Source organism: Archocentrus centrarchus, unplaced genomic scaffold (assembly GCF_007364275.1).
Source record: "Archocentrus centrarchus isolate MPI-CPG fArcCen1 unplaced genomic scaffold, fArcCen1 scaffold_50_ctg1, whole genome shotgun sequence".
NCBI classification, from domain to species: domain Eukaryota; kingdom Metazoa; phylum Chordata; class Actinopteri; order Cichliformes; family Cichlidae; genus Archocentrus; species Archocentrus centrarchus.
In genome coordinates, this window is record NW_022060273.1 from 104,706 (window position 1) to 206,409 (window position 101,704).

General features: G+C 41.9%; 1 protein-coding gene and 2 pseudogenes across 1 annotated transcript; all 3 read left to right on the top strand.

Moving 5' to 3' along the window:
• Nucleotides 1-8,569: 8,569 nt before the first annotated feature.
• Nucleotides 8,570-11,688, top strand: LOC115777356 (uncharacterized). Its single transcript, XM_030725243.1, has 6 exons — nucleotides 8,570-9,250; nucleotides 9,805-9,940; nucleotides 10,167-10,219; nucleotides 10,570-10,865; nucleotides 11,540-11,545; nucleotides 11,639-11,688. The coding sequence occupies exons 1-6, from the start codon at nucleotides 8,655-8,657 to the stop codon at nucleotides 11,686-11,688; spliced, it is 1,137 nt and encodes a 378-aa protein (XP_030581103.1). The 5' UTR covers nucleotides 8,570-8,654.
• A 12,913-nt stretch (nucleotides 11,689-24,601) lies between these two features.
• On the top strand, nucleotides 24,602-53,819 carry LOC115777352 (cadherin-1-like; annotated as a pseudogene).
• Nucleotides 53,820-60,420: 6,601 nt separating this feature from the next.
• LOC115777351 (cadherin-1-like) lies at nucleotides 60,421-79,286 on the top strand (annotated as a pseudogene).
• Nucleotides 79,287-101,704: the final 22,418 nt, after the last annotated feature.

Consider the following 101,704-nt stretch of genomic DNA (forward strand, 5'->3'; position numbering starts at 1 on the left):
TGTCACAAGGTTCAAAGGTTGAGCAAACTGTGGACAGCCACAGAGCATCAAAGGCTGAGAAGCATTTAGAAGTAATTCTGAGATGTTCTCTAAGATTTGTGCTCCTCACTGCAGTTTGTCAGTTTCTGAGTGATCTCCACTCCAAGCTTTGGCTGATGAAATGTCTGCATGTTTTCCCAGACTGCAACTGATCCACAAGGGCCTGTTCTGCACTTCCCCTAGTCTGGTGGAGGGCTGAGGAGGAGGAAGAGAGACTGGGTTGTTCCTCCACTCAGTGTTTCTGAGAATCACAGAGGACCCTATCCACTAAAAGTAACTCAGGTAAGAGGAAATGAATTACCGTGTGACAAATTTGACACTGAACTCCTATTTAAATGTTCAAATTATTATTGAATCTCCAGAATTTTCAGTTCCAGAATCTTCAGTTTTCTTGGACGTCTCTTAGTCATAACCTTGTTAATGTTATGGTAAATGGACTAGTTCTTATATAGTGCTTTTCTACTCTGTCTGAGCACTCAAAGCGCTTATACAACATGTTTACATTTATCCATTTATACATGCACTGCCATGATTAACTAAGCTAAGTGCTTACTGTCTAACATTCACACTCCAACGCTTGCATCAGAGAGCAACTTGGCTTGGCTTGCAGCCCGGAGCAGCCGGGAATTGAACCACCAACCTTCCAATCAACAGGTGACCTGCTCTACCTCCTGAGCTACAGCCACCTCGTTAGACAAGTAAAATATGGCACATTGTTGGGGACAGGGGATTGTTGGGGTTTTCTCTCTAATATTGTAGTCTTTACTGTGCAGTATGCAGCATTCTGAAGCAACTGCTGTTGTGAATTGGCACAATATAAATTGAATTGAATTGGTTAGCAATAACATTAAGCTAATAAGCTACATTACTTAAAATTAATAACTGTTTTTAGGAAAAAAAGAAAGAAATAAAACAAATCCCAGAATGCCTCGAGAATCTTGCAGTCATGTTCATCTGACATAACAAGACAACTGAATCATTCTGATTTGAATATCAAGATAACCAGGAATCTCATGAATTTCCGAGATTAATGTGCACAGCCTCTTTACTGTTGTGTAACTGTTATTGTAGACAGTGAGAGTGGTTTAACTCAGTCCTGGTGTGTTTTTTTCCAGATTCGTTCTACTAAAGATAAAACCAAGAAGATCTATTACAGCATCACTGGTCCAGGAGCTAATCTGCCTCCTGTTAATCGTTTCACTGTGGACAGAAACACTGGCAGTGTGTATGTTACACAACCACTCGACAGAGAGGAAACAGCCAGGTACACAGTAAGTATCCCTCTTTGTCCAAATGTTTTCTAAAGTGTGTCTTTTTTTTAAAGATCACTTGATGATGAAAGCTTCTATCCTGATTATTCTTGGATGTTCAGTTCTATTTTAAGTTTTTTAAACATCTATATTCCAGGTTTATGTTAAAATGATTCAATTTGTACTCATCAACACATCAACTCCAGATAATACTCGACAGTGAAACAAAAACAGGTTCTTGAGGTGCTTCATATGATAATTACAGGTGTCATTCTGAAACACTGAGTTTACAGAAGTATTGAGACTCTTCGCTTGGTGCTAAGTTTGTTAAACTTTTCCAGCTGACAGTCACAGATCTTGTTGCTGAAACTTTCTGAATGAAATGTATTAAAACCTTCTGTGCAGTTTGAAGCACATGCTGTGGGAGATGGAGGAGTCGCTGAGGAGCCCATGGAGATTATAGTCATTGTGATTGACCAAAACAACAACACACCAGTTTAAGACTCAGTACAAAGGAGAGGTTCCTGGGGCCTCCGTCATTGGTATGTATAGAGGATTTAGTTACATTTTTTGACATATTTAACAAGCAACCACTTTTATTGTAGTTTTATTTATTTTTGTTCCTGTTTATAATTCTAATACATGTTTGGATTTTCCCCAAGTCCACTGTATGTAATGAATCTGAAGTTATTAATAAAGTTACCAAAAGACAAATTCCTCCTCCTCCTCCAGGGTTTGAGCTGCTCACGGTCGAGGCCATAGATTTGGATGAGCCAAATAATGACAACTCAGATATTCGCTACCGCATTCTGAACCAGGACCCACAACTGCCCAATCCCCACATGTTTGAAATCAACCCAATCAGTGGAACCATCAGAGTCGCTGCTACTGCACTCAACAGAGAGGTGAGCCTTGTTAAACAATCGTTTTACATCCACAGATACAGCCACTCAAATTGCTGCTCCCAGCCAGCTGACAGCCACTGGGAGCCCCCTCTGTAGAACCCAAAGTAATTAGCAAATTCATATGCTTGACTATACAGCATAGCAAGGAGAAATTAATGTTTTTCCATTATGACTGCTCCTCCTTGTGGATACACCAGGCATTACCGCCAGTTTTCCTACGGCTGCTGAGGGGAGTTAGCACTTGCGAGTCACATTGTCCGCGTCACAAACGGAGGATCTCATTATGGTTGGGGACCTGCTGAGGATGGGTCAAAAATGGAGAAAATTTGCCTTCAGAATAAAACTTGTGCTTTACTCCTAAAACCACCATGTTTCAGGAGGCTACTTTTTTTCAGTTTCACTGCTGCTTGGTGAGGAGTTGATGACTGTTTGCAGTCAAGTCAGCATCTTCCATTCAGCTATGGGTGACCACATCAGACTTCCAGTGATCAAAACAATGGCAAGGCTTTTTCTACAGCACTGTTTATGTCTTTGCAACTAATTGCACCGAGTGACAGCAGCCAGCCTCCTGCCAACTGTCAGGGAATACTTTTGCTTTCTCCCCAGCAAGTTGTCGCTGACAGTCTGTAGGCCTGTGTAACTTGGGCCTAAACTGGTATATTTAAAAAGTTTGGTCAAAGCTAATATCTGTTAATGGCATCATATTTGTAGGTGGTGGTCTTAAGCCAGGCATTCATAGATGAAGAGCTTCAGTCATTTTGAAAGCTGTGTGCTAGAGGTGTGTAAATTGTTGTCAATGTTTCTTCCTTCCTGTTGATGAGTTGAACTCCCCTAACAGTCCCTGTCTCTTAACAGAAATACCCACAATACACTCTGACAGTAGAAGCAGCAGATATGAAGGGAGAAGGCTTAAGTGGACAAACAAAAGTAATCCTCACGGTGACAGACAGCAATGACAACACTCCGGTCTTCACTCAGCTGTCTGTAAGTTTGAAGAACTTGTAACTGGAAACTTCCTGTTTAACTGCTGCCTTTACACTCTGTTAAAGCAGAACACATTCAGTCTGCATCTAACTGGCTTATTGATGCTGCACTCACATGTTGGCTCAGCAAAGACCCACAATAGAACAAACTAAGTCCACAGCATGTGCACACTCTAACACCTGTACAACATGTGCTGCATTTTATAAATGACTGCACGGCACTCTATAGCTGACATTAATTAAAATGTAAGTACAAATTATTAAATTATAAAATGTAATTGCTGTGTAGAGTTGCCCCCACCTAGCTGTCACAGGTGAAAGTTTACTTAGCTGTATATTTTGGGGTGCATCAGGTTTCTCCTTTTCTCTCAAAGACTCTTGAAAGAGTAGTTGTAAAACAGCTAACTGATCATCTGCAGAGGAACGGTTTATTTGAAGAGTTTCAGTCAGGTTTCAGAATTCATCACAGTACAGAAACAGCATTAGTGAAGGTTACCAATGATCTTCTTACAGCCTCTGACAGTGGACTCATCTCTGTTCTTGTCCTGTTGGACCTCAGTGCAGCTTTGATACTGTTGACCATAACATTTTATTACAGAGATTAGAGCATACTATAGGTATTAAAGGTACTGCACTGCAGTGGTTTGAATCATATTTATCTAATAGACTCCAATTTGTTCATGTAAATGGGGAGTCTTCTTCACACACTAAGGTTAATTATGGAGTTCCACAGGGTTCTGTGCTAGGACCAATTCTATTTACATTATACATGCTTCCCTTAGGCAGTATTATTAGAAAGCATTGCATCAATTTTCATTGTTATGCAGATGATACTCAGCTTTACCTATCAATGAAGCCAGATGACACACATCAATTAGTTAAACTGCAGGAATGTCTGAGGGGTCATTCACAAATATTGCGTATCAGTGTGGAGTGTGATGAGTCACTTTAATCAGCCTGACCCACTCTGACATCATCACAGACAGAATAAAAGTTTGTTATCAAATATATCATTTCTTTTATGATGTCTGCTTTCATCATTCAATTCAATTCAATTCAATTTTATTTATATAGCACCAAATCACAACAAACAGTCGCCTCAAGGCGCTTTGTATTGTGGGTAAAGACCCTACAATAATACAGAGAAAACCCAACAGTCAAAATGACCCCCTATGAGCAGCACTTGGTGACAGTGGAAAGGAAAAACTCCCTTTAACAGGAAGAAACCTCCAGCAGAACCAGGCTCAGGGAGGGGGGGTCATCTCCTGCGACCGGTTGGGCTGAGGGGAGAGAAAAGACATGCTGTGGAAGAGAGCCAGAGATTAATAACAATTAATGATTAAATGCAGAGTAGAGTATAAACAAAGTAAATATGGTGAATGAAAAGAAACAGTGCATTATGGGAACCCCCCAGCAGCCTAGGCCTATAGCAGCAAAATTAAGGGAGGGTTCAGGGTCACCTGACCCAGCCCTAACTATAAGCTTGATCAAAAAGGAAAGTTTTAAGCCTAATCTTAAAAATAGAGAGGGTGTCTGTCTCCTGAATCCAAGCTGGAAGCTGGTTCCACAGAAGAGGGGCCTGAAAGCTGAAGGCTCTGCCTCCTATTCTACTCTTAAGTATCCTAGGAACCACAAGTAAGCCAGCAGTCTGAGAGTGAAGTGCTCTGTTGGGGTGATATGGTACTATGAGGTCTTTGAGATAAGAAGGTGCCTGATTATTCAAGACCTTGTAGGTGAGGAGAAGGATTTTAAATTCTATTCTAGATTTAACAGGGAGCCAATGAAGAGAAGCCAATATGGGAGAAATCTGCTCTCTCTTTCTAGTCCCTGTCAGTACTCTAGCTGCAGCATTTTTGGATCATTTACACAACTTGAATTTTCATCAGATGAAGCTGAATCCTAATTTTACATGTGATTTATAAAATCTAATTATTCAGCTGCAGCCTGACGGACAAAACAGCTCAGACTGAGTTTACCTGTATTAGTTACTAAGACAGCAGCAGACCGTGGGGACGGAGCTTCCCTCAGGTCAGCTTTTATTTAATAAAAACTATTTTTGCTGCAGTTTATGACAGTTCGGTTTATGGCCATTTAATTGTTTAACTGACTCAGAGTTGGAGTTAGCTCTTTCTGGAACTGAAAACCTGAGTTTCCCTCATTTTAGGGTTAACAAACCCAGAGTTGTTAGCAAAACCTGCTTCCCTATCTGCCTCTGGATCGCGGGGGGCATGGTTGCAGTTTCTCGCCCTCATTATCGAATACATTGCATGACAAAGGCGCATACACACACATTACTACAAACAATAAACTTGTGTGTGTGTGTGTGTATATGTAGGTGCATATGGGTGTGTGTATGGATGTGTGTGTGTGTGTGTGTGTGTGTGTGTGTGTGTGTGTGTGTGTGTGTGTGTGTGAGTATATCAACCCCTTTTATTATTTATTTTATTTTATTTTTTTTTTTTATCTATCTCCATTCTTCCTTTTCTCTCCCCCCCCCCCCCCCCCTTTCTCCCCCCCACCTCTTGTTCTTGCCCCTTCCTTGTTGCCTGTCAGACTTGGCATGAATAACTAAATAAAAAGATAAATAAATAAAAATAAAATTGCAAACATTAACAGAAGAGCCTATAGGAAACATATAGAGCTGTTCTTGTCAAAGCAAATATGTTTGGTACATCAGTACATTCGGATCATCATTCCGATTGTGAAAGATGCCAGACATGAGAGGCTAAAAAAAAAAAAAAAAAAAAAAAAGATTTTATTTTAATATTTCCAGATGCGGCTCTGGAGCCACCGGTTTTCGACCCCTGTTCTAGGCTGTAGGGCTTACTTTATCAGATGGCCGCACTGGTACTAGTAGAAAGGAGTATTAGGGCCACATTGAGAAAAAAAGAAATTGTGCATTTTGAGAATAAATTCAAAATTTTGAGAAAAAAGTCAAAATGTGCAGATTAAAGTCACTTGAAGTCAAACAACTGCCACAACACGTCTGTTATACCCTCCAGAATGTCTTGTACTATGAGTTAGTGAAACTAGAGAATCTGATTTCTCTTTTAGTACATAAACACGATGTAGTGATAATTACGAGGATGTTAAAGAGAGAGTGCAGAAAGCTGCATCTGCTCAGAAGGAAAACCCACACAAACTGGCAATGGTTAGATGGAAGGATGGCTGCACCTTCGTTCAGTACAGAGGAGACATGTAGAACCACAAGACACAATAACACAGCTGATCAAGTTGTTTCTACCCAAGGCATTTTGTAGAGAGTATAGCTGTGGCCGTTATTTGACTTGAAATGATGACTTCGATGATTTTGACTTTATTCTCAAAATGCTCAAAATGATTTATTTTTTATCTCAATGTGGCCCTCACACTCCTTCATATAGTAGCAAGCTAAATATTTCAGTATTACAAAAATTTAGTAACCCACAGAAGTGCAAAGTTTGATGTGTTTTATTGGTCAAAAACATTTAACAAAATATACCTATTCAGTTTGAAACTCTAATCTAACAAATCAAAATAAATATCAATAAAAATAATAATAAGCAAAAGAAATAAATAAAAGTGATACCTCTCACATTTAATAGACAAGCTGTGTGCCTCCTTACAGCCCTGCATTTTAGTGGTGTGCATACTGCAAATTTTGGTATCGATCCGATACAAGTAAATACAGGGCCAGTATTGTCGATACCAATACAGATATCAATAATTTTAACTTAAAGGCTGCTTATCAGGGGTGAAAGTAGTTTTAAATTCTTGCCAGTACTATGACACATACACACAGATATATATCTATATATATATATATATATAATATATATATATTAGGGGTGGGACTCGATTAAAAAATTAATCGAATTAATTACAAGCTTTGTAATTAATTAGTCGAAATTAATCGCATTTTAATCGCATTTCAATATTTGACATGAGAAATATTAATTTAAGTTTAGTTGATGAATGAATCAATATACATAAGCTTAAACTTCAAAATTTTGTTTATTTTCCCACCAGTCTACTACACAGACCAATGAAGGGTGGAAGTGCTCCTGTGATAAGCAAACTCCTGAAATTAAAGTTAAGCATCATAACTGGATAGTTTTATTCAACATTAATGTCTCACTTAATATAGTTGGAAGTTAATCATTCGCTCAGCTGTATTCCTTGATGTTGAAATGTGTTATGCTTGTTTTAACAGCTTATTTTGAATTAAAGACTTAAAATTAAACCACAAAAAGGAGAAAAAGTTCGTTCTCCGTTTAACAGCTGCTTTTACACAGCTGTGCTTCGCACTCACGGTTGCTAGGCGACATGAGATACGCAGAGGTGACGGCAGCTGATATGAAGGCTAGCCGCTCACTTCCGGCCTTTGTGGGCTGCGAAAGACGTGGGCCGGGTCCTGCGCAGGATGCGGCCCCTAATTTGGACATTGTGCGTCGATATAATCTGTATGCCGGGAACTCGCGCACTGAGAAACGTTCCACGGTGCAAAGTGCGATTAAATGCGTTAAAAATTTTAACGCGTTAATTTCCCCATAATTAATTAATCGAAATTAACGCGTTAAAGTCCCACCCCTAATATATATAGCTATTGCTTGTCTGGATAAGGCAGAAATTAGAAAGAAATTAGAATCAGTTGACAATGTGGAATATATTTTTGTTGTTAAGGAACTGAGATGTTTGCACACAATGCACACTTAACACAACTGATGACCACCCCTCCATGCATTCTGGCTCTGTCCACCAATACAAACTTCTGGACAGAAATAACTACCAAACTTTCGCAAACCTCAATCCTCTTGGCAACCACTGTGTATTGGAGCTGAATGCACTCTCCTGTAGCGTAAATGAAATCTCTGGTCATAAGCAGTGTTTTTGAACTGTGCTGTGTTGTTGAAATTGAGCAGAATAACATAAAACACAATTAGTCTCTATTTGCTTTGAATTCAGATAGTTTGGACCAAGCAGACCGACATTAAATGTAGCAGTGAACGTTTTAACCTGTTATCTGGCTGAACCAAAATCACTGGCCGTGTCCTGTCCGCCAGGATGTACCGTATTTTCCGGAGTATAAGTCGAACTTTTTTTCATAGTTTGGCTGGGGGTGCGACCTATACTCCGGAGTGACGTATATGTGACATTTATAACACATGAACCAAAATACTCCAGCCACTTGACATCTCCCTGAACTGCAGCTTTAAGGCAGTCTTGCGTAACCTGTGGGCGCAGTGGATGATGGATGGAGCGCACAGCTTAACGGCAACTGGGAGAATGCGCCACCCAATTTTCCTGGAAGTCATTGGATGGATCAAGAAAACATGGGCTTCAGTGACAAACCATCCTGTTGGGATTCAGAAAGGCTGGAATAATGGGCTAGTTGCACTAGGGCTTGTGACGTACTTCCATTTCGAAACTATGCTGCTGCATCGTTTCCGGTATGTTTGTTTTAATGCTTGTTAGCTGTTGTTGTCTGGTAATTCAGCATGAGTGTACGCAGAAAAGTATTTAAAACGGTACATTTTCAAAGACAGGAGAAGAAATACTCCGAACATTGCTGTGTCCCACTTTGTTCGGCTTCGTCCAAATTTAACGGTGTTTTAAGTTTCCATAGTTTTCCGACTCAGTCCGACTTGAGAAAACGATGGCTGATAAACATACGCCGGGATGATTTCACTCTTACCGCTCACACTAAGGTCTGTAGCAGACACTTTGCCACTGATCAGCTCATAGAGCCAACGACCCCTGATGGTCGAAGAAGACTGATTAAAGGTGCTGTACCAACGCTTTTTGAGTGGAATGGCTTTAAAGTTGAGCCACTGCGGCGTAGTGTTTGGGAGAGAACAGAGCGACCCACTGAACTTGTCCATCTTGAGGAGCAGGAAGAGCAGGGTCTCTCAAATGATCATGACTACTGCTCAGTCCCTGAACCGTCTGCATTGGACATGTCTGCATCAGCTGCAGAAGACCTGTGTAAAGAGGTAGAGGATCTGAGGAAGGAAATACAGGAGCTGCGTGTCCAGCGTGAGTTTGGATTACAGCGGTTTGCTGGCTCCGACACCGACATCAGATTCTATACCAGGTACACCTAAGTTCTGTTCAAGCTAACTGTTTCAAATATACAAATTTCAGCATCACTTAAATCAGTGATTCTCAATCTGTGGGATGCAAACGACCTGGGAGAAAAGTAATGTTAAGTTGAACATAAGATTAATTTTCATGGCATAACTGGGAAATCCCATAGTATACGGCAGCAGGTACGTTAGCATAGCGGCTAGCGCTATTTTCCACCGTCTTTTGTTTACATAGAGCAGCAATGCCGTTTCGACCTGCAAAGTGGGACATGATGGAAAAGGTTTGAGAACCACTGAGTTAAATTAAAGTGTTTCCTGTCATAATAAAAACACTGTATCTAGACACACACACATATATCTCATGTAGATGCATTAGTATTTAAGCAATATCCTAATGCTATAGATAAAATACAGAACCAAATAGCTTCTTAATCATACTATCTGAAAGTTAAATAGCATACAATTTGAGACACTGGTTTAGTTGTCAAAGCTGACATCATTTTGCTCAGTGTGTGGAGCATTAATTAATGATTGAAATTATGTTTTTCTTTTTTGTGAATAGATTTCCAAGCTATGACCATTTGATGGCATTTTGGTTTTTGATTGAGCCTTGCATTTATAAAATGGTCAGGGTCTCAAGAGCCAAATCAGCTGCCAAGAGGAATGAAGAAGTGGTGACACCTGCACGTTCATCAACAGTAAGTTATGCTGGTACTCAGATCTATGCATTTATATAGGTCTACATCCTAAAGGACTCAGCCTCCCTTACATACACCTGTGTGCTACAGTCCCCCACTGTTTACCCCATGGTATGGTATACATAACCATTATAAAAAATTCAGCCAAAAAAAAAAAAAAAAAAGCATAATCTTACTAGTTTGTAGCATAAGAAGTAACATTTTCTCTTTTATTTTAACCTCCCAGAGGCAGCTGCTCCAGCCAATCGATGAGTTCTTTCTTTTCTCGTCTTCCTGTCGGTTGGTTGAAGGAGAGGGACCTGGCACATCGATTCAACATACACCAGTCCACAGTGAGCCGTATTATTGCAACATGGACAAGTTTTCTTGCCACTGCACTGGGGTCCTCAATGCATCTGGCTTACGCGTGCAGAAGTGCAGGCTTACCTCCCTGAGGAATTTAAAGATTTCCCAGACACCCAGGTCATCCTAGACTGTACAGAGCTGAGATGCCAAACACCATCCTCACCACTACTCCAAAGTGAAATGTACTCCTCATACAAATCCCACTGCACTATGAAAGCCCTGGTTGGCATAGCTCCACATGGTGCAGTGACATTCATCTCTGATCTGTATGGTGGTTCGATTAGTGATAAGGAGCTATTCAAGCAATCAGGCATCGCTGAGAAGTTGACCGAAGACATGGCAGTGATGGTTGATAAGGGCTTTCTAATCAGTGACTGCTGTAAGTGCAAAGTGTACTGTCCACCTTTCCTGTCTAAGCAGAAGCAGATGCCAGCATACCAGGTTAAGGAGACACAGGCCATAGCCAGACTGAGAGTACATGTGGAGCGAGTCATTAGGAGGATAAAACAGAACAAACGTTTTGATGGCATCATCACCTTATCACATGTCTACAACATCAACCAGCTGTTTGCAGTGGCATGTATGCTTTCAAATTACCAGAATACAGCTTTAGTTAAAAAATGGGTTAAGTGAGCCACAAGACAACCAGAATGCAATGCAAGGAGCTTATTGTCACCATCCTAAAATTAATTTTATTTTTACCTAAATCATCAAATTTTTAATATTTGGTTCAGTTTTGTTTTTTGAAAAAAGTTACTTAGGCTATTATTTTAGGAGGGTGACTTTATGGAAATTGGCCTGCAGCTGAAGCCCCTACAGTCAGCTGACAAAAATCTGATTACAGAACTTATACTTGGATGTTGATAGTTGAGTTCTAGTTATTGATAGTTCTAATTTTTGCAGATGTTGAATATTAATACTATATTATGCTACTGTGTTTCTATACATGTTCCAGATTATTTAAAAATCTTGTTAGTCTTTTTTTTTTTACATCAAACATTTGTCATTTTCTTCACTTGTGTAAGTTTAACTACATCAGTATGGGGTTGTTTGTCCTGAATATAATACAAACTCAGTATCTTAATGTGTTTTAAAAACTCAATCAGTGCCATTTCTAAAATAATTTATTTCACACAAACGTAAACTGTTGAAACAAATTCATAAAATGTTTAAATTGCAAATAAAATGTAACTGTTACACAAGCAAACCTGAAGAATCCTTTTTACCCTTATGTGTTCAGTGTTCATTTTTCAGACACAGGTATCTTGGCATATATGTGTAGAAAAAAAAATGGTCAGCTTTTTCTCTGATTGCTCTTTGCACCTCTGCATCTGTGTATATTCTCTGCACAAGGTAGTCCTCCTGTGCCCACACAACAAAGTCACACCACTGCATCCCGCTGATGAGCAGTTGTCCTTGTACCTGCCAGTAATATGCATGGCTCTTCTTTAGTGCAGGAGAACCAGAGTCTATTTGTACATATTTGCAGTCAATGAAGTTTTGTACATTTGGGCATTGAACTCAACAAGACCAAACTGGGGGTATTCATTGGGGTCAAATACAACACCATCAGGAGATGCAGCAAGCCAGGGGGCAGTGGGGTGAATGACTAGACCACAGGGTGAGTAGTTTACATTCATTAGCCTACTGTACTCAGTTGCTATTGCTGGCTCCATCTCAGCACCTCTCTCCTCATGTCTGCTGTTTGCCTTGTTCCCTTCATGATGCGTTCAGCAAGTGACTCTGCAGAGCTCTGGCCTCTGACATGACACACTTCGCGAAACCTAGATGCAGTCACTCTGGGCCTGCGGAGAAGATGCCACTCAGAGCTGGAACTTTGCTCACGTGTAGCTGCTTCTATTTTCTGAACCATTCCAGAGTTACAGACAAGCTCTTGAGATGTAGGAGCTCCTCTTCTGAGCACACAAACGCACAGTCTAATGGCAAGATGTCGTAACCCTCCAGAGGCAAGTGTGGTGTTGGTGGTGCATCATGGTGTAGTGTGATGTACCGGGATTTCAAAACTGGCTGCTGATATGATAGAACACTGCCCTCCTGCACCAGACCAAAGGCACTTTCCACAAGGGGCTTATCAGGTCTCATGTTCATCGTGGTCACAAGTGGCCTGTCCTCAATTTTAAATTTTGCATATGCCTCTGTTATTCTGAACATGCAGCGATCTGGTAATGGACCCACCATGCCTCTGTAGAATCCACTCCTAAAGGAAAAACATAATGATAACAATACAAGGGACAAAGTTATTATATTGAAGTAAAATAAAAAAACTGAAACAGTGCATATATTTGAGACTGGGATGTATGTCTAGATATGTGAATCTCTGAATAACTGTAATAATAATCAGCTGCCTTCTCATATGTAGTGTGCTAAACAACACATATGTAAATCAATGCATATTCTGAACTTATAGAAACTTGCTTCTGGCATATTGTATATGCATGAACAAATACACATATGCATTTGACACATGGGAAACAAAATTTCATAAATCTACTTACCGTACTCCAGTCTGGACCATCCTATTTGGTACCGGCTTAGTGAAGACCATAGAATTGATGGGTCCTGGCTTCACACCCTAACATAAGACATATTTACTATGGATGGTTCTACTGTCTATATGTAAACATGGACTAATACAAAAACTTTAATGTCATTAAATTACCATTTGTGCGTGGCTTGTGCCATTGCTGTTCAGATTCGGTGCAGCTATGGACAGGAGGGACAACAGGAACTCTGAGTTCTGAGTAGTGCGCTGTTTGGAAGAGCAGTGCCACTGGGTGATTGCACATAACAGTGCCTGCCACACAGGAGCACTGGCTGGATGTCAGCGCCACTGGTGATGAATCCAGAAGCTTAATCTAAGAACAAGAAAGAAAATTAGAAATGTAACATCACTTTCTGGAAAAAGAGCCAACAAGGAGCATGGTTCAGTGTTATGGTTACTGACCCATGCTCATAAAACAGGCATACCCTCCTGAATGCTTAGTGTTGCCTTCTCTCCCTACTGAAAAAAATCTGATTAACCATCCTTGATAACTGAAATAGCTTTGCTGTATAGTATTAACTTAATGTAAATTTGTTTCTGATCACCCAAACACACATTGATCAAATGATCTGACCAGTCAAATTATGTGTGATAAAGCAGGGAGATAAAACATTCAAGTTGGTGGGGGCCTTTAATAATGAACTGAACTGAACCCCATTGAACGGGGTGAACAACATTACACTGCTTCCTGCCTACACTTAATCTGTGTGGTGCCTCACTCTTCCTCATTGACCTGTAGCACCAGGCTCTCACGCTGACCTCGCCTGACAACCTGTCTTTATTGGACACTGAATAAAGTCACACATGCAAGTCCCGTTAGTGTTTCTGCATTACTCACGTTAGTACTTAAGCACATGGCACACAGTAAGATTAGCATTAAATAGCTAACTATTTAACAATAATATAATAATAACTAATAGCAAGAGTGACATTAGTTAACAAAACTCCGTCTATAGTTTAGTATAAGACAAAACATTAAGAACGCATGTTGCGAGGTTATGTCGAAAATTACTATTGAATGAAGCACATAAAACCTTAGCTAACGTTAGCAAACGTTACTTTGCGGTTCATTGTTGTTTTCTTACCTTCATAGTTGTGTATATATGATGCAGCATATAATTTAAATCCTTTATCCAGTTTGCTGGCTGGGGCTTTCATTGTCCTGCAAATCCGATGAACATCAGTGACATTTAATGTTGGGAGCTCTTGCAAGCATCGGGTGTAGAACGTCGCCATTTTTAACCGGAAGCGGTGGAGCCGCATCGCGCCGAACACGGAAGCGATTGTGCAACAGGCCCATTGGAACTGCAGCTGACGACGAGTCTGACTAACGCGACAAAGAAGAGGAAGCGGCGCTTCGTCTACGGAGTGTACGGATTTGTTTAGAAGTGACACCGAGGATGAAGAATTCAATGGATTGATGGTTTGGTTAACTTGTTAGTATGTTCTTTATGCTATGGTTATCTGAATAACTTAATGTTACGTTAACATACCGAACACGTGTTCGTTGTGCGTCATGTAGCTGAATGTGTTACGTTAGCATAACGTAGGCGTAACCGTGTTCGTCCTGTTCTTTAATCCATTATTATTTTAAATTGCCGTTCAAGATGGAATTTCTGCTCTGGGTCTCGGATTCTATCAACCCCCCCCCCCCAAAAAAAGTGCGAATTATAGTCCAGTGCGACCTATATATGTTTTTTTCTTCTTTATTATGCATTTTTTGGCTGGTGCGACCTATACTCCCGAGCGACGTATAGTCCGAAAAATACGGTAGTTCATTTTATATGAAAGGCTAGACCCTCCCATTTTGATTGACACCTCATTCGGCCAATCATATTAAGAAATGGGTTTTCCAGAGCCAATAATAGCCAGGGGGTGTCACGTAGCTTTTCGGTTGATTTTTGGTGCAGCCAGTTACATGATTGGCCGAACGAGGTGTCAATCAAAATAGGAGGGTGTAGCCTGCCATATAAAATGGTAAATGGACTAGCTCTTATATAGTGCTTACAAAGCGCTTACACAACATGTTTTACATTTACCCATGCACTCACATTCATACAAGCACTTCCATGTTTATACTAAGCTAAGAGCTTTTAATTAACTAACATTCACACACATTCATACTCCGACAGGACAGCCGGAGAGCAACTTGGGGTTAAGTATCTTGCCCAAGGATACATTGGCATGTAGCCTGGAGTAGTCAGGAATCGAACCGCTGACTTTCCGATCAGTAGGTGACCTGCTCTACCTACTGAGCTACAGCCACCCCGCACTACATCCGTGCCGCTTACGGGACGCGGCTGTCCGTTGCCGAAGTCCTCGAACTCTGAGGAGAGAGAAGCTAGAGACTTGAGGCTCCAGCATAGCACGAACAGTTCAGAAACAATTTGAAATGAGAGAAAAAAAAGCAATTTATTAACTGATTGTCGTGTTTTAGACTGCTTATTGTTAGCGGATCTATTCTGACCCAAAGTACAGCCATGGCCGGTTCTGAATGACGGCTTTACAGCAGACAGCCGCACGAACTCTTGCCGGTGTTGTGCGAAATTCTGTTCCCCCCGTGAAAATCTGTTCCCCCTGTGTCAGGAGAGGGCAGCCAGAGAGGCGGATTCAAAAGTCTTCATGGCGCTTCTGATCAATTTCTCGGTAAAAGTCTTTACCGTGTTTATTCCTCTCATCAAGAACAACAACTCCTGTGAATATGAAAACATTTGCTCTTTATTTGCCAAAGTTACACAGGGGGAAACAAATATTTCAGCCATCCAAAATATTGTGTTCCCCCTCCATGACATGGTAACAAATTAATTTACCAGCAAGTCTTTTACAGTGTCATTTTACCGAGAAATCGATCAGAAGCGCCGTGAAGAAAGTCGGATCCGCCTCTCTGGCTGCAGTTTGTGCTCCCGCCACAGGGGGAACAGATTTTCACGGGGGAACAGAATTTCACACAACAGCCAACAGTAACAAAACTGAATTATAAATAAAGGCGACTTTTGCTGGCAGTCTCTCGCCAAACCTTTCATCCTCACTGACACTGCCATATCAAGATTAACGTGGAAGTGTATGTCCTAATATTGAAATTTGTGTGAACCCAAATCCTGATGAAAAAAATAACACAAATATGAATCTAGATGGTTCGGACAAATGTTGGTGGATGGTGCAGTGTTGCCAGATTGGGCAGCTTGTGAACACATTGGGCTGGAAAATTATATAGATATGTCTATATAATTATAAAATTTGAAGGCAGCAGCTGACACAGTAACAGTGAGCGCAGCGCACTGTGCAGTCTAAACTCTGCTCTGATTAATTATATGAATGTACAGCGAGTCAATCAGGATTGTGAAACGTCAGCTGCAGAGCCCCAGTCTCCATCATCAGATCAATGCCCGGTTCATTTTCCATTTTATAAACAATACTTTAGAGGTTTTCGTGAAGTCACACTGTGACAGTGACGTGCATTAGTGTGTGTGTGTCATCAGTGGCTATAAAAGGCCTTTTCTTAAAGGATAAAGTGGTGTTTGAGCCACAGTTACGGCGGAGCGGCGGCTCCTTGAAATGGGACGCAGCCTTCCTGCGGCAGACAGCTAGCAGCAGGAACCGGACGCGCCAGGTTAGCCTAAGAAGCTACTGAGGCGTCCGTGACAACCACCATAGAAACAGCCTTTTAAGACCGTTTTAAAAACATCCTCAGAGTTCAAACGAGCAAAAATATATGATTTGAAACAGTTACAGCTGCAGAGCTGTGGCGGCTTCTTTAAACATTGTTTACATAGATGATCATGAATGATACGATGTAGCTAGCAGTGTAGCTAGCAGTGAATGAGGTGACGTCATTGTGTGCGCATTTCACAGCTGTCTGTCTCAGTCTGTTGTTGATATTACTCCAATTAACATGTGTTTACTTTCTCTGGACCATCTCAGGTCCACCTTTACAATTTCAGCCTACAAAATGATTTCAATATGAACACACACTCTAACATCAGTGCGCTTTATGAAGTCCAATCCTTAAAATAAATATTATGTTTGTAAACATTCGTGTCTCTGAAATAAGTACAGATGTTCATGTTTGTCATTACTGTTTTATTTGTTTAGAGAATTGTGAACTTCACATTGTGTATCTAATCAGAGTCTCAGCAACCTTCAGTCAGAGACTGAGACTGGATCACAGCTTTAACCTCTGCAGAGTCACAGACAGACACAAACCTTCCAAATCACACACAAGCAGCCCAGTCTCATCATTTTTGGATGCCTCTACTGTACACTACACTGTGATCAATATATTAAAAATTATAAATGAAAAGATAACATTCACATAAAGCTGTTTGAAAGTAAAATTAATAGGTACTTTCCAATAATATTTTTAAGGATCTCTGTCAGAGACCAGACAGAGCCATGACTCTCAAGAACCAGAGACTGAAATATGGAAAAAAAAAAAATCCCTATGAGAAATAAATGTGCAACAGTAAATATTTTGTCCAGTGGAAAATAAACGTTTTGAATCAAAAGCTTGGGATATCATCAAACCAGAAAAATAGAACTCATTTTTTTCTTTAATAACACACCTTAGCATGTAGTAATGTGACACATTTCCAAACAACAATACATAGATTTTGTTCAATGTTTTGATTGTGGCAGTGAAAACACATGTTGCTGTGTGTGAGTGTGACTGGCAGCCTGTGCACTGAGACCATGAAGCCCACTTCTCTGAAGCAGCTTCTTCTTCTTCTTCTTCTTGGCATTAAAACAGAGGAGGGAGAAATCTACCAAAAGGAGAAAGAACATCTGAGGTGAAACCAGTCAGGACAAATGATTAAATTATATATAGTAGTTCAATACAGCCTCTCAGGTAGCTTTGTGTTGATTTCAGCTCACTGATCCTGTCTGTGGACCTGTGGTTTTTATGTTTGTAACCGTTTAACTTCCATTCATCTATTTAACTCAGGGAGGAGAAATGTCAGGTTGGTGCAGCTGGTGAGTTTAGGAGGGAGGTGCGTTTGGTTCTCTGTTGTCATTATCTGAAAGATTTGGTTCACCCTGTGGCTGGGCTGTATCTGGGGTTATGTTGGACCTGTCACACTTAGCAAGTTTCCCAGGTTGGTGTTTATGGTTTAGAACTTCTAGCTCTGGAGCAGCATCTGTGGCTGTGTAGGGTCCCGTTGGTTTTTGCTGTTTCTCCAGATCTGCTTTGGAAATTAGGTTATTGATCTCAGTGCATTCCTAAACAGGCTGAACAAGGTTATATATCGTCACCCTCCTAAAAAAATGGTCAAAGACATTTTTTTAATTTTATTTTTGTCTAAATTAAATTTTCAACATTCGGTTCAGTTTTTTGTGTTTTCTGAAAAGCCTGAAAAAAATCAAGGGAGGGTGACGACATGTTTCATGGCTAAATAACATAACTGCTGCAGTCTGATGGTGACAGCAAGATCTGAAGCAGTGGGTGACGAGGAAGAGGAGGAATACAACAATTTGAAGAGATCCCTCAGTCTACAGTCAGCACAACGGCTACATTAGTGGCTGTTTGAGTTTCCTTCCATCTGCTGTGAACCTGAAGCACGGAGAACACAAAACATCTCTTCCAAATTTGAGATCACAATTACAAATATGTTCTTATTAAGGTGAAATATGTGTTGTGACCTGGCTTTTTATACACCTGGCGACCCTGGGTCATCATTGGTAACCCATCCCCACCCCCACACCCATCCCACACACATTCCGATCTACTGGCCCCGTGTACATAACAAAAGGTGGCCTAATGAGATGTAAACTGCCATTTGGAGGCGCTTGGTAGAAAAAGGAGTAGTGTGAAAATGCTGGTAGTTCTAGTGGTCCAAGTTGTTCACCCACTCCTCCAACCTCCTACAACAGTCTCCTACAACCTTAGGGCTTGGTTTGTGGCCTGAACTTGAGTTCAAGCTTCTCCAAACTCCACTGGTGTTGCTCTGCAGTAGCTGGTCCTCCATCTTCTTTCTGTAGGTGTTTTTTCCATCCCTGATTTTCCTTCTGAGATCCTTCTGCACAGCTCTCAGCTCCTCCTTATTTCCTGATCTAAAGGTTCTCTTCTTCTCCTTCAGGAGAGCCTTTGTTTCAGAGCCACAGTTATGTATAACAAGTAATACTCAAGTGAATGTTAAACATGTATTAAAAGAAAAATGATTCAGCTCAGCTCACAAGAAACTGCTGGATACTATTCTGGAAATGCCTAATGAATACAAGGCCACTGTGAGCAATGACAAACCTTTAAACATGATAATCAAAAAGTACACATTAAGTATCATTGCTCACCTTTATTTATGAGAGTGTCACTTCTCAAAATGATTGCATGCTGTCAGCTCTCATGGGTGAAGTTTGGCTTTGAGGGTTGGAGAAGAAGCTTTCCAGCACCTTTGGATTTCCAATTCAGTTCTGAAAGAGCAAAGACACAAACTACAATGATGTATGAAGCAGAAATGTTTGATTGTTGCTGCAGCACTAAACAGGTTTATAAACTGGTAGCTGATATAGCCTGAAGTATTAAAGATGAACCTCCTCTACCACAAAAAAAAAAAAGAAAAAGATTTAGTGCTTCTTTTTGCTGTTCTCAAATCTGCTCCCTCCACTGATAAACAACAACAATGTAAAACATATTAATGAATCAGTAACAAAATTATGGTGTTGAAAGTAAGTAGCCTGATGCTTCTAGATTAGTGATTCAAATTAGTGAGTCAAAACCTGAGATGGAGACTGGGTTTGTTTAAAGCTGAGGACAGTGAATCAGTCCCTGCTCACTGACAGGATTCCCAGAGTCTGGAAGCTTCTCCATGATGGGAATGTAATACACTGTAAGTTTCAGCTCAGCTCAAGTTTCAACTCACTGCCTTAATAATATCACTATATAAACGCTGTCCATTGAAATCCTCTTACCTGAACACTGCAGCATCCGCCGGAAGTCAGCGAGCATGGCTTCTGTAGTCCTTCGTCTGTAGTCCTTCATCCCTCTGTCAATGATCCTCCGTTAGAATGATAACTACCTTCTCGACTGACTACGAGGTGCAGACGGCCCTTGCTGGCCCATATCTACAGGCCTGAAAACCGCTAACAAAGTCAGTAATTACCTCATAACACCCGAAGCGGGTGAACTAATGCAATTTACCTGGACAGCAACGGGAATACGCGTGACCATGGTTACGGCCGATGGGGTGATGGGTACTGTAGTTCATTTATTTATTCATCGTTGGTTCATGGATTTAACACAGAGGGAAAACGGCTTCAGACCACGGAACTCAAAGAAAAAATTGGACACCGAATATAGCACTAACCATAAACACGTAAATATAAATTTAGACCTAAAAAGCCCCACAAATGTCATCGTTACAACCATAAGCAGCATCCCACATTAAATGAAACAAGGAGAAATTCATGTCAAAAGGAAAAGTGGCGCTTAAGGATCGCAATTAAAGGCATAATTCAGCTTCTGAGCTTCCAGTTCAAAAGAAAAGGGGGAAAAAAGGGGGACAGGGGCAAAAAAAAAAAAAAAACTATACTGCAGCTTAGAAGCCGTGCTCAGAGGCACGAACTTTATCCCACTGCATTTCAGGCAGAATAGAAGTCGTGCCGAGTAACACGAAAAAAAGAGGGAATTCGTGTTCATGAGCACGAATCAATAGCTTAAATTTCGTGACTACTGCATGAACTGCCGTGAGACCGGGTTGGCTCAGCTCAGCACCGCTTCTTTTTTAACCTACTGTATTTATTTACTTATTTAGTTAAAAGATGAAGTGAAACAAAGGAATCTTTTGGTGATTCGCAATGGAAATGTGTGAAAGGTCATACTGACAAAAATTTTAGGCATCTATTTTAGGTTTTCAAAACTTGATACTTCACCAAAACTTTTTTGAATCACAGAACTCAACGTTTTTGTTAAGAAGGCGCCACCTTTTGGTGACAGTCTACAATTGAGGGAAAGGGGTGTGTTCATGCTGTAAAGTAGATACGCCCAGGAGAAGGAGGGGGACTTCCAGCCCGACGACAGCCGGACGTCGGCCAGCTGGGAGCTGGACTTCAGCTGGCCGACGTCTGGCTGGATGCGGCAACATTAGGTGGCTGCATCTGTATGTGGTATTGTTGCAGCTTCTGTTTGCGAGTGACTTTCAATACACTCACAATGTACCAGACAACACAGCGAGACTGCTGGGCTATCTGTGGATTGCTGTCGAGTCTGGAAGGCGTCGTAGATGGTGGAGGGAGAAGAAGCAGAAACAGGGCTGCAGGTCCAGCCTTTTGCTAAGGCTAAAGAACACACCACACAAGCCATCTCTGCTGAATCTGCTGAACTAGATCGATCCACCCACCACTACTGCTAGGCTGTTGTGTTTGTAGTCCCTCCTGATGAAAAAAGAGCCGGCTCCTGTCATTTACTTCAAAGAGCCAGCTCTTAGAGCCGCAACGTTCGCGACCAACCATCACTGTCTGCACCTGTGGCCGCGCCAGCGCTGCTGTGCTTAATTGTGTAAAAAAAAAAAAGAAAAATTCTGATCAACGGCCAGTTCGGCCTGGAAACGACCGGCCATTCGGGAAACCTCCCGAACCTCCCGATGGCCACCAGGCCCCTGTATGAAAGTAAACTGACAAACAGCCATTTTCATGGTGACATTCCTGACAGACCGTTTTCTGACTCCTGCCGCTGTCTCCAGCTCCCAAACACTCGGAGGTGTTCAGAGGGGGGCCGGGGGGAGCGCGGTGGCATTACGCTATGTTGCGCCTTCAAAATAAAAGAGTTAAAGAATTTTCTCCTCTGCGGTGTAATTTTTGGGTGGGACAAATATGCCTGTCTCCAATATTGGGGGGGACATGTCCCCCCCTTCCCCCCCGGTTCCTAAGCCTATGGGCAGTGAGGAGTTTCACTCCTACTTCGGCTAGAGTGGAGTTAGTATTAAAGTTTGTGTTCTGGTTGTAGGAAGAGTGAATCTCCTACACCAGGTGGCATTGCGGTGAGCCCATTTTATTCCCAGTGGGGTGGATTCTAAAATTGGAGGCAGGTACAGGTAAACACTGCTGGTGTGCTAAGGTCGAGAGGGTATCCCCTCCATGGTGTATTGTTTTAACCCCCTTGTGTCCTGCCTTGTCTCCCCCTTTTTTATAGAATACTACGCTGCTGTTTTGCCTTGCCCGGCGTTGTCCCGCCAGTGTTTTATGTCCCTGTTTGTTTCATGATGCTGCTGCAAACACTGGTGGGTTAAACCGAAGTTTCCCTCTTTTGGCATCCTGTTGAAAGGAAAGGTCGCATCTGCTTGCGACGGGGTTTGAATTGTGGGGCTTTGTTTACCCCGGATGTCGTTGTAACCAGACTGTGTGGATGAACATTGTGTTGACTTCTGTTTTTATTATTTTATCTTTTGGGAACATGCGGAGCAGCGAGGAGGAAGTGGTGTAAGACCCTTTCTTTTTGTAATTTTTTCTCATTGTTTGCTCGGCCGCCTCTTGTGCATGCGTAGCGGCAAATTAGGATAGTGGGAGTGAACCCTGTTTGCATGTGCATTTATGTTAATCTGTGGTTTTGCTGTGTGTATGCGCCAACTGTGGGGTTTATTGTACCTCCTCTAGCCAGGGTTTTTTTTTTTTTTTTTTTTTTAAATTTATTTTTTACTTATTGATCTGTAGCTGTTTTTTTAATGTTCGTTTTTTAAATCAAAACCTACCCAGGAGACTTGTGTGTATTTCTATATTGCAATAAAGTTTTATTTGTAGTCAACTGAATGCACGCCTACAGCAGTTCCTTTGAGTGTGTGGTAGGTTGGGCCTCTCACCTGACCTGGGTCACACACTATTGAGTCATCAGTTTGGAGCATACCATCCCTACAGTTAACATCAGAGACTGCCGCTAGAACCCTGTCATCTTAATCAGTCACAACAACCCCACCTGGGGGAATTTCACCCCCAGGAAATACAGAATTTTGAAGGTATATTCACAATTCGAATAAAAAACTACACAGGTTCAAATAAACACACCAGAGTTGGCTCGATGGGAAAAGAAAAATACTTTAAGAAAAATGTAATTCAAAAGTTAAAAACATGAGGAGACGACTGTAGTACTAATTGTTTACGAGTTGTACACAATCATACATACAACCGTACAGTGCTGTACAATAAAACAAAATGTGAGCAAAAGGGGGACCTCCACCTGTGGAGTGGGCCACACTGCCACTCTGCATTCCAACACTAAAAGAAGCAAAACAATTTATTAGGACTCACAACACTGGAGCTTGCAGTGCTTAATGGTCACAACATAGCTAATAGACACACACACACACAGACACACACACTCACACTAAAAACACAAAGGGACATAAGAAACACTCTAACCTTCAGTATTAAAAGTATTTACAGTGAAGCTGTATCACACGGGGTCACCATCTGTTAACATTAATGGAATTATGAACACCATATCAAACACTGCCAACACAGTAAAACATGCCTGGACAGAAAAACACACAATGGAAGACATCGTCATAAATTGGCCTTCCCAGAGCCTGGACCTCAGCATTACTGAAGCAGTGTGGGATGATCCTGACAGAGAACAGAACAAAAGGCAGAAACATTCAGAGAAGAGCTTTGAATGTCCTTCAAGAAGCCTGGAGAACTGTTCCTCAGGGCTACTTAAAGAAATGACAGGAAGCTGCCTCAGAGAGTTCAGACTGTGCTGAAGAAAAAAGGAGGTTATTACAAACATTTCAGACTTGTTAGAATTGTACAAACTCTGTGTTTGTCTTACATGCTGCATTTCCACTGATGTCTGTTTTAATAAATCACTGCACCTATTTCCTATTTTACTAACTCAGTATAAAGCAATGACAAGTTGCTCAAGAATCAGTGTCACTAAACACATTTGTGTGTTTGTAGTTGTCAAACAGTAACTTTGATCTTGATTCTCATTAGCAGAGGTGATAACCATGGCTCATAAGTGTCCACTGTGGATTCCAACACCACACATGAACAAAATTATGTAGACTTTGCTGTGCTTGCATTAATTTTTACAGTGCTCAGTTATTGTGCTCTGCCCGGTATATCCAGCTCATCATCTCACCAACTGCCAGCTCTTCTTCTCACTTAACCCTCCTCAGCTCCTGGTACCAGCATGAATACTGTTAACCTGTCAGGTAACTGCTTCCAGACAGAGACGGGAAGAAAAGCATGGATGGATAAAGGAAGTGCACTTTTCCTCTGTATTAATTATTGATACTGATTATTGTTTATCACAGAGAATGACTTCAGTGAGTGAGTTTATTACAGCTTATTAGCAAATGACTTTACTGAAGAAAAGAAAGCTCCAGGCTTAAATCACTGTCATCAAATATACCGCGGCTGTATGTAGCTTCTGTTGGAGAATATCACCATGTGTTTTCAACACTGTATGAAAATAGAACAGAAAATTTCCGCTGCTGTTCAGACAGCTGTTGGTGGTTTTCAGGCTGGCTTCACACTAGTAACTTCACAAAGACTTGTGGTTGGTTTTACAAATGAAAAATAGTTCGCTGTCAGCAAGTTTAGTTTTTTTTTCTTGAGGTTCGTGATAAACAATTGTGGTTGAAATTTCAATTTCAATGTGTGTGTATGTGTGAGAAAGACATGGTGAGTGAGAGACAGATTATCACTAAGAGGAAGTAAGACTGAGATCTGCAGATGTGGTTGGCTGAGCTCAGACTCAGATCATTGCTGATAATAATGCTGTCAGCTTCTACCATTATTTGATTTGACCATATAGTTGTGAGGAATACTAAAAAGGGAGACAGATGGGGTCCACTTGGTTCACGGTTTTTGGTGCTGCAGTCATTGTTTTTCAGGTGAGACTTCCTCCTTTGGTTATACTTTTGCAGTTGGTGTTCAGTCATTTGTCTTATTGTCCATTCTACTCAAAGTTAAAAAAATGTGGTTCATGTTGTTACTTACTGATTTGATTCTGACATAGACGACATGACGATAGTTGTTTTAAAAGCAGTACTTCCCTTTTTCTTGTGAATAATTTTGGTAGCCACAGCACTTGCTGAAATAACTTAGGCAGATTTAAAACACTTGTTTAAAATCTGTAACTGCTTCATATGCATAGAAGGCTGGAATTGGAAGAATTTTTACTACACAACTGTTTGTTTTTTACATCATATAAGTTTATACCCAACATTCACACTGATGGTCATGAATCACCCAGTAACACCTTTATCAGCTTTGTCAGCTCAGGGGTGACAGAGGAATGTGAGTTAAAGCCAAAACCTAAACTGAGCAGCAGTTGTGTGAGAGGCTCTCCCCCCTCAGCCCCAACTGGTCACAGCAGATGACTGCCCCTCCCTGAGCCTGGGTCTGCCGGAGGTTTAAAAGGGAGTTTTTCCTTCCCACTGTCACCAAGTGCTGCTCACAGGGGGGGTCATTTTGACTGTTGGGTTTTCTCTGTAATTATTGTTGGGTCTTTACCCACAATACAAAGCACCTTGAGGGAACTGTTGTGATTTGTTGCTAAACAGTACAAATTGAATTGAATTGAACTGAGAGTAGACGGGGCATTGAGGAACTCTGTAAGAGAAACTCCACTTAAACTCCACAGTAAATCATTCCTTCCTCCTCTCATTGTTGTCCCATTAATCTGCTGCCTCGTGTTGTTATTTTTTAACCTTTATTTTACTGTGAAACATGACACCAAACATGTGACAGGATGAAGTGTGGAGGGAAGGCACTGACAAAAAAAGATTTTAAAGAGAAAAAATAAAACGTAGATATATTTCATCATAATTGGTAATCAGGGTGTGTGTTGCTGTAAGAATGTAAATGGAATAGTTCTTCTATAGCACTTTTTTACTCTATCTGAGCACTCAAAGCGCTTACACAACATGATCTAATTCCTTCATTGTTATGCTCTTCAGTGCCAACACAGTACAGAGCAGCTACCTAAACTCTGCTCCCAGTGAGGTCGATTATCTCGTCAATAGTTTTACATCCTCACTGTGTATAACTTTGGATACTGTGGCTCCTCTGAAAAGGAAAGCTTCAAATCAGAAGTGCCTGACTCCGTGGTATAATTCACAAACGCACAGCTTAAAGCAGATAACCCGAAAGCTGGAGAGGGAATGGCGTCTCACTAAATTAGAAGATGCTCATTTAGCCTGGAAAAAGAGTTTGTTGCTCTATAAAAAAGCCCTCCTATAAGCTAGGACATCTTACTACTCATCATTAATTGAAGAAAATAAGAACAACCCCAGGTTTGTTTTCAGCACTGTAGCCAGGCTGACAAAGAGAGACAAAGAGTATTCCTTCAACTTTAACAAGTAATGACCAGGGTTATAATAGTTCTGGATTTTACATTATACTTTAGTTTTATTCAGTTCTAACTTTTTTCTCCAATTCACTCAGTTTTGATTAGTTTTTAGGGCGGTTTTGCTCATTTTTATTAGTTTTTTTTAATTAGTTTTCTAGGACAAAAGACATGCTGTGGAACAGAACCAGAAATTAATAATAACTAATGATTAAATACAGAGTGAAGTATAAACAGAGTACATAAGGTGAATGAAAAGAAAGTGCATTATGGGCATCATTGGGATGTGTCTGTGTTCATAATTCCATCAATTTTTAATGAAATCCATACCACCGGCTGAAATGCATCCCTGAAACATGGCAGAGATTCTACTGTGTTTCACAGACAGCTGTAGACATTCAGTGTTGTAAATCTCTCCTGACCTCCTACATACATATTGATGACAATTTCAACAAAAATTTGGATGCATCACTCCATTAAACCCATTGTTTGGTGCCTTTATTGAATGATTCATAGTTCATTGTTAAGTGGCTTAACAACAAAAACAAACATTCCTTGTGTCATGTCCTGGGCCGGTGGCCCAGTGTGTTATGTTTTCTTGGTGTTTCTGTTATTTTCTCGGTTTCTATGTTGTCATCTTGTTCCACATGTTTTCCTGGTGTCTAGTCTGCGTCTGCGTCTTTGTCTCCCCCTTCTGGCTTCCTGTTTTACTTTGATGGTCGTCTGTTCCTTGTCTTCAGTTTTGCTTTCCCCCCGTTAGGATAATCATAATCACCTGTGTGCCCACCTGTTTCCTCTTCCCTAATCAGCCCCTCTGTGTATTTAAGCCTTGTGTTTCCCATGCTCCTTGTCGCGTCGTTGACGTTATTGTGCCTGCGTGTGATGTTGTGTGCCCGTGTGTTCCCTGTGCTCCCTGTGTCTGCCCGTCGTCTCCCTTCCACGGTTTTTGTATTTGTTTTTTTCCCTGCTTAAATAAATCCCTTTTCAGTGATGTTTACCTCTGGTGTCCTGCGTGTTTGCCCTTCCTCGCCCGTTTCCTCCCCGGGCATGACACCTTGTCAGGTACAAGGACCGCACTGAAAATTATTTTAAAGGCTGCCAGCGTGCAAAGAACATCTTTGAAAGATATAAAGTCTGGAGAGCACTGGTGCTGAAGTGTGTGAGATCCCTCAGCTTATCTCTGTCTAAGAATACAATAAAGGACATCCAGAAATTTAGTGGTTAGAGTAACACAGAGTGATATTAAAAATAAAAAAATTATCTATATGTGATTTTACTAATAGTTAATCATTCACTCTTCCTTAGTCAGTCTTTAAAATGTATATGTATTTGCCAGCTCAATGCAGCTCATTGTTGATTTGCAACCATTATTTCAGATGGACTTTTACTGTAAAAACCAAACCCAGAACGAGGGTATGAGAAGGCAGTGCTTTTTGTGTGCTTGTCACAAGATGGCAATGGTCACCAATAAAGTGAAGTTAAACTAGCTTGAAATTGATTTGATTGTCGACTCCTTCCTGTCTGACTAACAGTTCAAAACCAGAAGGTGTTCATCTGTTGGTGACCAAAGAAAAACAGCAAACCCTGATATTCTCAAAGCTGGAAACATTTAAAGTTTGCAGTTGTTGATTAAAAATGTTATTAAGCTATCAAACTCTACGAGCATGTTTTCCTCTTGCTTATAATTAGCCAATTCATTATTCCAGGTCTAACTCAAATACTTCCTCTCCTCTCTTAGATCTCAGCACCAGCAATAGCGGAGAGGCCAAAGTGTGTGCCTGGATTTGAATCAGATCTATGGATTTTCAGAGTGTCTCAGCAACACCTGACGCCGGGGATGAGGCTGGGCAGAGGTAAGAACAACCCAGGAATCTGCTCTCTCACTCTTAACCTGAATTAAATGGTTTGGTGTTTGTTTCTAGCGTTCAGTATCATTTCACATGAAAGATTTGTTTGTACAAAGCTGTGGGAGCATTTAGACCTGAATTACAGCAATAAATGGAATGACAGTTATATAATGGTAATTTGACTTCCATATGTAACTAAGCTAAGTTACTGTCTAACACTCACACACATTCAGTGTGTGTGAACTTGGGGTTCAGGATCTTTCCCAAGGATACGTTTGGCATTCAGCCAGTTTGAACTGCCAACCTTCCAATTAGTATGTGACCTGCTGTACCCCCTGAGCCACAGCCACTTATATGAATGAAACTTTATATCTACAGACTCAATGGGTTCAAAAGGGGGGGGGGGTCAACAACGGGGCTCCAGCACCAATGTCACGTCTCACGAGGAGACACTGGACCTAACCACATGTCTCAGTTGGCGAACCCCTATCAAAAAGCATGTGTAAGTGGATGTGCACCTGGTGTCACCCCATCAAAACCAATATGACAAGCAGATATACAGTGGCTTGCAAAAGTATTCAGCCCCCTTTTCTCTGAGTGCAACTAGTTGCATTCAGAAGTTGCCTGATGAGTCCACCTGTGTGTAATCTAATCTCAGTACAAATACAGCTGCTCCGTGATGCCCTCAGAGGTTGGTTAAGAGAATATTGGGGAGTAAACAGCATCATGAAGTCCAAAGAACACACAGACAGGTCAGGAATAAGGTTGTGGAGAAGTTTAAAGCAGGCTTAGGCTATAAAAAGATTTCCCAAGCTCAAAGCTTGTCCCTGTTTTTTCACTTTCTTCATTCCCTCGTGTCCATCCCAACAGTTTTAGCAGCTCTCTCCAGGAATTTGCTGACATTTGTGAGTCCTTGTATTGATTGTTCCTGATTGTTATTCTCTCACTGATAAAGTGGCCGGAAACGCACAAGGACGGAACAAGTTCATCACAACGTTGCGGCTGCGTGGCAGCGAGGAGTAGTCTCATTTCTCCGGAGGTGAACGCCAGATTCCGTCGGTTCAGAGCAGTTTCTGTAGCTGCCTTGTGTGCGCTGTTGCATACCACTGTAAGAATCAGTGTGTGCTGTATTGTGGGTCATTTCCAGGTTCATTGGTTGTTCTTGGCAACAAGGGAGAGTAAAACAAAAATAAGCTCTTATTGACTACCAGTGATGTAATCACCAGATACAAATTTGACTTATTAGTGGCTGTGTGGACCAAGCTCTCAATACAGGTTCAATGTAACAATGGGCCAGACACCCCATATTCCCACAGCACCCTCTACAGGATACCCCAATGGTCAAATCCCTCCTCCAGGTCCACAGTACCTACTACCACAGTAGACTGGATGGGCAAACTCCCGTGCAAACTTGAATATCTTTGAGAGGATACAGAGCCAGCATTACGTGACCAGGCTGAAAACAGCATTGTTCCTTTTGAATCTGAGTCCACTGCCTCTCACTGAGGGCAACTCCAGACTGTAACAGAGTCCAGCCCCTCTCCTGGAGACTGGTTTCAGAGCCCGGGCCATGTGTTTAGGCGACCCTGACTATATCTACCTGGTATCTCTCAACTTCACGGACTAGCTCAGGCTCCTTCCCCACCAGAGAAGTGGAGGGCCTAAAGGAGAGCGGGCCCATGGCTCCTCTTCAGGCCCACTGGCTAAGTCCAAGCCACCAGGCTCTCTCTCTTGAGCTCCCTCCCCAGGTCTGGCTCCAGGGTGGGGCCCCAGTAATCCTATCCTGGGCAAAGTAAACTGTTCACTTCTTGCATCTGCCATAGGGTTACTGGAACTGCTCTTTTTCTGCCCTAACACCCAGTGTGTTAAGTTATTTAGGAAAAGATGCAGACTGAAAATTCACATCCGTCCTTGCTGTGTACCCTTATCTCCAGATCTAATCCTTTTCACCTGCGAGCACATTCGCAGCTGGACTGTGAGCATCCAGCCTGCAGCTCAGGTCCATGAGGTATTGAGTCTGAGTCTGTACGGTTCTGCATAGCCCATCCATCTGGTTGTGCAGTCTCGCCAGATTTCCTTAATTTCCCAGTAAATCAGGTATCCTCCAAGCCCAGACAGAAGAGATCCCGTTACCAAAAAATGTAATATGTATACGTCTTCCACGTCCTCAACTGGCAATGCTGAACGACACACAGGTCTCCACACGCTCCACGAGTCAATTATGTACCCAACGGGGTCTATTCCACTAGGACATGTGGGCGCCCCTTTCCCCGATCTCATAGTGGAGAAAATCAATGGTGTTGAGGGTCGAGTTTGCCAGATCCATGTTGATTCCTATTTGGTCGATGTGTAAGAGAGGCATTTACGGCAAGCAGCAAAGCAGGTAGAGTGTGGAGCACAGGAGCGAGAGAAGATGTGACCGTCTCCATCAAGAGCAGGAAGAGAAGAGAGCAGGAAGAAAATAAGAATGCATTGTAGTTGAGTTAAACATAAAACTGTTTCCAGTTTCACTCGTAAGTTAATGAACATGAAATTGAATTTAAAGATCAGTTACATAATGAAGGCTTGATTTGACAAAATAAGGTTATCCTGATAAAACAAATTTTTTTACAGATATGTCCCAAGACAACCACAATATCATGTAATATAGATATTTTCAATATTTCATCAGTTAACGCTCCACCCCAATAGAATTCTGTTAGAATGTTCCAGATTCCTGAGAATTCAGAAAGAAATCTGACAAACCTGAAAACTGCTGCAAAGGGTCAGTTATGAATTACTTAAAGAGATCACAAGTAGCTCTTTGAAACCATATACTCTGTTCCTCATAATCTCTTTCTTGTTCTGTTCTCCATCCATCCATCCAGCCTTTTCCGCTTATCCTGTTCAGGGTCGCAGGGGGCGCTGGAGCCTATCCCAGCTGACATAGGTCGAGAGGCAGGGTACACCTGTACAGGTCGCCAGCCTGTTGCAAGATTTGTTCTCATGATTTATTATTTTTCCTCCTCCTTCCTTATCCCCACCTCTTCTTCCTCTTCACCTCAAGTCTCATTTCTTTAACTGCAGTCGGAGTTCTAACTCACACATGAAGATGGTTATTTATTTCTGATATTGTTGCAGTTTCTGATTTTCATCAGATTAGAGATTCCAACCTCCTGTCTCCAGACAGCTGAACAGAGCCAGTGTAACAAGTGCTGATTGTAAGCTAACATTGTGCTAGCTAATATTAGGCCCAACTTTCCTAAAAATCCCACTTTCCCTCTGATAAACAGGGTTGGTAACATTAGGGCCACCTAATGTAACACCGGTATTGTGCCAAAAATGATTGCTTGCCAAAATTTGATTTCCACTATTTAAACTGTTGTAAATCACTTTTTAGCCTATAATCTGGGAAAGATATGTCAAACATATCTCACATAAATGATATCAAGTCAAGAAACAATATTAGTGTCACAAGGCAGAAGCTGCGATCACTTTTATATACTTTTAAATATTTTATATATTCTTTATTTATAAAACATTGACATTAAAATATCTTTTTTAAGAGACCTGGCAAAGAGGGCAGCAGAAATTGCAAAAATATAACATTGTAGTTCTATAAAGATATTTTAAAAGGACCGGATTGATCATAATGTAGATACATTAATGCAAAGTCAGAAAGATCTTTGCAAAACTGGTGATTTCCTGTTGACTGCAGTCTATTTACCAACATAAGCAAATACATTACACATGAACACAGAATCATTGGCACACAAGTCATTGATTGATCACTTACTGTTTTCATGAAGGTTTAATAAGTGTCCTTATTTTTCTGGAAGAGGCAGTAATGACTGACACACAGCAAAGCAACAAAGACTTGCCAGTTCTTTCTCTATATGCACCACATTTGTAATCTGTTTTTCTATCCTTTCCCAGTGCGCTTCACTGACTGCACAGACCGCTCAGTATTTCCTTTCAGCAGTGATGACAGTCACTTTGGCTTAAAGGCAGACGGTGTGTAAATGGTGAGTAGTGTTAACAGACTGGACTGCAAAACTGGAGTTAGTTTAAAAAGTGCAGTAAAGTTTGTGAAGAGTTGCTCTGATGAAGGATGCAGTGCCTGCATGTTGTGTTCCTACTGAGGGTTGTTTTAATCTTCCAGGTAAAGCGACAGGTTGTTCTTCATAAAGGACACCGGACCTTCTTCATCCACTCCTGGGACTCTGAAGGTCACAAAGTAACAGTTCCAGTCAGTGTGGTTCACCCTGAGCATCACCATGGGCACCATCACCATGAAGACCAGATAAACTACAACCATGAGCATCACAGTACTGAAGTGGACTCTGCTAACAGCACAGAGGCAGGTTTAGAGACACTGTTGACTGAAACATGAAGGAAAAGTACAAATACATTTACATTAAATTTCCACTCATAGAATAGAATAGAACAGAATAGAATAGAATGCCTTAATTGTCATTATACAGGATGTACAATGAGATTGGAGGACACTCCTGTTCAGTGCCATGCAATAGAAAGTCAAACTCTCTAAAATAAAAATATAATAATCTAATATAATCTAAAAATGTACAGAAAATAAAATGTAATAAAAATACAGAAAATAAGAGAATGTTTAAAAATATATACATTGTACAAAATAAGTATATACTGTATTTTCCGGACTATAAGTCGCGCTTTTTTTCATAGTTTGGCCGGGGGTGCGACCTATACTCCGGAGCGACTTATATGTGAAATTATTAACACATTAACCAAAATACTCCAGCCACTTGACATCCCCGTGAACGGGAGCTTTAAAGCAGTCTTGCGTAACCTGTGGGAGCAGTGGATGATGGATGGAGAGCACAGCTTCACGGCAACTGGGAGAATGCGCCACCCAACTTTCCTGTAATTCATTGGATGGATCAACAAAACATGGGCTTCAGTGACAACCAAACCATCCTGTCGGGATTCAGAAAGGCCGGAGTAATTGGAACTGCAACTGACGACGAGTCTGACGAAAGCGACACAGAAGAGGAAGCGGCGCTTCGTCTACGTATGGAGTGTGCGGAGTTGTTTAGAAGCGACACCGAGGATGAAGCATGTTCTTAACGCTATGGTTATCTGAATAACTGTTAATGTTACGTTAACATACCAGACACGTACTCAGTTCGTTGTACGCCATGTAGCTGAATGTGTTACATTAGCATAACGTAGGTGTAATCGTGTTCGCCCTGTTCTTTAATCCATTATTATTTAAAATTGCCTTTCAAGACGTAATGTCTGCTCTGGGTCTCGGATTCTATCAAATAAATCCCCCATGCAACTTATAGTCCAGTGCGACTTATATATGTTTTTTCTTCTTTATTATGCATTTTTTTGGCTGGTGTGACTTACTGTATACTCCGGAGCGACTTATAATCCGAAAAATACGATACGTATAATAATGAAGATGGTGAATATTGCACTTGGTGAATGAATATTCCACTAGTGAATGAATATTGGATATTACACATTACAGGAGTGATAGATATTATTCAGTATGAATAATATAATATTGCACAGAGATGTGGGTATTGCACAGTTACAGTGGGTGAGTTCAGGGTGGTGATTGCTCTGGTGAAGAAACTGTTCCTGAGTCTGTTTGTTCTGGCTTTGATGCTCCTGTAGCTCCTGCCAGAGGGCAGCAGGTCAGAGTTCAAAGCCAGGGTGGGAGCTGTCCTTGATGATGTTCCTGGATCTGCTGATGCAGCGGGAGGTGTAGATGTCCATCAGGGAGGGGAGAGGGCAGCTAGTGATTCTTTGTGCTATCTTGACTACCCTCTGAAGCCTCACCCTATCTGCCTCAGTGCAGCTGCCGTACCATACTGTGATACATCCGGAGGGACCCCAAGGCTTTCCCAGGCCAGCAGAGAGATATAATCTCTCCAGCATGTCCTGAGTCTACTCTGGGGCCTCCTCCTGGTAGGACATGCCTGGAACACCTCACCCAAGAGGCGCCCAGGAGGCATCCTAATCAAATGCCCAAGCCACCTCAGCTGGCTCCTCTTGATGTGGAGGGGCAACGGCTCTACTCTGAGCTCCTCCCAAATGGCTGCACTCGCCACCCTTCAGTGGAAGCTTATTTCTGCTGATTGTATTCATGATCTTATTCTTTCAATCACTATCCAAAGCTCGTGGCCATAGGTGGGGTTGAGATGTAGATTGACCGGTAAATCGACAGCTTCACTTTTACACTCAGCTCCCTCTTCACCACGACAGACCGGTGCAGCATCTGCATCACTGCAGATGCAGCCCTGATCCATCTGTTGATCTCTCGTTCTGCTCTCTTGTCACTTGTGAACAAGACCCCAATATACTTGAGCTCCTCCACCAGAGGCAGGAACTCATGCCTGAGCTGGAGAGGGCACTCCACCCTTTTCCTGCTGAGGACCATGGCCTCAGACTTAAAGGTGCCGATTCCCATACCAGCCACTACACACTGGGCTGCGAACCATTCCACTGTGAGCTGGAGCGCGCGACCTGATGAAGCCACATCATCCGCAAAAAGCAGAGATGAGATTCAGAGTCAACCAAGGCGGAAGCCCTCCACCACCTGGCTACACCTAGAAATTCTGTCTATAAAAATTATGAACAGAATCGGTGACAAAGGGCAGCCCTGGCAGGAAACGAGTCCGACTTATTGCCGGCTATAGAGTCCATGCTCTCACTGCAGTTGTATAGGGACTGAATCACCCCTAACAATGGTACAGACACCCCATACTCCCACAGGACCTCCCACAGGATACCCTGAGGGACATGGTCAAATGCCTCCAAGTCCACAAAGCTCACGTAGACTTGCTGGGCAAACTCCCACACACACTCGAACACCCACAAGAGGATAAAGAGCTGGTCCAGCGTTTCACAACCAGGATGAAAACCACTTTGTTCCTCTTGAATCCGAGGTTTGACTAACTGACAGACCCTCCTTTCCAGCACCCCGGTATAGACCTTACCAGGGAGGCTGAGGAGTGCGATCCCCCGAAAGTTGGAGCACACCTTCTGGTTTCCCTTTTTGAAGATGGGGACCACCACCCTGATCTACCAACCCAGTGGCACTGCCCCAGATCTCCACGTGATGTTGCAGAGGTGTGTCAACCAAGACAGCCCAACAGCATCCAGAGCCTTTGGGAACTCAGGGCGAATATCATCCACCACAGGGGCCCTGCCACCAAGGAGTTGTTTAACCACCTCAGTGACCTCAACCCCAGTGATGGGCAAGTCATCCCCCTCATCCCAGACTCTGCTTCCACAACAGAAGCCGTGTCAGTGGGATTAGGAGGGTGCTCGAAGTATTCCTTCCGCCACCTGAGAATACCCTCAGTTGAAGTCAGCAGCAATCCATCTGCACTGACCGTGTGAATAGAGCATCACTTTACCCTCCTGAGCCGCCTGATGGTTTGCCAGAATTGCTTCGATGCCGTCCGAAAGTCTTTTTCCATCACCTCACTGAACTCAGGGGCCTGCCCTCCTGTAGGTCTACCACCAGCAGGAGGCATCTTAGGAGTTGGGTGCAGTGTGTCTCGAGCATTGGCCAAGGGCGGAGGCCCTGGTGGACCGATTCCCAGCTATTGAGACTGGGACATGGAATATCACCTCTCTGCTGGGGAAGGAGCCTGAGCTAGTGTGTGAGGTTGAGAGATACCAGCTAGATATTGATTGATTGATTTTCTCCACTATGAGATCGGGGAAAGGGGAGCCCGCGTGTCCGAGTGGAACAGACCCCGTTGGATACGTCTTTGATTCATGGAGCACGTGGAGACCTGTGTGTCTCTCAGCGCTGGCGGTTGAGGACATGGAAGACGTATACATATTCGGCTTTTTGGTAACGGGATCTCTTCTGTCTGGGCTTGGAGGATACCTGATCTACCGGGAAATTAAGGAAATCTGGCGAGACTGCACAACTGGATGGGCTGTGCAGAGCAGTGCAGACTCAGACTCAGAGCCTGTTGGACCTGAACTGCAAGCTGGATGCTTAGTCCTGCTGAGAACGTGCTCACAGGTGAAAGGGATTAGATCTGGAGATAAAGTTCAGTTCTGCACAACGAGGACGGTAACTGCACAATTTGGATTATTGGACTTACTGAGTGGGTCCCCAGTGAACTGAAGGCTGTTGAAAAATAATAAGCAGCCTGTCCCAAAACAACATCTGCATTATCAGGAATTCAGCTCCCTAGCTGGCCTTGAGGCTGCCTTGAGGCTCCTGGACAATGTGTGACAGATGCTCCTCCCCACAGTCCTCTCTGTGATTTGTGTGAGCTGAATCTGGCGTACCACGGCCACTGACAAACATCCATCATTATCAACAAACTGTCTTGGCTGGGAGCTGGGATCTGGCACCATAATACCCTGACCCTCTCATCTCCATCTGCGCCTCTCTCCTCCTGCCCTCTCTACCCAACCATATTGCTATCCCGGCTTTAAATGTGCGAAATGCGTTGCTAAAGGTGTTTTTTTGGACCCTGGTATGGTGCTCAATACGAGCCCAGTACCAGATGAATTTTTTTTTTTACCTAACCACCCTACTGTGTGTCTGTTTCATTCTTCCTGGAATGATTGCGCTGGTGGCGCCCTCAGTGGCAGCGGCTGCAGACACCATCTCCCATATTAGTCTTGTCTGTCATCTTGGATGGCTGTTCTGAACGGAATTCATTTGTATGTATAATGATTAATTTCGTTGTATGTATAATGACAATAAAGTTCTATTCTATTCTATTCTACTGGGGCTCACCTCAGCACATGGTTTAGGCTCTGGAACCAGTTTCCTGTAGAAGGGCTGGACTCTGTTCCAGTCTGGAGTTGCCCTGGTGAGAGGCAGCGAGCTGGGGTGGGTTGTATCCCCCCAGCTTGCTGCTTGTACGTCGGAGTTTTCACTGGTAGATGAGAGGGTTGCTTCCCTGCGCCTTCGGGCCGGGGAACGGGTCCTGACTGTTGTTTGCGCTTATGCACTGAATGAAGGTTCAGAGTACCCACCCTTTTTGGAGTTGCTGGGTGGGGTGCTCGAGGGTGCTCCATCTGTGACTCCATCATCCTGCTGCGGGACTTCAGCACTCAGTTGGGCAATAACAATGGAGGGGTGTGATTGGGGGCAATGGCCTGCCTGATCTGAACCAGAATGGTGTTTTGTTATTGGACTTCTGTGCAAACCACAGATTTGTCCATAATGAACACCATGTCTGAACATAAGGATGTCCATAAGTGCACATGGCACTGGGACACCCTAGGTCGCAGGTTGATGATCGATTTTATAATCGTATCACCAGATCTGTGGCCATATGTTCTGGACACTCGGGTGAAGAGAGAAGCTGAGCGGTCAACTGATCACCACTTAGTGGTGAGTTGGATCAGGTGGCGGGGGAGGAAGCTGGACATCTAAAAGTGTCATGAGGGAATGCCTGGCAGAAGCCCCAGTCTGCGAGATCTTCAATTTCCACTTCCAGCAGACCTTCGACAGTTTTCCGAGGGAGGCTGAGTACATTGAGTCCAAATGGACCATGTTCCACACCTCCATTGTTGAGGCTGCTGCTCAGAGCTGTAGCTGCAAGTTGGTTGGAGCCTGTCATGGTGGTAATTCCCAAACCAGATGGTGGTCATCAGAGGTGAAGGGAGCCATCAAGCTGAAGAGGAGTCTTATCAGGCTTGGTTACCCTGTGGGACTCCGGAGGCAGCTGACAGGTACTGGAAGGCCAAGCGGAATACAGCTCGGGCAGTGGCCGAAGCAAAAACTCGGTGTGGGAGGAGTTCTTATAAGTATCATGAGTCAGAATTTCATTTGATTTGATGAAGCTCTGAGGTGAAGAGAGAAAAAGATGTAATCTGAAATGTATTTGTGGTCCCACATAAATGGATCCTGCTGCTTTCAGTTTGATATCTGTTGTCAGTAATATTACACAAACTGTTTGGGGGCGGCTGGGAGATGGGTTGGGGTATATAGGTCTTGCTGGCTGGGCGATGCGGCTCCTCCTCTTTCCCTCCCCTGCTCCACAATCTCTCCATTTATCTGCTCCCCTCCCCCTCTGCCGCGTGTGCTCGTGTGATGCAGGCTTGTCGTCTGCCCTGCGGGCCTGATGCCCTGCCCCTGTGCCTCGCTCTCTGGGGCGGGGTGGGCGCCCTTTGCTCTGCCGGGGGGTGGCGGGGGCGGTGGGTGTGGGGGGCTTGGGGGGCGTCCTGTATTGTCCTGTGCTGCTGGGGCTGAGTCTGGGCGTCCGGATTGTCCTGGGTGCTGTGCCTCCTGGGTTCTTGGTCGGTTTCACTGTCCCTCGGCTCATGCGGTGCTTTGGGCTCCTTTTCTGGGTGCCTGTGCCGCCAGGGTGGGACTGGGTTGCGCTCTCGGCCTCTGTTGGCTGTGTAAAGACCCTTAGACACTGATGTAGACATTCCTGCATGTTTCTGCCCTGGCACGGGGGTTTCCACTGCTTCTTGGCCTTTAATGCCGGTTGCTGACACTTGGGTTCTTGTTGCCATCCTGTGTTGTGATGTTTGGACTCACGACACTGACTGATTTGGATTCTCATACTCTTTGTCCTTGTTTAGGGGGTCTGGATGCAGATTGTCACTGAGGTGTTTTCATTCATGTTTATTATAATCTTTCTTTCTTTCTTTTTTTTTTGTAAAGGGGAAGAAAATAAAAAATTTTATTAGTTGGGATCACTGCGTTAAATTTGGAAGGGTGCACATGCATGCCTTCGCAAGAGCATGAACACGGACACGTATATGTACAGGGACATGCAAGCATGAGCACACACACATACACACACACACACACTCCAAAAAAAAAAAAAAAGAGGGCCAATGATGTATTAAAACACTATCAACTGACAGATACCCCAGCCTGTAGCAGACAGCATAATTTTTTATTGTTTGTTTGTTTTTTTGTTTTTTTGTTTTTCGAGTTTCCTGCTTGTTCATGCTGCATGGCTGGGGTGGCATGTCAGATTTTCTCTGAGGCCCCAAGAAAAAAAATTATATATATTACACAAACTGTTCCATGTAGGAAACTGTTCATTTGAACTTGATTGCTAAATCAGATGATGACAGGAACCACTTTGAATCACTATGAACAGCTGTCATAGGTTAAAGGTGGAGCAACTCTGGACAGTCTCAGAGCCATAAGAGGCATTTAGAATTAATCAATCAATATACTTTATTACCCCCCAGGGCAATTTGTTTTGCAGCCAACGGCAAAACAAATAAATCAACAAATCAGTCAACAATCAAACATACAACCAGGGACACAAAATCTTCTAAAGAATTCAAAAAGTTAATGGTGGGAATAAATGAGAAATCAAATCTGTTTGTTCTGCAGTGGTAGCAGAGTGTACTCCTCCCTGAAGGCAATAACGGATACTTTGAAAACAGGGGGTGAGTGCTATCACTCTGAATCCTCGCGGCCTTTTGTGTCGCTCTAACCCTGTACAGCAGAGCAGGATCAGTAAGCCTCATACCTGCCACTTTGCTACACAGTTTCACAAAGTTATCTAACCTCCCTTTGTTCTCGAGGCTCAGTGAACCAAACCAACAGAATAAAAAACGTTAAAACAGATACAATAAAACAAGAATAAAAAATTTCCATAAAGTTTTTGATACACATATATACGCTGATGAGCCTTTGCACAAATGGCATCTGTATTTGCATTAAATGACAGTTCTAAGATGCCCTATAAGGCTTGTGCTCCTCACTGCAGTTTGTCAGTTTCTGAGTGATCTTCACTCCAAGCTTTGGCTGATGAAATGTCTGCATGTTTTCCCAGACTGATCCACAAGTGCCTGTTCTGCACTTCCCCAAGTCTGGTGGAGGGCTGAGGAGGAGGAAGAGAGACTGGGTTTATTCCTCCACTCAGTGTTACTGAGAATCACAGAGGACCCTATCCCCTAAAAGTAGCTCAGGTAAGAGGGAATATAAATCAACGTGTGACAAATTTGAGACTGAACTGTATTTTAAATGTTTGGGGTTGTTTTGCACAGGATGTGTCTATGTTGTTTCCTCTGTTTTTTCCCTTAAGTTTTTACTATTGAACCTCCAGAGTTTTCCGTTCTCTCGGATGTCTCATAGGACACACCAGGGAGCACAGCTGAACAGAATAGAAATAACAGGACAGAGGAAACAAAACTGAATACAAGCAGACAAGATTAAAGCTAAAGTAAAACAGCAAATGGATAAACATGACAGACAGAAACCAGGACTAAGACACATAAACTTGATGCAGAGGCAGAAGATAAATACATGAGACAGACTAAAGGCGGGGCTAAGCAGAAGACTGAATATGAGAAACACAGGATTCAAATGCAAATAACTATACCCAAGACCAGAACTTGGATCTCTGACTAAGAAGGCCAGGAGAAACAAACAAAGCCAATGAGGAAATCAGAAACTCCAAAAACTCACCAAACCATGAAGCAGAGAAAGACAAAACAGAAACTGAAAATTGGTCCTGGTCCTACACCTGGGACCATGACATTAGAAAGTTAATACTTTCTTTTCAAACAAATCTAAAGTTTGTTTGCAATAATGAGAACAAGACATCAGCTGCTAACATAATAAAAATAAATAAATAACTTGACAATTGATTTTTTTAAAAAAAGAAAGAAGCAGCAAGGCAGATGGTGTTTAGTCATAATATTTACTTATTTGAAATATTCCTTTACCCAGTTCTGCTGGAAGTTTCTTCCTGTTCAAAGGGAGTTTTACTTTCCCACTGTCCCTACGTACTTCATCATAGGGGATCAGCTGATTGTTGGGGTTTTCTCTCTAATATTGTAGTCTTTATGCAGCATCATGAGCAACTGTTGTGAATTGACACTATATAAATTAAACCAAATTGAATTAGTTTGTAATAACACTAAGTCTCATTTGTTACAATGAATAATGCTAGCTTTAGAAAATGAAGAAAAAATATTTAGAGAATCTTGCAATCTTGTTCATCTGACATCACAAGACAACTGAATCATTCTGATCTGAATATCAGGATAAACAGGAATCTCTTGAATTTCTGAGATTAATGTGCACAGCCCCTTTACTGCTGTGTAACTGTTACTGTAGACAGTGAGAGTGGTTTAACTCAGTCCTGATGTGTTTTTTCCAGATTCGTTCTAATGAAGATAAAACCAAGAAGATCTATTACAGCATCACTGTCCCAGGAGTTAATCTGCCTCCTGTTAATTGTTTCACCATCGACAGAAACACCGGCAATCTGTATGTCACAAAGCCACTCGACAGAGAGGAAACAGCCAGGTACACAGTAAGTATCCCTCTTTGTCCAGATGTTTTGCAAATTATAGTTATTGTTCTTGCATGTTGAGTCATTTTTGAAGAGTTTTCTTAAGCATCTTATATTCCAGCATCGTGTTAAAATTGATTCAGTTGATTCTGTGAAATAAAACAGGTTCTTGATACACTTCATACATTTGTTACAGGTTTCATTCTGAAATATTCAGTTTATAGACGTATTGAGACTCCTCAATTGGTGCTAAGTTTGTTAAACTTTAAAAATGTTTTGTTTAATAAAAAAAAGAACAGAAATCACCCTTTTGAGAGTCAGAAACAATACAGTGCAGTAACTGACACCTCACAGCATCTAAATCAACAAAAAATGTGCTGTCAAGAAGTTGCTTCACTCTTATTTCTACAGTTTTACAAGACACTCAACTTTTGCTTTGTTTGAATTGTGTAGATTGAGGGGTAGAGATTCAATCAGTTTACAGGTGAATCTGAAACTTTCTGTATTAAAACCTTCTGTGCAGTTTGAAGCACATGCTGTGGGAGATGGAGAAGGAGTCGCTGAGGAGCCCATGGAGATTATAGTCAATGTGATTGATCAAAACGACAACAAACCTCAGTTTATCACTCAGTACAAAGGAGAGGTTCCTGAGGCCTCTGCCGTCGGTATGTATAGAGGATTTAGTTACATTTGTTGACATATTTAACAAGCAACCTTATTGAAATCTCCATTCAATTCTTTTAGTTTTAATTTTGTTCCTGTATAGCGATTTTCTCCGGAAAGACTGAAACTGATTTAAACCTTTGCCTCTTATAAAGTTCACTGTCTGTGTTACGGTGCTTATGACGCATTGTGTATTAAGGATGTTGCTGTGCAGGGTTTCCTGCTGTGTGATGCAGTGATGTACTGTCAACTCACCTGTGCAGGTCTCCCTCTGCATCTTCTCCTGTATCCATCCCAACAATCCACCCTTTTCCCTGCACATCCTAGGCAGGGTGGAGCCCAACCCAGCTGTCACAGGGCAAGAGGCAGCTGGGACAGACTCTTAAAATACATACTTAATATTTAATAATATGCAAATAATTTACAAATACTTGGGAGTTCACTTGGACAACAGACTGGACTGGAGATGTCACACGGAAGCTGTATACAGGAAGGGACAGAGTAGACTCTACTTTTTGAGGAAGCTTAGGACCTTTGGTGTGTGCAACAAGATGTTACACGTCTTCTACAAGTCTCTTGTTGAAAGCGCAATTTTCTTTGCAGCCGTCTGTTGGGGAAGTGGTATCAGAGCCAAAGACCTAAAGAGATTAAACAAACTCTTAAGGAATGCCGGATCAGTTCTTGAAATTGCTCTAGAGCCCTTGGAGACAACTGTGGAGAAAAGAATGCTACACAAATTGATAAAAATAATGGATAACACAATGCACCCTTTGCATGATCTACTGAGAAAACAGAGGAGTGTGTTCAGTAAGAGGCTTTTATAGCTTTGCTGCACTAAGGGCCGCTACAGGAAATCATTCCCGCCCACTGCAATAACTTTATATAATGACTCATCCCCGTCTCGATAAAGAGGTTTCAGATACCTATAATGAAATTGCTCTCACTGTACATTGTACAGTTTCTATTAATGAGTGTTGGAGTATTATGTGTATACATTATATATGAGGGTTTCATAGCTTTTATTGTGTTTATGTGTAATGCTGCTTTGAATTTCCTCTTGGGAATCTGTCTGTCAGTCAGTCAGTCAATCATGACCCTGTACACATCACCAGTCTGTCGCTAACACAGAGACAGTGGGTATGCAGTGGGTACAAAAGTATTCAGACCACTTTAAATTTTTCACTCTTTTTTTCATTGCAGCTGTTTGCTAAAATAAAAAAAGTTCATTTAATTTCTCAGTAATGTACACTCAGCACCCCACCTTGACAGAAAAAAGAAATGTAGACATTTTTGCAAATGTATTAAAAAGAAAATCTGAAATATCACATGGTCTTAAGTATTCAGACCCTTTGCTCAGTATTGAGTAGAAACACCCTTTTGTGCTAGTACAGCCATGAGTCTTCTTGGGAATGATGCAACAAGTTTTTCACACAAAAATGAGTCTGCATACGCCTCAGAAAGTATATAGCTGTGCTCCTGCACAGAGAGACAGACAAACATGGTCAATTTATGATCACCAATGAACCTTCCCCAATAACTTCATGTCTTTGGACTGTTGGAGAAAACTGGAGTACCCAAAGAAAACCCGCTCAAACATGGGGAGAACATGCAAACGCCACACAGAAAGGTGGATTCAAACTCGGGCCTTCTTGCTGTGAGTCAACAGCGCTAACCACCACGCCACCATGCTGTCCGAATTATTAAGAAAATTATAGAAAGACAAAATGACGCAAAAAGCACCAGGGAACAGCTGGAAAGAAATTAGAAGGCTTTTTGCACTGTTGAGTCCATTTTAATTTTCTAAATCTCTTAAATGAAGCATTGTGATGATCTTTAGAAACTTATGCTCCCATTTCTGAATTCCTCCTCCTCCAGGGTTTGAGGTGCTCACAGTTGAGGCCATAGATTTGGATGAGCCAAATACTGACAACTCAGATATTCGTTACCGTATTCTGACCCAGGATCCACAACTGCCCAATAAACACATGTTTGATATCAACCCAATCAGTGGAACCATCAGAGTCGCTGTTACTGGACTCAACAGAGAGGTGAGCCTTGTTAAACATATTTAACACATGAGTTTCCTTTTACACCCAAGTGCTTAAATGATTTTATAATGCAATAAATTGGGGATATAGATTTGTGGTTTGTGCAGAAAAAATGTACCAACCAACCTGAAACCATGAAGTTTTGAGGTGTCTTACAGTAACTTTTCTCCCCCACCCCACCCCTCTCTCCTGGCAACCTCTGGTTGCTAATCCGGGGGAAAATGTGTACCTGACTAGTTGGTGAATGGCTGCTGGAGGTTGCTGTTGTCACTGCTTGAAATTGATCCCAAAGAGGGTGCTGCACCATAAAAATCCTTGTGATTTGATTATTTATTAATTTTTTTACATGGTGAAACTTGAAAAGGTGTGACGCAAACTGGAAATGGAACAGATTTGCCTTCAGTGTCGCTTTAATGCTGAAACAACATGTTTCACGAGGCTAAACTTTTACTTTACAGACTGATGGTCTTGATAGATGTTCTTTTTTTGTGAAGGAAAACATTTAAATCACTTAAGTTCACATTTAAAATATTTAATATATTAAAGAATCAGAAGATTTTTTCATGCACGTGGGCTCCCTCGGTTCAGGAAATCCCAGACCATAAACAAGAGGGCTGTGACCCCTCCTCGAGAAGAGTGAATTTCCTAGGCTAAACTCAACACTTTATACTACCTCCATCTACAAGTCCTATCAGTTCAAACAGATGGAGAGAGCCGAGGTTTAGACTTCGCCTTCTCTCATTGGTTGGTCCCAGTTCTTTGGCACAAGCTTCTTCCAATCAGCGTTGAGAGCTCTATTCCTGGTTTTGATCACACCTTTCACAGCTTCATCGCCGCTTGATGAATTTTTGCTGGCAAGTCAGCGGCTTCCAAGTAAACTACGGGTGACCACGGCAACCTGCTGGTGATCGAAACAATTGCAAGTTGTTCAGAGCAGCATTGTAGACTTCTTGGTGACTGAATACACTGAGCAACAGCTAGCAGCCTCCTGCCAACTGGTCAAGAAATACACTATATTTATAAAGTTTGGCCAAGTCATTTGTTAATGGCATCATGTATACATGCATTGGTCTTAAGCAAAAAATATTCAATGAGTTTAACTTCAGCCTTTCAGCAGAAAGCCAGGCCTTCATAGATGAAGAGCTTCAGTCATTTTGAAAGCTGTGTGTTAGAGGTGTGTAAATTGTTGTCAATGTTTCTTCCTGTTGATGAGTTGAACTCCCCTAACAGTCCCTGTCTCTTAACAGAAACACCCCAATACACTCTGACAGTAGAAGCAGCAGATATGAAGGGAGAAGGCTTAAGTGGACAAACAAAAGTAATCCTCACGGTGACGGACAGCAATGACAACGCTCCGGTCTTCACTCAGCTGTCTGTAAGTTTGAAGAACTTGTAACTGGAAACTTCCTGTTTAACTGCTGCCTTTACACTCTGTTAAAGCAGAACACATTCAGTCTGCATCTAACTGGCTTATTAATGTTGCACTCACAAACAGCCAGCAAAGAAACTATAATGAGCAACGATGCTCATTCCTTCATGCCTGTACAGTTTTGGTTACAGCCAACAGGAACCGCCGAATTATAAAATAAAGGCGACTTTTGCTGCAGTCTCTCACTGATCCTGCCGTATCAAGAGTAATGTGGAAGCACACGGCCTAAAATTAAAAAGTTTTACGAGATCTCGCAAAAGTAAATCATTTTTTTTCCTCCCATGTCCCTTGTGGGGTTCCATAGTTTTAATACTTCCTAGTACATTACAATACCAAAGAACCAGGTGAAAGTAAATATGCTTCTAAATTCAGATAAAACTGAAATTCTTGTACTCGGCCCCACAAATCTTAGAAACATGGTGTCTAACCAGATACTTACTCTGGATGGTATTACTTTGGCCTCCAGTAACACTGTGAGAAATCTTGGAGTCATTTTTGACCAGGATATGTCCTTCAATGCACATATTAAACAAATATGTAGGACCGCTTTTTGCATTTGTGCAATATTTCTAAAATTAGAAACATCCTTTCTCAGAGTGATGCTGAAAAGCTAATTCATGCATTTATTACTTCTAGGCTGGACTATTGTAATTCATTATTATCAGGCTGTCCTAAAAGCTCCCTGAAAAGCCTTCAGCTGATCCAAAATGCTGCAGCTAGAGTACTGACAGGGACTAGAAAGAGAAGCAGATTTCTCCCATATTGGCTTCTCTTCATTGGCTCCCTGTTAAATCTAGAATAGAATTTAAATCCTTCTCCTTACATACAAGGTCTTGAATAATCAGGCCCCATCTTATCTCAAAGACCTCATAGTACCATATCACCCCAACAGAGCACTTCTCTCTCAGACTGCTGGCTTACTTGTGGTTCCTAGGATACCTAAGAGTAGAATGGGAGCAGAGCCTTCAGCTTTCAGTGCCCCCCACCCCCCACCCCACCCCCCCCCCCCCCCCCCACCCCCCCCTCTTTTGTGGAACCAGCTCCCAGCTTGGATTCAGGAGACAGACACCCTCTCTATTTTTAAGATTAGGCTTAAAACTTACTTACTTACTGGGGTTAGGTTATTTGGAAACTCTAAATTGCCCATAGGTGTGAATGTGAGTGTGGATGTTGTCTGTCTCTCTGTGTTGGTCCTGCAACAGGCTGGTGACCTATACAGGGTGAACCCCATATCAACTGGGATAGGCTCCAGCCCCCCCCCATGACCCTGAACAGGATAAGCAGAATGGATGGATGGATGGATGGAGGCTTAAAACTTTCCTTTTTGATCAAGCTTATAGTTAGGGCTGGATCAGGTGACCCTGAACCATCACTTAGTTTTGCTGCTATAGGCCTAGTCTGCTGAGGGCTTCTCATAATGTACTGTTTCTTTTGATTCACTTTATTTACTTTGTTTATACTCCACTCTGCATTTAATCATTAATTATTTTTAATCTCTGCACCCCCCCAGCAGATGACCCCCCCTCCCTGAGCCTGGGTCTGGAGGTTTCTTCCTGTTAAAAGGGAGTTTTTCCTTCCCACTGTCACCAAGTGCTGCTCATAGGGGGTCGTTTTGACTGTTGGGTGTTCTCTGTATTATAGTAGGGTCTTTACCCACAATACAAAGCGCCTTGAGGACTGTTTGTTGTGATTTGGTGCTATATAAATAAAATTGAAACGAAATTGTATCATGGTGCTCTGGTTTGAGTCCTAGGGCTGAAATAGAATGTGAGCACTGTGGTACTTTGGAGAAATATGAAACTGTGATCATGAAAATATTAATTTTATGTGCATACTAAATTAGCTGGAAATTCATGACACTGGCAAAAGTTTGAATGATTCTGAATGTGTCAAAACAACCAGCAAAGAAACTGTAATGAGCAACGATGCTAAGTAACTAATGGTAGGCTGCTGATACGTTTCATGATGTGGTGTGTTTGCAGTTGCTGAATGATGGGTGGCTGTTTCACATTCTTGGGGTTTTCTTTCACACTCATTAAATGTTGGATTTCCTGAATAAGAAAATTCTTATTCAGATTCTTATGTGCAGTTTACACTGCTGCCCCCTCTGGCTGATTGTTGCCATTACTAGTTGTGGTTTTGTTTCTTGTAACAAAAAAATAATATCTTGAACCACTAAATAGTACAGCTACCCTCCAGCAGGCAACCAAGCTTTCTTAGTGTGTGTCTGTGTTGTACAGGGAATGGTGAGTGTTTAACAGCACATGTAAAATGTTCTGATACATTTAAAAAGCAAATTTGAAGCATGTTTGGTGAATGAACTTTTTTTTAATGCAGTTCCACAAATGTGCAGTAAGTAATGAACTGAATATGATGACACAGACTACAAAACAAGGATTATTCTCTTCATTCCCAGTAAGGAGACTTTTTTTAATTTCCATGCTTTAACCCATCTCTTATTTTCTCACAGTATAATGCAACGGTGGAAGAAAACAAAAAGGATGTTGTGGTTGTTAAGATGTCAGTAACAGATGATGATGAACCCCAGTCTGCAGCCTGGAATGACGTGTTCAAGATCATCAGTGGTGATCCTGAAGGACTTTTCACAGTCAAAACAGGACCTAACAAACAGGAAGGAATCATTTCTACTGCCAAGGTGGGAAGAAAAACAGGAATTCATTGATGCTGAACATCTCCCAATATTATCAATGGATATTTGCTGCATTTGATGGAGGCATTTTCTCTGATTAGTTGCAATTCAATAAAAACTTATGGTGTGTGTGTGTGTGTGTGTGTGTGTGTGTGTGTGTGTGTGTGTGTGTGTGTGTGTGTGTGTGTGTGTGTTGTGTGTGTGTGTGTGTGTTTCCTTTCTTCCTTCCAACCAGGAGCTGGACTTTGAGAGGAGCAGCAAGCACAGTCTGTTGGTTACAGTGGAGAATGAGGTTCCTTTTGCTTTTCCAGTCACCACTTCCACGGCCACAGTGGTGGTGAGCGTGAAGGACGTGAATGAAGCTCCAGTCTTTGATCCAAAGGAGAAGCTTGTGGTGAAACCAGAGGACCTTGCTGAGAACCAAGATGTGGTGCAGTACACCGCTTCAGACCCTGATACTGCACGCAAGCAGACAGTCTCGTAAGTCACACTGGGAGAAAATGCCTCGTTTGAACAACGTTCTAGAGAACATGTACCACTGACCTCACAAGTACAGCAAAGATTCAGTTTCTCTCTAAAAATTATCAGTCAAAATGTATTCTATATAAATATTCCATGGCCCACACTGTTTTTCACCACCTGAGAGAGTGGTTTGAACATTCTAAGGCCGGTTCAGTTTTCCCACAGGCAAATAAAGTCTCAAATTAGGTTCTTAAAGTGGGTCATATTTCACTGTAAACTTACAGAAATATAAAATTTGTGGGTGGTATTTTTAGTGGAGAAGCAATGATGTTGAGATTTGTATTGAGGTTTCTAGATCAGTGTCATGTTTGGTTTGGACCCAAAAAGCAGTCTCAGACAGCACTTCAAATACTTTAAGTGCTTAGGAAGTGTGGGTGGAAAAACTAAAGGGAGGTGGGGCTGGTGCATGGGAGTTCTGTGGATAGAGGGAATTAGTGGTGGCATGGACAACAATGGATTTTTGAGGAATTGGCTGCAGAGAATCAGTCTTACTTAAGTGAAGAGTTGTTGGACTCAAGAGAGGTGGCTTGGAGCGGCAGGTGCAATACCAGAGGTGAAGTGGCGGAAATGGTGGAGAGTGGGCAGGCAGGTAAGTGTGTGAGTCCTTTCTGTTGACTTCCAGCTAAGGCCGGTTGAAACCACTTTCCATACCTGGAGTACCAGAGACACAGAGATATAACTATCACATGTGTCTGACTACTGAAAAAGACAGAGAGAACAGGGATTAACAGGCAGGTGAAAAACAAGGAACAAGGTGAACCCAATCTTCACCATGGTGGAGTGGCACGATCTGGCAAAGAGCTGAAGCAGGAGGGATGACCCAGACAGTAACCTCCACCCAAAGCCAGACGGATACATGCCCACCGACACACCTAAACGACAAACACAAAACTCACAACAGTGGCCCCATGACAGGCCAAGTACAAGAACTTCAGTTTTATCTGAATTTAGAAGCAGGAAATTAGAGGTCATCCAGGCCTTCATGTCTTTAAGACATTCCTGCAGTTTAACTAACTGATGTGTGTCATCTGGCTGCATGGACAGATAAAGCTGGGTATCATCTCCATAACAATGAAAATGTGTGCAATGCTTTCTAATAATACTGCCTATGGGAAGCATTTATAGTGTAAATATATTGGTCTTAGCACAGAACCCTGTGGAACTCCATAATTAACCTTAGTGTGTGAAGAAGACTCCCCATTTACATGAACAAATTGGAGTCTATGGGATAAATATGATTCAAACCACTGCAGTGCAGTACCTTTAATACCTATAGTATGCTCTAATCTCTGTAATAAAATGTTATGGTCAACAGTATCAAAAGCTGCACTGAGGTCCAACAGGACAAGTACAGAGATGAGTCCACTGTCAGAGGCTCTAAGAAGATCATTTGTAACCTTCACTAATGCTGTTTCTGTACTGTGATGAATTCTGAAACCTGACTGAAACGCTTCAAATAAACCGTTCCTCTGCAGATGATCAGTTAGCTGTTTTACAACTACTCTTTCAAGAGTCTTTGAGAGAAAAGGAAGGTTGGAGATTGGCCTATAATTAGCTAAGACAGCTGGGTCAGTGATGGCTTTTTAAGTAGAGGTTTAATTACAGCCACCTTGAAGGTCTGTGGTACACAGCCAACTAATAAAGACTGATTGATCATTTTTAAGATTGAAGCATCAATAATTGGAAAGACTGAAACAAGATAGTACAAGATGTTTTTTTTTCTCCTCACCTACCCCTCTGTGTTCTGTGTTTCCACCTTTTTAAACTGCAGCGCCTCTGATGGCAGCAAGGCCGCAGACACTTATCTCCCATGATTGTTTGATTTGTTTGTTTTCTAGTATGGGTGTTCTGGAATGCAATTTCATTATATGTTTGACATATAATGACAATAAAGCTATTCTATTCTATTCTATAAAGTCTCAAAAAGCACTGTCTTAGAGGTTGTGGGAATACTGTAACAGTTTGTGTGTAATTGCAGCTAATGTGCTGTTTAGTCTGAGAAGAAAAAGTAAGAGATGAAATGTCCTCATGTCCAAAACCAAATAACACACTGGGCCACATTGTGAAACATGCTAATTGTGATCATCCTGCCTGCACAGTATTACCATCTTTCTGTGACTGTCTCATCAATGTACAGGTACAAGATGATCAGTGACCCTGCAGGCTGGCTGAATGTGGACAAGGACACAGGCCTAATTAAAGTGAGAAGATCCATGGACAGAGAGTCCCCCTTTGTCATAGACAACAGATACAACGCAAGAATTGGTGCATATGATAATGGTAGGTGGGAGGCGAGACTGACGCAGACTATCATTTTACTGAGACACTGATATCATTTAGTTGATCACTTATGATTGTGCTGGAATTTATGTTGAGAAAAAATGAATTCCACACTAACGACCTTTCCTGGGACGGTCATAGCTAATAACATTGTAGCACTTAATTGTCTTTTTTTGTTTGTTTTTTAAGTTTGTCAGTTATATAAGAATGAGAAGTCCAGACGATCTGTGGGCATTAATATGGACTTGATCTCACTTTGTTGATGGAAACTTCCTCTTAATAAATGTTGTTCTCCTGATGTCTGTTCTGTGACCAGATGCAGTCCCAGCTACAGGAACTGGTACTCTGATCATTGAGCTGGAAGATGTCAATGACAATGCTCCCACCATTGATCAGCGTGAAATCCAGGTGTTGTAATTCCCACTAGCTCAGCAGCTGTTTTGTGTCTAATTGTGGTGCAGAATGGGTGTGTTTGTAAATCCCATCCTGATCCCGTCCTGTACCGACTTCAGGATGGGATCAGATAAAAAGTGGAACCAAGTGTGCAGTCATGTGATACAGCACATCAGCATAAAGAAAAGCTTCACTGTGACCTTGTGTTTCCTCAGGTGTGTAACAAGGACACAGTTCCTCAGCTGCTCTCAGTAACAGATAAAGATGGACCAGAATTTGCGGCTCCATACTCAGTGTCTCTGCAGGGCTCGTCGAAGGCCAACTGGACCGCTAGGATGAATGGAACCAGTATGTACACTGTGGACATGAGACGAGCATAAACTGATGCTATCCAACCAGATTTTTCAAATTCATCACTTGTGTTCTGTTGACATAAAAATATTTCCTGTTGGACTTTTGATTTGTAAATATAAGAATTATTTCATCCCAAAGATTAAAGTTTAGGTCACACAGTTTTCTTCACTGAGGTTAGAGTGATTGGTGTTCATGTTAGAGGACAGTGAGTGCTGCCAGAGAAGAAAAAAACCCTAAAGCAGCATATGTACAAGAAAAAAAATGCTTTAATGAGGTGTTAAACTTTTGGTGAAAATTAGACAAAATGACAAAAATAAATCAATACAGGGCTGTAAAGTAAATTTTCTGCTGTCTTGTTTCAGGAACAGGCATCATCTTGACTTTATCCACTGAGCATCCCAGTGGAGAGTACAGTGTGTTACTGAGAGTGGGAGATAAACATGGCCTGGAGCAGGAAAACACCATCAAAGCCAAAGTGTGTGACTGTAAGGGAGCAGAAGTGACATGCACTGATCGTGCTATAGGGGGCACCAGCCTGCCCCTTATCCTGGGAATACTTGGAGCCATCCTGCTGCTTGGTGAGTCGCAAATGGATTGAAGGATGCTTCCCATATTTTCAGGGATATGGAGGGGGGGGTACATTTGGAGCTTCAGGACTTTTACTGACTAAGTAGGATTTGTTTGGCTGCTGTGTTCTAAACTTTGTGCTCTGTGTTCAGTGCTGGTGCTGATAGCGCTGCTGTTTGAAAGGAAGAGGAAAAGAGAGCAGAAGCCAACATCTACAGACAACACCTATTACTACAACCGAGAGACAGGAGGAGAGGATGAAGAGGTAAATGAGGGATAGTTGCAGTAATTTAGTTGCAGTAATCAAAGCTGCACACAAAAAAGGAAAGTTGTTTCTACTGTTGCCGAGGGCTCACAGGACGCTGGCTGATTGTTGGGCTTCCTTTTTAATCTAATAATGGAGGGTCTTGTGGGTGATTGGGTGAATGAGGCTTCTGGCAAAAAGTGCTTTGTCTGCTCGGAGTAGAAAAACGCTGTATAAGAACCAGTCCATTTACCACTGATTTAGCTGGTTGCTACGAGCCATTTGGTTCCTGTAAAACCACAGTCAGCAGCTTGATCCTCATTGCTGCCAATAAGTCTGACTTGCTCCTTGTGGGTGTTAGACTTTGCCAGGGCAGCCATTTAGAGTTTGGTCATTTAGGAGGGACTCAGAGTAGAACCACTACTCCTCCATATCAAAAGGAGCAAGCTGAGATTGTTCATGGAGCTGTCTGGGTGAGCTGTTCCAGGCATGTCCTACCAGGAGGAGGCCCCGGGGTAAACCCAGGACACGCTGGAGAGATTACGTCTCTTGGCTGGCCTGGGAATGCCTTGGTGTTCCCCTGGATGAGCTGGAGGAGATGGCTGGGGAGATAGAGGTCTGGGCTTCTCTGCTTAAGATTGCTGCCCTCACAACCTTGGATAAGCAGCAGAAGATGGATGGATGGGTTACAGTATGTCATGTCTGTGCTTTAATAACTTCATTATCATTTTCTGTTATTTGTTATTCCAGGATGTGTAAGGTAGCTGAAACACATCATGTAAAATTTCTATTAAATGAGAACATGTGTTCTCTGCTCCTCCCTCAGAACCTGGAGGCAGCAGACAGCGACTCAGCAGCTCCACAACACGCCTCTGCTCTGTGAACTGATCAATCAGTGGAGACCAGGACTACGACTGCCCCTGTTTCAAGAAACTGGCACTCATGTACGGAGGAGGAGATGATGACAATAAGTTTGTTTAATATGTGAAAGCAAGCCAAGAAAGCGACTTTCAGCTACACATTAGTGGGACGCTTGTTTCTGTTTGTGTGTATTGTGGTTTGCCTTTTCACTGCAGTCCCATTAGCAGGTATCAGCCACTGCTCAGAAGCCAAAGGATGAGTTTTTGTTTTTTAAATCCATGAATTGTGTTTTGAACGGTTCTTCTCTGAATGCCTTTTTTACATCCCTGTTTGACTTGTAGGCTAAAGGCTAAAATGCTTTGTTACTTTTCTGTTGAATGAGTGCTGGAGCCACAGTGCACATATTTTAATCTGCTGGAGCTTTCTGGGTGATGACAGAGACTCAGAGGTTTGTCAGTCACACTGAAATATTTGTTTATACTAGCAAACATGTTTCTGTTTGTTCTGTAGGGTTTGTGTGTTTTCCATTTGTTTAGTAGAAATGATCAAATCCAGGAAGCTTCGCAGTGCCACAGCACCCTTTGACCTTGTGCTCAGTGAGTTATGAATAAATTCTTTTTAAAATTGTTTCTCAGGCATCTGTTCAGTAAATGTCTTTATTACTATGCTTTGTCAAAAACAAAAACTTGGAGGTACTTTTCTTCATAAAATTGTCTTAGTACAACAGTGGATTTGTGTGTGTCTCTAATTTCACTGTTTATTACTAACTGCATTAGAGTGCAGCAAACAGCAGTGACACAAAGCTCCATGTGAGAGAAATTCTTTAATCTGAGTCTGCAGGCAGAGGAAGCAGACTGACTGACCCACACGAGTTTCCATCGTTTGCAGTTGTGTGTGCATCAGAAAATCCAGTGTTTCTGTAGCAGGTGGGGAATCTGGTTTTCTTCAGCAAGTTGACGGCCACATGTAGCTGCATGTAGAGTGATTGGATCAGTTTACTTAAATGCTGGAACTTGCTGGAATGTCATACCATATGTTTGTACAAATGCAAAAGTGATCCAATCTCCTCAGCCAAAAACTGGGCTTCAACTCTCACCACAGGGGCTGCAGTCGTTTCCCTCCAGAAGAACCTCTCTGACCCGCCCAGCCTGATGCCTTACTGCCTCAGTGCTTTTTGTCCTGTTTTCCCATCTGGTCTCTGTCCATGATTTCAGAGTAGTTTTAAGATATTTCAGGAGGATGTCTGACCTATGGATGGAGACAGAGAAGATCACTTTGTTGAATGTAGCCAAAGGTGTCTTATGACCTTTTTACAGCATCAGCTGTTACCAGATTTAAAGTGTGGGCACCACATGGGACAAAAAAGCTCTCAAGTTCATTTGAAGAAACTTTGCCTGAACACCTTTATTTTTCCCTCCATGTTGGTCCCATCGTCATTGTCTGCTGTCCTTAAAGGGGATATTAAGCTCCTCTAGCCTTTTTAGGAGTAGAGATAGTCTCCTGTTGACTCCTCTGCAACAAGAAAGCCCAAGAAATGCTCTTTAACTTGTGGGATGTCTTCTAGTGACACTATCCTGACTCTGACAGAGCTGTTCCTTGAGACTCAAATCAGGGGTGCACTCTAAAATGATGGAGAAATACTTTGATCTCTTTCACAATGCTTTGTATTATTTTTGAACTAATAGGGTTCATCAGACATTTTGGATTCTGTTTGCCAGATAATGAATGTGACTGCCAGCTCCACGTTCCACCCTGCTGACATGCTGCTTCATCAGTGGATCCAAGTTGGCCATAAGCTCCACCTCTTAGAAAATTGCTATTATCTTGGCACACTGGTGCATGTGCTTTGGGAGTGCCCAAAAATCCAGCAATATTGGTCATTCTTTATGAAATCTTAGAGAAAATAGTCAGCCAGAATATATCCTTTTGCTGCAGGCTCTTGGGAACCCTTCATCAGTGCGCCATTTACCTTCCTCTCTTTCACAGTGGGTGCAGACAGCTATCATGTTGTGGAGGAAGTTAATAGTATGGGAGTGGAAGAGTCCATCCTCTCTACCCAATGGTATAGCTCCCCGGACCAACTTGCTGCCCTGGAGAGATTATCTTATAAATTTCTAAATAGGGTAGAGGAGTAAGTGGTACCATTACTTTTTCAAATATAAGTTAAATGGGATCTCCAGCTCGAACTTAATCTGACTGAATTTAATGTAATGCTATTGAATTGAATTGAGAGACTGCACCAAATTACAGTACAAGAAAAATAAAGTTTGTTTTCAACCAATGTAAATCCATTCTAGTAGAGTTGCAGATGAGAATAAGAAGTAGACAAGACTTGTGCCAGATTGTAATTACAAAATATCACAAATCTAAATTGTCAGAAGGAGCTGGAGTGGGAATCAGGTTTATTAAGTGCCAGAGAGTTTACTTTTATAAAGAAAATATGGCTGAAGGATTCTTGTTGCTCACATCCATTAACCAAAGCGAACTCCACCCAGAGATGATGTGGGAATAAACTTTTAGGTTTTCTGTGCTACATGTAGCTCTCCTTGTTCAGCTTAAATGAACAATAAATTAATCAAATCTTAAAGCACCATGTTATTAAAAATAAATAAAAATAAATCACACTGTGCGAGCATGCATACTGACCTCAACTTGAACCTGCATAAAGGAGCTGAAGTGATTAAATGAGAAAAATGCAGCTTTGTTTATCTTTCATTCAGCTATTATAGACTGTGTGATAAGGCCTCCATAATGAACATAAAACTAAAAGCTCAGTCTCCAACAAACAAGACCAGACACGTTAACTCTGCAGCGTTCTCTGCGCTGGGAGATAAAGGTGAAGTAAATAAGAGGATGGTGGGAAAGGTTGAGCAACTACCCTGCTGTGGAAACTTTTAGTTGAAAACAAAAGTGCTGTGAAAGTTTATGTTCCCTCACCAAACACACCGAGGTCTAATAAATTCAAATTGATTCCCAAATAAAATAAATGCAAAGCTGAGTGGCTGTAACATTTTGAAAGAATATACAAAGTGTATATTCAAATATGTGAGAGTGATTAATAAAAGCTATGGCAGCACTTCACAGTACGGCCACAACTTTTATAAAGAAGTCACTTCTGAATACTTAATACTTAATATGAAAAGGACAAACAAATTATACCGAAAGTATTTTTAATCAGTGAACATCTTCAAAAGTAAACACAAATTCCAGAGTATCAGGTTCACCTACAGAAACTTTGTTACGACTTTTACTTCCTCTACAGTTTAGAGGCTTTTGACTGCACACCGATTATTCAGACTAGGCAGAGACAGCATTTAGACAATTTTAATGCAAAATTATTTGTTTGGTGTATATTCACTCAACATCTTGATGGAGGTGGCCTTCAGCAGCTTTTGCTTCTGAACTTTTCAAATACATGTTTTTGTTTTTTAACTCTTCATGCAAACAGCTTCTTACATTTTCCATCCGTTCTGAGGAATTTGCAGAGGCTTACTGTAGTTGCTTCAGCCGGTCTTTCTGTCTCACACGAGCCGCCATGTTTACCAACTGTTCCGGTGCTGTGCCACAAACTGAAAAGGGATTTCCGGTATTCCGGTCATAATGTCACGTCTTAATGACCAAAGTTGTGTATGCATGCTATATGTTTTCTTCTTTTAGATGCCAGCAAGCTAGCTAGACTGCTGCTGACTTATGCATGAGCTAAACCTTGTAAATGATCTTTTTTCCATGGATGCCTGGACGTTAGTGTGACGGCTCAGGAACAGTCACACTAATGACTTTATTAGAGCTGAAGCAATGCAGACCATTTTTGACTCTTCTTGGCATCTCAGTGTTTGTTTTTGGAAATGACACCAGTGTTTATTTCACTCATATTACCAAAACATCACTTTCTTAATTTGCATTTTCATTTGCTGACGTCTGCTTTTGTCTACTTGACATAGATTATTCTAATGTTGTTGCACAAGGCTGTTTCCAAAGAAGTTGTGATACTGTGTAACATGTGGAGAAATACAGAATGCAGTGATTTAATAATATTTGAATCCCTGTATTTAATTGGAAATAATACAAACATTACAGGTCAAATGTTTAAATATACTCATTTGAATTTAAATGCAGGCCCTTTATATAATGGAGCCCAGCTAGCATTTGGTTCACGCTGCTCACTTTTACCACCACTTTCACTTTTCTATCCAAACAAGCAGTTTGAGGAGCAGCGTTCACCCCACCTAAACCCACAGAACAAAACACATTCCAATGCACATCAGTCTTGACTGGGCCTGTCAAATAAACTCATAACCTAATATCAACTTATCGCTGATCTGTAGATCTGATGAGATGCCTCGACTTGTAGCCTTCTATGGAAAGCTGCAGTCATTTATCACTGTGAGTGCAGGCACCGTTGTGCTTATGTAAAAGTGCACTTACAGTTAGGTTGCTGTCTTGAAGATCTGCCAAAAGCTTATGAGCAGTGTAATGATGGGCTTTAACAGGAAGTCCAGTCTGCATGATGGAACTGCTTTTATACTACTGTCAGCTGCAGATGTGAGAGATGAGGCCCACCGTGTTATGATTTGTCCTCCATATGGAGCTTTTCCTGTGAACCAGCTGTGCTGATAAAGCACTGAGGATGCAGTGAAAGCTTCACACTGTCCTATCGCTCATCACAAGTTTGGATGAATGGGTGAATGCAAATGTGCTGTATAAGCACTTTGAGTGCTCAGTTGGAGTAGAAAGGTGCTGTATAAGAACATGTCCATATACCATTATTAATTAATGCTATGATGTTAACAAATATGAGCCAGAGCCAGAAAACCATGCCCAGTGTTTTCTCCATCCATGTTCTCTGCTGCATGTTTTCTGATATTAATTTTATTCCACTATTTGTTATGATATGTTGTCTTTTGTGATTCATTTCAATCTTTGTTTTGTTACACGTGTTCTGTCTTATCACCTTGTCAGAATCACTTTTACCTGCATTAAACTTTGTGAAAGATGTGACACAAATAGGTTTGATCAGTCAGTCTAATGGCTGATGGTTGAGGGCTGAGGGCTGTTGCTCCTCCATATTGACAGGAGCTAGTTGAGATAGTTTAGGCATCTGATCAGGCTCCTAGTTGAGGCATGTCCAGTAGGGAAGAGACCCTGGGGCAGACCCAGGACACGCTTGAGAGACTGAACATTTTCACTTTCCCACCAAAAACTGGACAAAAATTGTCAACACCTTTCAGTTCCTGATCCACATACAGTCCAATTTTGATCTCAGGTGGATGGGACCAGTAACTGCATTGCTTAATAACCTATATAAAATAAATCTAATGGGGCAGACTGGACCTACTGTGGAACTTTCAGCAGCCAAACAAAAAGTCTTCTGCTGTTATGTTCCATGTACTTAAACATTTGAGGCTTCTACTGTTGCCTTTCTCTCAGTTTGAACCTGTCTATTACTTCTTTCATCTCTGCCATCATCAAAGCATGTTTGTACAAAGCACTGCAGCTCTGTAAACCCTAGAGATGTTTGTACATGGAAATTTCCAACACATCAGCAGTTTGAAATACTCAACCCCACCTGTCACATTCAAGTAGTTTAAATCAAATCCAAGATTTCTAGTGGTTTGAACTTTAGCCAGCCAGTCCTCTTGACCATGCCAAAATCCACTGAATTACTAATCAATGATTAGCTGATTAGATACATTATACTGCCAAGTATTCACTCATCTGTCTTTACATGCATATGATATTGAGTGGTATCCCATTCTAATCCAGAGGGTTTAATATGATGTGGGCCCACCCTTTGCAGCTACAACAGCTGCAACTCTTCAGGGAAGTCTTTCCACAGGTTTAGGAGTGTTTTATGGGAATTTCTGACCATTCTTCCAGAAGCACATCTGTGAGGTCAGACACTGATGTTGGAGAGAAGGCCTGGCTCACAGTCTCCGCTCTAATCCATCCCAAAGGTTCAGGTTTGAGCTCAGGCTGAGCTCAGGACTCTGTGCAGGCCAGTAAAGTTCTTCCACACCAAACTGGCTCATCCATGTCTTTATGGAGCTGCTTTGTGCTCTGGTGTGCAGTCATGTTGGAACAGGAAGGGGCCATCCCCAAACTGTTCCCACGGAGTTGGAGCATCAAATTGTCCCAAATATCTTGGTATGCTGAAGCATTAAGAGTTCCTTTCACTGGAACTAAGGGGCCGAGCCCAACTCCTAAAAAACACCTCTACACCATAACCCCCCCCCTCCACCAAAATTTACACTTGGCACAATGCAGTCAGATGAGTATGGTTCCCCCGGCAACCCCTAAACCCAGACTCCTCCATCAGATTGGCAGATGGAGAAGTGTGATCCATCCCTCCAGAGAACACGTCTCCACTGCTCTAGAGTCCAGTGGCGGCATGCTTTACACCACTGCATCAACACTTTGCATTGAGCTTGGTGATGGAAGGCTTGGATGCAGCTGCAAATCCATAGTTTTTATATGACTTGTGTGATGCTGGAAAGGTGGAGTTGATGTAACTATTACTAAAAGTGCTCTTGGCTGTTGACTGCCGTTGTTCCCTTCTCTGTCAAGACGATCCTGCCCTGCTTCAATAATGTTGCGGTTCAGCCTCTGGGAAGGCCAATTCATAACTGGTAGTGTATCATTGTGTCTTTGTTTCTATCCAGGGCTGCTTTTACTGCATTGGCAGTGTGTTTGGGATCACATGCTGAAAGTAAAGCTGTTGCCAATCAGATGTTTTCCAGATGGCAGAAAAACAGAAGATGCATAAGTTACTCTACAGTATACAGTATATTTTTTGCTGCTGTAAAATTGATCCTTACTCTGTAGATATCTCTGTAGATATAAAGTGTTACAGGTTTGTGCAAAACATTCCATCACGTGTTGTGTCACAGAGCGTATTCTGTTACGATGAAGGTTGGGGGTTGGTTAAAGAGACATTGCTGCTTTCTCATACCTCTTTATGTCTTTTGAATGTTCGGGAATTCAAACAGAAACTACTGGGATCTGTCTGCTCGGGTGTGTTCAGTGTCTATGACCATATCAGTAATACACAACCAGAGCCTCTTCAAGCTGACGTCAGGTGCTGAAAGTAGCTGCAGTGACTCGTCCATCTGAACTCAGTTACTGTAACCACCTGCAGGAGACCAGAGCAAGATAACTCAGAAACAGATCATTACAGTGCTCACTGTTTTCCGCTTTCACTGACATAAAGAGATGGGGACCACTTGGTTTGCAATTTGTGCATTTTGATTGTTTTTCAGGTAAGAATTACATATCTTATATAATTATTTACTTCTATAAAAGTGGCCCATTGTTGAAAAATGCAGGGTGAAATGTAAACATAATGAAATATGCTTCAAGGCATTTCAACCCTATATTTATTTAAAAACAGTAGAAACACAGCATGGCAAAAGTGTGAAATTTTAATGCTTTGAAATAAAACATTTGCTCATTTTGTATGAAATACCAGTGACAGTAAAACGGTTTCATTTGTGCTGGAAAGGTCAGTGAGTGACGGGTCTAACCTGCAGGCACTTTGTGCTCTTATGAAAAACTGCAGAAAGTGGTTTGGCACTGTCTCGCTGAATAAGCAAGACGTGCTCTGAAAGATCATTGCTGGATGTATTAGATGGAGTGATACAAGCAGAAAATTCAGGTCTCAGCTTTAAAGCATCACTGATTTCCAAAGAATTTGAAATTTTGATTGGTCGAACTACGGGACCGCAGAGAAGGTTTGTGATATTTCACGTGTAGTTTTTCTCTGTTTTCTGTGCATGCTTTAATGTTTTTGTGTGGCTGCAGTAATGAACTGTGTTCCTGAGCTTATGCAGTGATGTCCATTATTGCTCGGCTCTGTTTTTAATGCACACTGTATGAGAGCTGAAGCATCACGTGCATTCAAAGCTGGTTTTCTGTCCCGGCTGATGGAGACATCTTTGTGTTCTCTTTAACAGATACCACAGAGGGGAAAACCCCTAAATTCTTTGCAATTTTATGTCACTAAAAATGATTTTAATTGTTCATGGAACACACATCACAAAGTGATGAACCTATGGATGTATTTGTTTCATACCAAATGCTTTGAACATTAAACCTAATTTAGAATGAAACGTTCTATTAGATGTTTTATTTTTCATTTTTCTGGTTTTTATTATCTCTGTCCCAATGTTTATCAAAGCAAGCGTTCATGTTTATCTGTTATTAGTTTAAAGGTTCATTTACATTTTACACAATGTCTTTTTCTTTATTAAAAAAAAATAAAGCTTTTTCTAAGGCCTCATCATCTCCAGTTTGCATGATGAAGTGTTCTTGGGCAAAATACGTACTGAACCACAGATTTCTCCCTGTGGATATACTGTATCAGTGAGTGTGTGGTAGATTACAATAAAATCACTTAAAGGATGTGTGTAAGTGGAGGAATGGTGCTTTTAGTGTAGTGTGCAGTAATGCGATATAAATGCAACTAACTCCACCTTTTTCTGGCTGCAGCTGTGGCCTCATCCTCTTTGCATTAGGCTGCAAACTTCCACAGTGCAGATTAACTGAACAGCCTGCACCCTTTGGCTACACTGGAGAAATTCTCCTTATTATCACAAATAACCACAAAGTCACTGGGCTAATGAGCCTTTCTTCCATCACATGGTAAAAGTTTGGAAACTCTGTACTGTCTTTAGCAACTGAATGTTGGACAGAAGAAAACCTTTTAAATTTGTTAATTCATAATTATTTGCAGAAAACTGATTTTGCCACACTGGTGTGGTGCCGGGTGTTTTTATTCAGCACCCCTGGGTAACCTAATTTCCAAAATAGGAGGCTGTTGTTTTAAACTTTTTTGGATTAACGGTGTCATTTTAATAAAATCATGGCAAATGATTGTATGAAATGTCTATCATCATATCTACTTCCTGGCTAATTTCTACCAATGAAATCAGCAACGTATGAGGAGCCAGCTGTGTTTTTACCTCATCACTAAATGATTCTTGGCATCTGTATAAGAAACTGCATCTATGAGCCTTCACCAGCAGTCACTTGCCAGGATGAGTTCATGACCTGTTGAAAGGGAGCTGTTCCTCCTGACTGTGTGTGATTGGTAAGGTTTGCTCGATGATACAGTAACGTATTGTTCTGTCTTATAATGTGAAGCACCTTTGAGATGATTGTTGAGAACTGGTGTTTTATTAATAAAAGTGCCTTGAAGAAATGAATTGAATGAATCGTGTATCAGTCACACACCTGTAGCTGCAACTGAATCATTGCAGGCAGCCTTTAAAATGCTGTTTCTTCTGTCCTAGGACCCACGTTTGGTGACTGCAGAGGAGCCAACATGTGTGCCTGGGTTCCAGTCAGATCAGTTGACATTCAGTGTGATAAGAAAGCACCTGAGACGTGGCACAGTACTGGGCAAAGGTAATAACAGGAAACCATAAGAGTATAAAAGGTGTTTTTGTCAGGTTTGGCATGAGGGTAGCACAGGACGGCACTGGAGATTAAAGATTTTATAGATGGGTGGATTTGGAGTTCACTTGCGTAGTTGATCCTGGAAAATCTTCACAGACTAATATTCCAGTCCTCCTCAGTATTTTTTAACCTTTATTTAAATGAAAGACTTGAGATTCAGCTTCTCCTGAGCTGAAATACTCAGCTTAGCTGAGAACATTTTTTCCACTCTGATAGCAAAGTGCTACCCACTAAATCACCACACCAAAAATATGGGATTCACAAATATTTGCTTATTATAATGGTAACATGGGGCTCTCGCTGTGTGGAGTTTGCATGTTCTCCCTGTGTCTGTGTGGGTTTCCTCCCAAAGACATCCAGTTAGTGGGATTAGGTTAATTGGTCACTCTAAATTGCCCATAGGTGTGAATGTGAGTGTGGATGGCTGTCTGTATATCTGTGTTGGCCCTGCAACAGGTTGGCAACCTGTACAGGGTGTACCCTCGCCCTGTGACAGACTCCAGCCCCCCGTGACCCTGAACAGGGTCAGCTAAAGATAATGGATGGATAATGATAACACAATCTTCCAAAACATCTCATAAAGTCCTATGAAATGAACTTTATCTCACATATGCACAGTTTACCAAAACTTTCTACCACAAATTTTTATTGCACTTTTGCTTCCAGCTATAAATGGAAACAAGTGACAACATGTTGACATTCAGTCAGTGTTATTTCAGTTAGTCAACTGTGCGACTCTGTTGTGGGAAAGCAGCAGCCAAACTGCTGCACAGAAGACAGTAGACATCAGTGATAACTGATACAACATTGATTCAGTCAGAGACATGGAAGGAGGCTCTGAAGTGTGCAGTCAGGAGAAACCAGATAGAATAATACACAGTATGGTACAAGCTCAGTCATCATCTTATCAGTGAGATGAACTGGTTTGAACTAGTCCCAGTCAGCTGATACCTGCTGCTCCTCGTCCATATTCTTACCTGTAGCTTCGATCCATGACTCTGCTTGCTTGGGCGAAGTAATAATCATTTCATAACTTCTATCTGATTTAATAAGTGTTCTCATTGCTTTGTTCTTATGCATTTAAGACATTTTAGTTACTTCTTTGCTGTCTGTTCTGTTCTGTGTGTTCTCAGTGGGCTTCACTGACTGCACCGACCGCATGAGGTTTCTCTTCAGCACCTCTGACAGCCGCTTTGAAGTAAAGACAGACGGTGTGTTGATGGTGAGTAATCGTAGATGAGTGGTGTCTCAGTGAGGACAACTCTGAGGACATTCTCCTCCTGATCTGTTGCAACATGTGAAACAGCAGCAAGTGTCCGAGATCACTGAGCACTGTTTCACTGAGAATATCCTCTAATCTTCCAAACATTTCAGCTCGCTGTAGTCTGAATGTTGGAGCTTCCTTAAAGCAGAGCTGTTAGCAGCATGCTAACCTCTACTGATGGGTGATTTTTCCTTCCAGGTAAACAGACCAGTTGTTCTTCACGAGGGACATCAGGACTTCTTCATCCACTCCTGGGACTCACAAGGTCGCAAATGACCGTTCCTGCTAGTGTGACCACAGTGAGCATCATTATATTAAAGTCAGAGCATGAAACCTCAAGAACCTTTTTAATGTTCGTTTTCTGCATGCAAAGACTTGTTTCTCTTCAACACTCTGTGGCTGTGCACATAAGGACACAATCCATGGCTACATTTTTGTTACTGATTTTCTCTTCTTGTTGTTAAAGTTATATTAGGCTGTCTGTGTGCAAGCTGCATTATATAAATGCTCAAAAAGCATAATTTCAGTACATCTGATGTACTGAAATGTTACTGTGTAAACAGTAAAACTGTGTGAACCGTTCAAGATAATGAGATTATAATTAGTGTAATTAGACTCTCATCAGTATAATTACAGTTGTGATATCTGTATTACCCATACACACCCACTCAAACAAAATGATGTGTCCTCAGATAGGTCGCCCATTCTTTTTGTACAGACGTCCTCATCACCACAATGCTGCAAGCACATTTTCATTATGAACTCTAAAGCTGCTCTGTATCATATTGCCTAACACGTTCCTGTCATCCATAGATCCATTAGATCAGTTAATGCGTACCAGTTTGTTGATGATACCCGCTGCTTATTAGTCAGAAGAGTAAACTCTGGAAAGTCCACAGAGGGTAATAGTCGGAGAAGAAGTTGGGGGGGGGGTGGGGGGGGGGGGGGGGGGGGGTTGTGGGGGGGGGGGGGTGGGGGGGGGGGGGGGGGGGGGGGGGGGGGGTTGTTTTCATTCTGATACCCTAAGATTATTCTGCATGTCTGGAATCGTTCTTCTGTCCCAACTTCTTGTTGTCAAAATGTTTTCCCAGAGTGCAGCTGATCCTCAGGTGGCTGTTCTGGATTTCCCCAAACCTGCTGAAGGGCTGAGGAGGAGGAAGAGAGAGTGGGTTATTCCTCCACTCAGTATTACCGAGAACCACAGAGGACCCTATCCCCTAAAAGTGGCTCAGGTAAGAGGAAATGAATCACCTTGTGACTAAGAGTTTGATATTAAACTGCATATTAAATATTTGTCTCTGCACAGGGTGTTTTCATATTGGTTACCTCTACAGTCACTATACTCATTTTTAAAAAAGGAAAAGACACACTGGGCACAGTGGGCAGATTATTGGTAGCAAGGGCTCCTGAGTCAAACCACATGTGATTGATCACAGGAAACAAATAAGAATCAGATCAAAGCAAGTGAGAACAACCTCTGACAGAAAGAGAACCACTAAATCAAACAATGTCAGACTCAGACCTGCACTGACTCATGGCAACAGAAATATCCCAGCCCAGTTGATTGTTGAGACAGGCAACAGACAGAGAGATTTCTACAAGTATGAGTAAGATGATCAGGAAGAGAGCATAATGAAGCAATGATGTCATTCAGAGATCACAGGTGACATCATGATCATTCTGATAACAGGATGTAGAATTTTGTAACCAGGCAACTCTGTTTCTCTGCCTCAAAGTTTTCTACCTCAACCACCTCTTTACTGTAGCTGCTGTGCGACACTGTAACTGGTGCTGGAGTCAGTGAGAGTGGTTTAACTCAGTCCTGGTGTGTTTTTTCCAGATTCGTTCTAATGAAGACAATATCAAGAAGATCTATTACAGCATCACTGGTCCAGGAGCTAATCTGCCTCCTGTTAATCGTTTCACCATGGACAGAAACACTGGCAATCTGTATTTCACACAACCATTCGACAGAGAGGAAACAGCCAAGTACACAGTAAGGTGACCTTTTGTAACAACTAGTCACAAGTTGTTAGCCTGTGACTACACCCAGATTATTAATGTTTTATTCACTATGACCCAAAACTTATCAGGAAATGGTGGTCAGGGTTGAGGTTTACTTTCCCACTGACCTCCACAGGGCTGGAACTCTTTTTGCAGCCACAGTTATTATCATGCGGTGACCTTCAGACAGAATGCATGTTTAATGCATGCATCAGGGTGTGAGTGTGTGTGAATGTTAGACAAAAGCATAAACAAAGATGCATTATGATATGAGTTTATTGTGTATTAAAAATCTAAAAGCCCTAGTGTATGTTCTTGTGTGGGAATGAACACGTATGAAGTGTTCTTGTATGTACAATATGATAGAAGTTGTTTATGTGTTTGCAGTTTGAAGCACATGCTACAGTGGATGGTGGAGAAGTTGCAGAGGAATCCATGGAGATCATAGTGAATGTAATCGACCAGAACGACAACAAACCTGTCTTTGTCCAAAGCACCTACACGGTCGGGCTCCCTGAGTCCTCTGTAATAGGTACATTCAGGGGATTTACTCTAAACTTCGTTGGTTGATTCACTTTCATAGGACAAAAGAAGAGGACAGGTGCTGAACTCTGCTTTACTTAAATGTAGGAGCTGCTTCAGCACAGGGCTGGAATAACTACACTGTGCTGAAAACCAAACAAACCACTGTGATTAGCCTGGTAGTGTTTAAAGCAGTTTTGGTGGTTGTGTCACAAAGCCTTCACAGTAGATGTGCTGTATTTGTGTAGAAGAGAAACACTTGATTTAAATCTCCTGTTTGTTTTCAGTCTATCTGACACACTGTAGTACTTAGCTCTTAGTGATGACTGACTGTACTCTAGTCTAAGTCCACTTTATGGAGTATAATAAAATACTGAAATATCAGAAGAAATTACTGACTGTGCACATCACCATCACCGGGTCCTATCTGGAAGCTCACTGACTTTTGGTCCTTTTCAGTGTAGCTTTATTTACTAATTCACTTTTTAAAAGAAGCTTTCTGAAAACTCTCAGGACTGATTTAACTTGTGAATCCCTTCTCTTCAGGTTCTGAGGTGATAACAGTCGAGGCCACAGATGCTGATGAACCAAATAATGCCAACTCAGATATCCGCTACCGTATTCTGAGCCAGGACCCACAGCTGCCCAGTCCCAGCATGTTTGATATGAACCAATCAGTGCATTATCAGAGTTACTGGTACTGGACTAGACAGAGAGGTGAGCCTTCCAAATCATATTTCATCTTCCTGCGTGTGCCAAATGATTAGTGTGATTGGGGTGGATGAGGTTTTACCTCCTATGTACACACATGTCGGCTCACTCAGCTTTTTTCTGCTTGTTTTTAAATAACAGCAGAAAGTTTTCTCTTTAATGTTGTGATGATTATTGTGTGTCTCTTCCAACAGAAATACCCACAGTACACTCTGGTGGTAGAAGCAGCCGACTTGGTGGGAGAAGGTTTGTCTGGACAAGCAAAAGTAATCCTCACAGTGACAGACGGCAGCAGCAGCAGGGAGATTTCTGTCATTGAGAACGGCAGAGGACCGTATCCTCTGAAGATCGCTCAAGTGAGAGAAACTGAATTAGAATTTGATCCTGAACTGTTTCAGATACGTGTTTCTGCACAGGAAGTCCCTGTGTTGGTTTATTCTGCAATATTTCTGCTACTGAATGTCATATTTGTTTTTTATTATGTTATTTGATATATGGGTTTAATATTTTTGGCTGTATATTCTCTAAAGTCTTACTATTTTCTAGAAATTATTGATTTTTAAACAAGTTAATTGTTTTGAATCTTTAGAGCTTTTGAGTTGTTTAGACTTAGAGTTTTGATTATGGTGCAATGATGAGATATCAGTTCTTTTCTCTTAAAGTGCAGCCAAGTCAAAGACCTCTGCACCGCCTCCATACTATAGTTGTTGTTGTGTTGTTATTGTTTAGTCAGTGAGTGGTTTAACTCAGTCTCGGTGCGTTTTGTCCAGATGCAGTCTGATGATGTTCAAGTAAAGAAGCTCTACAGCATCACTGGTCCAGGAGCTGATCAGCCTCCTGTCGGCCTTTTCACCATTGACAGAGACACTGGGAACCTGTACATCACACAGGCAGTCGACAGGGAGGCCCAAGACAAGTACATGGTAAGTGATCTGTTGTAACACACACTCTGTTTTTCTAGTGTTTTGGTCTAAAAACAACTCAGCACAATCCAGCAATGTATCCAGAAGATATGGTCAACTTTTCGGCCAATGTTACTTTCAGGCTGGTGTAGAATATGCCGTGAGAGGACACAAGTCCAGAGAGAGCTTTGCAGGGAGGCAGGTGTTAACGTTTGTATTGCTGTTTTAAAAAATGCAGAGCTTCAGCTCACAGCTGGAAGATTAGCAGACAAACAGGATGTAAAGCAGGAATGACTGGGCTTCAGAGCAGTGAACTGGAACCTACAGATGTGACAAAACTGTGTGAACAGCTCCACGTGTCATTGCTGCTGTAATGAACCAAGTTTAAAGATGAAAAAATATTTTGACTTTTTATTGAAGTAAAAATTATAATCCTACTAAAGTAGCTTCACAATGCACAAGTTTTATAATCAAACTATATTTTTAAAATACCTAAAGTAAGTGTACTCTTTATGAAGAATGGCAGGTTTCAGAATCATGAATTATTGATCCAGTGATTTCTATATTTCTTTTTTCTTTTCTTTTCTGTGTTATATAAGTGCATTCACATACATGGTTTATTCTTGCTTGTACAAGATAATATTAATGTGATTATATATCGGCAGTTACACATGCGTGTGGTGCCAGAAGGTGCAGATCAGGACGAGGAGCTCACGAGCCTCACGGTTAAAGTCGTCGACCAGAATGACAATAAACCCGTTTTCACTCAGGACCCCTTTGAGGGAGACGTTGCTGAGAGCGCGGTGAAAGGTACTGACCGTGACCTGCTGGTGTTTCACTTTAGAGGTTCAGGTTCAGGAGTCAGCTGTTTATGGTTATAATGAACTTTGATTTAGTAACTGACTCCAATACACGTTTTACAGTATGTTGTAAATATTGACCATATATGGTAAATGGACTAGTTCTTATATAGTGCTTTTCTACTCTGAGCACTCAAAGCACTTATACAACATGTTTACATTCACCCATTCATACAAGCACTTTCATATCTAACTAAGCTAAGTGCTTTTATTGTCCATCATTCACGCTTCAACGCTTGCATCAGAGAGCAACTTTGGATTCAGTATCTTGCCCAAGGATGCTTTGGCATGCAGCCCAGAGGAGCAAGGAATTGAACCGCCAGCCTTTCAATTATTAGGTGACCTGCTCTTCCTCCTGAGCCACAGCCACCCCATATGTGGAAGATGAACATAGCTGTCAGAGCATCACCCACGACTTTTAGATTCTGCATTTTGAAGTCTTAATGTAGCCACCTCCAGGGGTCTACACCCACTGGGGTTTAAATACCTGGGTCTCTCCACCTTTTGGTTTGAGAACTGAAGAAGCCTTTGGGATGAGAGTTGAAACATCTTCAAGAAACAAAAAAAAGTCCAGTCGCTCTTTATAAGCTTCAGAGATGACGATGACCTGGATGACTGAGAACCTGCACAGACATATTAAACAGATAATTCTGTGAACAAATACCCCAAATGAACCAGGCTGGCTACAAAAGCAAGTCGTTACCCTTAAACTCCAACGTCACAATGTCTAACTTTAGAGGATTGAAAAGCATGTGTGCAGCACAAAAATGGTTTTGACCTCTATGGATAGGTTCTTCCTTCATAACCAGGCTCATTCTATTTTAGGTTTTATTTCTGTAACTTATCTATCGGTCTACTGGAGTTAGTCCCAGAGGTAATCACTTTCATATGCAGCACATTTCAACACTTAAATGGCAAATGTTTTGAATAGGTCAACAGTGCAGTTGAAACAGACATTGAACAGATATTTAATCATACTGCCAACCACCCATTTACATTCAAACTGTTTACTAAGGAAGGAGCCTGAGCTAGTGCGTGAGGCTGAGAGATACCAGGTAGATATAGTTGGGCTCACCTCAACGCATGGCCTGGGCTCTGGAACCAGTCTCCTGGAGAAGGGCTGGACTCTGTTCCAGTCTGGAGTTGCCCTCGGTGAGAGGCGGCGAGCTGGGGTGGGTATTCTTGTATCCCCCCGGCTTGCTGCCTGTACGTCGGAGGTTTCACCGGTCGATGAGAGGGTAGTTTCCCTGCGCCTTTGGACTGGGGAACGGGTCCTGACTGTTGTTTGCGCTTATGCGCCGAATGACAGTTCAGAGTACCCACCCTTTTTGGATTCGCTGGGCGGAGTGCTGGAGAGTGCTCCATCTGGGGACTCCATAGTCTTGCTGGGAGACTTCAACGCTCACATGGGCAATGAAAGTGAGACCTGGAGGGGCGTGATTGGGAGGAGCGGCCTGCCCAATCTGAACCCGAATGGTGTTTTGTTATTGGACTTCTGTGCAAACCACAGTTTGTCCATAACGAACACCAGTGCACATGGCACCAGGACACCCTAGGTCGCAGGTCAATGATCGATTTTGTAATCGTATCATCAGATCTGTGGCCGTATGTTCTGGACACTCGGGTGAAGAGAGGAGCTGAGCTGTCAACTGATCACCACCTGGTGGTGAGTTGGATCAGGTTGCGGGGGAAGATGCTGGACAGACCTGGCACACCTAAACGTATTGTGAGGGTGTGCTGGAAACACCTGGCAGAAGCCCCAGTCCAGGAGATCTTCAACTCCCACCTCCGGCAGAACTTTGACAGCATTCCGAGGGAGGCTGAGGACATTGAGTCCGAATGGACCATGTTCCGCACCTCCATTGTTGAGGCTGCTGCTCAGAGCTGTGGCTGCAAGGTGGTTGGTGCCTGTCGTGGTGGTAACCCCCGAACCAGATGGTGGTCACCGGAGGTGAAGGAAGCCATCAAGCCGAAGAAAGTCCTATTAGGCTTGGTTAGCCTGTGGGACTCCGGAGGCAGCTGACAGGTATCGGCAGGCCAAGCGGAATGCAGCTCGGGCAGTGACCGAAGCAAAAACTCGGGTGTGGGTGGAGTTCGGTGAGGCTATGGAAAAAGACTTTCGGATGGCATCGAAGCGATTCTGGCAAACCGTCAGGCGACTCAGGAGGGGAAAGCAGTGCTCCACTCACACGGTTTATAGTGCGGGTGGGGTGCTGCTGCCTTCAACTGAGGCTATAGTCGGACGGTGGAAGGAATACTTCGAGGACCTCCTGAATCCCACTGACACGCCTTCTGTAGTGGAAGCAGAGTCTGGGGACGAGGGACATGACTTGACCATCACTGGGGGTGAGGTCACTGAGGCAGTTAAACAACTCCTTGGTGGCAAGGCCATGGGGTGGACGAGATTCGCCCTGAGTTCCTGAAGGCTCTGGATGTTGTAGGGCTGTCTTGGTTGACATGCCTCTGCAACATCGCGTGGAGATCTGGGGCAGTGCCATTGGATTGGCAGACCGGGGTGGTGGTCCCCATCTTTAAGAAGGGAGACCGGAGGGTGTGCTCCAACTTTCGGGGGATCACACTCCTCAGCCTATGCCAGGGTGCTGGAAAGGAGGGTCTGTCTGTTAGTCGAACCTCAGATCCAGGAGGAACAATGCGGTTTTCGTCCTGGTCGTGGAACGCTGGACCAGCTCTTTATCCTCTCAAGGATATTCGAGTGTGCGTGGGAGTTTGCCCAACCAGTCTACATGTGCTTTGTGGACTTGGAGAAGGCATTCGACCGTGTCCCTCGGGGTGTCCTTTGGGAGGTCCTGCAGGAGTATGGGGTGTCTGGCCCGTTGTTGCGGGCCATTCAGTCTTTGTACAACCACAGTGAGAGCTTGGTCCGTATAGCTGGTAATAAGTCGGATTCGTTTCCTGTGGGTGTTGGACTCCGTCAGGGCTGACCTTTGTCACCGATTCTGTTCATAATTTTTATGGACAGAATGTCTAGGCGTAGCCAGGTGGCAGAAAGCTTCTTCCTTGGTGGCCTCAGAGTCTCATCTCTGATTTTTGCAGATGATGCGGTTCTGTTGGCTTCATCAGGGGGTGGCCTCCAGCTCACAGTGGAACGGTTCGCAGCCGAGTGTGAAGCGGCCGGCATGAGAATCAGCACCTCTAAGTCTGAGGCCATGGTCCTCAGCTGGAAAAGGGTGGAGCGCCATCTCCGGCTCACGAACGAGTTCTTGCCCCAAGTGGAGGAGTTCAAGTATCTCGGGGTCTTGTTCACGAGTGATGGGAGAAGGGAGCGGGAGATCAACAGACGGATCTGGGCTGCTTCTGCAGTGATGCGGACGCTGCACCGGTCTGTCGTGGTGAAGAGAGAGCTTAGTGTAAAAGCGAAGCTCTCGATTTACCGGTCGATCTACGTTCCTACCCTCACCTATGGTCACGAGCTTTGGGTAGTGACCGAAAGAATAAGATCGCGAATACAAGTGGCAGAAATGAGTTTCCTTTGAAGGGTGGCTGGCCGCTCCCTTAGAGATAAGGTGAGGAGTGCGGCCATCCGGGAGGGGCTCAGAGTAGAGCTGCTGCTCCTCCACATCGAAAGGAGCCAGCTGAGGTGGCTCGGGCATCTGACTAGGATGCCTCTTGGCCGCCTCTTGGGTGAGGTGTTCCGGGCACGTCCCACCGGGAGGAGGCCCCGTGGTAGACCCAGGACACGCTGGAGAGATTATATCTCTCGGCTGGCCTGGGAACGCCTTGGGGTCCCTCCGGATGAGCTGGAGGAGGTGGCTGGGGAGAGGGAAGCCTGGGCTTCTCTGCTTAGGCTCCTGCCCCCGCGACCCGGCCCCGGACAAGCGGGAGAGAATGGATGGATGGATGGATGGATGGATGTTTACTAAGCTTTTTGACTTACCTTTATGCCCTGTGTCTGTTCTTGTAGCAGAACATCTACATGCTCATTTGGGTAGACTGGAGCTTGGTACTTAAATCATCAAAGTCTACATGATCACTGATTGTGTTCTGGTCTTTAAGTCTATATCAGTTTATAACTGACCTTTAAAGTTTAACATGATTCATATCCATGTTAATCAGCATCATCAGGGATGTTTTTGCAGTCCAACTATATTCAATATTTATGAAAACTCTAAAGAACCGTTCTTAATTCCTATTTCTAAATTCTCCCAAGGTTCTGAGGTGATTAAGGTCACAGCCACAGATTCTGATGAGCCAAATTCTGCCAACTCGGATATCCGCTACAGTATTGTGAGCCAGGAGCCACAGCTGCTCAGTGACACCATGTTTGAAATCAACCCAATCAGTGGAGTCATCAGTGTTGCTGGTACTGGACTGGACAGAGAGGTGAGCCTTCCAAAACATATGTCATCTAGCTGCATGTGCCAAAATGATTAGTGTGATCGGGGTGGATGAAGTTTTTACCTTGAAAACTGATTTTGGAACAAAACACTTCCATGTAAACACACATCGGCTCATTCAGCTTTGTTCTGCTTGTCTTTAAGATAACAACAAAATTTTTCCCTTTAATGCTGATCAGTTGAACTAGAAATATGAGCCTTCATAAACATACTGTGGCAGGGTTCTGCCAGTGGACTACGAGCATAGTGGCCTGCTGGGCATAAGTTGATCCCTCTCAGGCTCGTGCACCAGAGATCTTAGAAAAAAAAAAACTCTAAGTGTTAAACTTGAAGTTGTTACTTATTTGCCTCTTTAAACATTTTCACAAATTGACAACAGATTGAACAAACAATGAAACGCGTTGAAGAAGCAGACAGATATTATGACTTCATAGCATTTAGGCTGTTATGCTGATTCAGTTCAGTTCAGTTCTATTTTATTTATAGAGCGCCTGATTGCATCAAACAGTTGCCTCTTTATATTGTAAAGTACAAACTATATAATAATTACAGAGAAAACCCAACAATCAAAATGAGCAAGAACTTGGTGACAGTGGGAAGGAAAAACTCCCTTTGACAGGAAGAAACCTCCAGCAGAACCAGGCTCAGGGAGGGGGGGTCATCTGCTGAGGGGGGAGAGACAGAGATTAATAACAATTAATGATTAAATGTAGAGTGGAGTATAAACAGAGTAAATAAGGTGAATGAAAAGAAACAGTGCATTATGGGAACCCTCCAGCAGACTAGGCCTATAGCAGCATAACTAAGGGCTGGTTCAGGGTCACCTGATCCAGCCCTAACTATAAGCTTGATCATAAAGGAAAGTTTTAAGCCTAATCTTAAAAATAGAGAGGGTGTCTGTCTCCTGAATCCAAGCTGGAAGCTGGTTCCACAGAAGAGGGGCCTGAAAGCTGAAAGCTCTACCTCCTATTCTACTCCTTTTTTTTTTAAGCCTGTCGTGTCTGACAGTTTTCACAATCGGAATACAATCCTAATGCTCTGGTGTACCAAACATATTTGCTTTTCCAAGAATAGCGCTGCAAGATTTCCAATGGGCTACTCTTGTTAATGTTTGTATTTTAATTTAATTTTATTTATTTACACCAGGCCTGACAGGTAGAAAGGAAAGGGTAGGAAAAAAGAGTGAGAAAGAGAAAAACAAAAAGAAAGAAAAAAAAACAAAGGGGAGAAAAGAATAATATACATACACACACACACACACACACACACACACACACACACACACACACACACACACACACACACACACACACACACAATCCTGCTGTTCCCATTCTACTCTTAAGTATCCTAGGAACCACAAGTAAGCCAGCAGTCTGAGAGTGAAGTGCCCTATTTGGGTGATATGGGACTCTGAGGTCTTTGAGATAAGATGGGGCCACACTGCCTGACTTGCAGTATGGAAGTTCTATGTATACACAAATTAGTTCAAATATTTCACCAAACTTTAATATGAGAAGTATCTCAACAAATATAAACTGATGGTAGGATGTTTTATCCTTCCTGTTGATGAACTCATTATGTGTCTTTTCCAACAGCAACACCCACAGTACACTCTGGTGGTAGAAGCAGCAGATATGGTGGGAGAAGGCTTAAGCAGACGAGCAAATGTGATCCTCAAGGTGACCGATGACATCATTGTTCTGTTTTTCACTAGAGGCTGTGCACAATCACAGACTGGGCTGCATGTGATCCATGAACTGAAATTGGTTTGACACTTCTGCTCTACAGTCACATAAAGTGTAGTAAATATTATATTTACTAAATTTGTCTTTGGTGTGATTTTAAATCCAGCCTTCAGAGGTTCATGATTTTGGTTTTCACTGATCTTTGTTATCTTTATGTTACACAACGCATGTTAATGAAGGTTTTCAACTTACAAATTTTATTCATCTGATGTGTGATATCCCTTTTTTATACTTGTTATATCACATAGTATTTTAATCTGCAAAAAGGGAATATTGTTCACCATTTAATAATGTAGTGGTTAACAATCTATTGTTGTGATTCCCGTTGGTCCTTAAGGACTTGATCACATTTGCTTCAGATACTTTTTGGAGTTGTTGTAACAGCACATGTTTGAATAACAGGTGGTGGCGAGCCAGTAATCCCCGGAAATGCTTCAGGGTTCCTGTTCCTGCTTGGTGAGTTTAACTGCATCTCCATTTTAAACTGAATTGTCAATCGCATTGTACTGAAAAGATATTAAAAATCTGAGTTAGACTGTTATTATTATTATTTTAGTTCTGTCATCTTCTTGAATATGAATGGATATGTCTTTGTTTATGTGTGTTGATGAATACAAGTTTTTCTACATTCCCTGATACAGACATGTGTTTCAGTGAATCCATACACCAATCAGGCACAACATTATGACCACCTGCCACCTATTGTGGGGGTGGCTGTGGCTCAGGAGGTAGAGCAGTTCATCTACTCATCGGTGGTTTGATTCCTGGTTGCTGCAGTCTGCATGCCAAAGTATCCTTGGGCAAGATACTGAACCATAAGTTGCTCTCTGATGCAACCGTTGGAGTGTGAATGTGTGTGGATGTTAGATAGTAACCACTTAGCTGTAGAAGGAAGTGCTTGAATGAATGTGTAAATGCAAACATTTTGTATAAAGTGCTTTGAGTGCTCAGCTAGAGCAGGAAAGTGCTATATAAGAACTAGTCCATTTAAACAGCCATCAAGACACAGGCTCCACTAGAGCCTGAAGGTGTGCTGTGGTATCTGCACCAAGATGTTACCAACAGATCCTTTAAGTCCTGGAAGCTGGGAAGTGGGGCCTCCGTGGATTGGACTTGTTGTCCAGCACATCCCACAGATGCTTGATGTGGAATTTGGAGGCCAAGTTCTTTGTTTGTTTGCAACAGTGCTTAGGTAGGTAGGTGGTACGTGTCAAAATAACATCCATACGGATGGCAGGACCCAAGGTTTGCCCAAAGCACCACACTGCCTTTGTTGGCTTGCCTTCTTCCCACATTGCCGTCCTGGTGCCAGGTGTTCATCAGGTAAGCGATGCACCTGTCCGTCCATGTGATGTAGAAGAAAACGTGATTCATCAGGCCAGCTTGTTCCTTTGCTCTGTGGTCCAGTTGTTGCTGCTTTTGGTGGTGGACAGGGGTCAGCATGGGCTCCCTGACCGGTCTGTGGCCGTGCAGCTCCATACACAACAAACTGCAATGCACAGTGTATTCTGACACTATCTGTCAGAACTGGCATCACATTCTTCTGCAATTTGAGTTACAGTAGCTCATCCGTTGGATCGGACCACACGGGCCAGCCTTCACTCCCCAGTGAGCCTTGGCCACCTGTGACCCTGTTGCTGGTTCACCACTGTTCCTTCCTCAGACTACTTTGATGGATACTGACCCCTGCAGACCAGGAAGTGTCCACAAGAGCTGCAGTTTTGGGGATGCTCTGACACAGCCATCCAGCCATCAGAGTAGCTCCTGTCAGACTCGCTCAGATCCTTACATCAGTCTTACTTTTACATCAAACTTTAATTTAGTCTTAGTCATAATTTAGTCATCTGAATAGTTTCAGTTTTAGTCTAGTTTTAGTCAGTGAAATTATCATAAGAATATAGTCGACTAAATCTACAGTCGATTTAGTGACTAAAATATAAAGGATGTAAAATGTAAATGTTTTTTCTTCAGTTTCCTTGAATTAGTCATTATACACACTTACACAAAGTTAAACATTTATTGAAAGTTATGGAATATTATTAATGCTTGAATGTTTGTCACGATGTCAAAGGAGAAACGTGTCCATACATCGGCTCTTCTCTTTCTCCCTGCTGACATTATCGTTCTATCAGAAATAACCAATCACAGGCTGGTGTGGCCTTCCTGGGTTTAGATCAAATTTGTGCAACTGTGCGTTTGATTGGATGTTTTCCTAACTAATCCTGCCCCGTCACAAAATTAAATCAGTTCTGATTGGATGTCGCCCCCGCCAAGCATTTTCGTCTCATTTTCATTCGTTGACGAAAGTGTCAATTAAATTTTTTTTTATCCTTTTAGGTAGTTTTTATTTAGCTATTGTCTCGTTTTTTCATGGAAAAAAAGGAAAACTATGATGAAAATAGTTTGTCAGTGAAAATAACACTGACTTACACGCGCCTGTTTTTCCTAACACATGAACTCTGAGGACAAAATGTTCACTTGCTCCCTGATATATCCCACCCACTCACAGGTGCCACGATGAAGAGATAATCAGCTTCATAATCTTATGCTTGATTGTGTTTATTTGAAAAATAAAGTTGAAACAGATTTAAGTTGAGCATCGAGCAGACTGACACAGCAAAGTCCCCGTTATCAAACACAAGGACCCAGACTCACTTTAAAACAATCTGCCATGTCAACCAAAACCCCTGACTGGTGCGTCATGTTTCTGTTCTTTCACTTACTGAACTTCCACTGACCTCAAGTCAGTTTGACCCCTTGAAGAAAAACGTTGGTCACACCTGGTTTGGTAGCTCTGTGTTTCATTAGCTCGGGAGAACTTGATTGGACCTGTGGTGATTGATTGACGCTATGCTAACATCTTTGCTTTGTGTTTTACACAAACAGAGGAGCGAGGAAGGAGCAGAGTGACATCAGAGACATCTGTCACTGCCATGGAGGCTGACTCTCCTCATACAGTTAGTCAAGATAATCCAAACTGAAGATCAGGAACAGGAAAGCCGGATTGGCAGTGATCATCTCAGCATAGTTATGCTTCATATATAAGCATTTTCCAGGTGGTGGGAAGTTCAACTGCATATAAAGGAAAGTCTTATAAAAAGGAGGGGCTGTGGATCTGCAGTGACTTTTTTATTTCCATGATTATTCTGATTTTGTTATGGGAGTAGAACTTTATGGAGTTATGATCAAAAACTAAGTAACAAAGTTATTCATTCAAATGGTGTAAACCAGCGTGAGCAGCAACAGAAGGTTTAGATGTGGATTTGATGATGAGCTGGAACACAGTAATGCTGTTTGTGAGGAATACACTTCTTTATAATAAATGAAACCTTGATTGAGAGCATCAGCATCTGAATAATTCAAGTTGGTCATTACAAAAAGTACCTTTAAAAAAAAAAGGACTTATTTTACAGGTTAGTAAAACAAACTTGTGTTTGTCAAGTGAAATATTATGATGGGGATCATTTCACTGTACTGAGAAGTGTCAAATGGCATTTCAGATGCAGTAATATTTACTCTTTCATGTACACAAAGCATCCATACAGTATTGTCTGGTTTAAAGTGTAACTGGTGCTGCATATTACAATAGTTTTACTTCATGTCTTTTGTAGGTGGCAGGGTTGTGCTGCGGTCGTAGTTTTTTTCATGTCATAAACTCCTGTAAAATCTACCAGCACGTGTCCTGTTCCAGTTCAGACAAATCCGGGGCTGTGCTTATTCAGCATAAAGATCAGAAAACAGAACTGTGCTGTTGTACCCACCTTTACATTTGTCAAATATTGTTTGTTTAGAAATCTCAAACCTGGGAAACTCTAACACAAAGGTATGGTTTCCCAGGTTTGTGAGATTTCTAAACATCATCATCATCAGGTCATCTTGGGCAGAGCATGATTACCCACAACACTGTAGGTGCACCTTGTGGTGCCTATATAGCTCTGACCCATACATATGAGGTGTCCTGTATGTCTCAATATAAGAACCACATGAATGCCAGGACCCAAGGCTGCCCAGCAGAGTATTGTATTATAAGAAAAAGGTCAGTGTTCTTCACCAGTCAGTGTTTTAACATTGTGCATCATCAGTCTATAACCAAAATTCTTTTAATATGGCCTGCTGTGTAAAACACTAATGAAATCAATTGTACTCATACACTGCACATGTATAAGAACGGGGCTGCTGGTCTTTTTATTTGTTGCAGTAACTTTCTATCCTGCATCTCTTGCTGTGCTGTGTCATATCTTTTGAATTCCAGTCAAAATCAATAAAATTAAGCATTAAAAATAAGCTTTTTTTTTTTAATTTAAGCCATCGATGTTACATAATCATGGAAACTGAACATATTGTCACAGGCTGGCTCATGGCCCATAAAAAATGAGGGGAGGCAAAGGTATAGGCCAATCAAAATAGTTTTAATTGAAAAGTATACTCAAAACCCAAAGAAAGATAACCAATATAAATGTGGATATATCAGTATGTTTAGTGTGTGCAGTGCATGAGTGGGTGAACATGTATGTGTGAATCTGGATGAATACTGCAACCCAAAACAAACTAAAACCAAAGACAAACCGAGTTTACCTGGAGGAGCAGAGAGGGGAGAATGGTTAGTAGAGCCCTGCTTAAATCACTGAGCACAGGTGGCTCCAATTACTCACGGCCCACCTCTGCCTGTAGGGCACCGCCCCTGCAAGAAGCACCACCCCTGCAGGTCAGAGGAGGAGCCGTACACCTCCCCCCTTAAAATGAGGGTCCCACCCTCATCCCACAGCTTTGGCAAGAATAAAACCAATTCTGAAAGCTCCCAAAATCCAAAATGGAGACAATCCTAGCTCCCTAAAGATGGCCCTGCATCCTCTGGCCAGCTGTCCATCCCTCCATCGTAACGGCCCTGGTACCTGGGGAGCAGCTCAACAGGAGGAGCAGACAGCCAGAACAGGAGAGCAAAGGATAAACAAAAAATTAATTCAAAGGACAAGGCATCAGCAAACATTATTTTTACCACTAATGAGCCTAATGTCCAGGTTGTAAGGTTGCAAAAACAAAGCCCAGCGCATAAGGCGTTGGTTGGGATTCTGCAAAGATTTTAGAAATGAAAGCGGGTTATGGTCTGTAAAGAACGTCAGGGGAGTCAAACCAGAGCCGACATAAATCTCAAAGTGCTGTAAAGCCCAGATGAGAGCTAATGCCTCCTTTTCTATGACCAAATATTTTTGCTGATACTTATTAAAGTTCCGGGAGAAGAAACTGACTGGACACTCAACTCCCTCAATGTTGTCTTGCAATAATACAGCCCAAAACACGGTGCTTTCAGCACAGGAGCCGGACACAAGAGAGCCTTAACTGCCTCAAATGCTTCTTGACACTGAGCGGACAAACTCAGCCTGGGCTTTAAACAGGTTGGTCAATGGGGACACTACTACCAAAAAGTAGTTACAACAGGCACGGTAATACCCTGCCATTCCCAGGAAAGGCATTCGTTCCTTTTTAGTGGTTGGCTGTGGAAACTGCTTCACTGCCACCAGCTGAACAAAACCCTGACCAACAATTTTTCCCAGGTATGTTACAGTTGCTTTAGCAAACGCACACTTTGCCAAATTAATGGTCAACCTGGCCCACACCAACTTTTCAAACAAGGCCTTTATTCTTTGGACATGCTCCTCCCATGAATCTGAATAAATAACCCTTCCAGGCCTGACACAACCAGATTCGTCAGCTGCTGGAAAGTGGCAGGAGCATTCCTCAAGCCGAAAGGCATCACTGTACAGGAGTCCAAGCCAGATGGAGTTATGAAAGCAGCTGTTTCAGGGGTTCTTTTGGTCAGAGGAACTTGCCAATACCCCTTTAGCAGATCAAATTTGCTAACATACTGTGCTGGCCCAACTTGATCAATGCAGTCTTCCATCCTAGGAAGCGGGAAAAGATCTGCTTTAGTAATACTGTTTACTTTCTGATAGTCAGTATATGGTCTAAATGTTGAATCAGGCTTCCTAACTAGAAGACAGTGAAGCCCAGTTGGAAGAACAGGGTTCAGCTAGACCATTTTCTAACATATATTTCACCTCTGTCTCCAGCTGTTGTTTCTTCTCCTCAGACACTCTATAAAATTTTTGCTTAATGGGTTTAGCCTCTCCGATATCTATGTCATGCTCTATCAGATGGGTCTGTGTGGGAGTGTCAGAAAATAAACCAGAATAGCTTCTAATGAGCGCCACCAACTCATCACGTTTGTCACAGTCTAAGTCAGGGGTGTTCAACTGGTGGCCCAAGGGCCAGAACCGGCCTATCAGTCATTTTGGACCGGCCTTCTGCCCATTTACTTCTATTATTAAATAAAAATTTTAAAAGAAGCTGTGACTAAACTGTAAGCATGGCATGTAGTTCACACTCCTTACAGGTGATGGCAGTAACGCACCATAGATTACCAACCGCCATTAAACTCAAGAAGGAAAAAGAACGGCATTTAATGACATGCAGCACTGACATTTACACTGTTGGCGGGAGGCCAGACACATGTCGCATTCAAAAGAGAAGAGACGTAAGGTGGACAGCAAAAATAGAAAATTTAACATCAACTAGACCGATAAGTATGCACAAGAGTAAGAGTCCCGAGGAATGTGTGGCCCTCTGGCAAGTAGGCTCATGACCAGAGATGTATAAAGTACTGGAGTAGAGGAGTGGAGTAGAAGTACAAGTACTATATAAAAAAATTGACTTGAGTAAAAGTTGAAGTGTTCTTTCAACACCATACTCAAGTGGAAGTACAGAAGTACTCAATTTTTTTGGTACTTAAGTATTGCAAGTAGAAGTATTTCAAAAATTGCTACTCAAGTACCGAAAGTACAAGTAAAAGTACAAGTACTGTGTATATTAAAGAAAGGCAGTCAAAAGTTTGATTATCATTGTTTATATTATTTCAAACATTTGAAAGGCACAATGTATTTGGCTGAAGCTGGAGTACAATGATAAAAGGCCATACAAGTGTTTACAAAAAAACAAACACAAATAAAACATCTCAAAAGGCCAGAGGGGCAGTCCACAGAGCAGCTAAAAGACAAACCTGGACAAGGTGTTCCTGGGACGTCATCCATCTCGATATCGGACAGTAAGCTGACGCGTTCTGTCCTCAATACTTGCAAGCAACAGCGCAAAAGGCGGAGACGAAGCCTGCGTTTTTTTTATAGTCTTGATTGCTCAAATCGCCCAATGATGAGCCAGCGTGATAAACCGTGACAGCGCCATCTACCGCTCTGGCATTGATACTATGACTTGGGGATGATTAATAACGTTTTCATAATAGTAACGAGTAACGATTCAGCACGTGAAAAATGTATCGGAGTAAAAGTATTAAATTAATCAAAAATATATAGTGGAGTAAAAGTGAAAGTAGGGGAAAAAATATGTACTCCAATAAAGTACAGATACTGCATTTTAGTACTTAAGTACAGTACTTAAGTAGTTCTACTTCGTTACTATACATCTCTGCTCATGACAATTTGGCCCATAGAAAAATGTAGTTGAATACCCCTGATCTACGTGGTCAGCCAATACTCCAAGATTTTTCAAAGTCTGAGAGTTTTTTAAACGACCTCCTAAATCCTCATCTGAACCAACACTTATCTCCTCTTCTCGCCCCCCAAAAAGTCCAGGCCACCATGGACAGTCACGTCAGGTGCCGGCATTTTTGACCTTCATAGCTTTATCAACAACCATCTCTATCCAAACTAAAGAAAAGAAAGAAGAAGCGAAAAAAACTTACAGGGCTGTAACTCTCATCCACACACACAACCTTCAAATAGAAATACACACACACACACACACACACACACACACACTAAAACCTGGGCACCATTCTCTTTTCCTTTTTTTTCCTCTTTCCCACACATACTGACACACACACACACACACACACACACACACACACACACACACACACACACACACACACACACACACACACACACACGCCAAAGCTACAATGTTGCAAAACAGCTAATATGACCACTGGAAAATTGTCCTATTCATTTAAACTCTATTCCTATTTAAACAATAAATGACACCATACTTTTGCAAAGTAATTCATCTCTAAATATTTTGTCCTTATTTCCTTTTTCTCTTTCACTGTTACACACAGATACATAGCCTAGTTCTTATATAGCACTTTTCTACTCTGTCTGAGCACTCAAAGCAAATATACATGTTTACCTCATGCACACCCATTCATACAAGCACTTCCATGATTAAATAAGCTAAGTGCTTTTATTATCTAACATTCACACACATTCACACTCAAACGCTTACGTCGGAGAGCAACTTGGGGTTCAGCATCTTGCCTAAGGATACTTTGGCATGCAGCCTGGAGTAGCCAGGAATCGAACCACCAACCTGCCAATCAGTAGGTGACCTGCTCTACAGTGAAGGAACCTGAAAAACCAGCCTATCCCCCCAGGTTCCGGCATGTTCGTTTATTAAACAGGAATTGACACCAAACAACGGAATAAGGAGTCCAATTATTAAATTTAATAAAACCATTTCAAACAGTATACAGATATCTGGGTCAGACTGCATGCCATGCCCGTGTGAGATGGCATGAAGTACTGGCACATTCTAATTCAGCTTACAGTTTCATATAGTCACAGCTTATCAGTCTTGGTTACATCATTATACAAAACAAGAAATGTGCAACACAGAGAAAAAGGATCCACAGCTGCTTCTCCCTCCAAGGGTTCCTTTATCATGTTTAGTCTCGTTGACCACTCCACTCAGGAGTCCTTGCTTCTGTTATTGATACAATGGAGACATAGCAGGAACATTCTGACCTAAAACATTATGTACTTGTGTATTTTAATCAGTTATGTTATATTCCAGACCAATTTCTCAGGGAAGTAAATGTACATTTAGTAAAGACAAACATATACCATGAACCTCATGAAACTTCATAAAAACTCATTTCCAACAACAGCCACCCCGTATCCACATAATTCTACACATCACTAAAAACGTTACAGTAACATGATGTCAGATAAGTTTCATTTGTTTGATTCTTAGTGGCCCAAAAGCAGGCTCTGGTAAATTTGCTGGTGATGGACTCTCAGCCTTTTACCAGTGTGGACGGTCCAGGCTTCAAAGAGTTTGTGGGAATGCTTGACCCCCACATACACTCTGCCTTCCAGACAGGCTCTGTAGAAGATGGTGGAGGAGAAGTATGAGCAGGAGAAGGCCAAAGCCAAGGCTCAACTGCTGAGCATGGAGGGAGTGAGACTGACCTCTGATATGTGGACCTCCATGAATGTGGATGCATATCTGGCAGTAACTTGTCATTGTGTCCTGGATAATATGAAGATGGCCACTTTACTTTTAGGAGTGCTGCCTTTTCCCTAAGACCACAGTGCTGAAAACATTGCAGCTGCTCAGAGGTCTCCGATGGTGGAGTGGGGACTTGAGGGGAAGGTTCAATGCCTGGTGACTGATGCTGCTGCAAACATGGTCTCCACTGCAAAAAAAAAAAAAAAAAAGAAACACTAGCCATACAACATGTTTGTATTGCACATGCATTACATTTGGTTGTAAAAAAATCCCTGGATCAAACACCTGGCCTAGAAGATCTGTGCACAAAGGCACTAAAGGTGGTGACTTATTTTAGGACAAGCTCTACCAGAAAAGAAAAACTGAAACATGTGCAACAGCAAATGAACTGTGCAGTGATGAAGCTAATTCAGGAGGTGGACACGTGCTGGAACAGCACCTTTTTGATAATGCAGCACTTGTACAATGAGAGGCAGACAGTCGGGGCAGCTCTGGCATCACTCAAGACAGACGTTCATCCTCTCTCTTCTGAGGAATATGAAACAATCGCAGTGTGTCTCCAAGTGCTCTCCCCATTCTAAGCAGCAACTGTGGAACTGTCCCAGGAGACGAGTGTGTCAGGTTCAGCGGTGATTCCACTTGTAAAGATCTTATTTCAAGCAACCCGGGAAGTAATACTGAGGACCACAAATGTAACAGCAACACTTCTTGGATGGAATATCACTGCAACCCTCATAAATAAGTTTGACAACCTCGAGTGCTCAACTGTCCTGTCACTCGCCAAACTGCTGGATCCAAGATTTAAAGCCATCGGATTTTATAGTCCAGAAAAGGCCCAAAATGCTGCACGGAAACTTACAGCTGAACGTGCAGCACTGGTGAGGCACACACGAGCGGAGACTTCTTCAGATGATCATTCACCTCAACCAGCAACAAATGCACAAAATCCATCCTCCACAAACAGATAGTTGTAAGCTGGTAATTATGAACACACACACAAACACAAACTGTGTTCATGACTTTCAAATCTTTATTTTTCTTTCAGCCTCGAACCTTTGGGCAAGTTTTGATGGAGATGCTACACTGGTAAGAGCTCACAGGAATCATACATCGGATGCCACAATTGAAGTTCAGAGATACTTGCCTGATCCTCCCTCTGCAAACATCGGAGGATCCTCTGGCCTACTGGAATGAGCACAGAAATGTTTATCTGCATTTGTTCTTGTTGGCTAAACAATATTTCTGCATACCAGCCTCATCTGTTCCTTGTGAACATATTTTTTCAAAAACTGGAGAAGCTGTCAGCAAAAAAAGAAATCACCTGAGTCCAAAAAAGTGGAAAAACTCTTATTCCTGAATAAAAACCTCTGAAATCCCATCCCCAAACTTCATGACTGAGTTTTACAAGCACAACCCACCTTCCCTGCACCTACTTTGTTTCCTAAAGAACACCCTCTCTCAATCCCAGATACTAGTCAGCATATGTCTACTGAATCAGCTGAACATATATTGACAGTGTTTGTTGTCTACTATTTCACCACTAGATGTCACTGAAATTAACCTTTGAATGAACCCACGTTCAATACAATTGGCAAAGTTGTTCAACACTGCTTCATTTGAGCATCACTATTGAAAAGTATATTCAAAACCCAAAGAAAGATAGCAAATATGAATGTGGATATATCAGTATGTTGAGTGTGTGCAATGCATGAGTGCGTGGGTGTGGGTGTGTGTGTGTGTGTGGATGAATACTACAACCCAAACCAACTAAAACCAAAGACAAACCGAGTTTACCTGGAGGAGCAGAGAGGAGAGAATGGTTAGTAGAGCCCTGCTTAAATCACTGAGCACAGGTGGCTCCAATTACTCACGGCCCCTCCTCTGACCTGCAGGAGGCACCGCCCCTGCAGGTCAGAGGAGGGGCCGTGACAGTATTTATATATACAAGACATTTTAACATTGTGCTTTTACTTTGAAAACATGGGAGAAACATTTAAAAGTATTTTTGTTGTGAAGAAGAAGAAGGTCTTCATATGGAGTGTTAAGCGTGCTGTGATACACAAGCTGCCCAATAGATGGAGACATTTTCTCATGTTTGAATCTACAGCTGCATTTATCATGTCTGAGGGAGGAAAAGAGAAACTGCTTTTGGGCTTTGTCATAAAATTTCTATTGTGAGACAAATGGTTACACAACCCTGGGCAGTTCCAGCTGCCTGTCACTACAAGTCACAGCTTGCTGATGGAGTAACACTGAGTTATTTAAAGAAGGTGAAGTCCAGCCTGCTGGATATGTTACTTTCACTTATACACAGGGCGAAGTTTCCAGTACACTGGGTCAGTCTAACACAGGGATTCACTCAGGAGCACACATGCAGTAACATATCCCCTCTGTCATGCATGTTTGAACTAATACAGAAAGATGATGCTGATCTATTGTGTAAGACAATAATTTTGCAAAAGGTCAAGGTTTTTCCTTTAGGCTGTTTTATTCATTCTGATTTTCATATTAATTATATCATGTGTGAAGAAGTTTAACTGCACAGAGCTGCGTATTTTCTTCAATAATATCATTAATCGTTTTCTAACAATGATGTGAAACTAACAAAACAGAAAGCAAAAGGGTGTGAAAACACTCAAGGTCTGATGTCATCGTGAGTTTTGATAATGTGAAAGGGTGGTAACACCCCCACACACACACAGAAACACACACACAGAGTGAGAATTAAGGATCCTTTATTGTTATTCACATCACACTTGCATGCAGTGGACTCAGGTGCCGTTTACACGAAGCCGTTTTCACTGGAAACGGTGTCGTTTTGATGCGTTTCAGCCTTTCGTTTACACGATGGCGTTTCAGAAACGATCCGCGTTTACACGAGGACATGTGAAACGATGAAAACGATGTAGTTCTCATGCCAGGCCACAAGTTGGCGTTGGTTTTCTCTTTGCAAAGTTTGTTTATGCAAGACGCGCATGCGTGGAGTGACAGTAGGTAGTGCGGCAAATTGTTCATTACTTACAAAACAGCCAATGTGAGAGGTTTTGTGTGGATCGATGATGAGGTTGGATCGCTGCTGCACACAACGCTGAATTACAAAACGGTAAAAACACAGGAAAAGCATATGAAGCACTCGTGAATCCGCGAGTACTGTTTATCAGTTTGCGCGTGCGCGAAAAACTGGCCGTCGCAACCATAGTGCGCATGTGCGAGTCGAGCGTTTTCAACTCAAGTGTTTACACGAAAACGCAAGCCGGTGCGTTTCTGAAACGCTCCACTCTGGACCCCGTTTCTGAAACACATCGTTTTCACTCTGTTGTCGTGTAAACGCAAGGCCGAAACGCATCAAAACGACGCCGTTTCAAAATGAAAACGGTCTCGTGTAAACGGCACCTCAGTGTTGCCCATGTGATAGTTATGACAGTTTTCAAGTAAATTAAAGAAGAATAAATATAAATTAACAATAATATAAAAAGAAAACATATACATACAGTACCAGTCAAAAATTACTGTATATATGTATACACACACACACACACACGTTTATGTGTACCTTTCAAAATAAACCAAATAAATATAAAAATAATTGAATAACAGTGTAAGATGTGGAGCAAAGGTGAAGGTGGTGCCACAGCAGTGATTGTGTGGATGACAGCAGCAGCATGAGTGTGTGCGAGGACTGATGGAGGGACAGCAGTGCAGCTACACGGCCCACCAGAGTTCAGCAGGGTTACAGCTTCAGGGACAAAGCTGTTCCTCAGTCTGGTGGTCCTCACCATCTCCACTGAGCTTCTTACTGATTTTCCTTTGATGCTTTCTTCTTCAGGCTTCCATAAAAAACAGAAATTGAAAGCAGAGTCTCCAACAAACAAGATCCGACATGTGGGCTGTCTGCAGTCTGTGTTCCTGGAATCTGATTCAGCCTCAGACATGTTCCCCTCTGTCTGCTGGGTGTTTGGTAGCAGGTTATTAGATAGACATGATAAACCTACTGTGGATTAAAGTTGTTTGTTTTACAGTCTCTTCCTGGCTTATTTAAAGCTTTAAATACTGCAGGTCAACTTCAATGTGCAAAAAGCAAACAGCAAAAAACAGAATAAGTTACTGAATCATGTTTCTTTCAGATACAGACACAAAACTGAGATCATCACCTTATAAAGTGAATAAAGTTGAATTGTTGGCATTTACATTTGAAGCAAATACTGAAACACAATCAGTTGAGTGTCTGTCTGCTCTAACAGGAAATGGGAGCTCTGAGGGTTTAAATGAGAAGAAACCAAACATGTGTGACCGGACTGGCTTTTGTTTGTGCCTACTGTACAGATGTTAAAGAAGAGACCTGACATAAAAGCAGGTGATGTTATCGTCTTTGATTTCTCCAACCCTACTGAGTAATGAACCAGTTGTTCCTGTTCAGCAGGCCTTCGTCTGCAGTCTGAGTGACGCTGTTTTATGGCTGGACATGATAAGACAGGCTCCTGCTTCCCTGTGCATTTGCTTCTGTTTGCAGTGCAACAGCTTTGCTGATAGGCACAGAGGTGTGTCTGAACCTGAAAGGGGGAGGATTTGAGCAAGACGTGGTTAGCATAGTTCTGCCACATTCGCAGTGAAACTAGAGCACAATGCTTGCTGTTCCTGCCCTGCTCTGGCTGCTCTTAAAGTGGATTTGCTCCCTGTGTTTACTAATGTTAATGACTGTGATTCTAAGGTGAGCCACACCTATGCGCACACCAGAATGACAACAGGACATGTCATTAAACACACATGAGGACATCCAGGGGGTTAAGATGTGGGGTGTGGTTGGGAGATAAACAGCAGACAGACCTTCTTGTCCTCAGGCTCCAGTCTGCCAGGGATTAGGGTGGGAGCATGGGTGGGGAAAGCTGGGTGGGGGGTAGAGGAATGTGTCAGGCAGTTTCAGCTTTATGTTTTTGTTGAGCTAAAATCTTTACCAAGATTATTTCTGAAAGCATCCTGGCTTTGCACAGTGCAGTATGTTTTTGTGCTTTAAAATCATGACAGGAAGAGAGCAGCCGGAAGTGCTCGCACCAAACAGTCAGGGCAGAGTTTAACTCATCTGAACTGAAATCAGACACAAGCAGAACTGATGCAGCAGCTGGTTACAGCACGTTGAATGGATATCTATTATTTATGGTTTGTGTAAACTGGTTTAATTAGAGCCGCAGCACGGCAGCCATTTTTACACTGCAGGATAAGCACAAGCTGAACTTTACACTGGAAGTGCTTTGACACACTAAACAGACCATAATGAATTCTCTCAGTTACACCTGTGTGACGTTGCGTTACCTTACCATGACACGTCAAGCGGCTGTGGTGCCCTTTTTGAATTTCACAGCACAAAAGTAGTGAGCGTCCAGCATTCCCCCTGCTGTCCGTCCATTGGTTCTTACTTCAGCTTCCATCTTTGAGCAGCTCAGTATTACAGTCTCACTGTAAAAGGCCTCAGTGTGATATGAGTCAAACAGGAGGGCACTTACTGGAGACTATTTATAGTGGCAGATTAATGCACTCTTTGAGGCTTTGTGGTTCATATGGGACTGGGTCAAACTAAACTACAGTGTGCATGTTCATGATAATGAAGAAATGTGCCAAGCAGTGAGACACACTGTCTGTGTTTTAACAGTTTTTGGACAACAATGTTGCTTTGTGGCCCAGAATAACAAGGACAGGACACAGGCAGTGCTGGTTTATTATCTTTTCATGGAACTCCTTATCATTAAGGGCATTTTTTATCATTGTTATTCTTTGCCAAGAGCATTTTACAGTCAACTCAAATGTCATACTTACATCTGCAAAGACCTTTGTTTCACTTTCTGTTGTGTTTGACGGTGTGCCAGATCTTCTCCCCATGTAGAAGCTGTCAGTTATTGAATTGATTTAACAGAGTGGCTTCAGGCAGGTCTTTTACATCTGTATAACAATGAAGGACACATGATGTTTGTGATGAAACAGACGTCCCACCACCATCAGAGGCTATGGGAGCACTGTTTCAACAGAGCTTCCGTCTGGTTTCTCCTTTATCACAGCATGAGTCACAAAGCCTCAGGGGCATGACACACGAGAAACAGGAAGTTATACAGAGGGAGAGCAGCAGAGCATCATGTGAATGTCAATCATGCACATCACCCCTTTTGTGTCATTATGACGGTGCTGTTAGAAATGTTCCCGTCTCTCAGCTTCCTGGTTTCAACAGAGCTTTCTATGGAACAGGTTTCTGTAACCATCTGAAAACACATCAGGTTAGAGCGCAGACAGCGTGCAGGCAGTTTAAGTTTTTATTTTACTTTTACTGAAGCATCGTGTTCTTTCTGGCTGCCTTTATGTCATAACTGAGGGCTCCAATACTGCTGTGAAATGTGGGGCACATGGGCACTGTGGGTCTCAGTACCTGTGTGAAATGTGCCACTGTGGGCCATGTGGGTGTGCCCACAATTCCCCCATGTAGACCCCAAGGGGGGCATGTTTGCTGGGAAAAAAGCTTTATCCTATTAAACACTGCTACCATGATGGGAGAGTTCACTGAACGGTTTAGTGAGGATAACAGCCACCATACTTGGACCCAACTGAACACACCAGAGTTAAACAGCAGTCTCCACCACCTTCATGGACACCAAATAAAGGAATATCTTTAAAAAACAAACAGCATTTATCCCTCTGGCAGAATCCCACCACGAGGGAGACTAACACATGCTGAAATATTGATTTGGTAGCATTGTTGGAATATGATATATGCTACATACATTTACTTACGTACGTTTACTTCCCTGAGAAATTTGTCTGGAAAATAACATAACTGATTAAAAATACAGAAGCTTATAATGTTCTGTGTCATCATGAACTTTGTGTTCTGACTGTACACTGATGAAGACTACACAATGATAGAAATGGAGACTTCGAGGTCACCCTGTTGTTGAAATTCTCTGTTTTGTAAATGATGTAATCAAGACTGATATGCTCTGACTCTATGACAACTGTAACTTGAATTAGAAAGCGCCAGTACTTCACGCCATCTCACACGAGTATGGTTTGCAGTTCTGACCCGGATTAATCTGTAAACTGTTTGAAAATGGCTTTATTAAATTTCATAATTGGACTCCATATTCCTGTTTGTGTTATGTCATTCCTGTTTGAGAAACAAACACGCAGAAACATAAAGGCTTAAACAGAAACAGCAGACAGCACACACTCTTCTTCTTATTATTTTAAATTCCTTCAGCATGTTGTGGCTACATATGTCTTCTGTATTAAAAAAATTTTGATTTTTAAAAAATATATATATTAAAAAAAAACCCCATCAGGTTATGTTCTATTTAGTTTGTCTTTTCAGCACAATAGTTTGTGATCCTTTGACACATTTGCTTTAGTTTTTGGGTTTTTATTTCTACAGAAAGCAACTATGAGTACTTCTGTGTGTCAGACTGATGTCATTTGTGATAATAAAACTCCATGAGTGCTGATAAAACATGCTGGGAGTCAGTAAGGATGGTAACAGTTACAGCCAAGTCCATTTTATAGACCCAAATCACTATTAATGCATGTTCTCCTCTTGTCTGTCAGGTGGAGAGCTGTGAAAATGAACAGAATGTGAAAGCAAAACACAAAAGTCTGTTCTTGCATTTAAAAAAGGATTGTCAGGAACAGTTACTCAAGAGGAGGAGCAGCAAGTCTCATCTTTCCTCCCCTCTTCGTCATCCATACCGCTACATTACTTTGGTTTCAAGTGGAACCACAGAGGAATACACACCAAGGCAAATATGAAGTAAAATGTATTTATATGACACTTTTCAAGATAAGAAACTAATTACAAAATGCTTCACAGAGGGATCAATAAAAACCAGTTTGTGCAAGGTCAAAATGAACAAGTATGAACCAAGTAAAACAACACAGCACACAAAACACTACCAAAAGGCCTGTTTGACCAGATGAGTCTTAATTCCCCAGAGTCAGAGGGCTGATGGTAACATGGTAACATCTTCCAAAGTTTTGGAACTACAGTTTGGAATCCCCCATTAGTTTTCAGATGGGTACATATGGAGATTAGAGGCCTCACCTCATACAGAGTTCAGGAATCCAAGTAAATAACCATAATTTTGCATATGAATCAAAAATTATAATGTGCTTTGCTATTTATTTTATTTCTTTACTATTATTTTTTCTGCTTTTTTAAAAACAGTAAATTTGAACATTCATGGATAACAACAATGCTTATAGTTTAGCATTAAAAATATCATTTTGATTAACATACATACTACATAGTATTATGTTACATAGTAACATAATAAAATTATTCTGGTAATTACCGACACTGTTAACTTAGAGCAGCTGTGACACAAACCTTACACTGGATGGTGGTCTAATAAATTTCCTAAGCACTGTAGCTGTCATCATTTGTACAGTAACTTTATGATTATCTGCATATAAAAATAACCCAATATAGACTGATTAAATAAGATTCGCACTGCCACGATCAGTTTGTGGTCTGTAGTGTTTTCATCTTGTAGCACTTCATTGCAAACCTGCAGTTGTTTACGACTGAGTGCACAAACACTGTGGTCATGTGACTGTGTTTGAGTGAAGCTATGATCAGAAAGTAAGGCTTCTCTGCCATGAAGATGTGATGGGAACTAAAAGCTTATGAGCGGCCTGGCAATGGGCTTTTAACAGGAAGTCGAGTGCTATTGAACAGCTGAAGTGCTTTTATGCTGTTGTCAGCTGCAGACATATAGATAAGTCCCATCATGTTATGTACAGTCCTCCTATGGAGCTTTTCCTGTAAACCCACTGTGCTGATAAATCACTGAGAACCTCCCACTGCCTGTAAGGACTGTATGTATGGATACAGAATTTTTCTGCTCTAATATGTCATTTTAATGCATGTGTAATTTATGCCTGTCTGCAAACACACTGTTTTCAGGTCGTCCTTAGATGCACAGGCTTAAAGCAGTAACTTAGCTGAACACATAATCTGGACTGGAGCAGGTTAGGTTCAGAGTTTTAGTTTAAAATCAGCTGGAGGCACCATGTTTCCACTTTTATTTACAGCATGTATTAAGTTTAATATGCATCGTTTCTGTTGGGGAAGTATGTCTCATATGTGTAGGCTCTTGGGCCATACTTTACTAAAATCACTGAATGAAGCACCTCACTGTCACGAGAATGTGTGTGCATTAATTTTGTGATGTTGAAAATCATAAATGTTGTAGTTGATTCTACTCTGCTGAATACTCACTGAAACAATCAAATTTATTTCACTTTGGTGTGCTAACAAACTATATTAAGCTATGGGAGAGTGGGCTAAGATTTAATGTTTAACTGTATCCAGTTTAAAGCTTCAGAGCGCTAACATTCACCCACACCTTAGAAATAAACAGCAGCACTGAGAGCACACGAGAAAATAATTAATGAAGTAAAATGTTTATTTTACCACACTGCATGATAAATCCCAAAAGCAATGATTTTCTGCAGCATTAATCTCACACTTCCAGCATTGTTGCATTTCACTTTTAATCACCATTTTATCATCATCATCATGTCATAACGTGTGACTGGAGTGAGTGTCACTCACAGGGATCATGCCCATTTCTATGTGAGTGTGTGGAAAGCTCTGCCTAACAGAAAGGTCATAACCACTGTAACCACCGTATTTTAGCTCCAAGGGGGGTTTCAGGTTTTGTCAAGCCAATTAATGCAGAGGAAGCCTGGCTGTGTTCAACTTTGTTCATAGTGTGTCGCTCAGGTAACTTCATCCCTTTTCTGTTTTTTCTTAAGAATTTTCTGAGCGATGTTCTTGGGGGTATTTCGCCCTTGATAGGGTCTCCCTGTCCTGGCTGAGGGGCTAAGAGCAATTCAGAAACCCCCTGTGAAGAAAATCTATGTTATTATATATTTTTTAATTCAATTGTGTTTAGAGATATAGTAGAATATCTTCTTCTTCATCTTCTTTTCAGCTCTCCCTTCAGGGGTTGCTACAGTGGATCATCTGCCTCCATTTCTTGCATCCTCCTCTGTCACACCAACCCTCTGCATGTCCCCCTTCACCACATCCATTATCTGTGGATAATGGATGTGCTCTTCATCTTTTCCTCCTGCCTGGAAGCTCCATATTCAACATCCTTTGTACAAAATGTCCACTATCCCTCCTCTGCACATGTCCAAACCATCCCAACCTCATCTTTCTAACTTTGTCTCCAAACTGCTCAACCTGAGCTGTCCCTCTGATATACTCATTCATAATCTTGTCCATCACTCCCAACAAAAGATCTTAACATCCACCTCCTGTCCTTTTTCTACGCTTCCATTTCCATCCTGACGGGTCTCACTGCCGTCTTGGAAACCTTCCCTTTCCCTTCTGTCACACTCATCTCCACCCACCCCACCCTGCATGCACTTTCTTCTTCACCTCTTTGTGGACTGTCTGTTGTTTTGGATGGCTGACTGCTACATTCAGTAGAATATAATAGAATGCAAATGAATGACACCACTAAGATAAAAGAACTGATCAGGAATCAGTTATATTATCATTTATTATCAGACTGTTTAGCTTTCTTAAGTGTGACATAAATGAGTGTCTATGAGCCATAAGTTACAGTTCCCATGATGTTCTTCTTCTACTGAATCACTTTAAGTATTTAATATTATCAAGGTAATAATGTCCAGGGCTGGAGGAGCTCTGTGTGTGTGTGTGTGTGTGTGTGTGTGTGTGTGTGTGTGTGTGTGTGTGTGTGTGTGTGTGTGTGTGTGTGTGTGTGTGTGTGTGTGTGTGTGTGTGTGTGTGTGTTTTCCTTTTTTTTTTTTTTTTAAAAGCCTGTCATGCCTGTCAGTGTTCGCAAGCAGAATTGTGATCTGAATGCACTGTTGTGCCAAACATATTTATTCTTCCAAGATACGCTCTATAGTCTCTATAAGCTTTTCTTGTTAATGTTTGTGTTTTTATTTTATTTATTTATTTGTGTACAAATACATTTAATTCCAGTTGACAGGCTGAGGAAAAAAAGAGAAAGAAAGAAAGAAAAAAAAAGAGAGAGAGAAAGGGGAGAAGACAGAAAAAGAGGACAGAGCACCACTAAACTAACCAAAACAATTCAAATGCTGTAAAAAAAAACAAAAAAAAAAACACTGATTCCTAATGCAATCAAGGCTCGGTGAGGAGCAATCATAAAGGTCAAGTCAAGGTCAGTGAAATAGCCACTGAAGTTAGCACCAGCAGCTAGTCACCATTCTAGCATGCTTAGTTTTGCACACTCATAATCCAGAGTCATCTTTTTTCTCTTCATAGTACCTTTGTGGAGGTTCTTAGTCATGGAGTTTTTCCCAGCAAACATGTTTGTGCAGGCCCACAGAAACCTGTGATGGGGCCTTGAAGAGCACAACTACTGTGAGGCCTGCATAGCCTGTACTTTTAGTGGGCAGTCCACTGTGGGTCCCAGTAAGAAATATGGGGCACATTTGGGCTTGGTGTGGACATTATCACCCCACCAGGGCCCAGATAGGCCCCTAGATTTGATGTCTGTCCTGGGTATGTTTCCAGAGAAAGTGACTACACACAGCATTACAGGTACTGTGTTCATGACTCAGCTGCTTCTTAGGAAAGTTCAGATCTTTCCAGTATTAACTCACTGCTGCTGTTTTTTTATCCAGCAGTTTCTGTGTTTCCTCACTGCTGTCAGCAGATACTCAGATACTACAGTCTATAAACATTGACCCAACAGTTAATAATTGACATGATGGCCCTTCAGCAGCTACATTTAGTGGCCTTGACAGAAAGAGACAATCTGCCCGGCAGTAACAAACAAAGGAGCACAGTGTTCATTTCTGGCCATGGAGCCAAGGACTTATAGATGGTACATTTGTGTTCAATGAGAAGTTAAAGTACACTACATTAAATGACAGCAGAGCTTTACGAACTCTGAGCTAAAAACAAAACTGAGAAAATGAAAATTTAGTTCTGTAGCAATTAAAGTAACAAGCTAAAACTTTAAAGTTCCAGAAGGTGATATTAAGTGCTCCTTTATTTAAGCACTAAAGCTCAAAATTGAAAGAATATTTACTCCTTAAGACTCACACCTTTTAATCCACGAGGCTGCACTAACAGCTCCGTCAGGCTGAACTTTGGACCATCTTAAGGTGCGTCCACAGAGATGTGGCGATCATAGAAGATGGAATTCCCGTCCAATTCAGCCACTGGTAGCAACAACAAGGCGAAGTAACCATTAGCAGTGTGAAGTGGGCATGTCGCAACTTATCTCAAGTTGCAGGTGAGTGATGAATATGAAAACCAATGGGATGGAAGGATGCCACTGACTGACATATGAGAGGGTGTCAAATACATTCAGGGGTTAAAGTGAGCCAGAACAACCACACATGGCATTCCAGCACCTTCAGTTAATGAGTACTGAAGTCGAGCTGTCAGTGTAATACATAATAATACCAGGTGAGTTGATTTTTCATGTGCTGCAGTGTGATGATGCTTCCAAGCACCACAGAGACAGTAAACCAGAAAGTAAGATGACTTCAGGAACAGAAGGGACACAAGCACAAACACACGTGGCAGATAATTTCAAATGCAACTTTTCAAACAGCTCAGCAAATATCAGCAAACACACAAACTGTTTCTGCTCCATTTCTGACTGCTGTCTAGAGGTACAGTGGTAGTATTCTGTGTGGTAGTATTCTGGCCAGGCACATCATCAAGGACAGCTCACACCCTGGCTTTGACCTGTTTGACCTGCTGCCCTCTGGCAGGCGCTACAGGTGCATCAAAGCCAGAACAAACAGACTCAAGAACAGTTTCTTCGCCAGAGCAATCACCACCCTGAACTCACACACTCACCCACTGTAACTGTGCAATATTATATTATTCATACTGAACAATATCTGACATTCCTATATTGTGTAATATCCAGTATTCATTCACTAGTGCAATATTCATCATCTTCATTATTATATGTATACACATATTTACTTTTCTTACAATGTACAGATGCACCAATGTATGTATATATTTTTATACATGCTATTTTTTGTATATTTTACACATTGTTTATTTCTGTATATCTCTTGATTATATTGATCATACTAGATTATAATATTTTCATAATATTTTTATTTTAGAGAGTTTGATTTTCTGTTACATGGCACTGAACAGGAGTGGCCCTCCAATCTCATTGTACATCCTGTATAATGACAATAAAGGCATTCTATAACCTCACTTTAAAGATGGAGAAAGTTCTAACAGTACAGCGGAAGATGAAGAGAAATTATCTTGAAGGATAAGAACATGGCATGTTCTTATGGCAGTTTATAGACTGATATTTAAAGTTCAATGTTTTTTTTTTTTTTTTTTTTATTATTTTTTTTTTAATAATAAATAAAATAAAAATTTTTTTTAAAAAAAGTTCAATGTTTGCTCAAGTCAAGTGCAGCAGTCCTCACTCTTAGCAATATTGATTAGAAACATCCTTTCTCAGAGTGATGCTGAAAAGCTAATTCATGCATTTATTACTTCTAGGCTGGACTATTGTAATTCATTATTATCAGGCTGTCCTAAAAGCTCCCTGAAAAGCCTTCAGCTGATCCAAAATGCTGCAGCTAGATACTGACAGGGACTAGAAAGAGAGAGCAGATTTCTCCCATATTGGCTTCTCTTCATTGGCTCCCTGTTAAATCTAGAATAGAATTTAAAATCCTTCTCCTCACCTACAAGGTCTTGAATAATCAGGCCCCATCTTATCTCAAAGACCTCATAGTACCATATCACCCCAACAGAGCACTTCACTCTCAGACTGCTGGCTTACTTGTGGTTCCTAGGATACTTAAGAGTAGAATGGGAGGCAGAGCCTTCAGCTTTCAGGCGCCTCTTCTGTGGAACCAGCTCCCAGCTTGGATTCAGGAGACAGACACCCTCTCTATTTTTAAGATTAGGCTTAAAACTTTCCTTTATGATAAAGCTTATAGTTAGGGCTGGATCAGGTGACCCTGAACCCTCCCTTAGTTATGCTGCTATGCTAGGCTGCTGTCTCTCTGCCCTCAGTCCCAGCCAGTCACAGATGACTGGCCCTCCCTGAGCCTGGTTCTGCTGGAGGTTTCTTCCTGTTAAAAGGGAGTTTTTCCTTCCCACTGTAACCATATGCTTGCTTGGATTGTTGGGTTTTCTCTGTAATTATTCTTAGTCTTTACTTTACAATATATCTAAAGTGCCTTGAGGCAACAGTTTATTGTGATTTGGCACTATATAAATAAAATTTTATTTAATTTAAGTCTTGCAAAATCTAGATACCTGAATCCAACAGAGAGTCAATGAAAGGTCAAAGGTTGATCAAAGTGATAACAGTTCATCCTGTAATCAGTATGAATGGTGTGTGTCAAAGTGATTGTTTTTCTTTTCATTTCCCTTTTTTCACTTCCTTTTATAAAGCTTTGCTACAGTGTAGCTTCTGTTTCTGTTCTCACAGTTGATTTATACATAAATAACATCTGTTTGCTGTTTTGTCACATGTCCTCTCCCACTTTTCTCTGCTGCTTCTTTAATAATTTACCAAATCCAAGTTCATGTTGTGGAGCCTTGGAGTTTATTATAAATTCCAGAAGGATAATGGAAGGACACACTGTGTGTGTGTGTGTGTGTGTGTTTCACATGTATGAAAGCAATGTGATAATACCTCACTGTCAGGAATTCCACAAAGGATAAGAAATCTGAGCTGAGACACAAGCACAGTGAAGATCAGTATGTTATTTGTTGGGTTTGTCACAGACTTGTGTTTCTACATTCTCCCAGGTGTCTCTTTTTCACAGAGCTTGAGATTGTTCATGTTTGCTTACAGGTCTGCAGCTGTTACTGACTGAAACGGGTGGTTTGTCACCAAGTGTTGCACGTAGGGGGTCATCCGATTGTTGGGATTTTCTTTCTAACAGGGACCCCACAATATTGGAAAGAAAATCCAAATAAAGAAAATCAAAATAAAGTGCCTTGAGGCAACAGTTATTGTGATATGTTGCATGTAAATGGAACTGAATTCAATCTTTTCTCCAGCTCAGGGTTGTGGTGGGGCTGGAGCCTGTCTCAGGGTGAGAGGTCCTGGACAGGATGCCGGTCTATCATTGACAAAGTGATGGGCAAACACTGACACATTCACAACTATGGCCAGTTTCGAATCAAACTTAACCTAACATGCATGTCTTTGTGCTGTGGGAGGAAGCTGGAGTAGCTTCATATTCTCCAGACACACAGAGAACATGCAAACTCCATTTCAATTCTACTTACAGTACCAGTCAACGGTTTGGACACATACACTGTGTCCAAACCGTTGGAGAGCTGGCACAGAACATGCTAGTTAGAACTGCTACTCAGCACTGGCTCTGAAAACTAAAATAAACAGTTTTTGCAGGTTCCTTCTGGGACACACTTGTATTTGAATCCAACAGAGAATGTACCATTGCTTTCTACAAATTCTTAATTGCTTGGTAAATTGAGGACAATAATGTAAATAGTGACATTCTACCTTCTTTAAAAGGTCACTGAAAAAGGGTTAAATAAGCTACCACTGTTAGGAACCACCCAGGAGGGCTACTCACAAAGACTCTCTGAGAACTCAAAGCAAACAGCCGTGTCATTGAATGCTCTCCACCTGCAAGACCAAGGAGCAGAAATGCAGCAGGTTTAATCACTGGGACCCTGGCAATAAAAATCTTTCCAGGAATGTGTAACATTACTTCCCTGTGGGGGAGGGGACCGAGCCATAATAACTCTTAAACTCTACTCCTTGAATGTGGTCTCTTCTGGAGGATTGGAAGGTACGAAGACCTGTTACTTATCAACTTATCAAAACACAGTAACTAATTAAAGCAAATAAAGATCAGACAAACTGTTTGCTGTAGTTTGGTACAGCACAGGACCCAGAAGGAGGCATTTAAAGGTGTTCAATTATCAGCCAGTTTTTAAATGTATGTAGATGTAGCTGAATTTACTAGTTTCATATAGAAACTTTGTGATTTAGATGACATCTTTTACCCACTAATTAGTAATTTCACCTTGGAAAAATGAGATAGATAGATAGATAGATAGATAGATAGATAGATAGATAGATAGATAGATAGATAGATAGATAGATAGATAGATAGATAGATAGATAGATAGATAGATAGATAGATAGATAGATAGATAGATAGATAGATAGATAGATAGATAGATAGAACTTTTGTCTGGTACTGTAATGGTAATGCTTATTTTTAAAAGTCAAATCAAAGTTGAATGTTTTTGTTTGTCAATCCACCCCCATTCTCACAACATAATGTGCTGTTTCTGACCTCACCCCATGGGCAACATGAATGTGTTATATGGCAGTCTATCCTTTTAAAGTCAGCCTTGAACTGTTAGAAGAAAGGTTTGAGGATCATCATTAGCATGATTCATGCTCTAAGGACAAAGACGGCCGGTCTAAAATTTCATGGAACTCCATCTAATGGTTCTTGAGATATTCTGGTCTTTTCCTTCTAACAGGCCTGAAACTGCGCCTCTACAGCCATCATTATGTCATCACAGAACAGCATTCATAGCTAAGATTAAATGTTTGTGGTTTAATTCCACCTAAATAAAAATGTTTATGTCCACATAAAATGTCAGTGAAATAAATGGACCTTTTTCCTGTGTTCTTGTAGTTTAAAAGTCTCGGTACTTTTGTATGAAAGAGCAAACAGGAAGTTTAAACGTAATCACAAACAAAAACACAATAAAGAATTAACCTCAACATATTAGAGGAACAATTACGCCCACAGTGAGTGAACCACTCGTTCTTCCAGCTCAAGAAACTAATAATGTAATATGAGACTTCTCACTGCCTTCCTCCCACTCTGCCCCCCCATTCTCTTTCTTCCTCTTTCTCCCTCCCTCTCTGTCACACACTGATCTTTTCACTGGCTAAGTGGTGGTCACTGTAAACTGACCAGTCTTTCTTCTACCCCCATCCCTCTTTCTCTCTGTTGGAGTGATAGATGAGTGATGAGGGAAGGAGCGAAAGATAACATCACTTAGCTGCTTGTTCAAAAGTCCCCCAGCTTCCACGCCTGTTCACGCTGAAGCTCAGAGGATTAGACTCAACATTATATAATGGCAAAGGTACATAAATTAACTACCAACAGGTTAACTGATTATTTTAACAGTATTTTCATATACTGGTCGATTTTGATAACTTTGCTTCTATAGCATGCCTTCGGACTAGATTAAACGGTTGTTTGTATTGTTCAAGGTAAAGGTATGAAAGTCAGGGCATATTCAGTCAGGGGATACATGCCTCATTTTTATATCTATTGCACATTTCAGAGAACATTTACTTTGAAAAGTCTTAATGTAAAGAATCAA

Coding starts and splice junctions, on each gene's coding strand:
- LOC115777356 (XM_030725243.1), top strand. CDS start 8,655: ATGAGTGTACGCAGAAAAGTATTTAAAACGGTACATTTTCAAAGACAG. Junction 9,251..9,804: donor GACATCAGATTCTATACCAG/GTACACCTAAGT, acceptor TTTTGTGAATAG/ATTTCCAAGCTATGACCATT. Junction 9,941..10,166: donor CACCTGCACGTTCATCAACA/GTAAGTTATGCT, acceptor TTAACCTCCCAG/AGGCAGCTGCTCCAGCCAAT.